The 139,458-nt window shown below is 48.3% G+C and overlaps 3 protein-coding genes and 2 pseudogenes across 3 annotated transcripts; 1 reads left to right on the top strand and 4 right to left on the bottom strand.

Annotated features, from left to right (window-relative positions):
* Nucleotides 1-19,599: 19,599 nt before the first annotated feature.
* Nucleotides 19,600-20,752, bottom strand: LOC118641316 (glyceraldehyde-3-phosphate dehydrogenase-like). Its single transcript, XM_036278430.1, has one exon. It carries the CDS (start codon nt 20,691-20,693, stop codon nt 19,692-19,694), a length of 1,002 nt encoding a protein of 333 aa, XP_036134323.1. The 5' UTR covers nt 20,694-20,752; the 3' UTR covers nt 19,600-19,691.
* A 15,394-nt stretch (nt 20,753-36,146) lies between these two features.
* On the top strand, nt 36,147-98,242 carry NT5M (5',3'-nucleotidase, mitochondrial). The gene is made up of 5 exons (XM_036278437.1): nt 36,147-36,374; nt 43,712-43,812; nt 60,271-60,331; nt 96,803-96,917; nt 98,100-98,242. Exons 1-5 carry the CDS (start codon nt 36,147-36,149, stop codon nt 98,240-98,242), a joined length of 648 nt encoding a protein of 215 aa, XP_036134330.1.
* LOC118641288 lies at nt 48,070-48,802 on the bottom strand (annotated as a pseudogene).
* On the bottom strand, nt 49,188-50,873 carry LOC118641311 (annotated as a pseudogene).
* A 10,246-nt stretch (nt 98,243-108,488) lies between the features above and the next one.
* Nucleotides 108,489-130,486, bottom strand: LOC118641291 (collagen alpha chain-like). The gene is made up of 6 exons (XM_036278382.1): nt 130,306-130,486; nt 129,107-129,210; nt 122,888-122,961; nt 120,940-121,118; nt 120,078-120,207; nt 108,489-108,624 (listed from the first exon to the last, which is right to left on the bottom strand). The coding sequence occupies exons 1-6, from the start codon at nt 130,484-130,486 to the stop codon at nt 108,489-108,491; spliced, it is 804 nt and encodes a 267-aa protein (XP_036134275.1).
* Between the last annotated feature and the right edge of the window lie 8,972 nt (nt 130,487-139,458).

Here is a 139,458-nt window from a genome sequence, read left to right as displayed (position 1 = left end):
GCCCTGCACCGATCTGTGCCCATCTGGCCAGACGTCTTTGGTGTATCATCATCTCTGGTGTATCAACTTCTGTTTCTCAGCTGCAGCCAAAGAAACACAACCCTCAGTGAAAAGAGAAAGTACAAACAGACCTGAGCCACTCTGGCCAGTTCAGCTCAGTGGTTAGAGCATGGGCCTGCAGACCGGAGAGTCCCAGGTTCGGTTTCCGCTAAGGGCAAGTACCTCAGTTGTGGTTTGTCCCCAGCCCTGGTTGGGGTTGTGTGGGTGGCAAGCACTCAATGTATCTCTCTCCCTCTTCCTCTCCCCCCTCCCCCCTCCATCTGAAGATAAATGCAAAAATGTCCTCAGGTGAGGATGAAAAATAACAACAAAAAAACAGACCTCAGCCTTAGTCTAAAGGGAAAGTGCACCCCCAGTGCCAAAGGCGAACTGACTTATATAGACAGAAGTCCCCACCCCTGGTCCCTGATTGGTTTATCCTCATGCAAATGAGGACTCCGAATCCTCAGTGTGATTGGTTCAAAAGCCACTGTCCTGATTGATCAGAATGGAGCTGTTCTGATTGGTCAGTGAAGAAGCTGATGGGGGAAATATAACTGTGCAGCTCTGATTGGATAAGGAAAGCTTCAACCCTATTGGTTGAAATAGGATTCCCAGAGCTCCTTTATGAGGGCTGGCTCAGAGGGCAGGAACACAGTGCAGGGAGGCAGGTTAGTGCAGGCTTCTCCCTGAACTGCAGCTTGGAGAGAGACTCCTGCTAGACTCTGTTTATAAATTTTAGCCCCATAAGCCACTGGAGCCCTTCTCAGAAGGTATCTTCTTTCTCAGGGTCCACACACAGGATTTGGTGCTTTGTAGGGACTGAGTAAATAAGCAAGCGTTTTAAAAATATATATATTTTTTTAGCCCGGGCCGGTTTGGTTCAGCGGTTGGAGCGTCGGCCTGTGGACCAGAGAATCTCAGGTTCGGTTTCCGCTAAGGGCACATACCGGAAAAAAAAAATTTTTTTTTTAATCTTTATTGATTTTAGAGAGAGAAGAGGGGAAAGGGAGAGAGAGATAGAAACATCGATGAGAGAGTACATCGACTGGTCACTTCCTGCATGCCCCCCATTGGGGATTTGGCCCACAACCTGGGCATGAGCCCTGACCTGGAATCGAACCGGCAACCTCTTGGTACATAGGTCGATGCTCAACCACTGAGCCACACCGGCTGGGCAATAAGCATGCATTTTAAAATTTCACACAACATGTACTTATTGAGCATCTACAATGTGCTGTGCTAGGCACTAGCAATACACTGCTGAGTAACAACAGCCATAAACAAATAAAGACCCTGGAGAAAAGAGGATAGTGCTCCAAAGAGTGAAACAAGGTTATATAAGATCATGCAGCAGAGGAAACTGACCTAGCCCCGGAACAAGAGGGAAGGCATTCTTGAGGAAATGACACAAACTGAGCTCTGAAGAAAGAGTAGGAGTGAAGTCCGGCTAGTGTGGCTCAGTGGTTGAGCATGGACCCATGAACCAAGAGGTCACCGGTTCGATTCCCGGTCAGGACACATGCCCAGGTTTTGGGCCTGATCCCCAGTGGGGGCATGTAGGAGGTGGCCAGTCGATGTTTCTATCTCTCTCTCCATTTCACTTCCTCCTCTCTCTCTGAAATCAATAAAGGGGAAAAAAAGAGTAGGAGTGAATAACATAAGGGAGGGTGTAGGGTCACACAGGGATATAGCTGGATTCCCCTCCAAGTCAGCTGAACGGTGTCCGCCTGGCCAGCAGCCACAAGGAGTGGAGCAGCACAGAACAAGAATGTTCCCATGTCCTTGACAGCCAGCAAGTTTTACTTTGTGTTTAGCCTGCAAGCAAACTGTTCCCAGCATGCCCCCCCCCCCCGCCCCCGCTAGATAAGCCCCTGCCTGACTCATCCAACTGGCAGCCATCGGGCCTCTCCCATTGTAAGTAATAAAGGCGATGTCCTTTCCCTCTGGTCCCCAACGTGGTTTTGTCAGACTGTCAAAGAACAGAGTAGTGCTCCCTGGTTTGGAACTTCTGTGTTCCAGCTGGTTTAGTCAGCAGGATGGGGGGGGGGGGGGGAGGTGGAGACAACCCCAGGGGTGGAGACCAGGATGTGGGCATGCCTTGGGGAAGTGCTGGGGGGAATTCTGGCTCAGCTGGGGGCAATCCCGGATCTGCCAGAGGCAGTCCCAGGGGTGGAGCAGGGCTCCATGTCATTTGAAGCAACAAGCTTGCTAGATTCGTGGGGACCACCAAGGGGCTGGGGGGAGACCCCCGCACACGGGTGGGGTTGCTCATGGTCCTGGGGGCCGTGGGAAAAGGGCAGGCAGGGAAAGGGAAGGATTGCCGCAGCGGCAGGGCCTCTGTTACAGGCGGTGTGGGGCGCCTTGGCAAAACAGTTGGCGCTAAAGCGAAAGGATGTGAGTTGGAGGAGGCAGTGGAGTGGGAGTGAGATGTGTACCTGATGCAGGCAGATCAAAAGGAGGCTTTAGGATGGCAGCTAGAGCAAGTCAGGGACCAGCTACAGGATTTAGCGGTCCAGTTTGCTTTCCTGCGGGGAAGGAAGCTGACCCTGGCCCAAATCTGGGCCATGGTCGCACACCCAGAATGGAACCTTACTAAGTGGGACCCTACTGCTGAATGACACAGACTCTGACAAGGCGACACTGGCTGAGACAGACACAGACAGCCTGGCCATGGAGGCATGGCCCCTTATCATTCAGAAACTGAAAACTCAACAGGAGAGGCCAGAGATCCTGACCAACTGCCTCCACCGCTAATGTACATGCACACCTCAGTTCGTCCTTACAGCCCAGCTGAGCTGATGGAGCATTAATAAAATTGCACACCAAGTATTGCCGGAAGGAGATGGAGTTCATCACAGGTGGCTGCTGAGGCTGGGAGGCCACTGTGGTTCCAGGGACAGTGAGGGAATCCATGCTGCCCCAGAGCCCTGTGCCAGCTGTGGGAGGAGCATGTGAGGGGGGAAAAAACAAAAACTGGTACCTTTACATCCAAGCCCTGTAGGCCCAGGAGCTGTGCTGTCCCAAGAGTAAGCCCAAGACTATCTCCCCTGCTTCTTCTCTAGCGTCTTGAAAGTGGTTAAGGACACTAGATGATTAAACAGCTCACTTTTCAGCACACTAAAGGAATGATTTATGTTATCTCTGTTATACCTCTGGAAAATGCGAGTGTGTTTGCCAGTGAAAAACTCTATTCTTAAAGTTATGAAATAGGTGCATAAATTTGCTAACTTAAAGAATGCTAATTGGGCCCAGCCAGTGTGGCTCAGTGGTTGAGTGTCGACCCATGCACCAAGAGGTCACCTGTCCGATTCCTAGTCAGGGCACATGCCTAGGTTGTGGGCCTAATCCCCAGTGGGGGGCAGTCAAGAGGCAGCCAGTCGATGTTCTTTCTCATCAATGTTTCTATCTCTCTCTCTCCCTCTCTAATATAAATAAAGAAAAAAATTTTAAGAATGCTAATTGCTTGCTTTTAGTTGTCACTAAAATTAAGGCTTCTAAAAATCAGGATTTCTGATTAAGTTGGGGAAAAAGAATATGGTTTTGGTATGGCAATATATTTTGAAGAAAATAGGGGAAATGAATGTTAATAGAAGGAGACTTGACTTGGAGTGGTGAACACACAAGGCAGTGTTCCAATGCTGTGTTATAGAATTGCACACCTAACACCTTTGCTCTTCTAAGGCAAGGACCTCAGTGGGATTGGCAGGAGACACACCACTGGGCTTTTGAGGAGCAAAAAAGCCATTAAACAGGTACAAGGACTTGGTCTCTATGACCCAGCCCAACCTGGGAAATTGGATATACATGTGACCAGGAGGGGATGTCGTGGGGGCCTCTGGGAGCAACGGGGGGACTCTGCATCCCCAAAGGGTTTTGATCCCAGGTTTGGAAAGGGGCTGAAGAGAGATACAGCCTAATATAGAAACAGCTCTCTGCCACCTCCCATGCCCAGCAAGCTCTGCTGAAATTGTGCAGACCACCTATCCCATCATGGGGTGGCTGCACAGTGTCTCACACCCCCAAATCCGGTGCAGCACAGACACAAGCTATAATGAGATGGAGTATTTACCTACAGCAGACACATGTCCATTCAATGTCCCCTGTCAGCCAGGGATTGTGAACATTGTTAGGGTCAGTCACTTCTGTGTCATAAGAAGATACTGGAAAGGCACTCGAGGAGGAGCCTCTAGGCCCTTTGCCAGTGAAAGCAGGCACAGTTTCAGTGCCACCTGAAGCTGGTATACTGATGGCCCATGCAAAGGACAACCCCCCCAAAGGGCATGAGCAGGACTGGAGTACGAATAACAGACCCCTGTGGGGACAAACCCTGTGGGCTGACATATGGATGGTTGTACGGACCAAGGAGGTGACCCTATATCATGTCACAGGACATCAGCTGTTACCGTGTCCAGGGGTTGATGAAGCAGATGTATTTGTTCGCATTCAATGTCTGGAAGAGGCCCCGACAAGAGACCTGGCTACATGGCTACACAGGAAAATGAAACACTCGGGGCAGGAAACCCTGTGAGCAACAGCTAAAGCCTGGGGCCTGCCACTGAAAACTACTGACATCATCACAGCTGTCTGGCATGATCTGGGTGTGCGGAGTGGCAGCCACATCCCTTGCAGCAACAGGACATGGTGCACCAGACTGGCTGGGAACCACACTGTGAACAGTGACTGCACCTCCCCTACAATCTGACAGGAGCTGGGCTGACAGAGCATGATAACGGACTGTGGAAAAAACACCCTGAAAACTGAGGGCAGGTCGTCACACGCATGGACCAAAAGACTGACGTGCTACTCCCCCATGAACGAGAAGCCCTGACTGGATCAGCGTTTCAGATGCTGCACTGAATGTGGGCATCCCACCGAGAGCGCAGGTTCGAACTATAGATGCTGAGAGAAGACTTGTGGGGGGCAGAGAATAACCTGGAGCTAGTGTACTCACCTGGCCCTGGAAGCTCAAACTGGTGCCCACTGGTACACTCTCCTACCCCATCCAGGGAGGGCTTGCCCTGGGCTCATTATACAACCTATGCAACTGGTAAGTGGCCAACTGCTATCTCATCTGGCAGGTCTGTATTCCTCCGGGCTGGAGAAGGCAGGGAGACCCTCTGACCAAGCCACTGTTCTCACACAGGGCAGAGCAATGGCCTGGGTGCCACCCGCCGGAGCTCATATGCCTCTGTTGGTGCCCACTACACCTTTGTCTTATTCTCCCGAGTCTTGTGCAGGCAGACAGTCTTGCGGGTGGCTGGTGAAGTGGCTCTGCGGTCCAGTGTTTCAGACTGTTGGCTGTGTTGGGGCTGCCCCTCTCTGCCGCCGCGGGGCTGCCTCAGCAAACCAGTTCAGTCAGCTGGACAGAATGGAGCCGGGTGCCTGCGGAACCACACGGCCCCTGACTCCCACCGCAGGCCACAGGCCGAGGAGGTCTTTCCCCTGCTCTGAGAACTGAGAACGGATCCATCACACTCGACCCTGGTGAGGGTATTCTGTGTGTGGCTGACTGTGGTGCAGACAGAATTGTGGGGTCAGACCCCGTACTGTACTGAGAGACAGAATCATTCCACACCAAACAGCACACAACAGAACATGGGGTGGACACTGAAGGAACAATGCCAGGACACACCCATCCTCACTGACCCACAGCTTAGTGGTGGGGGTGTTCCCTGTCCCTTGGGGGACCCTCTGAGTCTGTGGGACATATAACTGACCATATCTCTCCTACTATTGAACAGGGCGCTGCCCTTGGGGAAACCCCTACATCCCGAGCCGGGTGGTGACCACTCTGTCGGTTGTCCCCCACAACTGGGATGCCGACACCGCCCAGCACGGGACTGGGTACGCCAGAGCCCCTGGTGGTTCTGCCCCCTTGCTATCTTTTCCCCCCAAGAGGTGGACTGCAGTGCAGAGAGGGACCTGTGCTCGCATCAGGTCCGAATTCTGCACCTACATCTTGACTCAGAACACGGCGTCAGGTTAGCCTTGCAGCCGTGAGAATCAGATCGGTCCCATCTCCGCCCTAGACATCGAGCCCCTCACGCCTGGTGGAGCTCTCTTGGCTCCTGGAGGCGCTACACCCTTCTAGGAATTGTGGGTCTCCTCCTCCTGCTATCACTCTGTGCTTGTGGGATTTGGATACAATGTGCTAACACCCTAACCACACAGGTTCCCTGCCGGAAGCCTGATGCACAGACTGTGAGGTGGAATAGGTGATATCGGGGTGGAGTGTGGGGTCACCCAGGGATAGAGCCAATTCCCCCTCCCAGTTGAACGGTGTTTACCGGGCCAGCGGTCACAAGAGCAGCACAGAACTAGGAGTTTTCCCATGTCCTTGACAGCCAGCAAGGTTTGCTTTGCCTTTAGTCTGCAAGCAAACTGTTCCCAACACGGCCCCTTCCCCCTCCCCACTGCCAGATGAACCCCCGCTTCACCGACCTGCGTGGGTCTCCCCACTGTGTGAGTAATAAAGGCCATGTTCTTGTCCTGTGGTCCCCCTAGTGTTTTTTCCGGACTATCAAAGAACAGGGTGACGCTCCCTGGTTTGGAGCCCCTACGTTACAGAGGGAGAACTTCTACTGTGAGGACAGCATGTGCTAGGTCCCTGTGTTGGGAGGGAGCATGGTCTCTGAGACTGAGGAGCTGCAAGAAGGTGGTCGGAGAGGTATGAGCCGGAGCTGCCAGGTAAACAGGGTCCACACCAGGTAAGCTGTGTTAAGGGACCGGGCCTTCTCCTGGGAAGGTGGGAAGCCATCGGGAGCTCTATGAGAGCTGGTCCGGTGACCGGGTTTGCCTTTGGAAAAGGCTGTCTGCACCCCATTGATGTCACAGAACCATGCAGGAAACCATTGCAGGAGTTGACCTGAAATACAACAGTAATAATTGTATCTTGACAGTAGAAATGGAAAAAAAAAAAAGGTGAATTCTGAACACGTCTCAATAAAGGACTTTAACACTTGTACCCTGAGATGAAACTGCACCTGAATGGTCTGTGTGAGCATTCGGTTCTGTCTTTGAGCTCTTGCAACATACAAGACAGATACCTTGACGTATAGGACAGTTTCCATGGATTTGCATGGATTTTAATGAAAGCCAAATATGTTGCCGAGAAGTAAAACACTACAATAATCTAAAATAGCCACAGAGCTCTGGCTGGTTTGGCTCAGCGGTTGGAGCATCAGCCTGTGGACCAAAGAGTCACAGGTTCAATTCCGGTCAAGGGCACATATATCTTAGTTGCAGTTCGGTCCCTGGCCCTGGTCAGGTCATGCAGGAGACAACCAATCGATGTTTCTCTCTCTCTCTCTCTCTCCCCCCTTCCCACTCTATCTGAAGATAAGTGCGAAAATATCCTTGGGTGAGAATTTTTTTAAAAAAGGAAATTTATTGGCTTGTGTTACTGGAAAGTTCGAGAAATTAACTGATCGTTGATTCAGAAAAAGTTGGATTTGGCAATGTAGCAATCTGAATATTGTCTCCATTTCATTTGTTTTATTTCTTTCCATTTTGTAGATAAAGCTTTTTTTTTTTTTTTTGATATTTTGTTCAGATAGAGTGGGAGGGAGAGAGAGAGAGAGAAACATCGACGTGAAAGGGACACATCGAGTAGCTGCCACCCACACAACCCAACCAGGGCCGGGGACAAACCACAACTGAGGTACGTGCCCTTAGCGGGAACTGAACCCAGGTCTCTCTGGACCGCAGGCCGACGCTCTAACCGCTGAGCCAAACCGGCCAGGGCGATAAAGCTTTTTTGTTGTTGTTAATCCTCACCCAAGGATATTTTTTCCATTGATATTTAGAGAGAATGGGAGGAAAAGAGGGAGGAGAAGAGGGAGGTGGGGGGGAGAGAGAGAGAGAGAGAGAGAGAGGGAGAGAGAGAGAAACATCTATGTGAGAGAAACACATTGATTGGTTGCCCCCTACACATGCCCCAAAAGGGGTTGGTGATCAACCCTGCAACCCAGGTATGTGTCCTTGACCGGGAATTAAGCCCATGATTCTTCGGTGCATGAGCCAACACTCTAACCACTTAGCCACACTGGCCAGAGCTAAAACCTTTGTTTTTAGTTTTATTTTATTTTATTTTTTTATTTTTTATCCTCACCCGAGGATATTTTTCCATTTTTTTGTACAGATAGAGTGGGAGGGAGAGAGAGAGAGAGAAACATCGATGTGAAGGGACACATCGAGTGGCTGCCACCCGCACGACCAACCAGGGCCGGGGACAAACTGCAACCAAAATACGTGCCCTTAACGGGAACCGAACCCGGGTCTCTCCAGACCGCAGGCCGACGCTCTAACCACTGAGCCAAACCGGCCAGGGCTAAAACCTTTGTTTTTAAACTGAGGTATAATTGTCATACAAAACTATTTTACACACTTAATGTCTGATAAAAATGTAATGAATTTTTAAAAATTTGACACATTTTGACTTATGTACACACCTGTGAAACCATCCATCTCCTCAGTCATAATAATGCTTGTATCCATCACCAGTGTTCCCTTGCCACCTTTAATAATCTCTCTCCTCCCTGCATCCCCCAGTTCCCTGGCAACCACTGGCAGGCTTCAGTCACCACAGGTCAGTTTGAGTTTCCTGTGAATTTACATTAATGGAATCATACTATATATACGTATATATATGCATACATACACACATAAATCAAGTTTTTTTTACTCACCATAATTACTTCAAGATTCATCCATATTTGGGACTTGTCATTAGTTTGTTCCGTTTTTATTGCTACATAGTATTCTATTATATGGATGTACCACAGATTGTTTATCTAGTCATGTGTTGATGGGCACTGGATTGTTTCTACTTTTTGGCTATTACAAATAGAGCTGCTATGAACATACTTATACAAGTCTTCATACGAATATATACTTTCTTTCTTCTTGGGTTTATAGCCAGGAGTGGAATAGCATACTGATTTGGTAGGTGAATGTGTAACTTTAAAACATTTTTTTTCCTTTATTGATTTTAGAGAGAGAGGAAAGGAGAGGGAGAGAGAGATGGAAACATTGATGATAGTGAACATCAACTGGCCGTCTCCTGCATGCCCCCACTGGGGATCAGGCCCATAACCTGGGCATGTGTCCTGGCTGGGAATCGAACCGGCAACCTCTTGGTGCAGGGTGGATGCTCAACCAGTGAGCCACACTGGCCATATGTATGTTGAACTTTTTAAGAAACTGCCATAATATTTTCTAAAGGGTTTGTACAATTTTTTCATCCCCACCAGCAGTCTATGAGAGCTCCAGTTCCTCCACATCTTTATCAACACTTCTATGCTCAATCTTTGTAACTTTAGCCATCCCAGAGGATGTGAAGCGGCATCTCGCTGTGGCTTTAATTTGCACTTCCCTGATGACTAATGACTGAGCATCTGTTCATGTGCTACTGACCATCTCTATATCCTCTTTGCTGAAGTGTCTGCTTGAATCACTGCTTTATTGACTAGTGGCCTTAGCACATTTTGAATTTCCATTTTCATTTAGATAGACATACTTTATAAGTTTTGTTTTGATTTTAGTCTTTGATTTATAGGTTATTTAGAAGTGTATTTTTAGTTTACAAACATTTGGGGACTTTTCAGAGATCTTTCAGGATTAATTTATGTGGTCAGGGAATATACTTTGTACACATGGATCCTTTTAAATGTGTTGAGGTTTGTCTGATGGCCCAGAATATGGCATATCTTATTAAATGTTTCATGTGCACTGGACGAGCATGTATACGCTGCTGTCGTTATGTGGACTATTATACAAAAGGTCAAGTTGGCCAAACAGGACATACAAATGGCCAAGAGACATATGAAAAAATGCTCAATGTCACAAATCATCAGAGAGATGCAAATTAAAACAACTATGAGGTATCACCTCACACCTGTCAGAATGGCCGCCATCAACAAATCATCAAACAACAAGTGTTGGCGAGGGTGTGGAGAAAAGGGGACTCCAGTGCACTGCTGGCGGGAATGCAGACTGGTGCAGCCACTATGGAAAACAATATGGTGTTACCTCAAAATATTAAAAATTGAACTTCCATTTGACCCAGTGATCCCATTTCTAGGAATATACCCTAAGAAGCCTGAAACACCAACCAGAAAAAATATATGTGCCTCCATGTTCATAGCAGCGCTATTTACAATAGCTAAGATCTGGAAACAGCCTGTGTCCATCAGAAGACGAATGGATAAAAAGCAGTGGTACATATACACAATGGAGTACTATGCAGCTGTAAGAAAGAGAGATCTTTTATTCTTTGAGATGGCATGGAGGGACCTGGGAGTATTACGCTCAGAGAAACAAGCCAATCAGAGGAAGACAAATATCACATGATCTCACTTATTTGTGGACTATAATGAACAACAACAAAAAAGCTGATGAACAAAACAGACCCAGAAACATAGAAAAGGGTATGGTTCAGACTGACAAATCTCAGAAGAAAAGACCAGGGTGGATGGATGAGATGAATCAAAGAACTTGTAGGCATGTATTCGTGACCAATGGACATAGACAACAATGCTTGGAGGGGGGGCGTTGAATAGGGAGGAGGGTATCTGAGGGGGGAGGGGGAAAAGGAGAAACATCTGTAACAAAAATAAATTAATAAGAAATAAATAAAATTTTAAAAAAGGTCAAGTTGGGCCTGGCTGGTGTGGCTCAGTGGTTGAGCATCAACCCATGCACCAGGAGGTCGCCGGTTTGATTCCCGGTCAGGGCATATGCCCAGGTTGTGGGTCCGATGCTCAGGTTGTGGGCCTGATCCCCAGTGGGTGGCGTGCAGGAGGCAGCCAATCTATGTTCTCGCTTATTGATGTTTCTATCTCTCTCTCCCTCTTCCTTCCTCACTAGAATCAATAAAACAACAACAACAACAACATTGAAGCAAGTGCATCTATTAGAAAATTAAAGCATGCACATTTATTAATGAAGCAAAGCAAGCAAACCTATATCTCTGGTTTATGAAACACAGGAGGGCTCTCAGCTCATCTGAAGAGCCAGTGGGGTGGGGGTTTCTGCCTTACACACCCTCCTGTCTATAGGTTTTTGTTTTCTTTTTTTTTTTCTTTATTGATTCTAGAGAGAGAGAGGAAAGGAGAGGGAGAGAGAGATAGAAACATTGATGAGAGAGAACATCAATTGGCCTCCTCCTGCGTGCCCCCGACTAGGAATTTGGCCCACAACTTGGGCATGTGCCCTGACCAGGAATCGAACCAGCAACCTCCTGGTGCATGGGTTGATGCTCAACTGCTGAGCCATACAGGTGGTTGGGCCTGTTTATAGGTTTTATTTATTTATTTTTTATCTTTTTATCCTCACTCGAGGACATTTTTGCACTTGTCTTCAGACACAGCAGGAGGGAGAGATGGAGGAAGAGAGAGAGAGAGAAACATCGAGTGGTCGCCACAACAGGACCCCAACAGTGGCCAGGGATGAACTGCAACTGAGGTACATGCCCTTAGTGGGAACTGAACTCCGGTCTCTCTGGTCCGTGGGCTGACACTCTAACTGCTGAGCCAAACTGGCCAGGGCTGTTTAAAAGTTTTTAAAAAATTCCTGTGTTAGCCCTGGCCAGTTTGGCTCAGCGGTTAGAGCGTGGCCTGCGGTCCGGAGAGACCCGGGTTCGGTTCCCGCTAAGCGCACGTATTTCGGTTGCAGTTTGTCCCCGGCCCTGGTTGGTCGTGTGGGTGGCAGCCACTCGATATGTCCCTTCACGTCGATGTTTCTCTCTCTCTCTCTCTTCCTCTCTCTCCCTCCCACTCTATCTGTACAAAAAATGGAAAAATATCCTCGGGTGAGGATAAAAAAATAATAATAAAAAATTTCCTGTGTTAGACGTCCTGGTACAGATTAACTCTGAAGGTCTTCCCTTTTCTTTGTTATGGCTTTCCCACAATCTATGGGAAGTACAGGCAGTTAGATCCCCAGACTGCTGGTTCTGGTTAAACAGTGGGATAAGATAAGCCGACAGTCTTCTTTCCTTCTCCTCCCTGCTGTTCTAACAATTTCAGGGCAATTTGCACTAAGTGGTCTCAGATTCCTCCCCCTCTCCTGCATTCTTTTGTGAGAAGATGTTTTAACCCTTCGTTTCTTAAGATAAGGCCCTGCTACAAGGGCCTGCAAAACAATCTCTGTTTCAGATCTCCTGAAACCCTTGGAACTTCCCCTATGTTGAGAGTGATCAAGGCGTCTTTTGTTTTGGTAATGAGCTGCCTTTTGGAAGCACCTAAGGGTGGGAGCTGGTTGCCAGTTTCACCAACCAAGTGATTAAAGGGTTGAAATTTTCAATCCTTCCCCTCCCAACCTCCAGGGGAGGGAAAGGGGCTGGGGATTGACTCCACTGCCAGAGGCCAATGATTTAAGAAAGCATGCTTCTGTAAGGAAGCCTCCATAGAAACCCAAATAAAATAGCTCAGAGATCCCTGGCTGGTTTGGCTCAGCGGTTAGAGCGCCGGCCTGCGGACCAGAGACGCAGGTTTGGTTCCCGCTAAGGGCACGTACCTCAGTTGCAGTTTGTCCCCGGCCTTGTGTCCCTTTCACGTCGATGTTTCTCTCTCTCCCTCCCACTCTATCTGAACACAAAATGGAAAAATGTCCTCGAAAGAGGATAGAAATAAATAAATAAAATAGTCCAGAGAGCTTTTGGGTTGGTAAATATGTGGAGATGGGGAGAGCCATGCCCTTGGGCAGGGGCGCTCCATGCCCTTTCCCCACATCTGCTCTATGTATCTTGCCCATCTGGCTATTCCTGAGTTATATCTTTTTGTAATAAACCAGTAACCTAGTGAGTAAATGCATTTCCTGAGTTCTGGAAACTATTCTAGTAAATTAATGGAACTGAAGGAGGGGGTTGTGGGTACTTCTGCTTTATAGCCAGTCAGTCAGAAGTACAGGTAACCTCTTGTAACAGCATTGTGAGTTGGAGAGGGTCACTGAACCTCCAAGCCATAGTCAGTTGGTCAGAAGCACAGGTAAGAGCCTGAGTTTGTACCTAGTGTCTGAAGTGTGTGTGTGTGTGTGTGTGTGTGTGTTGGGGGAATCTTGTAGTGCTGAACATTAACTTGTGGGATTTGATGCTACATCTGCATAGATACTGTCAAAATTGAGTTGAATTCTCAGACCCCTTGCTGGTGTCTGAGAATTGTTTGTTGGTGGAGTGGATCCCCTACCCACAACACACACACACTGGAATTGGATCTGGGAACACTATTCAAGTCTTTTACCCGTTTTTTTAAAAATTAATGCATTGTTTCTGACAAGAAGTCTGCTGCCATTCATATCTTCGTTCCTCTGTAAATACTTTGCCTTGGTTTTTCTGAAGGCTTTTATGATTTTTTCTTTATCACTGGTTTTGAGCCATTCGATTACAGTGTGTCTTGGTTTTCCCAACCATTGGAGCTCCGATGATCAATAACATAGAAGCAATTATAAAATGTACAGCACAGGGTTGGTTCCCATGGTCAGGAAGCAGAAAAATATCTGAAGAAATAATGGCTGCAAATTTTATAACTTTGATGACAACTCAAGAAGTTCAACAAACCCCAAACCCAGGAAAGGTAAAGAAAATCGCATTAAGGCACACTTCCCCGAGACTGGAAGGTACGGACAAAATGATAGACATCAAGAACGTGACCTTATAAAACTGGGTCTGAGTTTGTGATCTCACCGCCAAGTAATGCGTGTGTGAATTGGACCCTAAATTGCACACCAGAAACTGGGAATGAAACTATGGGGTAGGGCCATTTCCCAGGTCTGAGATTGAATTCTGGGTGGTGAACATGAAGAACAGATCTAAGAAGCACTACAACCGCCCTGGCCAGGGAACTCAGTTGGTTTGAGTGTCATCCTGATATGCCAAGTTTGCGGGTTTGATCCCAGGTCAGGGCTCATACAAAAACAGCTAATGACTGCATAAATAAGTGGAGCAACAAGTTGATGTATTTCTCTCTCTCTTTCTCTCTCCTCTCCCTCCCTCCATCTGTTACTTGCTCTCTAAAACCAATTAAAAAATAAAAAACATGCAGTAGCTTTGAAAACTGAACTAACAAAGCCATAGTCAGCAGAATGTTGTTAGGAAATGGTTAATCAAAGCTAACTGGGTCAATTCCCTGTTAATACAAAGCAAATTTTTTTAAAAAAAATCAATATTCTTCACAGAATTTAAACAAGAACCAGCATACAATAACAATATTCAAAATGTTCAGGATACATGCCCAAATTACTCAATGTATTAATAACCAGGAAAATGTCAAAATCTCACAAGGGAAAAGACATCAGATTTCAATTCAGAGATGGCAAAGATGTTGAGATTATCAGACAGACTTTAAGACAATTATAACAATGTTCCAAGAAATACAGGTAAGCACACTTGAAACAAATGGAAATATAGTTTCAGTAGAGAAAAAGAAGATATGAAAAAGAACCAAATGGACATTTTAGAACTGAAAAAAAAAAGTAACTGAAAAAATGCTGGGTGGGATAAATAGCAGAATGGACATGAGAGAGGAAAGGGTCAGTGAAATGAAGATAATTCAAGCTGAACAACAGAGAGGAGAAAAAAAGAAAAAGAAAATATAAACAGAGCCATAAGACATGTAGAACAATACCAAGACTTCTAACATTCATGTCATCAGAATTCCAGAAAGAGAAAAGAAATAGCACAGTGCAGAAAAAAGTATTTGAACAAATAATAGTTGAAAAATTCCAAAATTGGGCAAAAGACTTAAATTTACATATCAAAGAAATGCATCAAACCACAAACAGGATGAACTCTAACAAATTCACCCCCAAACACACCATAATCGAACTACTAAAAATAAAAGACAAAAATACATGCTGTACGAAGCCAAAGAATAACAAGGCACTGCATATGGGGGGGGGGGGTATTAGAATAATTGCAAATTTCTTATCAGAAAACATGGAAACCAGCAGACAATAGAACAACATGTTTCAAGTGTTGAAAGAAAAGGAATGCCAATACATGATTCTATATCCAGCAAAAATATACGTCGGGAATGAAAGCAACATGAAGACATTCTAAGTAGAAAAATATTTAAGAATTTATCACATACAGAACTGATCTGAAAGAAATGCTGAAGAGAGTGCTTCATATGGGAGAGAAAGGATACCAGAGGGAAATTTAGAATTTTAGGAATAAAGAAAGGATAACAGAAACATTGACGACTCTTCAGAAGGACCATGACTCTGCTGACACCTTGATCTCAGAGTTCCAGCATCAAAACTGTGAAACAATACATTTCTATTGTTTAAACAACAAACAAACAAAAAAGGTGACTATCTGGGTTATTACAATAGGCTATTTTCCTCCTATTAAAATCTTTTTAAAATATGTTTTTATTGATTTTTTCTAGAGAGGGAGGAAGGGAGAGAGAGAAATAGAAATATCGATGAGAGAGAAACATTGATTGGCTGCCTCCTGCACACCCCTCACCCCCAACACACACACTGGGGATTGAACCTGACACCCAGGCTTATGTCTGACCCGGAATCGAACTGAAACCTCCCACTCCATGGAATGACGCTCAATCCACCAAGCCACACTGGCCAGACTCCTCTTAAAATCTTTCAAATATATGTAATGATTGAAAGCCAAATTTATAATGTAGTCTAACAGGGTTTCCAGGCTTTTTAGATGTAAAATGTAACAAGTAAAACATAAAGGGAGAGGGTAAATGGACCTAATGGTGGTAATAATCATACATTCTACTTGAAGTGGTGGAATAGTCATTCCCAGAAATCTGTGAAAAGTTGTGTATTTGTAACCCTTAATCACTAAAAGCTATGCAAAAAGATGTAGTGGAAAAACTCAATAGATACTTTAAAATGAAATAGTAAAAGAATTAAAATAATCCCAAAGAAGGTAGAAATTAAAAATAGGAATAAAATTAAAAAATAAAAAACAAAAAATCCCCAACCCTGGCCGGTTTGGCTCAGCGATTAGAGCATTGGCCTGAGGACCAAAGAGTCATGGGTTTGATTCATGTCAAGGGCATGTACCTCAGTTGTAGTTGGATTCCCTGCCCTGGTTGTGGTCGTGCAGGACGCAACCAATCAATGTGTCTCTCTCACATCGATGTTTCTCTCTCTCTCTCTCTCCCCCATTCTCTCTGAAAATCAATGAAAAAATATCCTTGGGTGAGGATTAAAAAAAGAAGAAGAAAACAAAAACAAATAATGAAATGATAAACCTAAATCCAATCATATACATAACTGCATTAAGTATAAGTGGTTTAAAAACACCAATTAAATTATCATAATGAATTAAAAAGTAGATAAAAGTATATAGTATCTAAGAGAAACTCACTTTAATATAATGCAAATAAGAAAAGTAGAAAGATGCCTGGTCTGTGTGCTCAGCGGTTGAGCATTGACCCATGTACCAAGAAGTCACCGGTTCAATTCTTGGTTGGGGCACATGCCCAGGTTGTGGCCAAATCCCCAGTGGGGGGCATGCAGGAGGTGGCCAGTCGATGGTCTCTCTCATTGATATTTCTACCTCTCTCTCCTTCTCCCTTCCTCTCTTTCTAGAATCAATTAAAAAAAATTTTGTTTTAAAGAAATGGAAAAAGATATGCCTTGCAAACACATCAAAGGAAGTTGGAGGTGGCCATATTAATATCAGACATGGTAAAATTATGTTTCTACATTCTGTAGTGATATATCCTACAAGAAAAATTAACAAGGATAAAGAGGCTAATTACATAATGAAGAAAGAGTCGATTCACCAAGAGGACATAACAGTCTTAAATGGGTATAAACCTAGCAAAAGAGACTAAATATATATGAAGCAGAAATTAATTTAAAAAACTAAAATACATTCATAATTTTAGTTGAAGACTAACATTCCTCTGTTAGTAATTAATAAAATAGACAGAAGATCAACAAGGAAATAGAAAAATTGAACGCCATCAGCCAACGGTATCTAATTGACATATATACAGGGTATCCAAAAATATGTATACAGGGTGTCTGTAGATTCTATTACATTTTGAAAATGAAATGTATTTTAATAAACACTGGCTTTATAATTACTCAAAGTGTGTATACATTTTTAGGGAGACATCCTATGGAACTCTCCATCCAGTAACAGAAAAAATACTTTTTAAAAAATTTGTCACTTACTCTTACACTTGACACTCAGCATTATTTTATATTAGTTTCAGGTGTACAGCATAGTGATTAGACATTTATATAATTTATGACATGATCCCCCAGTAAGGCTAGTGCCACCAAACCTACATGGTTATTACAGTATTATTGATTATATTTTCTGTGCTGCACTTTACAAGCCATGACTCTTGTAACTACCAATTTGTACGTAATCTTTTTACATTTCTCACCCAAGCCCCCTCCCATCGGGCAACCATCAGTTTGTTCTCTGTATCTATGAGTCCATTTCTGTTTTGTTTGTTCATTTATTTTGTTTTATAGAATCCACAAATAAGTGAAACCATGTGGTATTTGTCTTTGTCTGACTTATTATTTTTATTCTCACCCGAGGACACTTTTGCATTCATCTTCAGATAGAGTGAGAGGGAAGAAGAGAGAGAAACATTGATGTGAGAGAGACACATTGACCTGCCGCCACCCACATGACCCCAACCCAGGGCCGGGGATAAGCTGCAACCGAGGTATGCACCCCTGGTGGGAACCGATTCCGGGTCTCTCCGGACCACAGGCCAACGCGCTAACTGCTGAGCCAAACTGGCTAAGGCTGACTAATTTTTTTAAAATATGTTTTTATTGACTTTTTAGAAAGACATAGAAACATTGTTATGAGAGAGAAACATCAGTGGGCCGCCTCCCGCATGCCCCCTACCCTGGGGATCAAGCCTGCAACCCAGGCATCCATCCTGACCGGGAACAAATCAGGACCTCTCAGACCATGGGACAATGCTCAATCCACTAAACCACACTGGCCTGGCTGTCTGACTTATTTTACTTAGCATAATACCCCCTATTCTTTTTTTTTTAGGTCAAGTCATATTTCATTGTATATATGTACCATCTCTTCTTTATCTAATTGGCTATTCATGGGCATCTTGACTATTGTAAATAATCATATTTTGAATTAGTACTTTGTATTTCTTAAGATAAATACCTAGAAGTGAAATTTCTGGGTCATATAGTTGTTCTACTTTCAATTTTTTTTTTTTTTTTAAATTTGAGAGCATGTTTATAAAAACTGGGGACAGTGAAATAAGAAAGGGTTTAGGATAGAAGAAGTGACAAGAAAGATCCTAGGTAAGGCTGCTTGGCTACTTTCAATTTTTGAAGAACCTTCATACTGTTTTCCACAGGGACTGTGACGATTTACCTTCTCACCAACAGGGCATGAGGGGTGCCTTTTCTCCACATCCCCATCAACACTTGTTGATTGATTGATTATAGCCACTCTGACAGGTGTAAGGCGACATCTCCTTGTGGTTTGATTTGCATTCTCCTGATGTTTAGTGATGCTGAGCATCTTGTCATGTGTCTGTTGGCCACCTGTCTGTCCTCTTTCGTGAAATACTATTCATATACTCTGCCCATTTTTAAAAATTGGACTTTTTCTTTTTTGGGTATTTGGGTTTTATGTTCTTTATATATTTGGGATATTAATCCCTTATTGACCGTATCATTTGTAAATATCTTCTCCCATTCAGTAGGTTGCCTTTTTGTTGTGTTAGTGGTTCCTTTCATGTAGCAAAAGCTTTTTAGTTTGATGTAGTTCCATTTGTTTATTTTTGTTGTCTTTGCCTCATGAGACATATCTAAAATAAATATTACCAAGAACTAAATATCAATGCTATTACCAATGTCAAAGATTTTCTTGCTTGTGTTTTCTTCCAGGAGTTTTATGATTTCAGTTCTCACATTTAAGTCTCATTCATTTTGAGTTTTGTGTGTGGTGTATTAACATGGTATGATATCATTTCTTACATCCGTTCGGCTCCCAGCACCACTGTGTGCGCTTGCCTCCTTGTCAGAGATCAGTGGACCGTATACATGTGGGCATATTTCTGGGTTCTATTCTGTTCCATTAGGTCTCTGTGTTTTTGTTTTTGTTTTTAATTTTACTTTTCTATGTGTCTGTTTTGATTACTATAGCCTGGTAATGTAGTTTGATATCAGGAAGCATGAGATCTTCCATTTTGTTCTTCTTTCTCAATATTGCTTTGGGTATTTGAAGACTTGTTCCATATAAATTTTAGGATTATTTGTTCTAGTTCTGTGAGAAGTGCCGTTGGTATTTTGGTAGATAACATTAAATTTGTACAATTGACTGGGAATTGAACCCATGACCCTTTGGTTCACAGGCTGACGCTCTAACCGCTGACCCAAACTGGCCAGGGCTGAAGTATTTTCTTATTATACTTTGTATTTCTGAGGTATCAGTTGTCATTTCTTTTTCTTTTTTTCTTTCTTTCTTTTTTTTTGGGGGGGGGGGTACAGTGAACTTTATTGATGGTACATGACAAAGTAGGGCTCCCTAAGCCCCATCCCAGGGGGTCTGGGATGGAAACTCGAGGTCAGGAGATCTGTGTGTTGAGGGATCAGTTTGGGACAAGGACTCCCCAGCAGCTGAGGGCCTCTCTTCTCCTCGCTGGGGTTGGTGGTCCAGGGGGCTCTTACTTCTTAGAGGCCATGTGGACCATGAGGTCCACCACCCTGTTGCTGTAGCCGAATTCATTGTCATACCAGGAAACAAGCTTGACAAAGTGGTCGTTGAGGGCAATGCCAGCCCCAGCATCGAAGGTGGAGGAGTGGGTGTCACTGTTGAAGTCACAGGAGACAACATGGTCCTCAGTATAGCCCAGGATGTCCTTGAGGGGGCCCTCTGATGCCTGCTTCACTACCTTCTTGATATCATCATATTTGGCAGCTTTCTCCAGGCGGCAGGTCAGATCCACTACAGACACATTGGGGGTGGGGACACGGAAGGCCATGCCAGTTAACTTCCTGTTCAGCTCAGGGATGACCTTGCCCACAGCCTTGGCAGCGCCGGTAGAAGCAGGGATGATGTTCTGGGCAGCTCCTCGGCCATCACGCCACAGCTTCCCAGAGGGGCCATCCACGGTCTTCTGGGTGGCAGTGATGGCGTGGACCGTGGTCATGAGTCCTTCCACGATGCCAAAGTTGTCATGGATGACCTTGGCCAGGGGGGCCAAGCAGTTGGTGGTGCAGGAGGCATTGCTGACAATCTTGAGGGAGTTGTCATACTTGTCATGGTTCACGCCCATCACAAACATGGGGGCATCCGCAGAAGGGGCAGAGATGATGACCCTCTTGGCTCCACCCTTCAAGTGAGCCCCAGCCTTCTCCATGGTAGTGAAGACACCGGTGGACTCCACAACATACTCAGCACCAGCATCACCCCATTTGATGTTGGCGGGATCTCGCTCCTGAAAGATGGAGATGGATTTTCCATTGATGACAAGCTTCCCGTTCTCAGCCTTGACTGTGCCTTTGAACTTGTCATGAGTAGAATCATACTGGAACATGTAGACCATGTAGTTGAGGTCAATAAAGGGGTCATTGATGGCGACAATATCTACTTTGCCAGAGTTAAAAGCAGCCCTGGTGACCAGGCGCCCAATACGGCCAAATCCGTTCACTCCGACCTTCACCATCGTGTCTCAGGGCTGAGGCTGCTGGCACTGCGCAGGAAGACGCGGCTGTCTGACAAATTGGAGGAGCAGAGAGCCGTCATTTCTTTTTCATTTCCAATTTTATTTATTTAAACTCTCTTTTTTTTTTCTTAATAATTCTGGTAAAAGGTTTATCTTTTCAAGAAACTAGCTCTTGGTTTTATTGATATTTTGTATTGTATTTTTAGACACTATTCTTTGTTTTCTTTTCACTCTTATCTTTTTGTTGTTGTTGTTACAGATGTTTCTCCCTTTTTACCCCATTGACACTATCCCCCCACCCCCCCGCATCCCCGGCTTTGTTGTCCATGTCCAATGTTCATGCACACATGTCTATAAGTTCTGTGGTTTATCTCTTCCCTCCCCTCACCACCCCCTCTTCTGAGTGTTGTCAGTCTGTACCCTACTTCCGTGTCTCTGGGTCTACCCTATTCCTCAGACTGTTATGTTCATTATATTCCACAAATAAGTGAGATCATGTGGTATTTGTCTTCCTCTGATTGGCTTGTTTTGCTTAGGATAATACTTTCCAGGTCCCTCCATGTCATCTCAAAGGATAAAAGATCTTTCTTTCTTACAGCTGCATAATACTCCATTGTGTATATGTACCACAGCTTTTTTATGCATTCGTCTACTGATGGACACTTGGGCTGTTTCCAGATCTTAGCTATTGTAAATAGTGCTGCTATGTACATGGGGGTACATATATTCTTTCTGATTGGTATTTCAGGCTTCTAAGGGTATATTCCTGGAAGTGGGATCACAGGATCAAATGGAAGTTCAATTTTTAATATTCTGAGGTAACACCATATTGTTTTCCATAGTGGCTGAACCAGTCTGCATTCCCACCAGCAGTGTACTAGAGTCCCCTTTTCTCCACATCCTCGCCAACACTTGTTGTTTGATGATTTGTTGATGGCGGCCATTCTGACAGGTGTGAGGTGATATTTCATTGTTGTTTTAATTTGTATCTCTGATGATAAGTGATGTTGAGCATTTCTTTATATGTCTCTCGGCCATTTGTATGTCCTGTTTGGAAAGGTATCTATTCAACTCCTCTGCCCATTTTTTAATTGGGTTCTTTGTCTTCCGTCTGTTGTGTTGCATGAGTACTCTACATATTTTAGAAATTAACCCCTTATCTGATGTATCATTGGCAATGATGTTCTCCCGTACAGTGGGTTGCCTTTCCATTTTGATGGTTGTTTCTTTTTCTGTGCAGAAGCTTTTTAGTTAGATGCAGTCTCATGTGTTCATTTTTTCCTTTGTTTCTGTTGCCTTAGGTGATGTATCAGTGAAAATTCTGCTGCGTATGATGTCCAAAATTTTGTTGCCAACATTTTCTTCTAGAATTTTTATGAATTCATCAGTCACATTTAAGTCTGTTAGCCATTTTGAGTTTATTTATGTGTATGGTGTAAGTTGATGTGTAGTTTCATTTTCTTGCATGTAGCTGTCCAATTTTCCCAACACCATTTATTAAAAAGGCTGTCTTTACTCCATTGTATGCTCTTGCCTCCTTTGTCAAATATTAATTGAGCATAATGTCTTGGGTCCATTTCTGGGTTCTCTGTTCTGTTCCACTGGTCTATATGCCTGTTCTTGTGCCAGTACCAGGTTGTTTTGATTACAGTAGCTTTGTAGTATAAGCTGATATCTGGTATTGTGATCCCATCTACTTTGTCCTTCATTTTCAAGATTGCTGTGGCTATTTGGGGTCTTTTTTGGTTCCATGTGAACTTTTGAAGTATTTGTTCTAGTTCCGTGAAATATGTTGTTGGTATTTTGATGAGGATTGCATTGAATCTATAGATTGCTTTTAGTAATATGGACATTTTAAAGATGTTAATTCTTTCAATCCATGAACAAGGTATGCACTTCCACTTTTTTATATCTTCCTCTATTTCATTTTTCAATGTCCTGTAGTTCTCTGCAAATAGATCCTTTACTTCTTTGGTTAAGTTTATTCCTATGTATCTTAATTTTTTTTTTTGCCACGATGGTAAATGGGATTGTGTTTTCAGTTTCTCTTTCTGTGAGTTCATCATTGGTGTATCAGAATGCTGTTGATTTTTTGACATTAATTTTGTATCCTGCTACTTTGCCAAATTCATTTATTAAGTCTAGTAGATTTTTGATGGAGTCTTCAGGGTTTTCTATGTATAATATCATGTCACCTGCAAATAATGACAGTTTCACTTCCTACTTTTCAATTTGGAACCCTTTTATTTTTTTCTTCATGTCTGATTGCTGTGGCTAAGACTTCCAGTACTATGTTAAATAAGAGTGACAAAAGTGGGAATCCCTGTCTTGTTCCTGTTCTTAAGGGAAATGCTTTTAGTTTCTGCCCATTGAGTATGATGTTGGCTATAGGTCTTTCATATATGGCCTTTATTATGTCGAGATATGGTCCCTCTATTCCCACATTGCTGAGCGTTTTTATCAGAAATGGATGCTGGATTTTGTTGAATGCTTTTTCAGCAACTATTGATACGATCATGTGGTTTTTATTCTTCATTTTATTTATGTGGTGTATCACATTTATTGATTTGCAAATACTGTGCCAGCCTTGCATCCCTGGGATGAATCCCACTTGGTCATGGTAAATAATTTTTTTGATGTATTGCTGGATCCAATTTGCTAGTATTTTGTTCAGGATTTTGGTGTCTATGTTCATCAGGGATATTGGCCTGTAGTTTTCTGTCTTTGTAGTGTCTTTTTCTGGTTTTGGAATTAGAATTATGCTGGCTTCATAAAACGAGTTTGGAAGTCTTCCTTCTTCTTGAATTTTTTGAAATAGTTTGAGGAGAATTGGTATTAGTTCTTCTTTGACTGTTCAGTGAAACTCCCTGGTGAAGCCATCTGGGCCTGGGCTTTTGTTTGCTAGGAGAATCTTGATTACATCTTCAATTTTCTTAGTTGTTATAGGTCTGTTCAAGTTTTCTATCTCTTCCCGGTCCAGTTTTGGGAGACTATGTGTTTCCAGAAATTTGTCCATTTCGCTTAGATTGTCTAATTTGTTGCCATATAATTGGTCACAGTAGTTGTTAACGATCTTTGTATTTCTGTGATGTCAGTTGTTACTTCTCCTTTTTCATTTCTGATTTTGTGGATTTGGGTTCTCTTTTTTGTATCTTGGTGAGTCTAGCTAAGGGTCCATCAATCTTGTTTATCCATTCAAAAAACCAGCTCTTTGTTTCATTGATCTTTTAAATTGGTTTTTTTTTTTTTTTTTTTGTCTCTATGTTATTTATTTCTGCTCTGATCTTTACTATTTCCTTCCTTCTGGGGTTTTCTTTTTGTTTGCTTTCTAGTTCTCTACATTGTGAGGTTAGATAGTCTATTAGAAATTTTTCTTGTTTCTTGAGGTAGGCCTGTAGTGCTATGAACTTCCCTCTCAAAACTACTTTTGCTGAATCCCATAGATTTTGTGTTGTTGTGTGTTCATTTTCATTGGTTTCCAGGAATTTTTTAATTTCTTCCTTGATCTCCTCAGCAACCCATTCATTGTTTAATAACATGCTATTTAGCCTCCATGTGTTCAAGTGTTTTTGCATGTTTTTGTTGCAATTGATTTCTAGTTTCATGCCATTGTGATCTGTGAAGATGCTTGATATGATTTCAATCTTTCTGAACTTGTAGAAATTTAGTTTGTGTCCTATCATGTGGTCTATCTTTGAGAATGTCCCATGTGCACTTGAAAAGAATGTAAATTCTGCCGTTTTGGAGTGTAATTCTCTGTAGATATCTATTAAATCCACTTGGTCTAGTGCTTCATTTAGAGTCTCTTTTTCCTTGCTAATTTTTTTTGTCTAGAGGATCTATCCAGTGATGTCAGCGGGGTGTTGACGTCCCCTGCTATGATTGTATTGCCATCAGTTTCTCCTTTGAAGTACTCCAGAAGATTTTTAATATATGTTAGTGTTCCTATATTGGGTGCATATATGTTTATCAAGGTTATATCTTCTTGTTGGATAGATCCTTTCAATATTATGTAGTGGCCTTCTTTGTCTCTAGTTATGGCCTTCATTTTGAAATCTATTTTATCAGACATGAATATTGCTACCCCAGCTTTTTTTTCCTTTCCGTTTGCTTGGAAGATTTTTTTCCATCCTTTCACTTTCAACCAATATGAGTCTTTTGTTGTGAGGTGGGTCTCTTGTAAACAACATATAGATGAGTCAAGCTTTCTTATCCATTCAGCTACTCTGTGTCTTTTGATTGAAGCATTTTATTTACATTTAAGGCAATTATTTACATGTACTTATTTATTGCCATTTTTATTGTGGTTATATTTTTCTTCCTATTTCTTCTGCTAATTACAGCAGTCCTTTTAACATAACTTGCCATGCTGGTTTGGTGCTAATGTATTCCCTTAGCTCTTTTTTGTCTGGAAAGCTCTTTATTTGACCTTCTATTTAGAATGACAGCCTTGCTGGTTAGAGTAGTCTTGGATTCAGATCATTGTTTTCATGACCTTGATTACTTCATGCCACTTCCTTTCGGCGCGTAGTGTTTCTGTTGAGAAGTCAGCTGAGAGCCTTATGGGGTTTCCTTTGTAGGTAACCTGTTGTTTATCTCTTGCTTCTTTTAGGATTCTCTCTTTGTCTTTAATTTTTGGCATTTTAGTTAGTATGTGTCTTGGTGTGGGCCTGTTTGGGTTCTTCTTACTTGGGGCTCTCTGTGCTTCTTGAACTTGAATGCTTTCTTCCTTCAAAAAATTAGGGAAGTTTTCTGTCACTATTTCTTTGAATATATTCTCTATCCCTTGCTCATTTTCTTCTTCTTCAGTGACTCCTATGATGCGAATATTATTATGTTTCCAGTTGTCCCACAGTTCTCTTAAGCTGTCTTCCTGTTTTTTATTTATTTATTTATTTTCTTTTTTTTATCCTCACCCGAGGACATTTTTCCATTCTTTTGTTCAGATAGAGTGGGAGGGAGAGAGAGGAAGAGAGAGAGAGAGAAACATCGACGTGAAAGGGACACATCGAGTGGCTGCCACCCGCACGACCAACCAGGGCCGGGGACAAACTGCAACCAAGGTATATGCCCTCAGTGGGAACCAAACCCGGGTCTCTCTGGACCGCAGGTCGACTCTCTAACCACTGAGCCAAACCGGCTAGGGCTGTCTTCCTGTTTTTTAATCATTTTTTCCTTTTGGTTTTCTGATTGGTTGATTTTTTCTACCCCGTCTTCTAATTCACTGATCCGGTCGTCAGCTTCCTCTACTCTGCTGTTTAGACTTTCCAATGTGTTCTCTATTTCTGATATGTCATTCTTGATTATTTCTTGGTGATTTTTAATTTCCAATTGGTTGATTTTCAACATCTCTTTGTCGTTACTCATGCTGTTGAGCTTCCTCAAGATCATGGCTCTGAATTCTAGCTATGTTAACTTGCTTAACTGCTCCGTATTTATCTCATCTTCAGTAGAGGTCTCTTGTTCTTTCATTTGGCTTTTGTTTCTTTGTTTCACTCTTCTAGCTATCACAGTGGGCTTTGGAGCCTGCCAAATTTTTCCTGTGGGGGTTGGTGTTCTGCTGTTTGTGGCTTTCTCTGCTGGGTTTCTATGAGCAAAGGAGGACCCACATTAAACACCACTGTCAAGACTTACTTTCCTGGTTAGAGTTGCTAGCCTAGGAATGGTACAGTTATCCTCTAGCTTTTTGCCTGGAGGCTATCAGTAGCTATTACTTGAAGAGCCTTGGGTTCACAGTTGAATGAAAAACTCCCTCAGGTTTTCAGCATAAGGGGATTACCCAAGGGTGGGACAGATGCTTGTTGTTAATGCGCTTCAATTTGCATTTCAATTGCCCACCTGGGTGGGGATTAATCTCCGAGGGAGGGGCTGCTGCCTCTCCCCAGAGCCCTGGGAAGGAGTAAGACGGTCACAGTCCTGTGTGGCTGCAACTCAGCAAAAGCTTTGAGTGCCCTCCAAATCCTGAGGGTCCCCACACAGTTCCAGTCCAGTCCACCCCCCCCCCCTCTGCTGGAGCCCAAGGTGAGTGGCTATGGCTATTGTACCATCTGTCCTGGCTCTGCGCTGTGGAGCTGCTTGGGAGTTTAACCCGAGGGCGCTGCTCACAGCTAAGTCTGCTGCTGTCTATGGGCTCCCAGCCCCCCTCTAGCACCTCCACAATCCTACCAGGATCGAGTCAGTGTCCCTGGTTATATGATCCTCGCAAGCTGCTTTGTCGTTGCTTTTTCCCGTCGCTTTGTCTTTTAGTTGTAATTCCAGTTTAGTCCTGGGAGACGGTCTGTGTAGCTTCCATTCACTCTGCCGTCATTTTGGAATCCCCTTCGCTCTTATCTTTATAATTTTTTCCTTCTATATATATTTTTTTAACAAATGTTATATATTTATTTTAGTGATTTCTAGAGAGATAATGGGAGAGGGAGAGAGAGGGAGAATCATTGATGAGAGAGAATACTGATTGGCTGCCTCCTGCATGCCCCCCACTGGGGATCGGGCCCACAACCTGGGCATGTGCCCTGACCAGGAATCGAACTGGCAACTTCTTGGTGCATGGGTCGATGCTCAACCACTGAACCACACCAGCTGGGCATTTTTTCCCTTCCATTTACTTTGAGCTTTTTCTGTGGTTCTTTTTCTAATTCCTTTAGGTGTAAGGTTAGATTGCTTATTTTTTCCTTTTGTTTCCTTGAGATTGTTCTTGTTTCTTTTTTTAAAATGTTTTTATTGATTTTAGAGAGAGAAGAAGTGAGAGGGAGAGAGAGAGAAACAGCAATGTGAGAGACAAACATCTATCAGTTGCCTCCCCCACACACCCTGACTGGGGATCGAACCTGCAAGCTGAGTATGTACCATGACCAGGAATCAAATTGGTGATCTTTCAGTTCACAGGGCAATGCTCAACCGAATGAGCTACATTGGCCAAGGCTTGTTCTTGTTTCTTGAGGTAGACCTGCAAGGCTATGAATTACCCTCTTAAAACTTTTTTGGCTCTGTTCTGTAGCTTTTTGGGTTGTTTATGTTTTCATTTTCACTTGTCTCACATATATTTTGATTTCTTTCTTGATCTCATTGCTAACCTATTCATTATTTAGTAATATGTTATTTAGTCTCTGTGTGTGTATTTTTCAGTTTTTTCTTCTAATTGATTTCTAGTTTTGTAACCAGAAAAAAGGTTCGACTGCCTGCCACCACAAAAACCAAACTTGCGAGACAGAGCTGGTGAAAAAGGAAAGTGGTTTATTCAACTGTTGGTCACCTGAAGACATGGGGGACTCTTACTGCCAGTCTATCTCAAAACTTCAATGCCGACAGAGGTTTTAATTTTTTTTATTTTACATTTATTTATTTATTTTTAATGTATCTTTATTGTTAAATGTATTACAGATGTTCCTCATTTTTTCACCTGTTGACACCCTCCTACCCACTCCCACCCACCTCCTGCCTTTCCCCACACTGTCGTCTGTGTCCATTGGTTATGCATATATACATATAGGTTCTTTGATTTATTTTTCCCACCTCCCAACCTCCCTTCCCTTTGAGATTTGTCAGTCTAACCACCAATTTGTACTTCTTAATCCCTTCACCTTTTTTACCCATTTCCCCAACCCCCTCCCATCTGGCAACCAACAAAATGTTCTCTGTATCTATGAAAATGTTTCTGTTCTGCTTGTTCATTTTGTTTGTAGATTCAATTGTCGATAGATACATATTCATTGCCATTTTGTTTGTTCATATTTTTTAGCTTTTTCTTCAAAAAGACCCTTCAACATTTCATATAATAATGGTTTGGTGGTGATGAACTCCTTTAGCTTTTCCTTGTCTGGGAAACTCTTTATATGGCCATCGATTCTAAATGACAGCTTTGCAGGATAGAATAATCTTGGTTGTAGGTTCTTGCTTTTCACCACTCTGAATATTTCTTGCCACTCCCTTCTGGCCTGCAAAGTTTCTTTTGAGAAATCAGCTGACAGTCTTATGGGAACTCCCTTGTAGGCAACTAACTGCTTTTCCCTTGCTGCTTTTAAGATTCTCTCTTTGTCTTGAACCTTTTGCATTTTGATGATGATGTGTCTTGGTGTGGGCCTCTTGGGGTTCATCTTGTTTGGGACTCTCTGTGCTTCCTGGACTTGTATGTCTGTTTCCTTCACCAGGTTAGGGAAGTTTTCTGCTATTATTGTTTCAAATAGGTTTTTGATTTCTTGTTCTCTCTCTTCTCCTTCTGGCACCCCCAAGACGCAAATGTTGGCATGCTTGAAGTTGTCCCAGAGGCTCCTTAAACTATCCTCATTGTTATTGGATTATTTCTTTTCTTTTTGCTGTTCTGATTGGGTGTTTTTGCTTCCTTATATTCCAAATTGATGGTTTGCTTCTTGGCTTTACCTACTCTATTATTGAATCTGTGTAAATTATTATTATTATTTTTTTAATCCTCACCCGAGGACATTTTCCCATTTTTTGTTCAGATAGAGTGGGAGGGAGAGAGAGGAAGAGAGAGAGAGAGAAACATCGATGTGAAGGGACACATCGAGTGGCTGCCACCCGCACGACCAACCAGGGCCGGGGACAAACTGCAACCGAGGTACGTGCCCTTAGCAGGAACCGAACCCGGGTCTCTCTGTACCGCAGGCCGACGCTCTAACCGCTGAGCCAAACCGGCCAGGGCATAAATTATTCTTTATTTCACTTAGTGCCTCCTTAATTTCTGACTGGTCCTTTTTTATGCTCTTGAGGCCCTCACTAAGTTCACTGAGGTTCTCACTAAGTTCATTGAGCATCCTTATAAGCACTGTTTTGAACTCAGTATCTGTTAGGTTGCTTATCTCCATTTCGCTTAGTTCTTTTCCCGGAGTTTTGTTCTGTTCTTTCATTTGGGATCTGTTTCTTTGTCTTCTCATTTTGGCTGTCTCCCTGTGTTTGTTTCTATATATTACTTAACAAGAGATACGGCTAGCTTAGACCAGATGCTGCTTGTTTGAAAGAATTTAGGAAAACCTGAAGCAGGATCCAAAACGGGCCAATCCTATGGTAAAGCAACTGGCAACAGCTTGGGTGGGCCTCAGGGAATCACCAGGACAGAGCAAACAGTATGAGCTAGGTTGCTAACGTCCCAGATATAGCTCCCACCCACTTCCCCAGGGAAGGGCTCACCGAAGGAACAAAGGCCTTTGCCAACATGTCTATCCAGGAGAAAGCTGCCTCTCCAGCCTTCACTCCAATGCCAAACAACTCATTTCTTTCCCATATGTCTCTGGTGCCTTTCAAGCTGCCTCCCCAACGCTGGAGCCCGAAGGGTGTGAATCTGAGTAAGTCTGTGCGTGGGCCCTTTAAGAGGAGCTGCCTGTGGCTCCAGCTGCCCCAGTCTCCCTCAGACTCAGTTCTCGCTGGTTTTAGAGCCAGAAGTGATAGGGATTCTCTTCCTGGCACTGGAACCCTGAGCCAGGCACCTGGTGTGGGACAGGGACCCCTCAGTTATCAGGGAGGACCTTCCCAGCCGAGGTGTCCTCCTGATTTTTATCCACCACAGGTGGGTGTGGGACCAGCCCATCCGCCTCTGCCCTCCTACCCGTCTCGATGTGGCTGCTGCTTTAATTCCGTAGTTGTAGGACTTCCATTCATCTCGATTTCAGGCGGTTCTGAAGGATGGTTGTGCTGTAGTTTAGTTATAACTTTGATGTGGTTGTGGGAGGACGTGATACCTTGTTTACATACCCGCCATCTTGACCAGAAGTCCCCCGGCCGAGGTTTTTATAAGGAGGGAGAGAAAAAACAAAACAAAGAACTGAAAGGGAGAAGATTGGAAAGTTCTCTACTTGCAGGCAAGCACAGTCCTTTCTGATAAAGATCTTGAAACTGTGAAGTCTGGTGTGCATCCCTGGTCCTTCGTCATCCTGGTTCTGTGATCGAAGGTCAGCAAGTCTCCCAGAACCAGGACAACAGGATGACTGAAAGTTGGCATCTGCATTGTCTGAAGTTAGTTCTTAGGGTTCTTACACAAATATGTTGTTTGTCTATAGGCTACATACTAGTCAGAGTCAGCATTTACAGAAATGATGTCAAAAGCATGGTGGGGTGGGTTACAATTCTTCACTGTTTTATACCATTGTGGTCAAAGAAGATGCTTGACATTTCAGTTTTCTTAAATTGAGACTTTTGATATGTCCTAGCAAGTAGGCTGTCCTGGAAAATTAAATTCACTAAAAATATCAATTAAATCCACCTGGTCCAATGTATCATTTAAGACTGATGTTTCTTTGCTGATTTTTTGTCTGGAAAATCTTTGTATTGAGTTAATGAGGAGTTAAAGTCTCCTACTATGACTGTATTACTGTCAATCTCTCTCTTTATGCCCATCAATATTGGCTATATATATTTAGGTGCTCCTATGTTGAGTACATAAATGTTTACAAGGGTTATATCCTCCTATTGGATTGATCTGTTTTTCTCTCTCTTATTATAGCCTTTTCTTAATTTTTTTTATTTTATCCTCACCTGAGGACACTTTCCATTCTTTGTTCAGATGGAGTGGGAGGGAGAGAGAGATTGAGAAACATCAATATGAAAGGGACACATCGAGTGGTTGCCACCTGCACGACCCAACCAGGGCCGGGGACAAACTGCAACCGAGGTACATGCCCTTAGCGGGAACTGAACCCAGGTCTCTCCGGACCACAGGCCAACGCTCTAACCACTGAGAAAACCAGCTAGGGTTATAGCCTTTGTTTTAAAGTCTATTTTGTCAGATATAAGTATAGCTGCACAAGCTTTATTCTGCTTTCGATTTGCATGAAATATTTTTTCTATCCCTTTTTTTAAAAATCCTCACCCAAGGATTTTTTTTTCATTAATTTTTGGACAGAGTGGGCGGGAAGAAGGGAGAGAGAGAAAGAGAGAAACATTGATGTGAGAGAGACACATTGATTGGTTGCCTCCTGCACAATCCTGACCGGGGCTGGGGATTAAACCTGCAACCGAGGTACATGCCCTTGACTGGGAATCAAACCCATGACTCCTCAATTCACAGTTCGATGCTCCAACTTCTGAGCCAAACTGGCCAGGGCCATCCCTTTACTTTCAATCTGTGTGTTTCTTGATCTGAAGTGGGTCTTCTGTAAACAGCATCTGAATGAGTCTTGTTTTCTTATCTATTCAGCTACCCTATGTCTTTTTTTTAATTTTAAAAAAAATTTAAAAAAATTAATTTAATTTATTTATGTTCTCTCATCGATGTTTCTATCTCTCGCTATCCTATGTCTTTTGATTGAAACATTTAATCCATTTTACATTTAAAGTTATTGACAGGCATGTAGTTATTGCTATTTTATTATTCATATTTATGGGTTTCTTTCTTTTTCTTCTTTTTTTTTTTTCTAATCCTCACCTGAGGATATTTTTCCATCTATCATCAGATAGGGAGGGAGAGAGAGAAACATGGATGTGAGAGGGACACATCAACTGGTTGCCTCCTGCATGACCCAACTAGAACCAGGGATGAACTGCAACCGAGATACGTGCCCTTGACTGGAATCAAACCCATGACTCTTTGGTCCATGAGCTCACACTCTAACTGCTGAGCCAAACCAGACAGGGCTCTTTCTTCTTCTTAAAGAAATCCCTTTAAAATTTCTTGTAACAGCCCTGGCTGGTTTGGCTCAGTGGTTGGAGGGTCGGCCCACAGACCTGAGAGACCCGGGTTCGGTTCCCTCTAAGGACATGAACCTCAGTTGCAGTTTGTCCCCAGCATCCAGTTGATATGTCTCTCCCACATCGATGTTTCTCTCTCTCTCCCTCATGCTCTTTCTGAGGATAAATGCAAGAAAATGTCCTCGGGTGAGGGTAAAAGAAATTTTTTTTCTTGTAATAGATTAGGTTTGCTGGTGATGAATACTTTAGCTTTTTCTTGTCTGGGAAGCTCTTTATCACCCCTTCAATGTTAAATAATAGCCCTGCTGGGTAGAGTAGTCTTATTTGTAGGTCCTCGCTTTCCATCACTTTTAATGTATTGTGTCAGTGTTTTCTAACCTGCAAAGTTTCTATTGACAAATCAGCTGACAGTCTGTGGGAACTCCCTTGTAGATAACTAACTGCCTTTCTCTTGCTGCTTTTAAGATTCTCTCTGTGTTCTTAGCTTTTGCCACTTTAAATTGAATTTGGCTTGTTGTGGCCCTTTTTGGGTTCATCTTGTTTGGGACTCACTGTGTTTCCTGGACTTGTGTGTCTGTTTCCTTCACCAGGTTAGGAAAGTTTTCAGTCATTATTTTTTCAAATAGGTTCTTCATCCCTTGCTCTCTCTCTCTCTCTTCTTCCTCTGCTATGCCTATGATGCAATCGTTGTCACACTTGATGTTGTCTCCTGGGTCCTTTAAACTATACTCATTAAAAAAACCTTTCTGTTTGCTGTTGTGATGGAGTGTTTCTGCTACCTTGTCTTCCAAATCATTGATTAAATCCTCTGCTTCATCTAATCTGCAGTTGCTTTCTTCTAGTGTATTCTTCACTTCAGTTATTGTATTCTTTATTTTGACTGGTTCTTTTTTATGTTTTGTATGCCATTTTTATGCTTACTATCACTTTGTTGAGGTTCTCACTAAGTTCCTTGAGCATCCTGATAACCATGTTGTTGTTTATCCTCACCCAAGGACATTTTTGCATTTATCTTCAGATAGAGCGGGAGGGAGAGAAGGAAGAAGAGAGAGAGAGAGAAACATTGACGTGAGAGAAACACATCAACTGATTGCCACCAACACAATCCCAACCAGGGCCGGGGACAAACTGCAACCAAGGTACTTGTCCTTAGAGAACCAAACCTGGGTCTCTCTGGTTCGTAGGCCGATGCTCTAACCGCTGAGCCAAACCGGCCAGGGCCTGATAACCATGTTTTGAACTCCGCATCTGGTAGATTGCTTGCCTCCATTTTATTTAGTTCTTTTTCTGAAGTTTTTTTGGTTCTTTCATTTGGAACATTTTCTCTCTCTCTTCATTTTGGCTGACTCTTTGTGTTTGTTTCTATGTATAGGTAGGTCTGTTATATCTCCCAATCTTGGCAGAGCGGCCTTATGTACTAGGTGACCTGCATGACCCACTGGCACAGTCATCCTGATCACCTGAACTGGGTGCTCAAGAAGTGCCCCTTGTCCGGCCAGTGTGGCTCAGTGGTTGAGAATTGACCCATGAACCAAGAGGTCGCCGGTTGGATTCCCAGTCAGGACACATGCCTGGGTTATGGGCCAGATCCCCGTCGGGGGGCATGCAGGAAGCGCCCAATCGATGTTCTCTCTCATCGATGTTTCTGTGTCTCCCTCCCTTTCCCTCTCTCTCTCTCCAAAATCAATAAAGAAAAAGAAGTGCCCCTTTTGTGGGTGGTATGTGCCCTCCTGTTGTTGGCATGTCAGTGGTGGAACTGACCCTTAGCTGACTGGCTGTGGGGACAGGCCATGACGACAGCGGATGAGCTGTTGTGTGGGGGCTGGCCCCACAGAGCCAGACTGACTTTAGTGGGCCTGTGCTGCCTGAATCTACTCTTTGGATGTGTTGTTCATGGCACTATGGTGCTTTGGTGCAGTCTGAAACTGGCCACCAGGTGTGTTGGGCTTCTTGGGAGTTGGATCAGGTTAAGGTCAGCTGCTGCCTGTGCCTGGCTTGGGGCCTCCTGGTAGGAGCTACAAAGTGGTCTGTGTTTGGTAGCCGCCGGTGCTGGACTTGGAGGTGCCTGGGAGTGCTTATACCATGAACTGAGGCCAGCTGCCACTGGTGCTGGGCTTGGGGCCACTTAGCAAGGCTTCCAGGGTATGCAGTGGCCAGACACTGCTTGTTTGGGGTTTGTGGATCTTTGAGAGATTTGGGGAAAGTCCACGGCATGGGCAGAGGCTAGCTGTTTGTGAGGAACAGCCGCCAAAAGAGGTTGGGGCCAGTGCACAAGTTGGGTGGGGCGTAATCTCTGGGAATCACCGCAGGTGGGGGTGGGGTGGCGGCAAGCAGTGGTAGCCTGGTTGATGGAGACTCAGATTTGGCGCCTGCCTGTGCCTGCCAACTATATGGGGAGAGGCCTCAACAAAGAAACAATGGCACCAGGCCCTGGCCTGTTTGGCTCAGCGGTTAGAGCATTGGCTTGCGGTCCAGAGAGACCCGGGTTCGGTGTCCGCTAAGGGCGCGTACCTCGGTTGCAGTTTGTCCCCAGCCCTGGTTGGTTGTGTGGGTGGCAGCCACTTGATGTCTCTTTCACATCGATGTTTCTCTCTCTCTCTCTCCCTCCCACTCTACCTGAACAAAAAATGGAAAAATGTCCTCCGGTGAAGATAAACAACAACAACAAAAAAAAAACAATGGCACAGACAGCACTTCGGTCCTTCAGTCCTGGAGATGGCTGCCCCTCCAGCTCTTGCCTTGAAGCCAGACAATTCAGTTCCTCCCCATATGTCTCCAGCACTTTTCAAGCTGCTGACCCTTCGCTGGCGCTTAGGGTAAGGGCTTGTGAGTGACTGAGTCTGTGCGTGGGCCTGTGCAGAGGATGCCCGGGGCCCTGGGCAGTGTGGCTCAGTTGGTTGGAGCATCGTCCTATGTGCCAAAGGGTCATAGGTTCGCTTCCTGATCAGGGCACATACCCAGGTTGCGGGTTTGATCACCAGTTGGGGCACAAATGGGAGGCAACCAATCGATATTTCTCTCTCTCCCCTGCCAAAATAAATACATAAATAAAAACATGTCCTCGGAAGGCATTGCGGCCTCCTCCTCCTACTGGTCTCCTCTCCTTCTCCTTCCCTCTGTCTCCCCCACCTGGCCAGGCCTGAGGACACGCCAGCAGCCGTATGGGGACATCCCCACGAGGACGAACTCAGTACCCCAACCACCACCAGAGAAGAAGCGAGGCCTCCCAGCAACAGCCCCGTGGGTGTGCCGTCCTGGACGCAGGTCCTCCTTTCCCAGTCGGGCTTCCTGACAGTGCGGCCTCCCGGGGTACCTGGCCTGCAACCCCACGACAACCCCGGCTCAGAACCACCCCGCGCTGCCCTCGGACTCAGGAACTGCAGGAGGCTGTCAGACTGCACATCGCCCTGTTCTGGTTCCTGCACGCTGCTGTCACCCCCTGAAAGCAGGTATAGCTGTTTTTTGTCTCTTTCCTTCCAAAACGCAAGTTCCAAGAGGCCAGCAGCCCCCCTGGTTTGATCAGCAGAAAAATGCCTAACACAGGTATCAGTGACGCCGGGGTGCCCACTCCTCCTCCTGGCTGAGTGGGGGAGGGTGCCCAGACCCGGTCCTGGGGGACGTGCGGGGCGCCCCGCAGGGCTCCCAGCTGCAGAGCTTCTCCAAGGCCACGCCCCGCCGGGTCCGCGGGCGTGTCCCTTTAAGGGCGGTGCGGCGCGCGGCGGGGCTGGAGCGTGCGCACTGGGCCGGCGCCCCCGGCCAACCCCCGTGCCGCCTGCGGGGTCCCCCGGCACCTGGTCTGGCGGCCCGGCGGCGGCCATGATCCGGCTGGGCGGCCGGTGTGCGCGGTGGCCCCGCGGCGCGGCGGGCCCGGCGGGCCGTGCCCTGCGGGTGCTGCTGGACCTGGACGGCGTCTTGGCCGACTTCGAGGGCGGCTTCCTCCGCAAGTTCCGCGCCCGCTTCCCAGACCTGCCCTTCATCGCGCTGGAGGACCGGCGCGGCTTCTGGCTGTCCGAGCAGTACGGCCGCCTGCAGCCCGGGCTGAGCGTGAGCATCCCCGCCGGCCGGCCTGCGCCAGGGCGGGGGAGGGCGCGGCGCCCTGTGCCCGTGACTGTTGGCCGCCATCCAGCGCTCCGCGTCCATCGGGCGGGGATGCCCAAGTACATCTTCGCAGGCTTTAAAATCTGTCGTGTATTTGGCTTCAATTTTTTTTTTTTTTTTTTGAAAGTCGTATCTTCAAACCCATGACTGTCTTGACCATTTTTGCCCCTTTCCACAAAAGCATAGCTCCCACTAGTATGTGAAGCCCAGAGAGGTCGTGTGACTGTCTGGACGTCACACAGTGAGTCGGTGGGCAGGTTGGTGTGGGATCAACTCCTGGGCTGGAGCTGCACTGGCCCTGCTGGACCCCCAGCTCACCACCCGTGTGCTGGGCTCTCCGAGTCCGCGGCGGGGATCCAGGGAGCGGACAGACAGCTTGGTTTGTCCACTTAAACTGTTCCATGAAAGGAGCAGGATCCGTGGCGGCACAGACTTGAAGAGGCTCTTGTACTCTGGCGTCCCTTAGGGCAGTGGTTCTCAGCCTTCCTGATGCCACGACTCTCAAATACAGCTCCTGGTGTCCTGGGGACCCCCGACCAGAAAATTATTTTCGTTGCTACTTTAAAACTGTAATTTTGCTACTGTTACGTCTTAGGCGACCCCTGTGAAAGGGTTGTTCAACCCCAAAGGGGTAGCGACCCACAGGTTGAGAACTGCTGCCTTAAAGTGCCTGCTGGTGGATTTGATGATGATGGGGGGGGGGGGGGGGATGATATTAGAGCCTGTTTGATCATCGCATGTTGGCTGCATCACCTCCTCTGTGAGGTCATTGCTATCTCCAGCATGCAAGGGAGGGGCCCAGACAGGACCCAGACCTTGGTGCAGGTGCCTCCTCAACACCTTCAGCTTCCCCCACCCCAAAGACCCGCTCTCTGACATTTCTTTTGACTTGGACAATAACTTTGGTGTGTTGAGGGCCAGATGTTCAAAAGGAAATGGTGCTGTGTCTCGTCATGAACACCAGGCCCTTCTGCTGCTGCCTGCAGTCCTGATGGCTCATTACAGACTTGGAACAGAAGTGCCCTAGTAATGTGTGCCACCTCCCCGTCATGCCCCTTGCTCCGTGTGCTCATTGATTGACAGTGCACAGCACCTTAGTCTCTTCCAGGAGTTCATTAGGGTGTGAAAATATCCCTACCTCCAACTCAGTGGCTTTCCTAGTCTTCTGTACAGATGTGTAGCTTCTGGGACTAAGGAGACGAACACCCGTTTCCCAAATACAAAACAATGAACAGAGCTCATGGGGTACTAAGAAGGGGGTGTTCTGGGAGTGATCTGGATTCTTCTGCCTCTGAGAGCATTGCAGAAAGTGGGATTTTGATAGATGAACACATGCCCTTTATCACTGGCACAGGTCACAGTAGGGTATCCTGGGGTGTCCCCTTGGCCCAACATCTGTGGTTAAAAGCAACCGACCAAGTCCAACCCAGCTTACATATTTTGGCATTTCTACTTCACAAAATACCACTCTCTCCATATTCCCTTTGACCTTCAACGTGCCCTGAGCAGTAGGCATGGCAGAGTGCTGGCAGGCAGAACTCATGTGCACGGACTTAGAATTGCACACTGTTAGGACAGTTGAGGAACTGAGCCCAGGGAGAGAAAGTGCCTGGACCGGGGTTTCAGAGCAAGTCTGTGAAGGAGGGAGGGAGGAAATGCTAGGACACTGATCATTGAGGTGAGGAGGTTAGCCCAGGATCACGCAGCGGTAGCCAGGACTTCTGACTCCCCACTGAACGTGGTTTCCAGCGTCTGCACCGCCTCCGTGTGAGTTACAAGCCTCAAGTTCCAGTTCTGACAGTATCACTCATAAGTGGCCTGGAAAAAAATGTGAGCCTCATTTTCCTCGTCTGCAAGTTGGGGATAGCAGTTCTTATCCCTTGTGGAATGTGGGGGGTCAAGGAGAAAACATGTTAGCATGTGCTTCACTCCGGGTATTAAAATAATATGCAGTGTGAGCTCAGTGTACTCCTGCCGTGTACCTGATGTGGCGGCAGCACAGCATCTGACCTGGCAGAGGCACTTCCTGCATAGCACACGGGGGATTTGGGTTTCTGCTCCCAGAAGCTGAGGTTTGACTGTCTGTTGTCACTTTCCTCTTGTCCTGGCCCTAGACACGTGTGGCATTCTGCAAACTTGCTTTCGGCTCAGCAGCGTGAGGTTGAAACTCCAAGCCTAGGGTTGAGAGGGGGATTCTCCCTGCTGGGCCTCCAGTTTGCAGAGACATCAGGTAAATCGCTTCTGCTTCTGAGCCTCAGTTTTCTCATATGTACATGAGGGTCTGGATTTTTGGCTCTCAAACTTTAAAGGCTGCAGGATTCTTTCTCTCTCTCTCTCTCTCTTTTTTAGTTCCTTCCTTCCTTCCTTCCTTCCTTCCTTCCTTCCTTCCTTCCTTCCTTCCTTCCTTCCTTCCTTTCACAGATGTTTCTCCTTTTCCCCCCATTGACACTCTCCTCCCAATCCTGCATTATCATCTATGTCCTTGGTTACACATACATGCATATAAGTTCTGTGGTTTATCTCTCTCCCCCGCCCCACACCCTCTTCTGAGGTTTGTCAGTCTGTTTCCTACTTCCATGTCTCTGGGTCTGTTTTGTTCCTCAGCTTTTTTTTTTGTTCATTATGTTCCACAAATACGTGAGATTGTGTGATATTTGTCTTTCTCTGATTAGCTTGTTTCGCTTAGCATAATGCTTTCCAGGGCCCTCCATGTAGTCTCAAAGGATAAGAGATCTCTCTTTCTTACAGCTGCATATTACTTCATTGTATATATGTACCACAACTTTTTTATTCATTCGTCTATTGATGGGCACTTGGGCTGTTTCCAGATCTTAGCAATTGTAAACAGTGCTGTTATGAACATAGGGGCATATATATTCTTTCTGATTGGCGTTTCAGGCTTTTTAGGGTATATTCCTGGAAGTGGGATCACAGGGTCAAATGGCAGTTCAATTTTTAATTTTTTGAGGTAACACCATACTGTTTTCCATAGTGGCTGCACCAGTCTGCATTACCACCAGCAGTGTGCTAGTTCACTTTTCTCCACACCCTCGCCAACACTTGTTGTTTGATGAGTTGTTGATGGCGGCCATTCTGGCATGTGTGAGGTGATACCTCATTGTTGTTTTAATTTGCATCTCTCTGATGATTAGTGATGTTGAGCATTTTTTCATATGTCTCTTGGTCATTTGTATGAACTGTTTGGAGAGGTGTCTGTTTAAGTCCTCTGCCCATTTGTAATCGGATTCTTTGTCTTCCTTTTGTTGAGCTGTATGAGCACTCTATGTATTTTGGAAATTAGCCCCTTATCTGATGTATCATTGGAAACTATACTTTCCCAAACAGTGGGTTCCCTTTCCATTTTGCAGAATTCTTTCTCTTTATTTTTTTTAATTTTTTTCAAATCTTTATTGTTGGGTGTAAAATGTATTACAGATGTTCCACTTTTTCCCCCATTGACCCCCTCCTCCCCACTCCCACCCACCTCCCACCTTTTCCCACACTATTGTCTGTGTCCATTGGTTATGCATATAAGTTCTTTGGTTTATTTCTTCCCACCCCCACAACCCCTTTCCCTTTGAGGTTTGTCAGTCTAGCAATGAATTTGTGCTTCTTAATCCCTTCACCTTTTTCACCCATTCCCCCAACCCCCCTCCCAACTGGCAACCAACAAAATGTTCTCTGTATCTATGAGAATGTTTCTGTTCTACCTGTTCATTTTGTTTGTAGGTTCCATTGTTGATAGATATGTATTCATTGCCATTTTGTTTGTTCATACATTTTATCTTTTTCTTCAAAAAGACCCTTCATCATTTCATATAATAACGGTTTGGTAGTGATGAACTCCTTTAACTTTTTCTTGTCTGGGAAAGTTTTTATATGTCCATCGATTTTAAATGACAGCTTTGCAGGATAGAGTAATCTTGGTTGTAGGTTCTTGCTTTCCATCACTCTGAATATTTCTTGCCACTCCCTTCTGGCCTGCAAAGTTTCTTTTGAGAAATCAGCTGACAGCCTAATGGGAACTCCCTTGTAGGTAACTAGCTGCCTTTCTCTTGCTGCTTTTAAGATTCTCTCTTTGTCTTGAACCTTTTGCATTTTGATGATGATGTGTCTTGGTGTGGGCCTCTTGGGGTTCATGTTGTTTGGGACTCTCTGTGCTTCCTGGACTTGTATGTCTGTTTCCTTCAACAAGTTAGGAAAGTTTTCTGCCATTATTGTTTCAAACAGGTTTTCCATTTCTTGTTCTCGCTCTTCTCCTTTTGGCACCCCCAAGATGTGAATGTTGGCACGCTTGAAGTTGTCCCAGAGGCTCCTTACAGTTTTTTGGATTCTTTCTTTTTTTTTTTTGCTGTTCTGATTGGGCATTTTTTGCTTCCTTATATTCCAAATCGATGGTTTGTTCCTTGGATTTACGTACTCTATTATTGAAGCTGTGTAAATTATTCTTTATTTCAGTTAATGCCTCCTTCAATTCTAACTGTGTATCCATGATTTCTAACTGGTCCTTTTTTATGCTCTTGAGGCCCTCCCTAAGTTCACTGAGGTTCTCACTAAGTTCATTGAGCATCCTTATAAGCAGTATTTTGAACTCAGCATCTATTAGGTTACTTATCTCCATTTCGCTTAGTTATTTTCTTGGGGTTTTGTTCTGTTCTTTCATTTGGGACCTGTTTCTTTGTCTCCTCATTTTGGCTGCCTCCCTGTGTTTGTTTCTGTGTATTACTTAATGAGAAGTATGGGGCTCACTGAGACCCGGTGCTGCTCGTTTGAAAATTTAGGAAAAACCTGAAGCAGGATCCAAGACTGGCCGATCCTATGGTTAAGCAACTGGCAACAGCTTGGGTGGGCTTGAAAGTTGGGTGGGGCGGGGTGGGGCGGGGTGGGGCGGGGCCTCAGGGAGTCAGCAGGGCGGGGCTACCAGTGTGAGCCAGGTTGCTGGAGTCCCAGATATGGCGGCTGTCTGCCGCTCCAGGGAAGGGCTCACCAAAGGAACAAAGGCCTCTGACAGCACGTTTGTCCCCGAGAAAGCCCCCTCTCCAGCCCTCGCTCCAGTGCCACACAGCTCAGTTCTTCCCTGTATGTCTCTGGCACCCCTCGAGCTGCCTCCCCTCCGAACTTAGAGGGAGAGAGTCCGATAAGTCCGTGCGCGGGCCCTTTAGGGAGCTGCCTGGGGCTCCAGCCGCTTCAGCCTCCCTGAGCCTCAGTTTCTGCTGGTTTTTCCAGCCAGAAGTTATGGGGATTCTCTTCCTGGCACTGGAACCCTGAGCGAGGCACCTGGTGTGGGACGGGGACCCCCTCAGTTCTCAGGAAGGACCTTCCCAGCTGCGGGAGCCTCCTGATTTTTATCCACCACACGTGGGTGTGGGAGCAGCCCGTCCGCCCCTCCTACCAGTTTGGATGTGGCTGCTTCTTCAATTCCATAGTTGAAGGACTTCCATCCAGCTTGATTTCAGGCGGTTTTGAATGGTGGTTGTTCTGTAGTTTAGTTGTAACTTTGATGTGGTTGTGGGAGGACGTGATACCACGTTTACCTACCCGCCATCTTGACCGGAAGTCCTCCCAGAATTTTTTCTCTTAAACAACGTGTTTATTGGCATCTGAACACATAACACAGAGAAAGAGCTGTCTGGTTGGTGTGGGTGAGGAGCCTGGAACTGCCCCGTCGCTGCTCCTCCCCTCCCCCGGCAGAGCACTGCGCTTAAGGATCTCTGAGTTCGCCCCACTCTTTTTTTTTTTTTTTTTTTCAGGTAGAGTGGGAGGGAGGGAGGGAGAGAGAGAGAGAAACATCGATGTGAAAGGGGCACATCGAGTGGCCGCCACCCGCACGACCAACCAGGGCCGGGGACAAACTGCAACCAAGGTACATACCCCTAGCGGGAACCGAACCCGGGTCTCTCGGGACCGCAGGTTCGACGCTCTAACCGCTGAGCAAAACCGGCCAGGGCTCCCACTCTTGAATTTAAGGACGTTGGCATCCACTCAACGGCAGCAGGATCCTCCGTTTGGGTCTTGGTGTAGAAGGACTTTTATTCAGGACAAACAGCTCGGCTGTGAAGCAGCAGGGCTCTGGGACCCAGGCCACCCTCTTCAGCTGGTGAGACGTCTGCAGTGTTTCTGGTGTGTCCTGTTTAGTGTTATGGCTCCGCCGGGAAACACAGTCTTCAGTCTTTGGTGGGAAGGTAAAGCACGCTCTGAGCCAGAGGGGAGTTGGCTTCTGTGGCCAGAAGTCCCCCACCCGTCCCTGGCTGGTCTGCCCTCATGCAAATGACTCCGAATCTTCCCAGTTCTATTGGCCCAAAATATCACTGCCTTGGTTGGTCCGGTGGAGCTGCTCCGACTGATTGGTGAACATACTGATGGGAGTAGTGGCTCCAGCTGCTGGTTGAAACTGTCCCAGGAACTCATTTGTAAGGGTTGGCTCAGGGGGCACAGGCGCTGTGCAGCTGGGGAGTTCAGGGTGCGAGGAAGGCAGCATGGTGAGGCTTCTCCCTGAATGTGGTTTGCATGGGAGGCCCCTGTAGATATGGCTTCCGGACTCTGTTTTTTTTGTTTTGTTTTTTTATCCTCACCCGAGGATATTTTTGCATTTTTTTTTTTGTTCAGACAGAGCGGGAGGGAGAGAGAGGAAGAGAGAGAGAGAGAAACATCGATGCAAAGGGACACATCGAGTGGTTGCCACCCGCACGACCAACCAGGGCCGGGGACAAACTGCAACCGAGGTACGTGCCCTTAGCGGGAACCGAACCCGGGTCTCTCTGTACCGCAGGCGGACGCTCTAACCGCTGAGCCAAACTGGCCAGGGCCCGGACTCTGTGTTTTTAATTGGAGCCCAGAGAATCCCCTGAGAGCCCTTATTAGCAGATATCTTCTTTCTTAGGGTTCACAGGTGCCATGGCAAGACCGGCTCCATCCCAGAGTCCCCAGTGTGCCTCTGGCCATTAGAATCAGGCAAACCTGTGGTTCATGATGCTTGATCCCAGACAGTTCCAGCTGGGCCTCCCACAGAGCGAGCTTTGGAATCCTGTCCCTGACACCTTAGCTGGTCTCTGCTTGGTCCCTGCAGAAGTCGGTCCCTCCTTGGGAGGGCTGGACTCAGACAAACTCCATGTGCTCCTCCTCCTGCCCCGAAATGTGTCCTTGGGTGTGTGTGGGAGGGGCGAGGGGATGTGGACGCCCCACCTTCTCCTTGTCAGCAGCCCCTTCCGGCTGTGACCCCTCCCCCCCCATGAGGCAGGGCGCGAGGACTGAGGACTCCGGGAGTCACTGTCTTCTCTCCTCAGGAGAAGGCCATCAGCATCTGGGAGTCGGAGAATTTCTTTTTTGACCTTGAGCCTCTGCCTGGGGCTGTGGAAGCGGTGAAGCGGATGGCCAGCCTGGAAGAGTAAGTGCGTCTGCACCTCCCCGCTGTCCTCTCTTGTCCTGCCCACAACCCTCCTCCCTTTCTCCTCACCCCTGTCCAGGGCCCTGTGCCTTCTGTCCTCACTGGACCTGAGGACGGACCTAAGTGATTTAAACAGACTCCGCTAGTAGGCTGTTAAGATGTTTTGATTCGGCCCTGGCCAGTTTGGCTCAGCGGTTAGAGCCGCGTCCTTCTGACGGAAGGGTCTCGGGTTTGATTCAGGTCAAGGGCACATACCTGGGTTGCAGGTTTGACCCTTGGCCCTGGTCAGGGTTGTGTGGGAGGTAGCCAAGCATTGTGTCTCTCTCACATCGATGTTTCTCCCTCCCTCCCTCCCTCCCACTGTCTAAAATTCAGTGGAAAGTCCTGGCTGGTTTGGCTCAGCCATTAGAGCATCAGCTTGCGGACCAGAGAGTCCCAGGTTTGATTCTGGCCAAGGGCACGTACCTCAATTGCAGTTCGTCCCTGGCCCTGTTTGGGGTCATGTGGGTGGCAGCCACTCAAGGTGTTTCCCTCACATCGATGTTTCTCTCTCTCTCTCCTCATCACGCTAAGGATAAATGTAAAAATATCCTCAGGTGAGGACTGAAAAAATAATAATAATAAAAAATAAATAAAATTCAATAGAAAAATATCCTCAGCTGAAGATTAACAATAACAACAACAAAGATGTTTTGATTCAGTAACTTGAGAAAATACCGTCTGACTGGACATGGCTCACTGGGTGTCGAGAGTTCTTTTACTCAGCAATTGTCTGAGCGCTGACTGTTGGATCCCAGTGACACAGACACGGACGAAACATGGGATGGCCCTCCTGGAGCTTCCGGTCAGCCGGAGGGCAGACACGACACGGAGGCTCTTGTAAGGGGAGATGATCCCAGACCGTGGTCAGTTCTGGGGAAAGAGTAAGACGGGTGACGAGGTACAACAGGGGACCCAGCGAGGGAGGGTGGAGATGCAGGAGGAGTGCTGTGTGAGTCTGTTTTCTAGAGAAATGACTGGCTCTGGGGCTGAAGCCCCCACTCCACCGTCACGCACCACCCACTGCAGTCCATTGGAAGCTGCAGATGAGGTGTTTCTCCCAGAGCTTTTCATTATTTATTTATTATCTATTTATTTATTATTATTTTTCTTTATTGATATATTAAAGAGACAGATGAAGGGAGAGAAAGAGAGAGATAGAAACATTGATGAGAGAGAACATCGATTGGCCCCCTCCTGCACCCCCCCACCCTGGGGATCGGGCCCACAACCTGCAGATGTGCCCTGACTGGGAATTGAACCAGCGACCTCTAGGTGCAGGGTCGACGCTCAACCACTGAGCCACACCAGCCATGCTGAGAAAGGCTGTTTCAAAAAGCTCTCAGGGAGCCTGGCACCTAGAGGTCCCTGGTTCAATTCCCTGTCAGGACACATGCCTAGGTTGTGGGCCCGATCCCCAGTGGGGGCATGCAGGAGGCAGCCAATTTATGTTCTCTCATTGATATTTCTCTCTGTCTCTCCCTCTCCCTTCTTCTCTCTCTAAAATCAATAAAGAAAAATTATTAAAACAAAAACGACAACAGCCTTTCTGAGATGCGATTCACTTACCACACACCCACAGTGTGCAGTTTGATGGTTTGGTGATTCAGAGTGGTACAGTGGTCACGGTAATCCATCTTAGAACATTGTCATCACTCCAGAAAGAAACCGGAATCATCATCAGTCGCTGCGGTCCTGCCTGCTCGCCCCAGCCCTAGGCAGCCAGGCTCTGCTGTGTCCCTAACGGTTTGCCTGTTCTGGACACTTCATGCACATTTAAGACAATAGGTGGTCTTTTGTGACTGGCCTTTTTCAGTGAGCACAGTGTTTCCAGGCTTCACCCATGTCCTAGCACAAGTCAGGACTTCGGCTTTGTTTTTTAAATCCTCACCCAAGGATATTTCTCCATTTATCTTCAGATAGAGAGTGAAGGTGATAGAGAGACATCGATGTGAGAGAGACATGATGACTGGTTGCTACCCGCACGACCCCGACCAGGGCCAGGGCCCGAACCGCAACTGAGGTCCGTGCCGTTGACTGGAATCAAACTTGGGACTCTGGTTCTCAGGCTGATGCTCCAATTGCTGAGCCGAACTGGCCAGGGTGTGTACTTCATCTCTGTGTGTGTGTGTGTGTGTGTTTTAACAGAATCACTGTTTATTGGTGCATCTATATTGAGAACTGTGACATTTTCAACAGAATCCTCCCCTCTGCTGATATATCATTTTCTGATTGGCATACCCTATGTAACTTTTTAAAATTAAGGTATAATTGACATATAATATTGTATTTGTTTCCGATGTATAACAGAATCGTTTGCATTTGTGTATATCACTCCTTTTCATTGCTGATAACATTGCATGGTATGGACATGCCACATTTGTTCATCCATCAGTTGGTAGACATTGGGGTTGTTTCTGCTTTTCAGATATTAAGAATAATGCTGCTTTGAACATTCGTATGTAAGTTCTTTGTAGTTGTATATGTTCACTTCTCTTAAGTGTGTAGCCGTGGTGGGGTTTGGGTCATAGGGGAAATCCTTGTGTAACACTTTGAGAACTGCCATCCTGTGTTCCATAGTGACTGCACCATCTTCATTACCACTGACACTGTACGAGGGCTTCAGTTTTCCACATCTTCGTCAACACTTGTTATTGTCTTTTATATTTTAGCCATCCCAGTGGGTGTGAAGTGGTATCTCATTGTAGGATGTTTTATTCATGATCACAAAGAGGCCACTTTTTTTTTTTTTTTTTAAGCAATTAAATATTTGCTTTATTGACTTAACAGGCTTAGACCTGTGTTGAACAAGCCAGGCTAAAATAGCACCAATGGTTAGACTCTAGCCTACTTTTCAAAGCCATCGTTTTACAACTTAACCAAACAAGGGATCAGAAGTCTCTCATCTACCTGATGTGATCTTTGTACACACACACTGCTAATGAAGTGCCATTTGGAATAGCTGAACATCTTTTTAAAAGCTTTGCAAATGAGCTCATGAGCATGAATTCCACCAGTTAGATCAAACAGAAGGAACTCAAAACAAGTTGTTGCTGAATCAGAGCTCATTATTCACAAATCATCAGCCTGCCCCCACCCCAAGAACTTCTTAAAAGGACACCTTGATTCAATCACTGAAAATCTACAAGTGCCCAAGTGAAAGGCTTAATTTCTATTACTCAATTTCTCAACCCAGGTTTGAAAAAACAAGGGAAAAAAGCCCCATAAAGAATACTTACCAAATTAGATAGGAAAATTAAAGCCTGCAGTTATGAATCAGAATCGTCCCACCACAAGGTTGCACACAGTTACATCAGTAGATTCTGTATACAGTCTGGAATTGACCAGAACAACATTTAAAATAGAAAAACTGTAAGAAATAGGTTCTAACTTCAGAAGCTGTAAATTTCAAAGGGATATGAAAAAACTAATGGAATTCAAGACTCTCCTCCCTTTACATTTTAAAGAAGTAGACTTTCTGTAAAAGTATAGATAATTTTTACAGATAAATACATTCACAAGTTGTTTTCATCTTAAAACTTGAGGACATTCTATATTTGTAATTGCAGTTATTGAGCCTTAAGTCAAATATTCTTGGCCTTGACAAGGCTAATAAACAATCATTCAAACCAAGCCAAAGTAGAACAGGTACAAAGTCCTGAGCACTTGGACTTGGTGTTCTTCAAAAAGCATACCTGGGGAAGCTAATTACAGAGGAAACCGCTTCCCTTCACTCTTGTACAGTACTGAGGCTTCTGGTCATAGTTCTATTGTAGCTCAAATCCACTTTACTCAAGTTCACTGGCATTGCTAGTGCTTCTCTTTTAGCACTATCGGAGGTTAACGAGCTCAGTGGGCATAATGAACTCTATATGACTAGCCTGGCACTGGCCACTCTGTTCTGGAAGAGATGAAGCCTCTCCCCCTGCCGGCCTCACTACATCTGAAGTCCTCCTCCAGCCTCCCAAAGCGTGCCTGTTGCTGAAACTGGACTTTGCTTCTTTCAGACAGTGACTCTTCAAGGGGGACTACTTTCCCATGTGATTCATTCCTGTTAACCATAATCCTCTTGCACTTGCTGTCTACGTTGCTTGGGGGTTACAGCCTGCACAGCTTGAAGTCCAGCTTCACAAATACACCGATTTCCCAGCAGATGGGTGAGGCTTTGGTGCCTGGCGCTGGTTAGGAGCCGGTTATTTCACTTACAAGGCTGTCTTGTCAGGTACGAACCAGCTCCTTCCCCGGCAACACCTGCGAAAGCCAGAGCTCATTCTGCAGCCGCCTGCTCGGTCCCTCCCGGCAGAAGCCACACCCCCAGCCCCGCCTCTCTGGTCTGTTCGCTGGGCTGTCGGGTTCTGTCCTTCCCCGAACATCTGTGGTGCTCTCGGCTCACGGTTGGTTCAGTGCAGCCTTCTTGGTGGGACTCTTCAAGTGTTTGGCCACCAAGGCACCAACAGAAGTAAGAGTCACAATCCTGCCCCGTTTGTTACTCCATCACTAAAAACATGAGTCATCACTGGGGACAAAGATTTGACGTCGTCTTTGTTCTCGATGTCCAGTGACCGAAGCACGCCTTGGAAGGCCGTCTGGTGGTTCCCCTGCACACTGTCCCTGACTGCCGAGGTGTGTGACGCCGGCCGGCTGACGGCCCCAGACCTGCCCATTGGCATTGCGTCCTTGGCGTCACTCGCCTGCTCTCCAAGGTTCCCAGAGACGATCCCCAGCCACCACAGAACAACTCAACCTCCTCCTCCTCCTCCACCCCCCGGGGCCGGGGGTGTCGAGGGCCATGAGCCACCGTACTGGGGACATGACTGGCTGCCTGACCAGCTCCAGCAAGGGTAAGACAGCGGCCGCTTCTCGAGAGGCTCCGGCTCGTATTGTCCGGCTCCTCTTCAGGTGACATGATGGCGTCGGTGGCCGGGGCCGAGGCCACATTTTTTATTGACATCTCAGTCACTACACACATTCAGTATTGCGCAAATTATAAGTGGGTTGACAGTTACATTCAAACGAAGTCATGGGCATGAGGCTACTGCTTTGGGTTTTGATGCATTTCATGACAGGTACCGTGTGTGACAAACATCGGGAACTCAGCCGCCACTGTTCGTAAGAATTGGCTTTCGAAGGAAGCTTATGGCATCGTATGAAACACTTAGTGTGTCCAATCCAGGGAAACAATAATTAAATTGCAAAAGGAACACCGTTAAAGAGAAAAACGGGTGATAAAAATGTTAGGTTAAAGTACTGGATTTTAACATTTCAGCAGTTGGACCCTAGATCCAGACAGTGGATGCAGATGGGGAATGTCAGGGGACCCTGGTTCTGCTGCACACTCAGTGCTCCGTTCCATAGGGGGTGTTGGCAGCTACAGTGTCTTCCCTGCTGGTATGAACCACTGTGGCACACTGCGAAAGAAGCAACATGGTCATTCACATAAAGGGGCTTAAAAATAAGCTGCTTCTGCCCTGGCTGGTTTGGCTCAGCGGTTAGAGCGTCGACCCGTGGACCAGAGAGACCTGGGTTCGGTTCCCGCTAAGGGCACGTACCTCTGTTGCAGTTTGTCTCCAGCCCTGTTTGGGGCCTTGTGGGTGGCGACCAGTCCGATGTGTCTCTCTCATATCAATGTTTCTCTCTCTCTTCCTTCCCCTTTCCCTCCTTCTCTATCTGAAGGTAAATGCAAAAATGTCCTCGGGTGAGGGTGAGGATAAAAAAAAATAAGATCCTTTCACTCAAAATAAAAATTTGATCTCTATCAGATTACACAGAAATCTTATCACAGTGTCAATCAACGAGAAAAGCCAGACCGCCCACATAACAGGGGAGATGTGGGCAGAACCCCTCTGTAGTGGGCGGGTGGACACAGCCCTTCTCCTTCCCCAAGGTTCTGCTTCCTCAGGTGTGGAATTGAGGGGCTGGGCCAGATGGCTTGCGAGGGACCTTTCAGTAAAAGGATCCCAGTCAGGCTGAGATCCCACCTTGGGCAGATGCCCAGAGTGGCACAGAAGTGGATGAAAATGGTGGGCGAGGTATCTCTTACCCTTTGATGCCGGCCCCTCAGAACTGTCCTGCGCTGCAGCTCAAGGAAATCGTGAGGCGTTCATCTAGGGGCCGATGCTGCTGAAGGGCGAGCAGGCGAAGCATCTGACAATGACATTTTGGATAAAAAGGTAGAAAGGCTGTGCCATGTTTGGGTAAAAACCAGAGCACCACCATGTCACCCCAGCCGCCAGGGCGTCTGCCTCTGAGTTTTAAGAACGATAGTCTGGTCTAGAGATGCACGTTCAAGCCACTCGGCCGAGACCCAGAGAGCGCACACCTGTTAGGAACGCGGTTCCCGAATCCACGCAGGCGCCCTCTCTGAAACCGGTTCTGAGGAGGATGCGAGAGACTTGAGAGCAGGGTAGGATTCTGTGTCTTTGCAGGTCAGAAAGAGTGATGTCTCCTCACGCTCTCTCCCCTAACAGGAAGACAAACACCACTTCTGAAATCTAACACACCGGCCGCGTTTCCCAAACGCATGAGTTTGTTGTCCCGACGAGGCAGCCACGCATCGTGGGCCCTAGGCACGCGACAGTCACGCAGTGTCTTCAGGGGCCAGGGCTCCCGCGCTGTCCTGGAGCTCGCGGCCAGAGTGCTCCTGAGGACCCCGCGAGTCAAGCTTTCCCCACGGCCGCCTGTCCCTTGGCTGTTTGGGTTCCTGAACACAAATTCACTGCGTAGCTTGTCCTCGACGTAGGCCATTCCTGTTCCCGAAAGTGTTAGCTGTGTGTTCTCTCCGATGAGCACTGACTCCATCCTGACCAACTTCATCAGAATCTCCTTTGTCTTTGGATATTCCGGGGTATAAGAAAGGCCTTTCCAACCCCCGGTCCGGACAGCAACTTTCACCCGACATGTTCAGGCTGATCTTTAAGATGTTTTATCTTGTTTCCGGCTGGTGTCAGGGTGAGGGTGGCCTGGGAGGCTGCAGTTTCCACTTGCTCACAGCCTGGGGTGGCCCTGACCGCAGAGGCCGACATCCTTGCCAGTGGCCCCTGACATCCTTGCCAGCCTGGCGCCCTGGTGCCTGGGGCTGGAGCTCAGCTGCCTCAGCCTCTCTCCATGGACACAGGCGGGTGCATTGACTTCTCCTTGTGAGATTTGCATCTCTCTGATGGCTAAGGGCGGGGAGCATCTTCTCCAGTGCCTATTGGCATTGGTATATCATTTCTGGAAAAATGTCTGTTCAATCCTTTGCTAAAATTTTCAAGTGGTCTGTCTGCTTTTTATTGTTCGCTTGTAAGAATTCCGTTTTTCTGCATAATAACTCCCTTATCAGATACATGATTTGCAAATATATCCTCTCGCTCTGCGGATTATTGTTTCACTTTTTTTTTCTTTTGAGTTGTTATGAGTTGAGAATTTTTATTTATTTTTATTAATTAACTTATTTTTGTTACAGATTCCGCCCCCCCAGACATCCTCCTCCTCCCCATCCCACCCACCCCCCTACCACATTGCTGTCTATGTCCATTGGTTACGCCTACATGCACATAAGTTCTTTGGTTTACCTCATCTCTCTCCTGTGCCCGCCTCCTCTGAGGTTTGTCAGTCTGAACTCTACTCCTTTCTATGTCTCTGGGTCTATTTTGTTCATCAGCTTATTTTGTTCATTATATTCCACAAATAAGTGAGATCATGTGATACTTGTCTTCCTCTGATTGGCTTATTTCACTTGGCATAATACTCTCCAGGTCCCTCCATGTTGTCTCAAAGGATAAGAGATCTTTTTTTCTTACAGCTGCATAGTACTCCATTGTGTATATGTACCATAGCTTTCTTTTTTTTTTTTTTTTTTTTATCCTCACCCGAGGATATTTTTCTATTTTTTGTACAGATAGAGTGGGAGGGAGAGAGAGGAAGGGGGAGAGAGAGAGAGAGAAACATCGACGTGAAGGGACACATCGAGTGGCTGCCACCCGCACGACCAACCAGGGCCGGGGACAAACTGCAACCGAAGTACGTGCCCTTAGCGGGAACAGAACCCAGGTCCCTCTGTACCGCAGGCCGACGCTCTAACCGCTGAGCCAAACTGGCCAGGGCTGTACCATAGCTTTCTTATCCACTCATCTACTGATGGACACTTGGGCTGTTTCCAGATCTTAGCAATTGTAAATAGTGCTGCTATGAACATAGGGGTACATATATTCTTCCTGGTTGGTGTTTCAGGCTTCTTAGGGTATATTCCAAGAAGTGGGATCACTGGGTCAAATGGCAGTTCAATTTTTAATTTTTTGAGGTAATACCATATTGTTTTCCATAGTGGCTGCACCAGTCTGTATTCTCACCAGCAGTGTGCTAGAGTCCTCTTTTCTCCACACCCTTGCCAGCACTTGTGGTTTGATCATTTGTTGATGGCGGCCATTCTGGCAGGTATGAGGTGATAGCTTATAGTTGTTTTAATTTGCATCTCTCTGATGGTGAGCATTTTTACGTAGGTCTCTTGGCCATTTGTATGTCCTGTTTGGAGAGGTGTCTATTCAGGTCCTATGCCCCCTCCCCTTTTTTTAATTAATGTTAGAGGAAGGGAGAGGGAGAGAGAGATAGAAATATTGATGAGAGAGAACATCGATCGGCTGCCTGATACATGCCCCCCACTGGGAATTGGACCTACACCTGGGCATTTGCCCTGCCTGGGAATTGAACCAGTGACCTCTTGGTGCATGGGTCAGTGCTCAACCCCTAAGCCACACAAGCCGGCCTCAGCCCGTTTTTAAATAGGATTCTTTGTCTTCCTTTTGTTGAGTTGTATGAGCACTATATATTTTGGAAATTAACCCCCTATCTGATGTACCTTTGGCAGTTATGCTCTTTCATATAGTGAGTTCCCTTTCCATTTTGATTCTTGTTTCTATTCTTGTGCAGAAGCTTTTTAGTTTGATGTAGTCCCATATATTAATTTTTTTCTTTGTTTTTCTTGCCTTAGGCATTGTATCAGCGAACATTTTGCTGGGTGTGAAATTTTGTTACCTACATTTTCTTCTAGGATTTTTATGGATTCATGAGTCACATTTAAGTCTTTTATTCATTTAGAGTTCATTATTGTATATAGTGTAAGTTGGTGGTCTAGCATCATTTTTTTGCATGTAGCTGTCCAATTTTCCCAACACTGTTTATTAAAGAGGCTGCCTTGCCTCCACTGTATGCTTTTGCCTCCTTTGTCAAATTTTAATTAAGCATAATGTCTTGGGTCAATTTCCAGGTTCTCTGTTTTGTTTCATTGATCTATATGCCTGTTCTTGTGCCAGTACTAGGCTGTTTTGATTACAATGGCTTTGTAGGATAACCTCAACTCCAGAGTTGTGATCTCTCCATATTTGTTCTTCTTTTTCAAGATTGCTGTGGCTATTTGGGGTCTTTATGGTCCCATAAAAACTTTTGGACTATTTGTTCTAGTTTTTTGAAATATGTTGTTTGTATTTTAATGGGGATTGAATTGAATCTATAGATTGCTTTGGGTAGTACGGACTTTTTAATGATGTTAATTTTTCCAATCTATGAACAAGGTATGTGCTCCCACTTTTCTATATCTTCCTCTGTTTCTTTTTTCAATGTCCTGTAGTTTTCTGTGAATAGGTCCTTTACTTCTTTGGTTAAGTTTATCCCTAGGTATCTTAATTTTTTTGCCGTAATGGTAAATGGGATTGCGTTTTGTAGTTTCTCTTTCTGTGAGTTCATCATTGGTGTATAAGAATGCGCTCGATTTCTTGATGTTAATTTTGCATCCTGCTACTTTGCCAAATTTGTTTATTAGCTCTAGATTTTCGATGGAGTCTTTAGGGTTTTCTATGTACAATATCATGTCATTTGTGAATAATTACAGTTTCACTTCCTCCTTTCCACTTTGGATCCCTTTTATCTTTTCTTCATGTCTAATTGCTGTGCCTAAGACTCCCAGTACTATGTTAAATAAGAGTGGCGAAAGTGGGCATCCTTGTTTTATTACTATTCTTAAGGGAAATGCTTGTAGTTTTTGCCTGTAGGTTTTTCATATATGGCCTTCATTATGTCGATATGATTTCTCTATTCCCATATTACACATTGCTGAGCGTTTTTATCAGAAATTGGTGCTGTATTTTGTCAAATGCTTTCTCGGCACCTATTGATACGTCATATGGGTTTTTGTTTGTTTGTTTGTTTTTTAGAGAGAGAGGAAGGGAGAGGGAGAGAGAGATAGAAATATCAATGTGTGAGAGAAACATTGATCACCTGCCTTCTGCACGCCACCTACTGGGGATCGAGCCTGCAACCGGGGATTGTACCCTGACCAGGAATCGAACCAGGACCTCTCAGTCCATGGGTTGATGCTTAACCACTGAGCTATACCAGTTGGGTTGTCATATGGTTTTTACCTTTCATTTTGTTTATGTGGTGCATCACATTTATTGATTTGTGAATATTGTACCAGCCTTGCATCCCTGGGATGAATCCTACTTGGTCATGGTGACTAATTTTTTAAAATATATTGCTGGATCCAATTTGCTAATATTTGTTAAGGATTTTGGCATCTGTGTTCATCAGGGATATTGGCCTGTAGTTTTCTTTCTTTGTAGTGTCTTTATCTGATTTTGAAATTAGAATTATGCTGGCCTCATAAAATGAGTTTGGAAGTCTTGCTTCTTCTTGAATTTTCTGGAATAGTTTGAGGAGAATGGATGTTAGTTCTTCTTTGAATGTTCAGTAAAAGTGCCCTGTGTGGCTGTCTGGGCCTGGGCTTTTGTTTGCTGGGAGAATCTTGATTACCTCTTCAATTTCCTTAGTTGTTATTGGTTTGTTCAAGTTTTTTATGTCTTCCCAGTTCAGTTTTGGGTAACTGTGTGATTCTAGGAATTTGTCCATTTCGCCTCGATTATCCAGTTTGTTGGTATATAGTTGTTCATAGTATTTTTTTAGCAATCCTTTGTATTTCTGTGGTGGCAGTTGGTACTTCTCATCTTTTGTTTCTGATATTGTTTATTTGGGTTCTCTCTTTTTGTTTCTTGGTGAGTCTGGCTAAGGGTCCATCAGTCCTGTTTATCTTTTCAAAGAACCCGCTCTTTGTTTCATTGCTCTTTTGAATTATTTTAGTCTCTACATCGTTTATTTCTGCTTTGACCTTTACTACTTCTTCCCTTCTACTTGCTGTGGGTTTTTCATTTTGTTTACTTTCTAGTTCTTTAAGTTGTGAGGTTAGATAGTCAATTAGAAATTTTTCTTGCTTCTTGAGGAAGGTCTGTAGTGCTATGAACTTCCCTCTCAGAACTGCTTTCACTGCATCCCATAGATTTTGTGTTGTTGTGTGTTCATTTTCATTGGTTTCCAGGAAGTTTATAATTTCTTCCTTGATCTTCTTGGTAACCCACTCAGTGTTTAATAATATACTATTTAGCCTCCATGTATTGGAATGTTTTTGCATGTTTTTGTTATCACTGATTTCTAGTTTCATGCCATTGTGATTTGAGAAGATGCTTCATATGATTTCAGTATTCTTGAACTTGTAAGGACTTAGTTTGTATCCTAACATGTGGTCGGTCTTTGAGAATGTCCCATGTGCACTTCAGAAGAATGTGGATTCTACAGTTTTAGGGTGTAATTCTCTGTAGATATCTGTTAAATCCATTTGACCTAGTGCATCATTTAGAGTCTGTTTCCATGCTCTTTTTTTTTTTTTTTTGTCTAGAGGATCTATCCAGTGATGTCAGCAGGGTGTTGAAGTCCCCTGCTATGATTGTATTGCTGTTGATTTCTCCTTTGAAGTCCTCCAGAAGTTTTTAATGTATTTTGGTGCTCCTATATTGGGTGCATATATGTTTACCAAGGTTATGTCTTCCTGTTGGATAGATCCTTTCAATATTATGTAGTGGCCTTCTCTGTCTCTAGTCATTGCCTCCATTTTGAAGTCTATTCTATTGGATATGAGTATTGCTACCCAGCTCTTCTTTCCTTTCTGTTTGCTTAGAAGATTTTTTTCATCTCTTCACTTTCAACCTATGTGAGTCTTTTGTTGTGAGGTAGGTCTCTTGTAAACAACATATATATAAGTCATGCTTTCTTATCCATTCAGCTACTCTGTGTCTTTTGATTGAAGCATTTAATTTATATTTAAGGTTATTATTGACATGTACTTATTTATTGCCATTTTTGTTTATTGTGGTTATATTTTTCTTCCTATTTCTTCTGCTAATTACAGCAGTCCTTTTAACATTTCTTGCAGTGCTGGTTTGGTGCTAATATATTCCCTTAGCCTTTTTTATTGTTGTTGTTGGAAGTTCTTTATTTCACCTCCTATTTTGAATGATAGCCTTGCTGGGTAGAGTAGTCTTGGATTCAGATCCTTGTTTTTCATTACCTTGATCACTTCATGCCATTCCCTTCTGGCCTGTAGTGTTTCTGTTGAGAAATCAGCTGATATAGCCTTATGGGGTTCCTTTGTAGGTAACCTATTGCTTATCTCTTGCTGCCTTTAGGATTCTTTGTCTTTAATTTTTGGTGTTTGAGTTATTATGTGTCTAGGTATGGGCCTCTTTGGGTTCTTCTTACTTGGGGCTCTCTGTGCTTCTTGAACTTGTATGCCTTTTTCCTTCACCAAGTTAGGCAAGTTTTCTGTCACTATTTCTTCAGCTATATTCTCTGACTCTTGCTCATTTTCTTCTTCTTCTGGAACTCTTATGATGCAGATGTTGTTATGTTTTATATTGTCCCACAGTTCTCTTGAACTGTCTTCCTGTTTTTTAATTGTTTTTTCTTTTTAGTTCTCTGATTGGGTGATTTTTTTCTACCCTGTCTTCTAATTTACTGACCTGATCCTCAGATTCCTGTACTCTTCTGGTTATTCCTTCCAATGTGTTCCTTATTTCTGCTATGTCATTCTTCATTTCCACTTGGTGGTTTTTCATTTTCAATTGGTTGATTTTCTATGTTTGTGTATCTTTACTCATGCTGCTGAGCTTTCTCATTATCGTTACTCTGAACTCTACCTCTGATAACATGCTTAATTGCATTTCATTTATCTCTTCTTGTGTAGAATTCTCTTGTTCTTTCATTTGGGATTTGTTTCTTTGTTTCACCATTTTGGCTGTCGCAGTGGGTTTTGGAGCCTGGCAAATTTTCCCTGTGGGTGTTGGTGTTCTGCTAATTGTGGCTCTCTCTACTGGTTTGAATGAGTGTGGGAGGACCCATGGTTAACACCACTGTCAAGTTTTACTTTCCTGGGTAGATATGCAGGCCAATCAAAGGTTCAGTTTTCCTCTAGCTTTTGCCTGCAAGCTATTAGTCTAAGTTACTTGATGAGCCTTGGGTTGTAGCCCTCAGCTGAATGAAAAATCCCTTAGGTGTTCAGGGAAAGAAGATTTATTTATGAGTGGGGCAGATGCTTGCTGGCCATCTCTTGCTGTTAATCCTCTCTTAAAACTCTGTCTTGGTTTCCTGTTGCACTAAATAAAACCCTAACTCTGCTGGGCTATGAAGCCTCTTGAAACCCGGCCCTGCTGTCCTCTGACCTCTTCCTGCCTGCTCTGGGCTCTCAGGCTTGTTTTCTGCTCCGTGGATGCATGGAGCCTGTTTCTGGGCTCACAGCTTTTCCTCTGATGATATCATCTTGGAATGGTTCTCCCATAGCTCTGTGCATGACCACATTGTTTCTGTTCCTCAGCTCCACACACCTTGAATGTCACCTCCTCAAAGAGGCCCTCCCTGACTGCTGCAGCTGAAGTGGCCACTGTCCCCTCCTAGTCCTTTTGCTCCATTACCCTGGGTACGTTCTCCAAGCTGAAATTGTTTGTCTGCATTTGTCTCTTTCTCTCCAAATGTTGGCCCCCTGGGGTCGGGGACTGTCTTGGTTATGGCTGCATTCTCCGTCTCTCGAGTGACAGCTGGCACAGAGCACACTCAGATTCTGCTGAATGGATAGTCGCAGAATCATTTTTTTCTTAAACAGGAATGCATTCCTTTATATTATTTTGTAGCTTTCCCTTCTTTACTTATCAGTATGTTAGATGTCTTTCCAATCAACACTATAGAACTATCTTATTTTTTTAAACTGGTGAATGGTGTCTTTATCATATACAGGCACCACACTTAGTTAATGATTTTCACATAGACATTTAAGTCACTTCTCACTTCTTCTGGTGTATCAGGGCTACAGTGAGAGTCTCAGTGTGTGCATGCAAGTATTTCTGTACCACAGTGGACTGGTTGGACCAATGCTGTGTGTATTTAACATTTCGGTCGATACCCGGTAATACATTAAAAAAAAACTCCTCACCCGAGGATATGTTTTTGTTGATGTTAGACAGAGAGAGAGACATCGATGTGAGAGAGAAACAACAATTGAGAAACATCAACAGTTGCTTCCTGTACACACCCCGACCGGGATCGAACCCATAACCTAGGTATGTGCCTTGACCGGGAGTCAAACCTGCAGCCCTTTGGTGTATGGATGACATTCCAACCAACTGAGCCACCTGGCTGGGGCTCCCCCAGGGACACATTTTTATTCTTTTGGGAGATGTCCCCCCATAACAACTAGCATAGTATAGTCCAAATAAAACACCCTCAGTCAACATGAATTGCCCTTGAAAGAGGCATTTGATGGGGGGAAATGCCAACACTTATTTGGAGTTAGTTCTGGCAAGTACTGATGTCCCCCTGGTTAGGATGGGGGTTCCACGCTGTGGGGTGACAGGAACTCACGGTGTCTGAGCGACGAGTCCTGTCTGCAGTGGTTGTTACTGGCTCCCCGTCAGTCCCTACGAGAAAGCTGAACAGTGTCGCTGTAAAGACAGATAGCTTATGGTTAATTCTGGAAACAGAAGACAGAATAAAAGTCCTTTACGGTCTCACCCCTCTGAGACCGCCACCTTCGATTTGGGTGCCTGCGCGTGGGTCTCGTCTCCCATGTGTCGTCCGTGGTCGTCCGTGGTGGTCGTGACTCCGAGCATGTTGAGCAGTCGCAGTGTTTGTGGAAATAAGCCTTCGGCCTCCTTGGGGACCACTTTGGCAGGAAACCCCAGCTGTGGCGAGGGAGAAACCCAGGTGTGCCTGCCTGTGAGACACGGTCCTTGACTGTGTGCAGCCTGGGATGCGGCCACATGCCTGCTCATCCAAACATACTGTCCCATCGCCTCACCGCCCGTCAGGGAGCACTGGCGGTCTCAGGCCTCAGAAGGCCTCCGTGGCGAAGGTGAAGCCAAGCAAAGTAATTTCAGATTAGAATGAGCCATGTGAAGGAAATAAACAGGGTGATGTGTTCGGGAGTACATGGGGGGGCACGTCCGAGGGGAAAGGAGTCCCTGGGGAGGTGACATTGGACCCCAGGCCTGAAGGGTGACAATGAACTAACAGTAAAGTCGGGGAGGGGGCACCCCAGGCTGAAGAACAAAGGTAAAGGTCAAGGACTCGACGTGTCTGAGGGACACGGAGGCCAGGTGGCTGGAACTGAGTGAGTGGAGGGCGGTTGGAGGGCGGAGGACGGGGCGGGAGGGAGAAAGAGGAGGCGGATGGACTCGCACACACGTTTCTCTAAAGGAGACAAATGACCAATACGTGCGTGGGAATGTCCCTCGACATTTTAATCGTCAGGAAAATGCAAAACCAAACCACAGTGAGAAACTTCCACACTCACCGGAACGACCATGATGAAAATCAGGCACGGGGAGGGGCCGGGGAGGGCGTGGAGACTCCTGCAACCCCATCATCGCTGGAGATTGTAGGATGGTGGGCGTCTGGGGAACACTTGGAAGACGCTTCCCGAGAGTGTCACTGTGCAGTTATCGCAGGACCAGCAGCTGTGCTCTGGAAACGTCCTCGAAAATCGAATGCATGCGTCCTCGAAGAAACATGTCGCAAGTGTCCCCTGCAGCGCCATCCCAGGGGAAACAACCCGAATGTCTGGCAGTGATGGAGCTGTGGTGTGTGTGTACAGCGGGCTGTTGCTGAGCAATAAAAAGGCATGAGGCCCTGGTACAGTCTGTAAGGCGGACGGCCCTTAGAAGCACCATGCTGGACGCTCCACTGGAGAGGTGGCCTTGGGCTTTCTCTCCTCCACGTGGCACAGGCCCCGTTCCCCTTGGCCCTGCTCAGCATCCCGGGACTGCTTGTCTCGTTGCCACGCGTGTCTCGGGATTTTCCTGGTAGAGCCCAGACTGGCATCTGACTAGCCCAGCCAGCCTTTGGGTCTGCCCATGCAGAATTGCCGTGTTAAATGCCCACCCCTGAGCTGGTTGCCTGGCCCAGGACGGGGGTCCCTTGCGGTGCCCAGGGCAGTGGCACCGGGCAGACATTCTGCTTGGACAGTAACGGGGCCGTGGGTTGACGGGCTCCGACTGAGGCCCCCGCCCAGCGGGAGGGCGGTGACGTCAGGACGCGGCTCCCCACTCACTCTTCCTCCTGCTCTTGCAGCACGAATGTCTTCATCTGCACGAGCCCCATCAAGATGTACAAGTACTGTCCCTACGAGAAGGTAAGACGTGCAGCTGGGAGAGGGTGGGCGCCTCGCCTCTGCTCCCTCCACCCCACGCATCATCCACGTCTCCCGCGAGGGTGTGGGCTCAGCACGCCCGGGCGCGCACTGGGCCTGGGAGCTGCTGTGGCCGCGGCCTCCTGTTCCTGGGCCAGGGTCTCCTGTGGACACCTCCAGCACCGGCCTGAAATTGTCGCCCTGTCTGCATGGCGCCTGGTGCAGGGGGCAGGTCTCTGGGGAGGGGTCGCCCACCTTTCAGTGCAGTGTCGGTTGTGAGGGACGGGACGAGGAGAGAGATGTCTGTGGAGGGCTGGAGGCAACCCAAATTCAAACATTAGGGCACGTGAGTTTATTTACACAAGACGTCCTCCAAAAGTGAAGTTGTGGGGTTTGATCATCTTTATTGAAAATGTTAGAATGACATGAAACTGAGACTCTGGAAGTTGAAAGCCCATGGTTGACCAGACCGGAGGAAAGGTCTGTCCCCCAGGAGCTGGGGGGGTTCAGGGCCCGACCCCCTGTCCTGGGGAAGTTCCCCCAGCCCTCGCCAAGCGCAGACCCTCCCCGTGCAGGGCTCAGCTCAGACCTCCGCCCGGCCTGTCCTCCCTCCAGCTCGGGTCAGAGACCAGCGCACGGCGCCCGCCACAGCGCTGTGTGTGCTCTGGGGACGGAGCTCACGCTCGCAGCCCCGTGGTTCCACCAGGTGCTGGCCTCTGTTTCACACGTGCTCAGCACCGGCGCCCTGGCACCCTCGCACCCTCACAGCCTGCGGGACACTGGAGTTTAGTCCAGCCAGGGGGTTGATAGCTCGCCCAGAGCCAGAGCGCGTGAAGCTGGCCTGTGCCCAGGCCCACGGCCTCGTGGAGGAGTGATCCAGACCCAGGTCCCAGACCAGCAGGGTCTGCATCCCGGGACCTTTTCATAGAAGGGGGTGTGTCTGGCCTCTCCCTCGACCTGAATGGGAATCACTGGGAGTAGATAAGTGTATTTGAACAAGCTTGCTGGGAGCACCCTTGATTTTGAGAACTGCTGGCCTACAGCAGCTATTGCACCTGAGGTTGTGCCCGGGGGTCAGGGCGCTTGTCACCTGTTGGAGTCAGACGATAAGGTGCTGCCACTCACCTGTCCCATGGATCTGAGTGGCATCTTTCTTCCGGCGTCTCACCTGTGCAGCCTCAGCCAGGACTCTCCTCGGACGCTGGAGGACGCGAACCTGTCTGTCCTGGGCACCACGCCCCGTCCCACCCACACCCACCCCCCAGGCAGGAAGCAGGCGCCCTGCCGACACCTTCCCCACCCCTCACACTCAGCACATCAGCAAGTCCTAGTTCCCATCGATCTGCTTCCAAATGCACCTGGCATCTGTCACTTCTCTCTGTTTTCACTGCCATCACCTTGGCGTGTCCTTCCTGGGCTGAGGGCCCCGACTGTCCCTGTTCCCGTTCCACAGAGGCCCCAGGTCTTCATACGCAGAACATGTCAGCCTCCTACCTGAGAGCACCTCAGTGGTTTCCCACTGCACTTAGTAGAATTAGAGAAATACACATGCGCCCTGGCCGGTTCGGCTCAGCGGTTAGAGCGCTGGCCCGTGGACCAGAGAGGCCAGGTTCGGTTCCCGCTAAGGGCATGTACCTCGGTTGCAGTTTGTCCCCGGCCCTAGTTGGGGTTGTGTGCGTGGCAGCCACTCGAGGTGTCTATCTCGCATCAATGTTTCTCTCTCTCTTCCCCCCTTTCTCCCTCCCACTCTATCTGAAGATAAATGCAAAAAGTCCTCGGGTGAGGATAAAAAAAGAAAAAGAAATCGCCCTGGCCGGTTTGGCTCAGCGGTTAGAGCGTCGACCTGCAGTCCTGAGAGACCCGGGTTCGGTTCCCGCTAAGGGCATGTACCTCGGTTGCAGTTTGTCCCCGGCCCTGGTCGGTCGTGCGGGTGGCAGCCACTCGATGTGTCCCTTTCGCGTTGATGTTTCTCTCTCTGTTCCTCTCTCTCCCTCCCACTCTACCTGAACAAAAAAATGGGAAAATGTCCTCGGGTGAGGATAGAAAAAGAAAGAGAAATACACCTGTACACACACAGACTCTTTCCGTACCCTGCTAGGTCCTGCACCCCTCCCACCCATCTCAAGTTCCTCTCCTCTCCCTTCATGATGCCGCACACTCCTGTTCCCCGGGCCCGCCAGACACCCGTGCTTCCTGCCCGACCCCTGCCAGGTCCTCTGCCTGCCTGGTTCCTCCTCGTCCACCAGGCCTCAGCCCGGCTCCGCCCAGCACCTGACCTGCCCGGACGACAGCCGTCCTCGCCTGTCCACCCTCTCAGCCCCTCCTGCCCTGCGGCACGCTGGCCACCATTCCCAGTGGGTTTATTTCTTTGTCTTCGTCTGGGGTCTGTCTTCCCCCACGAGACTGCAGACCCAGAGGGCGGAGACCAGGGCTGCCCTGTGTACGCTGAGCCCGGCGCCCAGCACAGGGCTGGCCACGCTGTGAGCGCCCCATGTCCGTGGTGGGATGGATAGATCCGTGTGTGTCAACAGGGTTATCAAACGTCTTTCAGTAATAACATTGCTGTCAGTGTACCGATGCTTTTACTGTGCTGGGCACTGTGCTTTCATGATCGTTTCTAAGGCTGAGGGCAGCTCCCTCTGGAATAGGAATTCAGTTGACCCCGGAAGGACATGGTGTTCGGGGCACCAACTCCCCCCCCCACCCCGCCACTCGAAAATCTGCGTATCTTGGACTCGCCTGAGCTGAAGTTGTCCCTTCGTACCTGAAGAGGCTGATTCTGATTCCAGAGTCACCTCCTGCCCCCTGCAGACACTAAAATCCACAGGCCTTGGATGGAAGTGTCTTGCGTTCCACTGCCGGTCAAGGGCACATACCTGGGTTGCAGGTTCGATCCCCGGCCCTGGTCGGGCATTTGATGTGTCTCTCTCACATTGATGTTTCTTGCTCTCTCTCCCCCTCCCTCCCTTGTATCCTATCTAAAAAGTTAATGGAAAAATATCCTCAGGTGAGGATTAAAAAAAAAGTACAGTGAGCATATGCACAGATTACTTAACTTTATTAGTAAAGAAGGAAACTTGAGGTAATTTATCCTATTAGAATGGTAATCATTTAAAAATTATAATAACGCCCTGGTCGGTTTGACTCAGTAGTTAGAGTGTCAGCCTGCAGATCAAAGAGTTGCGGGTTCAATTCCGGTCAAGGGCATGTATGTCGGTTGCGGTTCGGTCCCCGGCCTCGTTCAGGTTGTGCGGGAGGCAACCAGTCGATGTGTCTCTCTCTCTCTCTTCCTCCCTCCTACTCTATCTAACGACAAAATGGAAAAATGTATCCTCGGTTGAGGATTTAAAAATAAATAAATAAAAATGATAATAACCCTGGCTGGTTTGGCTCAGCGGTTAGAACATTGGCCTGCGGACCAGAGAGTCCCGGGTTTGGTTCCCACTAAGGGCATGTACCTCGGCTGCAGTTTGTCCCCAGCCCCAGTTGGGGTCATGTGGGTGGCAGCCACTCGATGTGTCTCTTTCGCATCGATGCTTCTCTCTCTCTTCCTCCTGCTCTATCTGAAGATAAACACACAAAAAAGTCCTCAGATGAGGATAAAAGAAAAATGTCCTCGGGTGAGGATAAACAAAATGATAATAACTAGTATTGGTAAAGGTTTGTAAAAACCAGTTTTTTCAGATATGGCTGGTAGACATAAACGGAGAAAACCTCTCTGGTTGGCAATGTGGCCGAATCTTCAAAAGCTTTTAAAAATTGCCCTTATTACTTTCTTTTGCATCCACTTTATTAAGATTCGATGTAGCCCTGGCCGGTTTGGTTCAGCGGTTAGAGCGCCCGCCTGCGGTTTGGAGAGACCCGGGTTCGGTTCCCGCTAAGGGCATGTACCTCGGTTGCAGTTTGTCCCCGGCCCTGGTTGGTCGTGCGGGTGGCAGCCACTCGATGTGTCCCTTTCACGTCGATGTTTCTCTCTCTCTCTCTTCCTCTCTCTCCCTCCCACTCTGTCTGTACAAAAAATGGGAAAATGTCCTCGGGTGAGGATAAAAAAAAAAAAAAAAGATTCGATGTAAACCCAGGGAAGCGGTGCTCCTTAAAGGGTCATCACCACCACAGTCAGCACAGAACACAGGTCACGGGAGCCCCACACTTCTGTGCGTTTCACTCCGAGGAGCTCGCCCCCATTCTCACAGGGACGCTAAAGAAAAGCAAGTGGTACTTCTGGCAGGGGCAGGAAAAAAGTGACTGTTGTGAAATACGCTAGAGTATCCTGTCTCCTTCACAAGGCCTGCCCTCAAGAGAAACTGTCTGATTAGCGTCTGACTTGCTGGGGTCGCCTTAATGACATGGGGGAAGGGAGGTGTCCATGCCAGCCGTCTGCGTCCTGTCCCACCTACCAGGACAAGCCCTGAGAAGCAGAGGTGAAGTCACAGGCGAGACGCACGGGCTGGAAAGTAATAAGGGCGTGCTGGAGGACAGAGCCACGCAGCAAAGGAATCCATCAACAAAGTCAAAAGGCAGCCAATGGAATGGGAGAAAATATTTGCAAGTCATATATTTGATAAAGAATTATATTATATAAAGAATTCATACAACTCAATAATGAAATAATCAAATTTTAAAATGAGCAGAGGTTCTGAATAGACCTTCTCTCAAAGAGGACACACAGATGCCCTGGCCGGTTTGGCTCAGCGGTTAGAGTGTCGACCTGCAGTCCAGAGAAACCCAGGTTCGGTTCCCGCTAAGGGCACGTACCTTGGTTGCAGTTTGTCCCTGGCCCTGGTTGGGTCGTGCGGGTGGCAGCCACTCGATGTGTCCCTTTCATGTCGATGTTTCTCTCTCTCTTCCTCTCTCTCCCTCCCACTCTCTCTGAACAAAAAAAATGGAAAAATGTCCTTGGGTGAGGATAAAAAAAAAAAAAGAGGACACACAGATGGCCAATAGACTTATGAAAAGATGCTCAACATCACTAATCATCAGGGAAATGCAAATTAAAACCACAATGAGCTATCACCTCACCCCTGCCAGAGTGGCTGCCATCAGTAAATCAACAGACAGGTGTTGGTGAGGCTGCGGAGAAAAGGGGCCCTCATGCACTGCTGGTGGGAGTACAGCCTGGTGCAGCCACTGTGGAAGCAGTACGGAGGGAACTTAAACATTAAAAATGGAACTGCTTTATGACCCAGCGATCCCACTTCTGGGTATTATCCAAAGAAACCCAAAGCACTAACTTGAAAAGAGATATATTATATTGCGACTTTCAGTCAAGATGGTGGAGGAGGTAAATGCTGTGCTCACTTCCTCCCATGAGCACATCAAAATTACAACTAAATGCCCTGGCCAGGTTGCTCAGCTGGTTGGAGCATCATCCCAGTACTCCAGGGTCATGGGTTTGATCCCGTCAGGGCACATGTAGGAATCAACCAGTGAATGCATAAATAAGTGGCACAACAAAATGCTGTCTCTCTCTCAAAAGTCAATCAATCAATAAAATTTTTAAAAATTACAATTAAACTACAGAACAACCATCATTAAGAACCACCTGAGCCCTGGCCAGTTTTGCTCAGTGGTTAGAGTGTCGGCTCCCGGACCAGAGAGACCCGGGTTTGGTTCCTACTAAGGGCACGTACCTCGGTTGTGGTTTTTCCCCGCCTCGGTTGGGGTCGTGTGGGTGGTGACCAGTTGGTGTGTGTCTCTCTCATCGATGTTTCTCTCTCTCTCTTCCTTACTCTCTCCCTCCTGCTCTATCTGAAGATAAATGCAAAAATGTCCTCGGGTGAGGATAAAAAAAGAAGCACCTGAAATCTAGCTAGATAGAAGTCCTATAACTAAGGGTATACAAAAGAAGCCGTATTGAGACTGGTAGGAGGGGCGGAGGCGCAGAACTGGCAGGTCCCACACCCACATGTGGCCGTTAACAACCAAGAGGGGTATCTTGGCCATGGAGGTCCCTCTGAGGGGTGAGGGACCACAGGCTCACCATCCCAGGGCTCCAGCACCAGGAAGAGAAGTCCCCATAACTTCTGGCTGTGAAAGTCCATGTGATAGTGGCTGAGGGGATTCCGTCCGGGCGAGATGAGGGCTTCTGGAGTCCCAGGCATTTCTCTTAAAGGGCCCACGCATGGACTTACTTGCTGACAGACCCACTAGCTCTGAGTTCCAGGGCCAGGGCAGCAGCTTGAAAAGCAGCACGTGCACAGGGAAGGAAATGAATCACCTGGCTTCAGGGCTTCATCGTCTGTAGGGGCAACTTTCTCCCAGACAGAAGTGCTGTCATGGCCATTGTTCTTTTGTTGAGCCCTCCTCCAACTCAGCCTGCAGGCTCAGCCTAGCTGGGTCTCCATCAAGCTGGCTGTCACTGTCCACCAGGCCCTGGTGATTCCCCGAGGCCCCGCCCACCCAACTTGGGGGCTCACTCAGACACTTTCAGTGACTTTTCCATACAAATGGCCTGTCTTGGCTCGTGCTGTGGACTCTCCTAAAATCTCTCAGTGGTTCCCGAATCTCAGAAAAGCAACATCCAGCCTCAGCATGCCCCGTAGCTCTCGCTAAGCGGCCCCAAGGCCAGCAGTCATGGTGGCTGGCCTCAGTTTGCACCTTAGCCTCTCGCAGGCGCCTCCAAGCCCAGCACAAGTGGCAACCATCTGCAGGTCACCTTGTAGCTCATACCAAGGGGCCCAGGCAGGGCCCACGCAGCGACTGACCTTGGCCTCACCAGAGCCCCTCCTAAGAGACCCCATAACTGACACACTCAGTGGCCAGTTTCAAACCATACCAGGAAGGTACACAAGAGACTGTCGCCACTCCAGAGCACCATCCAACCACCTCCACAAATGACACACTCATACAGAGGACTTCGGAGTCACCGGAGCCCCACTAAAGCAAATCCTACTCTATAGGTTCAGCCCCTGCATAACAGCTCCTCCACTGTCCTCACAGCCAGTGAGCCTGAGGGTCAGCCTCACCCACTGACGTGCCAACAGCAATCAAGACTCAACAAGAAGAGGGCACACCTGGCTTAGCAGACAGCCACAGGGCCCAACAGGACATCTACTGCATAAAGACACTCTACCAAGACTGGGAGATGTAGAAGCTCTACCTAACACACAGAAACAAATACAGGGAGACCATCAAAATGAGGAGACAAAGACATACACCCCAAAGGAAGAACAGGACAAGACTCCAGAAAAAGAACTAAACAAAATGGAGACAAGCAATCTACCAGATGCAGAGTTCAAAACACTGGTTATGATACGATTATAATTAGCTAGTTATTAACAACAGGAGAGGAGCAAAGGGAAAGCCAGATATTACAGGCATGTCGTTTCAGCAGCTTCACTAGGAAACTGACTTTGCACTTTCAGGGAACCATTGGCCTATACCCTGCAAAATACTGGACGAAGGAATCTAACGAAGGAAAGGTAGATGCATACCCAGTAAAGTTGCGGTGATATATGGAAGGTATTTGCCTATCGGTGACACCTGGAAACAAAAATTGTTGGCCAGAATGAGCATGGCCAATACAAGCACATGAAAGTTTGGCAAAACATAATCTCTTAAACAAAGGATTTGCTTTCCTTTTTTTTTATCCTCACCTGAGGACATTTTTCCATTTTTTGTTCAGATAGAGTGGGAGGGAGGGAGGGAGGGAGGGAGGGAGGGAGGGAGAGAGAGAGAGAGAGAGAGAGAGAGAGAGAGAGAGAGAAGCATCGATGTGAAAGGGACACATCGAGTAGCTGCCACCCACACAACCCAACCAGGGCCGGGGACAAACTGCATCCGAGGTACGTGCCCTTAGTGGGAACCGAACCTGGGTCTCCCTGGACCGCAGGCCGACGCTCTAACCACTGAGCCAAACCAGCCAGGGTGGAATTTGTTTTCTTGTTGGTTTTGTTTCTCTTGTGCTCTTGGTTCACTCTTGGCTTCCTAGCATTTGCTCATGTTTCCTCCATAACCATGTGGCCCTACAGACCCCACATGCAATGGACTGATGGACTGGGCCTGGCTCTACCATGGGAAGGAAACGCTGGACACTGGCCCTGATTTTAGCTCTGCCAAAGTCCTAGCTACACTTCTTCTGTGGCGGGACAAAGGGAAATGAAACCTTGGAAATTCAGGGTTTTAATTCCATGCAAGTAAAAATCATTCATTCTCTTGTGCAAGTCTCAGAAAATTATTTTGGGGATAGCACAAGAAATCTACCCCCACAAGCAACTGGGGAAGACGAAGCCCTTCTCCTCCATAACAGTTATAAGGATACTCAATGAACTTAGAGGAAGAAATAGGTTATCTCAGTGAGAACTTCAACAAAGAGACAGGAAACATAAAAATGAAAATAGAAAACATTAAAAAGAACCAGTCACGCCCTGGCCGGTTTGGCTCAGTGGTTAGAGCGTCGGCCTGCGGTCCTGAGAGACCCGGGTTCGGTTCCCGCTAAGGGCGCGTACCTTGGTTGCAGTTGTCCCTGGCCCTGGTCAGTTGTGCGGGTGGCAGCCACTCGATGTGTTCCTTTCACATCGATGTTTCTCTCTCTCTCTCTGTTCCTCTCTCTCCCTCCCACTCTACCTGAACAAAAAATGGAAAAATGTCCTCGGGTGAGGATAAAAAAAAAAAAGAAGAACCAGTCAGAAAAGAAAACTACAATAACTGAAATGAAGAATAATTTAAAGGGAATCAGTAGTAGATTAAATGAAGCAGAGGATCAAACAGCGATTTGGAAGATGAGGTAGCAGCAAACACCCAATCAGAGCAGCAAAACAGAAAAAGAATAAAAAAAAATGAGGATAATTTAAGAGGCCTCTTGGATAACACCAAGCATACCAACACTTGATACACATCATAGGGGTACCAGAAGGAGAAGAGAGAGCGCAAGGGATGGAGAACGTATTTAAAGAAATAAAAACTGAAAACTTTCCTAACCTGATGAAGAAAATAGACATACTAGTCCAGCAACCATAGAGAGTCCCAAAGAAGATGAACCCAAAGAGGCCCACACCAAGACACATCATGGTTAAAATGCCAGTGGTTAAAGACAAAGAGAGAATTTTAAAAATATGTTTTTATTGATTTTTAGAGAGAGAGGAAGGGAGAGGGAGAGAGAGAGAAAAGATCAATGAGAGAGAAACATTGATTGGCTACCTCCTGCACACCTCCTACTGGGGATCAATCCCAAAACCTGAGCTTGTGTCCAGTCCAGGAATCAAACTGATGACCTCTTGGTCCATGGGTCAGTGCTCAACCATTGAACCACACTGGCTGGTCTCAAAGAGAGAATCTTAAAAGCAGCAAGAGAAAAACAGTTACCCACAAGGGAGTTCTCATAAGACTGTTAGTTAATTTCTCAACAGAAACTTTGCAGGGCAGAATATTATTATATATTGGCAATATACAATACAATAGATTGGCACAAAATATTAAAAGGGGTGAAAAGCAAAGACCTACCACCAAGATTACTTTGCCCAGCAAAACTATCATTTAGAATTGAAGGACAGATTAAAAAAAGCTTCCCAGACAAGAAAAAGCTAAGGGAGTTCATCACCCAAAAACCAGGATTATAAGAAATGTTAAAGGTGATTCTTTAAGAAGAAGAAGAAAAAGATAAAAAATATGAATAATAAAATGGCAATAACTACATATCTATCAATAATTACTTTAAATGCAAATGGATTAAAGGCTCCAATCAAAAGACATATGGTGGATGAATGGCTAACAAAACAAGACCCATACACAAAGATCAAAAGACACACAGATGTAAAGAAACAGAAGAAGTTATTTTGTGAAAATTGGGGTGGGGAAGAGCTAAGGTAGCAAAACTTATATCAGACAAAATAGACTTTAAAACAAAGGCTATAATAGGAGACAAAGAAGGACCCAGAAATTCCACTTCTGGGTATTTATTCAAAGAAATCCAAAACTCTAATTTGAAAATACATGTACATCCCTATGTTTGTTGCAGTAGTATTTACAATGGCCAAAACATGGAAGCAGCCTAAGTGTTCATCAATAACTGAATGGATAAAGGAGAAGTGGTACATATATACAATGGAATATCACTCGGCCATTAAAAAGAATGAAATCTTGCCATTTACAACAATGTGGATGGGCCTGTAGGGTATTATGCTAAGTGAAATAAGTCAGACAGAGAAAGACAAAAAACATGGTTTTACTTATATGTGGAATCTAAAACCAAAAAAAGGAACAAACAAACAAACTAATAGATACAGAGAACAGACTGATGGTTGCTAGATGAGAGGGTGTTGCAGGGATGGGTCAAAAAGGGGAAGGGATTAAGATATACAAATTGCCACTTACAGAAACACTCACAGGGATGTAAAGTACAGCATAAGGAATATAGTCAATATTGTGAAAACTATGTGTCAGGTGGGTACTAGACTTATCAGGGTGATCACTTCATAAGTCATATAAATGTCTAATCACTATGTTGTACACCTGAAACTAATATAATAGTGTATTTCAACTGTAATTGAAAGATAAAATATTATTTAAAAAATATTGAAGCATTGCATACCATGAGATGCAATATTTTTCATTGGCAAGTATAAATATTATTTTAGAAAGGAACTATAAGCTGAATTTGAATAATACTTTTATTTATTTTTTGTTAATTCTTACCCGAGGATATTTTTTTCATTGGTTTTTTAGAGAGAGCAGAAGGGAGGGAGGGAGGTGGAGAGAGCAAGAGAGAGAAACATCAGACACATCAATCAGTTGCCTCCTTCATGCGCCCCGACTGGGGCTGGGATCAAACTTGCAGCCCAGGTATGAGCCCTTGACTAGAATCAAATCTGTGACCTTTTGGTGTGTATGCCAACACTTGAGTCACCAAGCCGCACCAGCCAGGGCTTGAATAATATTTTTAAAGTGGAAACATTCTTTTTATTTATTTTATTTTCAGCTTTATTGAGCTATTACTGACAAATAAAAATTTAAGGTATTAAAAATAAAGACATGTAGCATTATTTACAACTGTTAAGATATGGAAGCAACTGAGGCGTCCATTGATAGGTGCATGAATAAAGAAAATGTGGGCCTGGCCGGTGTGGCTCAGTAGTTGAGCGTTGACCCATGTACCAAGAGGTCACCCTCTTGGTTCAATTCCCAGTCAGGACACATGCCCAGGTTGTGGGCCTGATCCCCAGTGGGGGGCATGCGGGAGGCAGCTAGTCGATGTTCTCTCTCATCAATGTTCCTCTCTCTCTCTCCCTCTCTAAAAAATCAATAAAGAAAAAAATTGTTTAATAAAAAATAAAATGTGATACACACACACATTACAGAATTAACTATATATAATTATTTTGTTTATGTACACACACACACACACACACACACACACACACACAGGAATAGTATACAGCCATAAAAAATGCAGGGAGTCTTTGGGAAGAGATTAACCAAAGAACTTATATGCCTCACCCATGGACACAGACAATAGTGTGGCGAAGGCCTGGGGTGGGGTGGGAGCCAGGTGGAAGAGGGGAAATGGAGAACATCTGTAATACTGTCAACAATAAAAATAATTTTTTTTTAAATCCTCACCTGAGGATATATTTTTCCATTTTATCTTCAGATAGAGTGGGATGGGGGAGAGAGAAGAGAAAGAAACATTGACATGAGAGAGACACATCGACTGCTTGCCTCCAGCACAACCCCAACCAGGGCCAAGGACCAAACTGCAACTGAGGTATGTGCCCTTGACTGGGATCAAACTCGTGGCTCTTTGGTCCGAGGGCCGACACTCTAATCACTGAGCCAAACCGGCCAGGGCTAAAAATAAATTTTTAAAAAATGAAGGGAATCTTGCCATTTGCAACAACAGGTATGGACTCTGGGGGCATTATTAGTGAAATAAGTCAGATAAAGACAAACACCATATGATCTCACTCTGCAAAGACAGACAGACAGACAAGTAAACCAGAGTTCTTCTCTATGACAGAGAACAGACTGGCGGTTACCAGAGGCGGTGGGTGGGAGGGGGATAAGACAGATGAAGGGATTCAAAAGGTACTAAATCCCAATTATAAAATAAGTAAGTTCTGTGGATGTGATGTACAGCATATATGTGAAAGTTGTTGAGAGAGTCGATCTTAAAAGTTTTCACCACAAGAAAGTTGTAACTTTCCATCCATTGTGATGGATGTTAACTAGACTTACGGTGGTGATCATTTCTCAAAATATATAAATTTTGAATCAGTATGTTGTATACCTGAAACTAATAGAATGTCATTTTTCATTTATACCCAAATTTTAAAAAATAGTACATAAAGATAGATGTTTAAATAAAACACCTTAGGCAATAAATAGATTGTCCGAAATAATATAATTAATAAACAGTGAAATGAGTAATGTTGTGTTTATCTTTATTTCTCTTAAAGCCCTTGCTGTTTTTATTTTTTATTAATTTGAGAGAGAGAGATTTGTTGTTCCACTTATTTATGCATTCATTGGTTGAATGTGCCCTGGCCAGGGATCGAACCTACAACCTTGGCATATTGGGACAGTGCTCTAACCAACTGAGCTGCTCAGCTAAGGCAAGCCCTTGCTGTTTTTGATATAAGTCAAGATGTGACTTGAGACAGGCCCATGGTGAGTGATGTTTTTGAGTACAGCCATACCCCATTTCATTGTGCTCTGCTCTATTGTGCATCACAGATGTCACAGTTTTTACAAACTGAAGACAAGTCCCTTCACCAGCAAAAAGACTGCAACCTGTCTTATTGCGATACTTGCTTTATTGTGGTACTTGCTTTATTGTGGTGGTCTGGAACCACACCTGCACTAGCTATGAGGTATGCTATACAGTGTCAACCTCTTTATGCGATGGGAAAACATTTGCCGGAATACATTTCTTAGCCATAAAAATAACGTGAGAGCTAACACTTAAAGAGTAATTGCTGCCCTGCCCGGTTTGGCTCAGCGGTTAGAGCGATGGCCTGCGGTCCTGAGAGACCCGGGTTCGGTTCCCGCTAAGGGCGCGTACCTCGGTTGCAGTTTGTCCCCGGCCCTGGTTGGTTGTGCGGGTGGCAGCCACTCGATGTGTTCCTTTCACATCGATATTTCTCTCTCTCTCTCTGTTCCTCTCTCTCCCTCCCACTCTACCTGAACAAAAAAATGGAAAAAAAAAAATGTCCTCGGGTGAGGATAAAAAAAAAAAAAAAAAAGAGTAATCGCTATGAGTCAGGTACTGTTTTAAACATGTCATATTAACTAATTCATTTAAACTTCATGAAAACCCTGAAGGGTGGGTACTGCATGTCATAAATGAGGTTAAGGAAAGGAGATGGAGGCCGGCGGGCAGTACATGGGTGGTTTTGGATCAGAAACCACAGCATCTCACACTACTGCCGTTAGACACGGAATCGGCGGGAGAGGTGCCAGGCCCCACCTTACATCGCTGTAGTCAGAATGGCCACACCTGGTAGGTGAGTGGGATTTCAGAGATGGCTCCCCTTCATAAAGCCTTTGTAGGTTTGATTTGTGAAATGTAAATTTCTTGCAGATACATTATAGTTTATTAGATTCCATCTCTTCTTTCCTATTTCAAAGACCAAAAGCTCTCCCAGTCCATAGCTTGAATATTCTCTCGTTCAGTTTTATGTCATACAAAAATGTTTTCTTAAATTTTATGCTTTAGAAATAAAGACATGACCATTATGCAGACAATTACTACTAATGATTTAAATTTCTAAAATATAGTTTTAAAGAATAAGTCCATTTCACTTCTTCTTCTTCTTTTTTTTAATCCTCACCTGAGGACATTTTTCCATATTTTGTTCAGATAGAGTGGGAGGGAGAGAGACAGAGAGAAACATCGACATGAGAGACACACATCGAGTGGTTGCCACCCGCACGACCCAACCAGGGCCGGGGACAAACTGCAACCGAGGTACGTGCCCTTAGCGGGAAATGAACCCGGTCTCTCAACCTCAGGCCAGTGCTCTAACCACTGAGAAAAACTGGCCAGGGCCCATTTCACTTCTTAAATCCAAGCTTTTATCCAGTAAAAACATTTGTCTTAAGAAATGTAGAGTTTGTTTGTTTTTTAAATTCTCACCCAAGGACATTTTTGCATTTATCTTCAGATAGAGCAGGAGGGAGAGAGGGAGAGAGGGAGGAAGAGAGAGAGAGAGAGACATCGACATGAGAGAGACATATCTACTGGCTGCCACAACACAACCCCAATTGGGGCCAGGGACAAACCGAAGTACGTGCCCTTACTGGGAACCGAACCCGGGTCTCTCTGGTCTGCAGGCCGACACTAACCGCTAAGCCAAACTGGCCAGGGCATTTTTTAAAAGAGATATTTTAATATCGGGCCAAAAGGAGAAAAAAGGGACTGAGACCTAAGGACAGGCCTACAGAATGGTCTCCCTTTGCCTACACCTCACCACCACATCTCTAAAGGCCAATTTACAGCAGTTTCTTTTATATGGTACATCATATACAGGCATCAAGAAAAATATTACAAGGCAAACAAAAAGGCAGAAACACAGTTTAAAGAGACAAATCAAGTATCAAAACCAGACATGGCAAGGCTGCAATTATCAGACCAGGAGTTTAAAACAGCTATAATTAATATGCTAACAGATGGATAGTGTAGACACACAGAGAGAAATTATAAGAAAGAAATTCTAGAGATAAAAAACCTATAACTGAAATGAAAAATGCCTTTGATGGGCTCATTAAGTAGATTGACATGGTTGAAGAAAGAATCTCTGAGCTTGAGAATATCTCAATAGAAATGTCCAAAACTGAAAAAAGAAAGAAAGAAAGAAAAAAGATGACTAGAAAACAAACAACAATGGAACTGAATATTCAAGAACTGTGGGACAACTACAAAAGGTATAACATATGTAATACAAATATCAGAAGGCAAAGGGAAAACAAAAAACAGAAATTCCTGAAGCAATAATGATTGAGGATTTCCCCAATATTAATGTCAGACCCCAAACCACAGATCCAGGAAGCTCAGAGAACACCAAATAGGATAAATGCAAAACAGTAAACAAACAAACAAAAAAGATCATAACCTAGGCATATTATATTCAAACTATAGAAAATCAAAGATACAGAAAAAAAAGCATGCTATAGCTGAAAAAAGGCAGCAGAGTGAATGGAAGTTACACAGACCATCTCCCAGGACGAAACTGGAATTACAACCAAAATAAATACAAATCATCAGGAAAAAATCAAAAGAACTGGAAAAGAACTGGAGACAACCCGTATAACCAGGGATGGGAAGAGGACACCAAATTCAGCCAGGTAGGAACTGCGGAGGTACACAAGAGTGGCCTGGGAGCCCACCTACAGCAGCTGTTTTCGCTGTGAGCAGTTCCCTCATGGTTAAAATCCCAAGTTGGCTCCACAGTGCAGAGGGCCAGGACAGAGCACTAGATTAGCTACAGCCACTCACCCTGGGCTCCAGCAGAGGGTTGGTGGACTGGACTGGAACTGTGTGGAGAGACTCAGAGTTTGGATCACTGGGAGGGACTGGGAGTTTTGTGCTGACTCACACCCTCATAGGATAGTAGCCATTTTATTCAAAGAGCCCCTTTCTAGAGCTCGGGGAAGAAGCAACAAGCCCTCCGTCAGGAATTTAACAACCCCTGGCCAGACCAGAGAAATGCAAATTAAGGCTCATTAACAGCTAGAGATGGCCAACAAGTGTCTGTCCCACCCACTGAAAATCCTCTTACCCTAAACACCTGAGGGATTTTTTTATTCAACTGAGGGCTACAACCCAAGGATCATCAACTAACTTAGACTAATAGCTAGCAGGCAAAAGCTAAAGGAAAACTGAACCTTTGATTGGCCTGCAAATCTACTCAGGAAAGTAAAACTTGACAGTGGTGTTTAACATGGGTCCTCCCACACTCATCCAAACCCAGTAGAGGTCTGCCACAATTAGCAGAGCACCAAGACCCACAGGGAAAATTTGGCAGGCTCTAAAATCCACTGAGACAGCCAAATGGTGAAACAAAGAAACAAATCCCAAATGAAAGAACAAGAGTTTTCTAAACAAGAAGAGATAAATGAAATGCAATTAAGCAAGTTATCAGAAGTAGAGTTGAGTACTGATAATGAGAAAGCTCGACAGCATGAGTAAAGAGCTCAACAGCATGAGTAGAGATATAGAAACATTGGAAGTCAACCAACTGGAAATGAAAAACCACCAGGTAGAAATGAAGAATAACAAGCAGAAATAAGGAACACATTGGAAAGAATAACCAGCAGAGTAGAGGAAGCTGAGGATTGGATCAGTGAATTAGAAGACAGGGTAGCAAAAACAAACAAACAAACAAAAAACACCCAATCAGAGAACCAAAAAGAAAAAACAGGAAGACAGCCTAAGAGAACTGTGGGACAATATAAAACATAACATCTGCATCATAGGAATGCCAGAAGAAGAAGAAGAAAATGAGCAAGGGTTAGAGAATATATCTGAAGAAATAGTGACAGAAAACTTCCCTAACTTGGTGAAGAAAAAAGGCATGCAAGTTCAAGAAGCACAGAGAGTCCCAAGTAAGAAGAACCCAAAGAGGCCCACACCAAGACACATACTAACTAAAATGCCAAAAATTAAAGACAAAGAGAGAATCCTACAGGCAGCAAGAGAAAATCAACAGGTTACCTGCAAAGGAACCCCCATAAGTCTATCAGCTGACTTCTCAACAGAAACACCACAGGCCAGAAAGGAATGGCATGAAGTAATCAAGGTAATTAAAAACAAGGATCTAAATCCAAGACTACTATATCCAGCAAGGCCATCATTCAAAATACAAAGTGAAATAAAGAGCTTCCCAGACACAAAAATGGCTAAGGGACTATATTAGCACCAAACCAGCACTGCGAGGCATGTTAAAAGGACTGCTGTAATTAGCAGAAGAAACAGGAAGAAAAATATAACCACAATAAACAAAAATAGCAGTAAATAAATATCAATAATAACTTAAATGTAAATTCAATGCTTCAATCAAAAGACACAGAGTAGCTGAATGGATAAAAAAGCATGACTCAAATATATGTTGTTTATAAGAAACCCACCTCACAACAAAAGACTCACATAGGTTGAAAGTGAAGAGATGAAAAAAAATCTAAGCAAAAGGAAAGGAAAGAAGAGCTGGGGTAGCAATATTGATAATCTGATAGAATAGACTTCAAAATGAAGGCCATAACTAGAGACAAAGAAGGCCAGTACATAATATTGAAAGGATCTATCCAACAGGAAGATATAACCTTGGTAAACATATATGCACCCAATATAGGAGCACCAAAATACATTAAAAACTTCTGGAGGACTTCAAAGGAGAAATCGACGTCAATACAATCATAGCAGGGGACTTCAACACCCTGCTGACATCACTGGATAGATCCTCTAGACAAAAAATGAGCAAGGAAACAGACTCTAAATGATGCACTAGATCAAATGGATTTTGTAGATATCTACAGGGAATTACACCTGAAAACTGCAGAATTCACATTCTTCTCAAGTGCACATAGGACATTCTCAAAGGTAGACCACATGTTAGGACACAAACTAAGTCTCTACAAGTTTAAGATTGAAATATGAAGCATCTGCTCAGATCACAATAGCATGAAACTAGAAATCAATTATGATAAAAACACTCAAAAACATTCAAACACATGGAGGCAAAATAGCATATTATTAAACAATGAGTGGGTTACCAAGGAGATCAAGGAAGAAATTAAAAACCTCCTAGAAACCAATGAAAATGAACACACAACAACACAAAATCTGTGGGATGCAGCGAAAGCAACTCTGAGAGGGAAGTTCATAGCACTACAGGCCAACCTCAAGAAATGAGAAAAATTTCTTTTTTTTTTTTCTTTTTTGGTACATGCCCCTAGCAGGAACCGAACCCAGGACTCTCTGGTCCGCAGGCCAATTCTCCAACCACTGAGTCAAACTGGCCAGGGCAAGAAAAATTTCTAATCTACTATCTAACCTCACAACTTAAAAAACTAGAAAGTAAACCAAAAGAAAAACCCAGAGCAAGTAGAAGGAAAGAAATACTAAAGGTAAGAGCAGAAACAAACGACATAGAAACTTAAAAAATAATTTAAAAAAGCAATGAAACAAAGAGCTGGTTCTTTGAAAAGATAAACAAGATTGATGGACCCTTAGCCAGACTCACCAAGAAACAGAGAGAACCCAAATAAACAAAATCAGAAACGAAAGAGGAGATGTAACAGAAATGCAAAGGTTTGTTATAAAATACTATGAACAATTATACACCAACAAATTGGACAATCTAGGCAAAATTGACAAATTCCTAGAATCACACAGTGTCCCAAAACTGAACCGGGAAGAGATAGAAAACTTAAACATACCAATAACAACTAAGAAAATAAAAAATGTGATCAAGAAACTCTTAGCAGCCCTGGCTGGTTTGGCTCAGTGGTTAGAGTGTCAGCCCACAGACCAGAGAGTCCTGGGTTCAGTTCCCACTAAGAGCACATACCTCAGTTGCAGTTTGTCCCCAGCCCTGGTTTGGGTTGTGTTAGTGGCAACCAGTCGATCTGTCTCTCGCACATCGATGTTTCTCTCTGTCTTGTCCCCACCGCCCCATCTGAAGATTAAAAAAAAAAACAAAAAAACTTGCAGCAAACAAAATTCCGGGCCCAGACAGCTTCATGGGGGAGTTTTACTGAACATTCAAAGAACTTACACCAATTCTCCTCAAACTATTCCAAAAAATTCAAGAAGAAGGAAGACTTTCAAACTCGTTTTATGCGACCAGTATAATTCTAATTCCCAAACCATATAAAGACACTGCAAAGAAAAAAAGCTCAGGCCAATATGCCTGATGAACATAGATGCTAAAATCCTTAACAAAATATTAGCAAATCGGATCCGGCAATACATTAAAAAATATATTCACCATGACCATGGGGGTTCATCCCAGAGATGCAAGGCTGGTACAAGATTTGCTAATCAATAAATGTGATACACGACATAAACAAAATGAAAAATAAAAGCCATATGATCATATCAATAGATGCTGAAAAAAGCATTTGATGAAATCCAGCACCCATTTCTGATAAAAATGCTCAGCAATGTGGGAATAGAGGGATCATATCTAAACATAATAAAGGCCATATATGAAAAATATACAGCCAACATCATACTCAAAGAGAAAAAACTAAAATCATTTCCCTTAAGAACAGGAAAAAGAGAGGGACACCACTTTTGCCTCTCTTATTTAACATAGTACTGAAAGTCTTAGCCACAGCAATTAGACATGAAGAAACAATAAAAAAGACCCATATTTGAAAGGAGGAAGTGAAACTGTCATTATTTGCAGATAACATGATATTGTATATAGAAAACATTAAGAACTCCATCAAAAATCTACTAGAGCTAATAAATGAATTTGGCAAAGTAGCAGGATACACCAACAATGAACTCACAGAAAGAGAAACTAAAAAAGCAATCCCATTTATCATTGTGGCAAAAAAATTAAGATACCTAAAAATAAACTTAACCAAAGAAGTAAAGGACATATTCATAGAAAACTACAAGACATTGAAAAAAGAAATAGAGGAAAATATAGAAAAGTGGAAGCATATACCATGTTTATGGTTTGGAAAAATTGACATTATTAAAATCTCCATACTACCCAAAGCAATCTATAGATTCAATACAATCTCCATTACAATACAAGTGACATATTTCACAGAACTAGAACAAATACTGCAAAAGTTTATATGGAACCAAAAAAGACCTTGAATAGCCACAACAGTCTTGAAAAAGAAGAACAAAGTAAGAGGGATCACAATACCGATATCAGGTTATACCACAAAACCATTGTAATCAAAACAGCCTGGTACTGGCACAAGAACGGGCATATAGATCAATGGAACAGAACAGAGAACCTGGAAATTGACCCATGACATTATGCTCAATTAATATTTGACAAAGGTGGCAAGAACATACAATGGAGTAAAGACAGCCTCTTTAATAAATGGTGTTGGGGAAATTGGACAGGTATATACAAAAAAATGAAACTAGATCAACTTACACCTTGCACAAGAATAAACTCAAAATGGATAGAAGACTTAAATGTAACTCATGAATCCATAAAAATCCTAGAAGAAAATGTAGGCAACAAAATTTCAGACATCACACGCAGCAGAATATTTGCTGATACAATGCCTAAGGCAAGAGAAACAAAGGACAAATGAACACATGGGACTACATCAAACTAAAAAGCTTCTACACAGCAAAAGAAACAAGTATCAAAATGGAAAGGGAACCCACTATGTGGGAGACCATAATTGTGAATGATACATCAAATGAGGGGTTAATTTCCAAAATATATAGAGTACTCATACAACTCAACAAAAGGAAGACAAAGAACCCAATTTAAAAATGGGCAGAGGACTTAAATAGACACCTCTCCAAACAGGACATACAAATGGCCAAGAGACATATGAAAAAATACTCAACATCACTAATCATCAGAGATATCACCTCACACCTGTCAGAATGACGGCTAACAACAAGTCATCAAACAAGTGTTGGCGAGGGTGTGGAGAAAAAGGGACTCTAGTGCACTTCTGGTGGGAATACAGACTGGTGTAGCCACTATGGAAAACAATATGCTGTTTCCTCAAAAAATAAAAATTTGAACTGCCATTTGACCCAGTGACCTCACTTCTAGGAATATACCCTAAGAAGTCTGAAATACCAATCAGAAAGAATATATGTACCCCTATGTTCATAGCAGCGCTATTTACAATTGCTAAGATCTGGAAACAGCCCAAGTGTCCATAAATAGATGAGTGAATAAAATAGCTGTGATACATATACACAATGGAATACTATACAGCTGTAAGAACGATCTCTTATCCTTTGAGACAACATGGAGGGACCTGGAGAGTATTATGCTAAGTGAAATAAGCCAATCAGAGGAAGACACGTATCACATGATCTCACTTATTTGTGGAATATAATGAATGAAATAAGCTGATGAACAAAATAGACCCAGAGACATAGAAAGGAGTAGGGTTCAGACTGACAAACTTCAGAGGAGGGTTGTGGGGAGGCAGGGGGCAGAGATAAACCGAAGAGCTTATATGCATACCCAGAGGACACAGACAACAATACTGTGAGGGAGGTGGGGGCGGGATCAGGAGGAGGGTGTCTAGGGGGTGAAGGAGAAACATCTGTAACAAAAATAAATTTTTAAAAATTTAAAAATCAATAAATAAAATTTTAAAAAGTGTAACATAGTAGAAAAAAAAGAAAATATCATGAAAGAAGCATGGGGTGGGGGAACCCACCTTTCCTATAACAAAGATAAGAATTACATCAGACTTCTCAGAAACCATGCAAGCAAGAAGGAAGTAGAGAGAAATATTTAAAATGTTGGAAGTAAAAACCCACCAACTGCCCTGGCCGGTTTGGCTCAGCGGTTAGAGCGTTGGCCTGCGGTCCAGAGAGACCCAGGTTCGGTTCCCGCTAGGGGCACGTACCTCCGTTGCAGTTTGTCCCCGGCCCTGGTTGGTCGTGCCGGTGGCAGCCACTCAGTGTGTCCCTTCACATCGATGTTTCTCTCTCTCTCTCTTCCTCTCTCTCCCTCCCACTCTATCTGAACAAAAAATGGAAAAATGTCCTCGGGTGAGGGAAAAAAACAAAACAAAACCCCACCAACCTACAATTCTGTACCCTGTGAAATTATTTTTTAGAGTGAAGGAGAAATAAAGACTTTCTTAGACAAACAGAAGTTGAGGGAATTTTTTACCAGTAGATCTGCCTTGCAAGAAATGTTAAAAGAAGTTATTCAGAGAGAAGGAAAATGATGCAGGTCAGAAAATCTGATCTATATAAAGAAAGGGAGTGCATTAGCGAAGAAATAAATGGAAGTAAAATAAAAATTTAAAAACATTTTAACTGACCTGACAGTTTTCTCAGAATACTAGCAACAGCTATCACTTCTGTATAAGTGAAATGAATAACCTCATGACACAAGGGACAGGAGGGAGAAAGTAGGAATATTTTGTTATTATAAGGTATTTGCACTACTTGCAAAGCATTAATCTGTGATTTGAAAGTGGACTTGGATTAATTGTAAATGTATATTGCAAACTCTAGGGCAACCATCAAAGAGAGTTTTTAAAAAGTTTATACTTCATGTATGCTAAGAAAGACTAGAAAGTGGAATTGTATAAAATGCTCAATTAAAATTACAACAGGTAGAAAAAAAGTAAAAGAAAAATAGGAACAGCTAAGAAGGACAACAAATAGAAAATGGTAACAGATACAGTAGATATTAAACTAACTCTATCAATAATCACTTTAAATGTCAATGGTCTAGATACCAATTAAAAGATAAAGATTGTAGGTGTGGATCAAACAAACAAGACCCAAATTATTTTCTACAATAAACACATTAAATATAAAGACACGTACATATTGAAAGGAAAGGAAAGGATGGCGAAAGGTATACTCTGCTAACACTGGTCCAAAGAGAGTGTAAGTAGCCATATGAATTTCCAACAGAGCAGACTTCAGACCAAGGAAATGTATCAGGGCTAAAGAAGGGCATTATATCGTGATAGACGAATCCATTATCCAACTAGATATAACTATCTTTAATGTGTATGGGCCTAACGAAGAACAAAAATAGGTGAGGCAGAAATTGTTAGAACTTTGCCCTGGCTGGTTTAGCTCAGCAGTTAGAGCGTTGGCCTGTGGACTAAAGGGACACGGGTTTGATTCCTGCTCAAGGGCATGTGCCTGGGTTGCAGGTTCGATCCCCAGCCCACTGGGTCCATATGGGAGATAACCAATGGATGTGTCTCTCTCACATAGATGTTCTCCCCCTCCCTCCCTCCCTCCCTTCCACTCTATCTACAAAATCAATGGGAAAATATCCTTGGGTGAGTATTTTAAAAAATTATTAGAACTGCAAGGAGAAATAGATGAGTCCATTATTATAGTTGGAGACTCCAGCACCCCTCTATCAAAAATGGCCAGACTTGCCCTGGCCGGTTTTGCTCAGTGGTTAGAGCATGGACCCGCAGTCCAGAGAGACCTGGGTTTGGTTCCTGCTAAGGGCACATACCTCGGTTGCAGTTTGTCCCCGCCCCACTCGCGGTCATGTGGGTGGCAGCCAGTCAATGTGTCTCTTTCACATCGATGTTTCTTTCTCTCTCTTTTTCTTTCTCTCTCCCTGTCGTTCTATGCAAAAATGTCCTCGGTTGAGGATTAAACAAAACAAATGGCCAGACTTAAAAATAAGCACATTTCCTGGCCATTGAGCAATGGTTAGAGCATCATCCCACACACCAAAGGGTTGCAGGTTTGATTTCTGGTCAAGGGCACGTACCTGGGTTGGAGGTTCAATCCCCAGCCCACTGGGTCCATATGAAGGAGGCATGTGAAGGAGGCAACTGATCGATGTTTCTCTCTCACTTCATGTTTTTCTCTCTCTCTCTTCCTCCTTTCCACTCTCTCTGAATCAATGGAAAAAAATATCCTCTGGTGAAGATGAACAAAGATGATGATAACAACAACAACAACAACAATAAAAAGACATTGTTGAACTCAACAACACTATCTGAATATAACTGATATCTAAAGATTACTTTATTTGACAGCAGCAGAGTACACATTTCTTTCAAGCTCACATGGGACATTCACCAAGACTGACCACTTTCTCTAGTACACTGCTGGTGGGAATGCAGACTGGTGCAGCCACTATGGAAAACAACATGGTGTTACCTCAAAAAATTAAAAATTGAATTGCCATTTGACCCAGTGATCCCACTTTTAGGAATATACCCTAAGAAGCCTGAAACACCAATCAGAAAGAATATATGTACCCCCATGTTTGTAGCAGCACTGTTTAGAATAGCTAAGATCTGGAAATAGCCCAGTAGACAAATGGATAAAAAAAAGCTGTGGTACATATACACAACGGAGTACTATGCAGCTGTAAGAAAGAAAGATGTTTTATCCTTTGAGACAACATGGAGGGACCTGGAAAGTATTATCCTAAGTGAAACAAGCCAAACAGAAAAAGACAAGTATCATATGATCTCACTTATGTGTGGAATATAATGCACATAACAGTCTGAGGAATGGGGTAGTCCCAGAGAGGTGGAAGTGGGGTACAGACTGACAATCCCCAGAAGAGGGTGGGGGGGGGAGACAAACCACAGAACTTATATGCATGTATGCATGAACAATGGACATGGACAACAAAGCTGGGGACAGGGCGGGGAGGGGGAAGGGGTGAATCAGTGGGGGGAAAAGGAGAAACATCTGTAACAAAAATAAATTAATAAAAAAAAAAAGAAGTACAAATTGGCAGTTACAAAATAACCACAGAGATATTAAGTACATCATAGAATATAATCAATAATATTATAATATCTATGTATGATGTCAGGTGGGTACTAGACTTACTGGGGATCACATCATGAGTTACACATAATTGTGTAACTACTATGTTGTACACCTGAAACTAATATAATATTAAATGTCAACTGTCATTGAAAATAAAACAAAGTCTATATTGCCCAAAGCAAAAAAAAAAAAAAAAAAACCCACTTTCTGTGCTGTAATACACACTTAACAAATTAAGGAAAATCCAAAATTATTTGGTGGTTAAACAACACACTTCTCTCTCTTTTTTCATTCTGGAATGTAAAGCTCTTTTCAACTAATGTCAAACCAAGTATAAAGTATACTTCACATACAATATTGTATTAGTTTCTGAACAACACACTTCCAAATAACACGTGGGTCAAAGAAGGATCACAACAGAAAACTTAAAATATCTGGAATAAAAATGAAAATACAATTTATCAACATGTATGGGATGCAGCAAAAGTAGTGCTTAGAGGGCAATTGATAACAATGAATGAATATACTAAAAAAGAATAAAAATTCAAAACCAATGATTGAAGCTTCCACCTTAGGAAACTAGAAAAAGAAGAGCAAATTCATTCCAATGTAAGTAGGAGAAAAGAAATAATAAAAATTAGAGCAAAAATCAATGAAATTGAAAACAAGAAATCAAATAGAGAAAAACAACAAAATCAAAAGTTGGTTCTTTGAAAAAAGCAATAAAATCAATAAGCCTCTAGCCAGACTAAATAAAAAAAAAGAGTCAAATCACTAATATTAGACATAAAAGAAGAAATATCACTATAGCTCCTTGGAAGTTAAAATAATAATAAAGGAATACTATGAACAACTCTGCCCACAAATTTGATAACCTAGCTAAAAATGGACCAATTCCTTAAAAGATACAATTAGCCAAACTCACACAAGAATAAATAGACAATATGAATAGGCCTAGACAGAGGGCCCCTGATTTACAGTGGTTTGATCTGTGATTGTTTTACTTGACATTAATAAAGCGATGCATGTGCAGTAGAAACCATGTTGGAATCCTTATCTTTTCCTGGACTAGCAGTATGTGGTGTGATACTCTCGTAATGCTGGGCAGTGGCAGCGAGCCACAGCTCCCGGTCAGCCACAGTCACGGGAGTAAAGAATCTACTCTGCAGAATAGTATTAAAATGCACTTTTGACTTTATAATATTTTCAACTCAACAATGGGTTAGTCTGGATATAACCCCATGGTAAGTCAAGGAGCATTCATTATCTATTAAATAAATTAAATCAATAATGAATAACTTTCCAAAACAGAAAGCACCAGGCCCAGATGGGTTTATTTGTGAATTCTACCAAACATTTAAGAAAGAGATCATACCAATTCTTTACAATCTCTTTTGGGAGATAGACATAGGGAATACTTCCCAACATATCTGTTATTAACATAGATGTAAAATTCCTCAACAAAATATTAGCAAGTTGAATCCAACAATGTATAAAAAAAGTTAGCCCTGGCCAGTTTGGCTCAGTGGTTGGAGCATCAGCCTGTTCGGTTCCTGCTGGGGGCATGTGCCTCGGTTGCGGTTTGTTCCCCACCCTGGTTGGGTTGTGAGGGGAGCAGCCACTTGATGTGTCCCTTTCGTGTCAATGTTTCTCTCCCTCTCCCTCTCCCTCTCCCTCTCCCTCCCACTCTATCTAAAAAAAAAAAAAAGTTATAAACCATGAGCAAGTGGGATTTATCTCAGGCATATAAGGCTGGTTGTACATTTGAAAATCAATTAGTGTAATTTATATCAACAGGCTAAAGATGGAAACTCATGTGATCATATCAATATATGCAGAAAAGCATTTGATAAAATCCAATACCTATCATGATTTTAAAAAACAACAAAAACTATCAGCAGCCCTGGCCAGTGTGGCTCAGTTGGCTGAGCATTGTCCTGTGCACTGAGAGGTCACCAGTTTGATTCCCGGTCAGGGCACATGCCCAGGTTGCGGGCTTGATCCCTGGTAGGGTGCATGGAGGAGGCAGCTGATTGATATTTCTGTCTCTCATCAATGTTTTCTTCTCTCTCTCTACCTCTCCCTTCCTCTCTCTAAAATCAATAATAAAAATGTATTATAAAAAGCTATCAGCAAACTAGGAATAGAAACTTTCTCAATTTGATAAAGAAAATCTACAAACAACCTACAGCTAACATCATATTTAATAGTGAGAAACTAGATGCTTTCCTGCTAAGATCTGCAGCAAGGCAAGGATGTCCTCTTTCTCTACTCCTTTTCAACATTGTATTAGAAGTCCTGGCTAATGAAATAAGACAAGAAAAGGAAATAAGAAATATACAGATCATGAAAGAAGAAATAAAACTGTCTTTGCAGATGACATGACCATCTATGTAGAAATCTGAGAAAGCTGACAAAAAACAAAGCACCTCCTGAGATTTATAGGCAAGGCTGCAAGACACAAGGTTAATATATAAGAGTCCATTGCTTTCCTATACCATCAATAAACAAGTAAATTTTAAATGGAAAAAAAAAAAAAACCATTTATATTAGCACCCACAAAGTGAAATACTCATATATAAATATAACAAAATATGTACAAAATCTATATGAGGAAAACTGCATAACCCTTATGAATAATAACGGAGAGATATTTCATGTTCATGGATAGAAAGACAATATCGTCAAGATGTCAATTCTTCCCAACTTGATCTATAGATTCAATCCAATCCAGTCAAAATCCCAGTGGTTTATTTTGTGGATATTAACAAACTGATATTAAAGTTTATGTGGAAAGGCAAGAAAACAAAAACAAAACACACACACACACAAATAGAATAGCCAGTACAATATTAAATGAGAACAAAATTGGAGGATAATGCTACTGACAAGCATCAAAAGCAATACGATGAAACAAAGATAGCGTTTTCAACAAATGTGGTACATCGACATGCCTAAAAAAAAAAAAAAAAAAAAAGTCTATACACAGCCCTGCCTGTGTTGTTCAGTGGTTGAGCATCAACCCATGCACCAAGAGGCTGTCAGTTTGATTCCTGGTCAGGGCACATGCCCAGGTTCTGGGCACGATCCCCAGTAGGGGAGCATGCAGGAGGCAGCTAATCAATATTCTCTCTCATGGATGTTTCTCTCTCTCTCTCTCTCTAAAATCAATAAAGAAAAAAAAATTTTAAGTTTATACACAGACCTTACACATCTTACACCTTTCACAAAAAATTAACTCAAAATAGATCATAGACCTAAATGCAAAAAAACAAAACTATAAAACTCTTAGAAGATAACATAGGAGAAAACCTAGATGACCTTGGTTATGGCGATGACTTTTTAGATAGAATACCAAAGGCACAATTCATGAAATAAATAATTCATCACAGGGATGTAAAGTACAGCACAGGGAATATAATCGATAATATTGTAATAACTATGTATGGTGCCAAATGGGTACTAGATTTATTGGGGGGATCACTTCATAAATTATGTCTAACCACTATTCTATACACCTGAAGCTAATATAAAATAATATTGAATGTCAACTGTAATTGGCAAAAAATTCATAAGATGGACTTCTTTAAAATTAAAAAGTTTTGCTCTGCAAATTACATTGTCAAGAGAATGAGAAGACAAGCCACAGACTGGGAGAATATATTTGCAAAAGATATAACTGATAGAATACGGTGACCCAGGATATATAAAGATTTCTTGAAACACAACAACAGGAAAATAGCCTGATTGAAAAATGGGCCAAAGACCCGGACAGCCGTCTCACCACCGAAGCTAAACCGACAGCAGCTAAGCATACAAAGGATGCTCAACGTCATATGTTCATCAGGGAAATGCAAACTAAAACAGTGAGAGACCACTCACATTTATTAGAACGGCCTGAATCCAGGGCACAGTGACGGCCAGCGCTGGCAAGGGTGTGGACAGACAGGACCCTCACGGGCTGCCGTGGGAGCTCAACCAGCTCCAGCCACTGTGGGAGACAGTTTGGCGGTTTCTCATAAAACTGGACATCCTCTTAGCGTGAGCTCCTTGGTATTTACCCAAGTGAATTACAAACTTATGTTCACACAAAAACCTGCACAAGGATGTTTATAACAGCTTTATTCATAGTTGCCAAAACTTGGCAAGTAAGATGTCCTTAAACAGGTGAATGGATAAGTAAACGGGTCCATCCGGACAATGGAATATTATTCGGCGCTAAAAAGAAATGAGCCATCTGAAGCCATGGAAAGACACGGAGGAAATGCAAATGTATATTTCTAAGTCAAGCCAATCTGAAAAGGCTGCGTGTTATGCGATTCCAAACATATGGCATCCGGAAAAGGCAACTATGGCAACAGCAGAATGAGCCATGGCTGCCAGGGTTTGGACAGGCAGGACACAGAGGGCTTTCAGGGCAGTGAAACCTCCGTGGTGGACGCGCGTTATTACAGGCACACCTCAGCAATGCTGCAGGTTCCGTCCAGGCCACCGAGGTCAGGCGAGTTGAAATCCTTTTGCTCTGGAGGGCTTTGCCTTCAGTTTGTAGAAACACAGCATTGTGAAGTGCAATAAAGCAAACCAAGTACGCTGGATACATTTGTCCAAACCCACAGAATGTGCGGCACCAAAAGGGAACCTAACGTGAACTGTGACTTAGAGTGATGATAGTGTGTCATTGCGGGTTCATCGCATGCAGCAAGTTTACCACTCAGGATGTCAGTCATGGGGGGAGCTGTACATGTTTGGGAACAGGAGGTATTTGGGGATTCTCTGTACTTCTGCTGTGAACCCAAAACTGCTCTAAAAAAGAAACTGTTTTAGACACTTCTCCCGAGAAGACATACAAGTGGACAGCAGATATATGAAAAGATGCTCAACTTCATGAGCTATAAGGAAAATGAAAATCAAGACCACAGCAAGATACCACCTCACACCTTTTGGGATGACTGTTATCGACAAGACGAGAGATAACAGGTATTGAGAGGTTGGGGAGAAAAGGGAACCCTCATTCACTGCTGGTGGGAATGTAAATTGGTAAACCCTCTATGGAAAAGAGTATGGGGGCCCTGGCCAGTTTGGCTCAGCGGTTAGAGCGTCAGCCTGGGGACCAGAGTCACAGGTTCGATTCTGGTCAAAGGCATGGACCTTGGTTACAGTTCGGTCCCCGGCCCTCATCAGGGTCATGTTGGAGGCAGCCAGTCAATGTGTCTCTGTCACATCGATATTTCTCTCTCTCCTCTACTCTATCTGAAGATAAATGGAAAAAATGTATCCTTGGGTGAGATTTTATAAAAAAAAGACTATGGATGGATGGTGCTTTAAAAAAATTAGGACTAGAGCCATCACATAACCCAGCAATCCCTCTTCTGAGTATCTACCTGACATTTTGAAAACATTTGTTCATAAAGATACACATGCCCCTATGTTCACGGCAGCATCATTCACGGTGGCCCAGACACGGAGACACCAAAGTGGTTTTTGATGGGTAACTGAATAAAGACGACGTATGTATACACAGCCAGCGGAACACTGCTCAGCCATAAGAAAAGGTGAAATCCTGTCATTTGTGACCACATGGAGAGATTCTGAAAATATCATGCTAAGCAAAATAAGTCAAGTGGAAAAAAACAAGAACCATATGATTTTACTCGTATGTAGGATATAAAGCAGAAAGAACAAAGGAACAAGCAAACAAACAAACAAAAAAACTGCATGGACCCAAACAGCATGGCGGTTACTGGAGGGAAAAGCGGGAGGGGAGCATGAGGGCAAAGGGGGCCAAATGTGCGGTGACGGAAGGAGACTTGACTGGGTGGTGGGCACACCGTGCCGTGTGCAAGGATGTACCACAGAACTGTGCACTTGAAACTCACAGAGCATGGTAACCGACGTCACCCCAGTGAATTCAATAAAATAAAAAGAAGTAAGGTCTGTTTTTAAAAAGCACCGCTTCGTGTCCCTTCACAATTAGTCCCTTCCTCTCCCCCTCCCCCACCAGCTTGCGGAGTGTGGCTGGTGTGGGTGAGCCTCTGACGTGTTGTTCTGACATGTTCTTCCTGGCAGCTTGGCCATTTTCCAGAGTGTCGTATCAACGGAGTCATGCCGTACGTAGCCTTGTGTCTGACTTGCACGTAGCGTGGGACTCGAAGGCCCACCCGCGCCATGGCATGTACCAGTAGTGCATTTCGGGCGACGGCTCGGTGGCATTCTACCCCGTGGCTGTACCACATGGCCTGTCCGTTCGCCAGTCTGTGGACAGGTTGTCTCCAGCTTTCGGCGTCTGTGAATAAAGTGCCCGTAAACACTGGTGTCCACATCTTTGGGTACACAACTGCCATGGGGTGGCTGGTGTGTGTTTGACTTACACAGTTATAAGCAGCAATCAAACTGTTCTTGAAAGTGGCGGTCCCATCTCGCCTTGCCACCAGCACGTCATATCCACTCAGGGTCGTCAGTCTTTCTGTTTTCACTGTTCCCCTCGGGTCCTCGTGAGCTCATTGTGGCTTTCACTTGCGTGCTTGTTCGTTGATGAAGTGTTCACATTTTGGACTAATTTCTCACTGGGTGGTTTATCTTCTTAGTATTGAGCTGTGGGAGCCCTTTATATATTCTAGATAAAAATTCTTTACCAGACAATGTGTTTTTCAGACACTTTCTTCCCACCTGTGGCTTGTCTTTCCATTTTCTTAACCGTATCTTTCAGAGAGCAGCATTTATAGTTCTAGTTTTTATAGTTAGGTTATTATCCTATTTGAGTTTATCTTTATATATGGTAGGAGTCAAAAGTAGAGGGTTTTGTGGGGTCTTTTCCCCTGTGGATGACCAGCTGTTCTCTTGCTTAAAGTAGCCTGGCATCTCTGTGTCTGTTTCTTAAACATATTCTGTTCCTTTGATCTAAATATCTATCCTTATGTGAATACCACACTGTCATGGTTACTGTAATTTTATTGTAAATCACATAATTTCTGTAGTAATTCTTTTGAGTTCTCCAACTTTATTCTTCATTTAAAAATTGTTTTTGTGCCTTGGCCAGTTTGGCTCAGCAGTTAGAGCATTGGCCCGTGGACCAATGGGTTGCAGGTTCAATTCCGGCCACAGGCATGTTCTGCAGTTGCAATTTGTCCCCAGCCCTGGGTTGGGGTCATGCGGGAGGCAGCCACTCGATGTGTCCCTCTCACATCGATGTTTCTCTCCCTCTCTCTGTTGCTCTCTCTCCATCCCACTCTATCTGAACAAAAATGGAAAAATGTCCTCAGGTGAAGATAAGGAAAAAAAAAACTTGTTCTGACTATCCTGGGTCCTTTGTATTTCTATATAAATTTTAGAATCAGCTTTTCAGTTTCTATAAGAAGCTGGGACTGGGTGGGGGGGTCACATCGCAATACCGAATCTTCTGATCCATGAGCATTTATGCATTTTCATGTATTTATGTCTCACAATATTTCTCTCAGCAGTGACTTGTAGTTTCTAGTATACAGGTCTTGCACATATTTTGTTAAATTTATCCATATTTCATGCATTTTTGCATAGAGGTTTTTAAAATTCTTCTTTATTTTTATTTTTATTAAAAAATTTTTTTTCCTTTATTGATTTTAGAGATAGAGGAAGGGAGAGGAAGAGAGAGAAGGAAAAATCAATGAGAACATCGACTGGCTGCCTCCTGCATGCCCCCCACTGGGGATCAGGCCCACAACCTGGGCCTGTGCCCTGACTGGGAATCGAACCCGGGACCTCTTGGAGCATGCATTGACGCTCAACCACTGAGCCACACCATCCAGACTAAATTCTTTATTTTTTAAATGTTTAAAGATTGTGGTAACATATACATAACATAAAGTTTACCATCGTAACAATTTCTAAGCGTATAGTCAGCTCATCTCACATTCTGGGCTCTCGTAAACTGTACTGTTCCGTTTCAGTGTCCAGCTGTACAGAAATACTGGTGTGCTCTGCGTCTGACCTTGCATCCTGCTACTCTGCTAAACGTGTTGGTTCTAGTAGCTTTTTAAAAAATGTTTATTTATTTATTTTTGTTACAGATGTTTCTCCTTTTTCTCCCATTGACACCCTTCCCCCAGTCCCCCCCGCCCCCAGCATCATTGTCTATATCCTTGGTTATGCGTGCGTGCATATAGGTTCTGTGGTTTATCTCTTCCCACTCCCCCTCCGCCTCTTCTGAAGTTTGTCAGTCTGAACCCTACTTTTACATCTCTGGGTCTGTTTTGTTCCTCAACTTATTTTGTTCATTATATTCCACAAAATAAGTGAGATCATATGATACTTGTCTTTCTCTGACTGGTTTGTTTCACTCAGGTAATACTCTCCAGGTCCCTCCATGTCATCTCAAAGGATAAGAGATCTTTCTTTCTTACAGCTGCATAGTACTCCATTGTGTATATGTACCACAGCTTTTTTATCCATTCATCTACTGATGGACACTTGGGTTGTTTCCAGATCTTAGCTATTGTAAATAGTGCTGCTATGAACATAGGGGTGCATATATTCTTTCTGATTGGTGTTTCATGCTTCTTGGGGTATATTCCTAGAAGTGGGATCACTGGGTCAAAGGGCAGTTCAATTTTTAATTTTTTGAGGTAACACCATGTTGTTTTCCATAGTGGCTGCACCAGTCTGCATTACCACCAGCAGTGTACTAGAGTCCCCTTTTCTCCACACCCTCGCCAACACTTGTTGTTTGATGATTTGTTGATGGCGGCCATTCTGACAGGTGTGAGGTGATACCTCATTGTTGTTTTAATTTGCATCTCTCTGATGATTAGTGATGTTGAGCATTTCTTCATATGCCTCTTGGCCATTTGTATGTCCTGTTTGGAGAGGTGTCTATTTAGTTCCTCTGCTCATTTAATTGGGTTCTTTGTCTTCCTTTTGTTGAGCTGTATGAGCACTCTATGTATTTTGGAAATTAGCCCTTATCTACTGTATCGTTGCCAATTCTGTCTGGTAGCTTCTGCATCTCCTTGGGGGCTATCGAAGTTCTGCTATAATGATAACGCTGACTGAGTTCTCAGTGTGCCGGTGTCACTCTGAGTATCCTACACAGACTCTGTTTTCTGTAACCACCCCAACCATGCTCTGGGGACACGGGTCTGGGAGCTGGGAGACCTGTCCGAGGTCTTGCAGCTCACGCAGCACCACCCCAGAGAGGAGGGTGAGGCCAGAAGCCAGCGCCTGTGTCCAGAGGCCATGCACTGAGCACATTCCGTCTGCTGGGTGCCGTGCCAGGACTCGTGTCTCTGCCCATCGACTCCCCAAGGGACCCCTTGAAGGGGCACCGCTGTCACCCATCTCCCCGCGCCGGCTGGAGCCACTCGCAAGGGGACTCCATGATGACAAGCCTGCTCAGGAGAAGTGGCCACACGAGGTTTTGGCCTGCACCTGGGGCTGGGGGGTGGCACGCAGCAGGGGGCGCAGGTGACGGCTCAGGGGTGCAGGGCTGCAAGGCAGGGCATGGTGGGGGCTGGAGGTGCCAGCCGACGTTCACGGGACTTTGCCCCTCACCGAACCCCTCTGAGCGTCTATCTGTGCAGAAGCTGTTCACCACTTGACCCTTGAAAGATGTAAAACTACCGCGTCGTTTTCCCAAGCAAAACCGTGTTTAGAGCTATTCCACTGGGTGGGCAGAGCAGTTACAGACACTGGGCATGCGGTGGGGACAGGGGGACAGGGCAGAGCAGTGCAGGTGCTGGGTGTGCGGTGGGGATGGGGGACGGGGGACAGGGCAGAGCAGATGCTGGGCGTGTGGTGGGGACAGGGGGACAGAGCAGTGTATGCACTGGAGGTGCAATGGGGACAGGGGCCGTCCTATGAGGAAGCTGCATCTGAACCCCGCTGGGCTCCAGACCCCTTGGAAGTATCTGTCCGGAGTCCCCTGGCCTTGTCTACAGACAGCTGGGGACACCTGCCTCCATAGATTCTGGACTTGTGGTGACGTTTGGGGAACCCAGACTGGGCCACCTTACGGCCAGCAGATCACTGTGAGGCCACCCTGTGACCTTGGCCCTGAGGTCTTCAGGGTCAACATCCTCTCCAGGGCAGGGCTGGCCCGATCCGCCCTGTCCCTTCTGATCATGTTTGTTTTTGGTTTGTTTGGTCATTCAGCAAGTACCCACGGAGGCACGGCCCCAACCTCAGGGGACTGACTGGCCTGTGGGGCAGAGAGGTGTGAAACCGGTCATTATGCAGACAGACACGCCTGACCTCCGCCGGAGGACCATTGGCATTGGCCCGATAGGGCGGCTGAGGACTGGCAGCTGCCCAAGGCGCGTGCTCGTGGGGAAGGAGCGACCCAGTCAGAGGGCCGTCCTCATGGTGCTGGCCAAGTGGGAACAGGCATAATAGCAGAGGAAGTAAAAGAAGGGGACAGAAAGGGAGGGGACAGGGAGTGGGAGCCAGGACAGGGGCAGGGGCTCTGAGCTGTGCCCCTGGCTCGGGCAGCTCCTGGCAGGACCCTGCTGTGGGGTCCCCCCTGGCCTTCCCACGGGGCTGGCAAGGCGCCCTGTCAGCCTTACCTTCATGCCCCACACGGGGAGCCGGTCGGGAGGCCTTGCCTGGGACCCCGCCCAGGAGCTGTGTCCTCAGAGCCGCTGAGGTTTAGAGAAAAGGACTCTGACTGCTCCACCGAGTCACAGCCTAGCAGGGCCCGTGGCTCAGGCGCTCGTTTGCCGACACAGGGGCAGAAACAGAGTCGGAAGGACATGGGGTGAGGTGGTGGCTCTGCAGGAAGGGCCCTTGTCTGTCTCCCGGCTCCCTCAGGATGCTGGCAGGTAGCACGCCACAGCCTGGCTGCAGGGAGGTGGGAGGGTTCCCCCAGACCACACCCCCAGGGAAGTGGGGACACCGGACAGCCTGCCAGCAGCCCAGCCTACTCCCATCGCCCCTACTTCCTCCCAAGGCACCTGCCCCTTCTGCCCTGGCACCTCGCCCACAGAATCCCTTTGTCCCACCGGGCTGGAGGGGTGGCCGGCTGCATGGCCCGGCGAGTTGTTTCCATGTGCCTGTGGTCTCTGTCCTGCTCCTGTGTCCGGGGCTGCGCCGTGCGCGGTGCCAGGGTTCACGGTGTGTGGTGTGGCGCTGGTTGGCAGGCACAGGCTCTCCCTCTTGTCGAGGTGCTGTGCGGGGTCAGAGTGGAGGTGGGCGGTCTGGGTCTGAGCAAGGACGCCCATGCTTTCCCCTGCTGTGCTGTGGACAAGTCACACCATCGTACGGAGTGTGTTTCCTCCGCTGCAAGGGGCTCCTCACGCCTCCACTGCTCAGCCCTTGGCCCTGGGGAAAGCCCGTCTGTGCCCAGGCTCTCGGTGCCCGGCTCTCCGGCTGTGCTCAGCTCTCCGGCTGTGCTGGCTCTCCGGCTGTGCCCAGCTGTGCCCGGCTCTCCGGCTGTGCCCAGCTGTGCCCGGCTCTCCGGCTGTTCCGGCTCTCCGGCTGTGCCCAGCTGTGCCCGGTTCTCCGGCTGTGCCCAGCTGTGCCCAGCTCTCCGGCTGTTCCGGCTCTCCGGCTGTGCCCAGCTGTGCCCGGCGCTCCGGCTGTTCCGGCTCTCCGTCTGTGCCCAGCTGTGCCCGGCTCTCCGGCTGTGCTCAGCTCTCCGGCTGTGCTGGCTCTCCGGCTGTGCCCAGCTGTGCCCAGCTCTCCGGCTGTTCCGGCTCTCCGGCTGTGCCCAGCTGTGCCCGGCTCTCCGGCTGTTCCGGCTCTCCGCCTGTGCCCAGCTGTGCCCAGCTCTCCGGCTGTTCCGGCTCTCCGCCTGTGCCCAGCTGTGCCCGGCTCTCCGGCTGTTCCGGCTCTCCGCCTGTGCCCAGCTGTGCCCGGCTCTCCGGCTGTTCCGGCTCTCCGCCTGTGCCCAGCTGTGCCCGGCTCTCCGGCTGTTCCGGCTCTCCGCCTGTGCCCAGCTGTGCCCGGCTCTCCGGCTGTTCCGGCTCTCTGCCTGTGCCCAGCTGTGCCCGGCTCTCCGGCTGTTCCGGCTCTCTGCCTGTGCCCAGCTGTGCCCGGCTCTGCGGCTGTGTCCGCCTCTCTGGCTGTGCCCAGGCTGATGGCGCTGTCTTCTTCTCTTCCTGCTCACGCTGCAGTATGCCTGGGTGGAGAAGCACCTCGGCCCCGGTTTCCTGGACCATGTGGTGCTGACTAGAGACAAGACCGTGATCTCTGCCGACCTGCTCATAGATGACCGGCCAGACATCACAGGCAAGTGGCCGGCGGCAGGTAAGGATTGGGGACAGATGGGAGTGGGGCTGGGCCTCGTGGCCCCTGTCCTGAGGGGCCCCCCACTTAGTCATCAGGTGTGTGTCAGGTGTCCAGCCTGGAGCCCAGCACTGAGCCTCTCCCCGTTGGGAAGACGAGTTCTTCTCCACGTCTGGCCTGGGGCTGGGCGAAGGGGGTCCCAGCCCCCAGCAGAACCCACTGGCTGGCCTTGGGTGAGTCCCCCATACCTGGAAACGGCCTTCCTCATTTAATGAAGGCCCAGCTCTGGCTTCCCAATGTTTGTTCTCAGCAGAAGAACGCCCCCCCCCCATTTCCTAAAAGCCATCTGAACGGAACCTGATACATAAAACAGGAAAGCAGGGTATAATGTCCCAGTTGGAGCTGGTTTGGGAGCTGGACTTGCCCTTCACCCGGCTGTAAAGGAGAGGGGACAGTTAGTGGTACATCTGACTAAAAGGTGGGTGGGAGGCCTTCAGGCACGGCTGAACCCAGGCGTCTCATCATCAGCCAGAATTCAGTGTCTTTGCCTCCGTGCCCGGCGGGCTCCCTCCCGGTGAGCCTTCGTCGTTTCAGGGCTGCCTCACTCCTCTGGTCTCCTGGGCGGTCAAATGCAGAACATGCCCCCCTGATGGCATTTGAGCTGGTTTGGGAGACTAGTCACTGTTTCCAGAGGAAGGAGCCACGGTGCGCCCACCCCTGCCCACCCCCCAGCAGCCAGTTCCTTAAGGAGAGTCAGGGCACAGTGCCGGCGGGGACCGTGACCTCGCCGGTGCCAAAGACCCGACCTCTGTCTCCAGCCACGGGAAGCAGGGAAGAGGCAGGGGGAGCTGGGGCCAGGCCGTAGCCCAAGGGGCAGTGCCAGTGCAGACCATGGGCATTCGGACTGGAGCTGGGGCTGGGGCCTGCGGGCATGGTGAGCAGCTGGTGAGCCTTGGAGCCGGTGCCGGCCAGTGGAGGGTGCCTGCCGGCCGGAGAGGGCGGGCAGGGCGTCTGCAGGCAGAGCCTGACAGTGCCCCGCTGCGCTGGGTGGGCCTGTGGAGCAGGTGCTAGCGCTGTGCTCACAGAGGCTGAGCCTCCCAGGGGCAGCGGACTGTGAGCCTCGGGGACGGGTCCCAGGCAGCCCCTCCAGCTCAGACGTCACACTGACCGCTGCTTCCCCCACAGGGGCAGAGCCCAACCCCAGCTGGGAGCACGTGCTCTTCACCGCCTGCCACAACCGGCACGTCCAGCTGCTGCCCCCCCGCCGCAGGCTGCACGGCTGGACAGACCACTGGAGGGCCCTTCTGGACAGCAAGCGGCCCCGCTGAGCGGGCTGCCTCGGGGCTCCCTGTCAGGGCCCAGGCCCACTGCACGTCCCTCCTCTCAGTCCTGCCAGGCCTTACACTGACCTCAGGGCAGGACTGGCCGTGGGCACTGGGCCAGACCACGCAGCCAGGCCATGCAGGCTGACCTCAGGCCCTGGCCAGGCGGCCAGGGCCAGGGCCCCAGACAAGGGAGGGGCCAGGGCATTGTTCCAGGAACCAGCAACCCTCACCCTCTCTCTGGGGAGACCCTTTTCCCCAGCTCTGTGGCCCATCAGTGAGGGAGCCGGCTGCTGCTGGTCTGAGGGGCGATGGGCAGGACCAGGCAGGGATGACCACTCACACTCACAGGGTCCCTTCCCCCACTCTGCTTTCGACCGGCTCAGGGGCCTCTGCACCTCACCCCGTCCCGCTCAGGGACCCTGCACCTCACCCCGTCCCACTCGGGGGCCTCTGCACCTCACCCCGTCCCGCTCGGGGGCCCTGCACCTCACCCCGTCCCGCTCGGGGGCCTCTGCACCTCACCGCGTCCCGCTCAGGGGCCCTGCACCTCACCCCGTCCCGCTCAGGGGCCCTGCACCTCACCCCGTCCCGCTCGGGGGCCTCTGCACCTCACCCCGTCCCGCTCGGGGGCCTCTGCACCTCACCCCGTCCCGCTCAGGGGGCCTGCACCTCACCCCGTCCCGCTCAGGGGCCTCTGCACCTCACCCCGTCCCGCTCGGGGGCCCTGCACCTCACCCCGTCCCGCTCGGGGGCCTCTGCACCTCACCCCGTCCCGCTCGGGGGCCTCTGCACCTCACCCCGTCCCGCTCGGGGGCCTCTGCACCTCACCCCGTCCCGCTCAGGGGCCCTGCACCTCACCCCGTCCCGCTCGGGGGCCTCTGCACCTCACCCCGTCCCGCTCAGGGGCCTCTGCACCTCACCCCGTCCGGCTCAGGGGCCTCTGCACCTCACCCCCGTCCCGCTCAGGGCCCTGCACCTCACCCCGTCCCGCTCAGGGGCCTCTGCACCTCACCCCGTCCCGCTCAGGGGCCTCTGCACCTCACCCCGTCCGGCTCAGGGGCCTCTGCACCTCACCCCGTCCCGCTCAGGGGCCTCTGCACCTCACCCCGTCCCGCTCAGGGGCCTCTGCACCTCACCCCGTCCCGCTCAGGGGGCACAGAGCGTCATGAGGCTGGAATGTTTGCTGAAGGCACGAAAAATAAATCCTTTTCAGGTATTGTTTGAGACTGTGGCCTGCCTAGCTCCCACCCCCAGATCCTCGGCATCTGCCCCCGACACCAGCCACACACCTTGTGAGTTGTCCCCCTGCATTGAGAAGGTGAGGAGGACACAGCTCCCCTGCCCCCTCATTGGGCACCACGAGGGCCAAGCAGGGATGAGCCCCCCAACCCTACACCCACACTGACGGCTATGTTTAGCAGGTGCCTTCTCCCCAGGCCCGCCTCTGGTCCTCCTGGGCCCACAGTTCCGAGCGGGACTCTCACCCTCTGCTCTGCACCCGGGGCTGAGCTCCTGCAGGACGCCAAGAGCCAAGAGCCAAGAGTGCAGGGGCAGGCCCATGTCAGAGTCTCGGTTTTGTTCCTTCTTTTCCTGCCGAGAGAGAAGGGAGAGGGAAAAACATTGAGGAGAAGGCGAAACACCGATTGGCCGCCTCCTGCACGCCCCCTACTAGGGATGGAGCCGAAACCCGGGCCTGTGCCCCGACCGGGAATCGAATGGGCGACCTCCTGGTGCCCGGGAAGATGCCCAACCACTGAGCCACACCGGCTGGGGCAGTTTTTGTGCCTTTTAACCTCCTGGAACGTGGCCGCTTGAACAACCATCACCCCACACTTTCTTGAGAGTCTCAGGGGCCTCCCTTTTCCGCTCCTCCTCCCCTGCCCTCGCAGGGAACCCCTACTTTGTCACTTTCAGCCCTCTGCGACAGGCACCCCGGAGCTGCCCAGGGGCAGGGCAGGCAACAGCAAAGAGGACCAGCTCCAGGGCCAGGGCTGGCGGAGCGTCTTGCCTTTCGGGCTCTCCAGGCCTCAGGAGCCTGGGCTGGGTCACCCCAAATTAGGAAGAAAGGACTCTTGGCTTGGCCAGAAGCAGTCCCCCTCCAGGGCTGGCTTTGTCCCTTGGGGCAGCGTGGGGGCTCGGCAGGTTGGTCCCGACAGGAGTGTACTTGGAGCTGCATCATGTGGCCAGAGGCCGCGGCCCACGCAGGGCAGTCAGAGTCCTGGCCACCCTGGCCTGAGGCCCTGGGAGGAAGCAGCGCCTGGGTGAGCTGGCCCCCCGGCCGCCCTGCCCACACGAGGACACAGCTGCCAGGGGCCGGAGGCAGTGGCTGGCGGCTGGTACCTTCTGCCCCCCCCTTGCTCCTCCACCCCTGTCGCCAGCGCTGCGCGTCCCGCCCGTCCGCCTTCCTTGCCCTGTTTTTGAAGCGCCCCCCCACCCCCATGGGGCATAGTCAGGTCTAGACTGTCCGGGATCCCCGAGACCCCAGCTCTGGACTGTCCGGAGCACAGCAGACGCCGGCAGCCCCGTCCCGGACTTGGCCTTTGCGTGGGAGGGGCTGTGGCCTCCGCGCAGCCAGGCTTCCGTCTTGGCGTCACGTCTTCCCTGCCCTGGGCACAGTTTCCTCTGGGGCTTGTTCCAACATCACAACCACCACCGTTTCCTTAGCGCTCTGACCGCGGACCCACGCCTGATGGTCCCTCCCACCGAGCGGACGGGGCGTGGGCCTGGCTGAAGGCGCCGGCAGCGCACCAGGATTTTAGCCAGGAGGCCGCACCCTGGCAACTCTGACCACTAACCCAGAATCCCCTCGCAGCGGTTCTCAACCTGAGGGTCGTGACCCCTTTGGGGGTGGAAGGACCCTTTCACAGGGGTCGCCTAAGACATAACAGTAGCAAGATTACAGTTATGAAGTAGCAACAAAAATAATTTTAAGGTCGGGGGTCACCACAACATGAGGAGCTGTATTAAAGGGTGGCGGCATCAGGAAGGTTGAGAACCACGGGTAAATGGTCTCACCTGGGCTGGGCCTCCCCGTGAAGGTGGGTATTTGGGGCCCAGCCTGCAGTAGAAACTAGGGGACAGGTGGGAAAGAGGCCAGAGCAGAGTGATCCCCGAAACCAGAGGTCTGGCTGACGTGGCCTCTCTGACTCCCTGAGGCTGGGTGGAGGGGTGGACGTATGATGGGGACAACGATGCTTTGTAACCCCCCCCCCCCCCGTCACCAGGGTCCCTCCCTGCAACACCTTGGTCACCCTGAGGGAAGGTGGCACAGGTACTGGCTGGAACAGAAAGCCTGCTGGCAGAGGAAGGAGGAGGGGACGGCTTGGGGGAGTCCCCCCGGAGAGAACCTGGGCTCTGGTGCTGGGACAAGACGCCTCTGCTAGGGTGAGGATGAGCCAGGTCCCTGGGAGGTGCCCCCCACATTGGCCCCTCCCCAAAGTGCGTGTGAGAGGGTGTGAGAAGGGATAAAGTCAAGGAGAAACCCCAGCAGGGGAGCTGTGAGCTGATGGTCCCGAAGTGTGACCCGAGGGTGCCCCCTGTTGGCACTGAAGGGAAAGGATTCAGAGTCCCGGCAGCCTGTGGAGCTGGGCAAGGACGCTGGCCCAGAGCTCGGGAGATGGCCACCTGACAGGCAAAGTGAGCAGGGGCCGAGGGCCGCAGAGGGCCCCCCGGGACGGGGCCGAGGGCCGCAGAGGGCCCCCAGGGATGGGCCGAGGGAGCACCATTCCTCACCTCTGCGGCAGGACCTGGCAGAGAAAGGTAGGGCAGAGGCCGCACCCAAAACTGGGCCATGTGACCAACCACAAGGGGGGTCCTGGATGCAGATGTCCCCATGGCAGGGACAGAAATGAGGGAGACCCTCCAGGGGATGACGACTTTGAACTAGGTGCTTCCAGAAAGAGTGAGTTAGAGACCAAAGGAAACCATTTTAGGGGGAAAGAACGTCTGTTCTGACAATTGAAACAATACCGTAGTGACAAGTTGAGTGGCCAGGTGTAGTTCATAACAAACTCATATCCACATCTGAGTTTACCCCAGGAGTCTAGTCCTTTCTGCAACCTGCCCAGAAAGCCGGGGCTCAGAGAGGTTCATCGAGGAGCCCCAGGCTACCCAGCGGGGATTGGAACTCCGCCCTCAGCCTGGAGGAAAGGTCCAGAGGGCAGCTGGGCAGTGGGACGATTGCACAGGGAGCTGGGGGGCCGTTTCTGCCCCCAGTTGCTGCAGGACCTCAGCAAAGCCACGTCTCTGAGCCCGTTTGCAGAGCCTGTCAGCTGCCACGTCTTATGAAAACGCAGGGGACCGGTGGTGCCTGCCGCACGGCGCAGCTGCAGTTCACGCTTATGGACACAGGGTGGCGCCAGATGACTGGTCTGGCTGACCGCCGCCTCCCTGGGGCCCCAGACCAGACCTCCCTGTTGTGGTCCCAGCCCGCTGTTCCCAAGCACGTCTGTGACCCCCGTACGTTCTGGAAACTTCTGTGGGCAGAGAGGGCCTGGACTGCATGCAGAGGAAAACGGGGCTAATGGACAAAACCCATCGGCCTTAACTCCCCCCTAAAAGTGGGGGCACTTCAGGCTCAGGCACAGGCCGGGAGGCACCAGGTGGGAGGGTGCAGGCCCGAGAGCCCTCCGGGTCCCTGTTCACAGAGATCCATTGCGTGGGTCCCAGGCATGCGTCCTGCCTCCCTCCCCCTCCGGGCAGTCCGTGCAAACCAGAGGGCAGACTTGCTTGACTGGCAGTGTTCCCAGGGACCTTTCACATCCTCCCTGCCAGTGCCCAGGGGTCTGGCCTGGGGACAGCAGCTGCTCTGCTGGGCAGTGCTGAGCTGGGCTTTGCAATCTGTCCCATCACTGCTGCCGGGAGACCGTCCCTCCCTCCTTGGCCAGGCTGTGCACAGTCATGCCGTCCCTGCCCTGGCCCCGACCCTAAGCGAGGCATACTGTCCTCTGCTCCACTCTCCCACCTGCCTCGCCCAGCCTTCCCCCAGGCTCCTCCTAGACCTCCCAGGACCTCCCTCAGGCCCCCTCCTCAGCTCGAAGCTGGGCCCCCAACTCCACGCCCAGGCCTGGGCAGGCGCCTCCGCTGGGGAGTGGGAACAGATGGGAGAGAGGGGGATGGGCCACATTACTGAGCATGTGCTAGACTTGTCGTCATGGCACGAACCTTCTTACCTTTTCACATCATCAGATTAAAGCTGAGCCCAGGGGGACTTCCGGTCAAGATGGCGGGTAGGTAAACGCGGTATCTGTCCCCCGACAACCACATCAAAGTTACAACTAAACTACAGAACAACCATCATTCAAAACCGCCTGAAATCAAGCTGAATGGAAGTCCTACAACTACGGAATTAAAGAAGCAGCCACATCCAGACTGGTAGGAGGGGCGGACGGGCTGGTCCCCACCCAAGTGTGGCAGATAAAAATCAGGAGGACACCTCATCTGGGACTGTCCTCCCTGGGGACTGAAGGGCCCCTGTCCCACACCAGGTGCCCCGCTCAGGGTTCCAGTTCCAGGAAGAGAATCCCCATAACTTCTGGCTGGAAAAACCAGCGGGAACTGAGGCTCAGGGAGGCTGAGGCGGCTGGAGCCCCAGGCAGCTCCTTAAAGGGCCCGCGCACGGACTTATCGGACTCTCTCCCTCTAAGCTCAGAGGGGAGGCAGCCCGAGGGGCGCCAGAGACATACAGGGAAGAACTGAGCTGTTTGGCACTGGAGCGAGGGCTGGAGAGGGGGCTTTCTCCACGACAAACGTGCTGTCAGAAACCTTTGTTCCTTTGGTGAGCCCTTCCGGGGGGGGGGGGGGGGCAGACAGAAGCCATATCTGGGACTCCAGCAACCTGGCTCACACTGGTAGCCCCGCCCTGGTGACTCCCTGAGGCCCCGCCCTGCCCCACCCAACTTTCAGGCCCACCCAAGCTGTTGCCACTTGCTTAACCATAGGATTGGCCTGACTTGGATCCTGCTTCAGGTTTTTCCTAAATTCTTTCAAACGAGCAGCATCTGGTCTCAGCTAGCCCCATACCTCTCGTTAAGTAATACATAGAAACAAACACAGGGAGGCAGCCAAAATGAGGAGACAAAGAAACAGGTCCCAAATGAAAGAACAGAACAAAACCCCAAGAAAATAACTAAGCGAAATGGAGATAAGTAACCTTGCTGAGTTCAAAATACTGCTTATAAGGATGCTCAGTGAACTTAGTGAGAACCTCAGTGAACTTAGTGAGGGCCTCAAGAGCATAAAAAAGGACCAGTCAGAAATCATGGATGCACAGTTAGAATTGAAGGAGGCATTAACTGAAGTAAAGAATAATTTACACAGCTTCAATAATAGAGTACGTAAATCCAAGGAGCAAACCATCGATTTGGAATATAAGGAAGCAAAAAATGCCCAATCAGAACAGCAAAAAGAAAAAAGAATCCAAAAAAATGAGGATACTGTAAGGAGCCTCTGGGACAACTTCAAGCGTGCCAACATTCGCATCTTGGGGGTGCCCGAAGGAGAAGAGCGAGAACAAGAAATCGAAAACCTGTTTGAAACAATAATGGCAGAAAACTTTCCTAACTTGGTGAAGGAAACAGACATACAAGTCCAGGAAGCACAGAGAGTCCCAAACAAGATGAACCCCAAGAGGCCCACACCAAGACACATCATCATCAAAATGCAAAAGGTTCAAGACAAAGAGAGAATCTTAAAAGCAGCAAGAGAAAGGCAGCTAGTTACCTACAAGGGAGTTCCCATTAGGCTGTCAGCTGATTTCTCAAAAGAAACTTTGCAGGCCAGAAGGGAGTGGCAAGAAATATTCAGAGTGATGAAAAGCAAGAAGCTACAACCAAGATTACTCTATCCTGCAAAGCTGTCATTTAGAATCGATGGACATATAAAGACTTCCCCAGACAAGAAAAGTTAAAGGAGTTCATCACCACCAAACCGTTATTATATGAAATGATGAAGGGTCTTTTTGAAGAAAAAGCTAAAAAATATGAACAAACAAAATGGCAATGAATACATATCTATCAACAATGGAATCTACAAACAAAATGAACAGGTAGAACAGAAACATTCTCATAGATACAGGGAACATTTTGTTGGTTGCCAGTTGGGAGGGGGGTTGGGGGAATGGGTGAAAAAGGTGAAGGGATTAAGAAGCACAAATTCATTGCTAGACTGACAAACCTCAAAGGGAAAGGGGTTGGGGGGTGGGAAGAAATAAACCAAAGAACTTATATGCATAACCAATGGACACAGACAACAGTGTGGGAAAAGGCGGGAGGGGGGCAGGAGTAGGGAGGAGGGGGTCAATGGGGGAAAAATGTGGAACATCTGTAATACATTTTACATCCAACAATATTTTTTTAAAAAGCTGAGCCCAGGGCCCAGCTTCAGTTGGCCTTTCGTCACTCAAACTGCCTAAGGCTCAGAGATGAGGAAGCCCAGAAGCACACAGGAATGGGGTCCAGTATGGGGCTGGATTTCACCGAAGACTCCCCCATCACCCCAGTCCCAACCACAAGAAGAAGAGAGCCAACTGTCTTACAGTGGAAGGCGGCTGGGCCTGATGATGAACAATCATGGGAGGGCAGCTCCGGCAAAACGTCACAGGACAGAGGCCCTGGAGGGGTGGGTCTGGGGACCAGAGAGAATCATTGTTTAGGGTACCGAGGTAGGAGCCAGCGGGTGAGCTGGACCTTTTCCACAGCACACATGTGCACACACACATGCGTGCACGCACACACACACACACCCCTGGACCAAGCAGAGAACCCCTGCACTGGGGAGAGTGGGGAGAGGAGTGTGGGTGCCAGGGCTCAGGAGACAGACAGTACCCTAGAAGGGAGAACGGGGAGCCCCAGCACAGAACCTTAGGGCTTGTCTGCTCCCCACAGTGAGTGGAGGCAGGCCGCGGGGCACAGATTTGATAACCTGCAGCTAAGTGAACCTCAGATACCAAGCTGAGCCCCATGACTGATGCGCCTCAAACTCCTAAACCGGGGAACTGACACCCGGGGAAAGGGAGTTCACGTTGTCAGAATGAGAATTTAGAGCCAACGTGACACAATATCGGACCCTCAGAAAGACCAGCTGGAGAATTTGGGAAATTGAATCTGGTCCCTGGGGCCACAGAAAGCAGCCAGTGTGCTGAGTAGCAGAAATGCACAGGGCTGGGAGCGTTGCCGGAGGAGGCGGACACGCCCCCCTCTCCCCAGGACACGTCCGCCCGGCACAGAATACAGAGACGGAGGACACAGCTGCGCCAGTCCAGATGGAGACAACACAGGCAAGGAATTTCCGGGAGCTGAGACAGAAGATGCCCCAGAGTCTGATTAAAGAGACACCAGACCTGGCCAGTTTGGCTCAGTGGTTAGAGCATTGGCCCGCAGTCCAGAGAGGCCCAGGTTCGGTTCCCACTGTATCTCAGTTGTAGTTTGTCTCCGGCCCTGGTTGGGGTCACGTGGGTGGCAGCCACTCAACGTGTCTCTCTCACATCGATGTTTCTCTCTCTCTTCCTCCCTCTCTCCCTCCTGCTCTATCTGATGATAAATGCAAAAATGTCCTCGGGTGAGGATTTAAAAAATAAAAAAAATAAAGAGACACCAGTGCATGCCCGGCTGGTGTGGCTCAGTGGTTGAGCATCAACCCTGCACCAGGAGGTCACCAGTTCGATTCCCAGGTCAGGGCACATGCCCAGGTTGTGGGCCCGATCCCCAGTGGGGGGCATGCAGGAGGCAGCCAATCAATGTTCTCTCTCATGGATGTTTCTGCCTCTCTCTCCCTCTCCCTTCCTCTCTCTCTAAAATCAATAAAGAAAATAATAATAATAATAATAAAAATTTAAATACAAATAAATAAATAAAGCAGCCAGACAGGAAGAAAGAGAAAGCAGGTGTCCATCACCCTCCTGAGAGGTAAAGCACCCTCTTGAAAACATGGAGGGCTTCCTGGAGGAGGCAACCCCAAGGTAGCTGGCCTGCTCTGACCCACGGGGGGCTTCTGATACGTTCCGCTTGGACACCAGGGGCCCAGCCCTTCCCTTCCAGCAGGGGCACCTGCTGGAAGCAGCCTAGGAAGGGGCCAGGCAGCAGCTCTGCCCAGAGACACTGGTTCACTCACCAGGCTCTGCGCTTCCCTGAGCTCTGCGGCTTCTCCAGCCTGCCTTGGGCAGCTCCCCTTCCAGCCCAGGGGACGGCTGAGGAAAACATTTAAAAAGACACAAAATTAGCCCTGGCCAGTCTGGCTCAGCAGTTAGAGCGACGGCTTGTGGTCCAGAGAGACCCAGGTTCAGTTCCCGCTAAGGGCACGTATCTCGGTTGCAGTTTGTCCCCGGCCCTGGTTGGGTGATGCGAATGGCAGCCACTCGATGTGTCCCTTTCACGTCGATGTTTCTCTTTCTCTCTCCCTCTCTCCCTCCCTCCTGCTCTATCTGAACAAAAAATGGAGAAATGTCTTTGGGTGAGGCTAAAAATAAATAAATAAAAATAAAAAGACAGAAATTAAAGCACGGAAAGCCTAGTGGCAGTTGCTCGTCTGGAAAGCAGAGGGCTCTGCACCTTCCTCTCTGAGAACTGAGTCCCAGCGCCTGGCCCAGCCTGGCTCGGGAGACAGGGCCGCCCCCTCTGCCGCTCGCCGCCCTGCCCCCGCCCATGTGACCTCGGCTGCGCCCCTCCCCACTGCGGGCCTCAGTTTCCACGTGTGGAAAAGAGAAGCTCGCGCACCTTGATTCTCATTCGGCTCTGGGCAAGTCAGGAACCTTTTCGGGGCAGCTTCCTCTCTCTCTGTCCCTTGACCAGTTCCTCTAAAGTCCAGTCTGCCCAGCCCGGAGGGAGGGGCCTGGCAGGCCCGCAGTGGTCGGGAGGCCGTGGGCGAAGCTGCAGCTCCCGCGAGGGGTGACCCTGGGCAGCGCAGTGGCCTTGGTTCCCACATCTGTTGGGGGTGACGAGGCCCCTGCTGGCCTCACACCAGGATCAATGTCTGTGGCTGGCGGTGCTGGGGGTCCTTCCGTGTCTGGTGCCACCATTTCTAAGTCCAGTCCAGGCCTTAACGGAGCGCCTAGGGCGCCAGAAACCACACGGGGGGCGGGGAGGGGGGGGCAGCGCCTGGCCAGGGCCTCTGAGCTGGTCCTGGTAAGGAGCGTGGGTGCCTCGGTCCTGGAGGGGGCAAGGGTTCACCCCCATGAGCCCCTCCTTTGCAGGCTGCGGTGGCCACGCTAATATCTCTGCCCCGCGTTCTCGGCAAGGTGATCTGAACTCTCCCCTCAAATCCGGATGGGTGCACGACCCACCTTGGAGGAGCAGGTGCGCAAGGCGCCCGGAGGCCCGGAACAGGATCGCGGGGGCAGCTGTCCGAGGCTGCCCGCTTCGAGGTCACACCACGAGGAGGCGATGCCAGGCCTGTCGCGGGAGAGACTGCCCCGGGGAGCCCCCCAGAATTCCCGACCCACAGAAACTGGGAAACCCAATGCTGGGTTGTCATCTTAGCCGTGAAGTTTCGGGGGGCATCGTTCTGGTGCAGAGGTGGTGAGCGCAGGGCGGGGAGCAGGTTCTCCGTCACAGATCTCGGGAAGAACCGTGGCGCTGGCGTGGGGAGCCGTGACCCTATGCTGAGGGGCGTCTCCGGCCGGGGAGCCTCTCCTGGGGGACACAGCAGGACTTCCGGTTCTCACGCCTGAACACCTGGAGGCTTCTGAGCGGATTGTTCTGAGCTGACTCCACCCCTCTGCTCCCCACAGCCGGGCGTGGCCACGCGCCTTCGTGGGCAATGAAATGAGAGCGGAAGCCAGGGACCCCGCTCCCTGCAGAGCTGGGCTGTGCTTCGCGGGTCCTCAGGTCCGTCTGCACACCCGAGCCCTCCCCTTGAGATAGTGGTTTCATAAGACAGCAGAACGCCCCCCAAATCTGCAGAGAGACCCATTGCTATTTGGGTTTTTTGTTGTTGTTACTGCCGCATAAAAGAACTATCTGGACTGAGATCCCATGATGTAGGAGGGGGTCCAATCGCAGGGGACAGGGATGAGCAGGTTAGTTCCGTGGGCGGCCGGGGTTCAGTCTTGCTCAGGACCTCGGGGTGACTGTTCAACCTACTTCAGGCTGTCCCAACCCAGAGGGTCCAGAAGCTGAGGACTGGCCCGGCAGCTCCCATCCGTCTGCGGGGTTCAAACAAGTCACCCCAGGAGGTGCCGCTGTGGTTTGCGGATTGTTCCGAGGTGAAGGCCGCTGTGTCACAGGCTCAAGAGACACTTCTGCCCCCAACCCCTTACTACGCAGATGAAATGGAATTAAGGGTCTGCAACATCATAGCGACGATCAGAGAGCTCTCCCGAGGCATCCACAGGGCAGAACAAACCCGGTCCCCATGCACCTGCTCTTACCAGCCTCTGCAGCCCCCACGCGCCTCCCCTCGCCCTCCTCAGGACGCCCGGGTGTATACTGTTCTCTCTGACCCTCTCCCGCCCGCAGGTCCCTGCCTCTCTCGTGTATGTGGGTTTCCTGACCCGCACACGAAGGTATTCGATGTGGTTTTCCCTCGAGAATCTGTCTCATGTCTGCTGACTGTCAGACTAGCCAGAAGAATGTGGAGGGCAGAGGAGCCTGTTCTTCCTCCACAGGCGGTGGTGGGGGGCCACTCGGGGGGTCTGATGCTCTGGCTGGCCCCTCAGGCAGAGGCCTATCTGTGAGCCAGGGGCGGGTGCAGAGACTCATTTCACAGAGGAGGCCTTGCGCCCCCGGGGGTCGTGTGTGTGCCAGAACCGGGGCTCAACCCGACCATCAGCTCCCAGCCTCCATTCTGAGTCCAGACACTTACGGTGGAAACATGCAAACATCAGATCAGCCCCCAGTCCCGGGTCTATGCTCCTGTGACCCGCAGCTCTGCCTCTGTGCAGACACCCCCAGAACAGCATGGAGGCGGGGTAGGACCCTGCCACCCCCTGGTCCTCAGAGGGGCTGGCACAAGGCAGGTGAGGAGAAAAGGTGCTTCCCAGAGGCACCTGTGGGCCAGCGAAGGTCTTCTGGGAGCTGCAGAAACTTACCCCGTCCGCTGTGGGAAGCTTATGTCCGAAACCGAGTGTCACCATTCTGATTTCATTCAAACTATGGTTTTAGAACATTATTGTTTCCTTCTGTCTCTCAGCACACTGACCCCACCTGAGCGTAGTCTCTCCCCTTGATGATGGCTAATCACAGAGGCAGAGAGAGATGGAGGGTCACCAGGGTTAAACCCCTGGCAGGCTAAAGATAATGTCTTACTCTAAGTTCTGCTTCAGCTCCTGCCCCAGGCAGGACGACCCCTCGGCTACTTCCCCTTGAAATCGGCTCTGGAAGCTGGAGCCGACCTTGGAGGTGTCCTCAAGGACAGAAGAAATGATTTATTACCCTTATTAAACCTGACAAATCAGCTCCTAACATGACCGTGGATCCCCAAGCCATGGTGTCGCGAAATTTTGCCCTAAAGAACCTATAACCTATGTGCTAGGGGAGCTGTCTCCCGATTGGCCGATTCTAATAAACCAATTCCTTTCTTCACTGAAGTCCCTGCTCCTGCAGTTTGGGGCTGGAGCATACAGGCAGATAAGCCTAATGGGGCTCAGTGACGTGACGAGGGCTGGACTTTGGGGGAGCATGGGCCAGAGGTGCCCTGGATTAGGCAACTTCTAACCCCGGCTTCTGCCTTCCTCAGCTGTCTGACCCTGGGCAGGACACTTCGCCTCTCTGGTTACAAAATTCTCATCTTTAGAGTGAGAATGTTTGGGCTACACAGCGGCAGGAGAATTTCTCATAAGGGACAGGCTGAGGAGTCAGTCAGACCGGGTTCAAGTCCTGGTGCTGCTGCTTGCAGGAGACTTCTCCTTGGCCCCGGTCTCCTTTGCTGCTGTGAAGAATCAGTGAGGTCATGCATGCTGAAGGGCCCAGCACAGGGCCTGGCGTTGTGCGATCAATATTCTCAGTGGGAAGGTCTTGGAGATTCCACCCTTGCTGTGTGGCCCTGGGAACAACCTGGGACCTCTCTGGGCCCTGGTTGTAACGCTTGATCCTGCTTTGTCCAGATTTTTGCACAGACACATGAGAGGCTGAGTACGATGTGAGGGATTAGGCAGGACAGAACAGGGATCAGCCACGAGTATTAAAATCCTTAGGGACGACTGGAGATGAACAGTCGAGACCCCATCCTGGTGAGTGGGGAACTCTTTTGTCTCCTTTATACCTGAGGTACTCCCTCTCCCTCACCACTATCTTCCCCCCCCCTTTTAAAACTTATCTTTATTGTTGAATGTATTATAAATGTTCCCCATTTTTGTCCCCATTGACCCCCTCCTCCCCACTCCCACCCATTTCCTGCCTTCCCTACACTACTGTCGGTGTCCATTGGTTATGCATATACGCAAAGAAGTTCTTTGGTTTATCTCATCCCACCCTCCCTGCCCCTTTCCCTTTGAGGTTCATCAGTCTAACAACCAATTTGTACTTCTTAATCCCTTCACCTTTGTAACCCACCCCCTCAATCCCCCTCCCATCTGGCAACCAAAAAAAGTTCTCTGTATCTATGAGTCTGTTTCTGTTCTGCTTGCTCATTTTGTTTGTAGATTCAATTGTTGATAGATATGTATTAATTGCCATTTATTGTTCATATTTTTGTTCTTCTTCAAGAAGACCCTTCAAAATTTCATATAATACTGGTTTGGTGGTGATGAACTCCTTTAGCTTTTTCTTGTCTGGGAAACTCTTGAGGTGTTCATTGATTCTAAATGATAGCTTTGCAGGATAGAGTAATCTTGCTTGCAGGTCATTGCTTATTTCCTGCCACTCCTTTCTGGCCTGCAAAGTTTCTTTTGAGAAATCAGCTGACAGTCTTATGGGAGCTCCTTTGTAGGTAATGAACTGCTTTTTTCGCTGCTTTTAAGATTTGCCCTTTGTCTTTAGCCTTCAGCATTTTGTTGATGTGTCTTGTTGTGGACCTCTTTGGGTTCATCTTGCTTGGGATTCTCTGTGCTTCCTGGACTTGTGTGTCTGCTTCCTTCACTAAGTCAGGAAAATTTTCTTTTTCTTTATTGATTTTTAGAGAAAGAGAGGAAGAGAGAAGGAGAGAGAAATAGAAACATCGATGAGAAAGAACATCTATTGAACACCTCCTGCATGCCCCCCACCGAGGATTGGGCCCATAATTTGGGCATGTGCCCTGACTAGGAATCAAACTGGTGACCTCTTGGTGCATGGGTAGACACTCAACCACTGAGCTACACCAGCCAGACTAGGGAAGTTTACTGTCAAATATGTTTGAAACATATTTTTTCAAATATGTTTTCAATTTCTTGCTTTCTCTTTTCTCCTTCTGGCACCCCCATGATGCAAATGTTGGCACACTTGAAGTTGTTCCAGAGGCTGCTTACACTATCCTCATTTTTTTTTTTTGCTGTTCCAATTGGGTGTTTTTTGCTTCCTTATATTCCAAATTGATGGTTTGTTTCTTGGCTTCACCTATTCTACTATTGATTCCCTGTAAATTGTTTTTTATTTCAGTTAGTGCATCCTTCATTTCTGACTAGTCCTTTGTTATGTTGTTGATGTTCTTTCTAGGTTCCTTGGAGTTCTCCTTAAGTTACTTGAAGGTCTCACTAAGTTCATTGAGCATCCTTATAACCAGTGTTTTGAATTCTGCATCTGATTGATTGCTTATCTCCATTTTGTTTAGTTCTTTTCCTGGAGTTTTGTTCTGTTCTTTCATTTGGGACATGTTTCTTTGTCTCCTCATTTTGGCTGCCTCTCTGTGTTTGTTTCGACATATTAGGTAGAGTTGCTATGTCTCCTAGGCTTCCTAGGACTGTTGTTGTAGATGTCCTGTAGGGTCCAGTGGCACAGCATCCCTAACCACCCCAGCTGGGTCCCTGAGGTGCACCCCTCATGTGGACTATACACCCTTCTGTTGTAATTGAGTCTTGATTGCTGTTGGCATGTCAATGGGAGGGATTTACTCAGGCTGATCAGCTGCAAGGACTGGCTGTGCCCACTGACCACTGGCCTCTGACTACCTTGGAGGATCAGCTGTGTAGGGGCCCAACACACAGAGCAAGACTTACTTCAGCAGGGCTCTGGTACCCACTGAGTCCATTCCTTGAGTGTATCACTTGTGGAGGTGGTTAGGTGGTGGTACTTCAATGTGGTCTGAAGCTGTCCACTGGGTGTGCTGGCTCTGGGGCAAGGTCAGACACTGCCTATGTTCTACCCAGGGCCACCAGGCATAAGCTACAAAGTGACCTGCAGGTGGCTGCTTCTTGTGCTGGGCTTGGAGGTGCCCAGGCAAGGCCAGGCTTGAACAAGTCCTGCTGCTTCTAGTGCTAGGCCTGGGGCCACTTAGTGAGAGGTATGCATCTTGCTGAGGCCAGCTGCTGCTTGTTTGAGAGAATTTAGAAAAATTCAAAGCACTCACCCAGACAGGCCAATCCTATGGTAAAGCCACTGGAAACAGCTTGGGTGGGGCAGGGCCTCAGGGAATCACCAGGGCAGGGCAAGATATGTCGGCTGTCTGCCTGCCCTGTGGGGGAAGGGCTCACCAAAGGAACAATGGCCTCCACCAGCACTTCTGTCTGGGAGAAAGCTGCCTCTCCAGCTCTCACCCCAATGTCAAATAACTCAGTTCTTCCCCATATGTCCCTGGTGCCTTTCAAGCTGCCTTCCCCAAGCTGGAGCTCAGAGGGAGTTGTTTCGTTCGAGGGTCCTTTAAGAGGAGCTGCCTGAGGGTCCAGCAGCCTCAGCCTTTCTCAGCCTCAGTTCCCACTGGTTTTATAGCCAGAAGTGATGGGGGCTGGAACCCGGAGTTGGGGGCCTGGTGTGGGATGGGGACATCTCAATCCTCAGGGAGAACCTTCCCAACCGAGGTGTCCTCCTGATTTTTTTTTTTCCTTTATTGATTTTAGAGAGAGAGGAAGGGAGAGGGAGGGAGAGATAGAAACATTGATGAGAGAGAACATCGATTGGCTGCCTCCTGCATGCCCCTCACTGGGGATCAGGCCCACAATCTGGACCTGTGCCCTAACCGGGAATTGAACCAGCAACCTCTTGGTGCATGGGTCAACACTCAACCACTGAGCCACACCGGCTGGGAAGTCCTGATTTTTATCCACCACACATGGTTGTGGGACCAGCCCATCTGCCTCTGCCCCTCCTACCAGTCTCCATGTGGCTTCTTTAATTCCTTAGTTGTAGGACTTCCCTTCAGTTCGATGTCAGGAGGTTGTGAAGGATAGTTGTGCTGTAGTTTAGTTGTCATTTTGATGTGGTTGTGGGCAGAGGTGAGACCACGTTTACCTACCCGCCATCCTGATCCCAAGTCTGTTCACCCATTCTATGAACATATGTATTTAGTACCTCTGGGGGAAGAGGGTTTGAGACAAGGCTTTCAGGGGACATATAACTGAACTGGGGTATAAAGTGTATAAGCAAATAACTCAAGTACCAGAGATTCAGTTAAATTTATGGAGTGTGTGTCTCACCGAGAAATTGCCCCTGGGTTGTGTGATTCTATGAAGGCCTCCCAAAGGAGAGTGACGGTCCCCTTGTGAGCAAGGCCTGGGACAAGGGCCTGAACCCTCCTGCCCCCAGGAGCAATAAAAGGGTTTAGGATTTTAGAACTGGAAAAGAAAAGTTAAGGCTGCCAGGCATCTAGAGACTTCACAAAAAACCTCTGACTGAGAAGTTTGAGAGGGAGCAGGAATGGAGGTCTGGGGTCTCCCAGGCTGAACTGGACAGGGCTATTGGGCTCTTGGAAACTGGGAGAGCTGGAGGCACCAGACACTGAGGTGGTATGAGCAAGGGGTGAGGGGATTCCTTCTACCTGAGGGTTAGAATTTTCCCGTGTAGTCCTGCAATGGCCAAATTCTCATTTGTTCTACAAGTCTGGGGAGGGAGGAGATCTAACATTAATTGGTTCTGTCTTCTTCCTGATCATTGGCAAGTAAGTAATTGCTCTAATAGGATTTAAAATGAAGTCCTGGCCAGTTTGGCTCAGAGGTTTGGAGCATCAGCCTGAGGACCAGAGAGTCTCCGGTTCAGTTCCCGCTAGGGGCACGTATCAAAAATAAATAAATAAATAAATAAATAAATAAATAAATAAATAAAATGCATTAAAAAAATAAAGAGGTGTGAATGAAAACAAAAACATAACATACCATAACTTATGGGATGCAGCCAAAGCAGTGTTAAGAGGGAAATTTATAGCTATAAATGGCTACATTTAAAAAGGAAGTTCTCAGTCAGCCGGTGTGGCTCAATGGTTGAGCATCGACCCATGCACCAAGAGATCACTGGTTTGATTCTTAGTCAGGGCACATACCCAAGTTGTGAGCCAAATCCCCATTGGGGGCATGCAGGAGGTGGCCAATCAATGTTCTCTCTCATCAATGTTTCTCTCTCTCCCTCTCTTTTCCTCTCTCTCAAATCAATAAAGGAAAAATAAATAATAAAATAAAGCTCTCAAATCATCAACCTACGTTTACCACTTAAGGACCTAGAAAAAAAAAAAAAAAGAATAAAATAAGGCCAAAGCTAGCAGAAAGAAGGACAAATAAAGATTAGAACAGAGGTACGTAAAATAGAGAATAGAAAAACAATAGAGCCTTGACTGGTGTGTTTCAGTGGTTAGAGTGTTGACCTGCACACCAAACAACTACATACATATCAATAATTACTTAAAATATTGTTTTTTGCTTTACTGACTTTAGAGAGAGGGGAAGGGAAAGGGAGAGACAGAGACAAACATTGATGAGAGAGAACATCAATTGGCCACCTCCTGCATGACCCCCACTGGGGATCAGGCCCACAACTCAGGCAAGTGTTCTGACTGGGAATTGAACAGGTGAGCTCCTGGTGCATGGGTCAATGCTCAACCACTGAGCCACACTAGCAGGGCTCAATAATTACTTTAAATGCAAATGGATTAAAGGTTCCAATCCAGACCAATGGAGCCCTGGCCAGTGTGGCTAAATGGTTAGTGATGGTCTACACACTGAAGGGTCACTGGTTTAATTCCCAGTCAAGGGCATATACCTGGGTTGCAGGTTTGGTCTTTGGCCCTGGTTGGGGCATGTGTGAGAGGCAACCAATTGATGTCTCTCTCCCACATTCTCTCTTTCTCTCTCTCTCCTCCCCCCTCCTTCCACTCTCTAAAAATAATGGAAAAAATATCCTCAAGTGAGAATTAACAAACAAACAAAAGGCAAATAGGTAAAGAAAATGTGGTACATATATACAATGGAATACTACTCAGCCATAAAAAAGAAGAATGAAATGTTACCATTTGTGACTACATGGATAGACCCAGAGGGTATTATGCTAAGGGAAATGTCAGACACAAAAAGACAAATACTGTATGATTTCACTTATCTGTGGAATCTAAAAAAACAAAATAAACAAACACAACAGAAACTCATAGATACAGAGAACAGACACACTGCCAGGTGGGTGGGGTTGGAGGGTGAAAAGGTGAAGGGACTGAGAAGCACCAGCTGGTGGTCATAAGGATGTCGGGCACAGCACAGGGCACAGAGTCGATTGTCATCACTACGTGTGGTGTCAGACGTACGGGGGAGGAGGGGTCACTTTGTAAGTTATATAAATGTTTAACCACTATGCTGTCTCTCTTGGCCTGCACACGCTGGTAGGAGTGAAGGGGAGCATAGCAAGGGAACAAAATGCTCCAGGTCTCTGGATGCAGCCCAATTTATTTGCAGGGTGGTTCCCCAAGTTACATGTAGATTTATGTAAATTATTTCCTTGAGATGGTGTCTCTGCAAACCATATGGCCTAGCCTTATCTCTCGCTTTTTATGGTGGAAAGAGACTTCAAAGCTAAAAAATAACAAACCCAGCCAAGCCTGGGCCCATTATCCTCATGGGGTGGTCTCCCAACCCTTTGTCATGCAAACCTTATCTATTCTCATGCAAACAAAGCATGTAGAGGCACTCAAGGCGGTTTTCCAGCCTTCCAATCAAACCTGTCTGTCCACACACTTTAATCCTAGGCTGACCAGGTTTCAAGAATGCATATCACAAGGTCACGAATCGAATCGTTCATCCACCAAACCCCCATCCCTACACCACTATGCTATACAGCTAAAACTGATAGAATATTGAATGTCAACTGTAATTGAAAAATAATTTGAAAAACATTGGTTTTTAATCCTCACCTGAGGACATGCCTGGAGAGAGGCCTCCCTGAGCTGCCTCCTGGAGGGGAAGGGACCCAGATGCCTTGGTTCCTGGCACGTTGTTGGAGAGCCTTCGGGGCTGGGTGTCCAGCCTGCTCTCATTTCAGTGGGAGAAGATGGGAGTCCAGAGTGAGGGGCACTGTGGGAGATCACTGGGCAAGGAGACAACCGCCGAATGCCAACATGATTGCAGCTGGTTACCAAAGGCATTTTATCACAAGGTCACAGAGCTGCAGTGTCTCCGTCACTTGCAGGCAACAGGAAAGGGGGTGGCTTTTGCCCGTGTCCCTGTGCAGACAGAAGAGGCCCCAGGCCGACTGCGGGGAGGTCTGCGGGCAGCCTTACAACCCAGAGACCAAAAGGAACCACACGGGCTGGTCTGAAATGAACACTTTCCAACTGAAAGCAGCTTGAGGCAGGTAGTCCTGTCTCGGCCGGCATCTTCCCTGACAAAGGTCAGTCTTCACCTTCGCAGAGCCTGTCTGGGGTCTTTTTGCATCTATGAGAACAGATCTTTGGAAGGTCAAAGTACTTTTCCTTTTTCGGGACCCCTCAGAGCACAGGCACCGCTCTGTGGGGACCACAGATCCCCTCATTGTTATTAACTGATGACTGTTAACTGTCCTGTACCCATCTGTGTAGATGTGTGTGTCTCTCATTTTATTTGACATCCAGTCCCAGAGGTTTCCCCACCCTGCCCTCCCCCGCCTCCCTAATCTACCACCGACGGATTTTATGTGACCCATTATGTCTCCCTCTGATTGTAATGTGTAAAATAAGGTCAAGCCCTGGCCAGTTTGGCTCAGCGGTTAGAGTGTTGGCCCGCGGACCAGTGAGTCGCAGGTTCGATTCCGGTCAAGGGCACGGACCTCTGTTGTGGTTCAGTCCCAGCCCTGGTCGGGTCGTGCAGGAGGCAACCAATCAATGTGTCTCTCTCACACTGATGTTTCTCTCCCCACCTTCCTCTCTGTAAGAAAATCAACGGAAAATTATCCTCGGGTGAGGATTTAAAAAACTAAGGTGCAAAACTGCCATCCTCCAGAGCACATCTCAATCCGGTGAGATTCTGCTTCTTGATAATTGCCGAGTTTGGTTAAAATAAAGTCACAAACGTTCTCTGTGGGTTTGAGTGTTTCTCATGTCGACCCCTCCCGGGAGCTGCGGGAGCCCTCGGGGTGGAGCCCCCGCCCCCCGCCCATGCAGGGGCCCCGGCTCTCCCAGCAGCCATCCACCCTCTCCTAATCTTACACTTTTCTGCCTGGAGCTTTATTCTGAGACAGACTAGTACGGCAGGACGAGCGAAACAGGGAAACTGAGGCAGATCAACGACCAAGCAGTTTACCACCATCTAGTAAATCACAAAATGCTGTCTTCTGTAACCAGGGACACTTGAGAGCAAAAAATTTGCCCTTTCCCCTCTGCCAGAGGGTAAGCAGCTTAAACCCCTGCTCGGGGAGACAGACAGCAGGACACTCAGTGCCATTTGCCAGCCGCGCCCCCAAACAGATGAAGTTAAGGCACAAATCTCATTCTGGCACATCATCTTAAAAGTGATGAATATGTCATTGATACCCTCCCCTAAACGCCCAGCCTCTAAAAACCCTCCAGTGGAAGTCCCAGCACAACTGTCCCTCCCGGGAGCTCGCCAGTGCCTTTCCCTTCCCTGGTTCTTCCCCACCGGCAGGCATCTCCTAGTCTCTAAGGGACCCCAGGACACTTGCCACCAGGGAGCAATAGACAGCGGATGCTCGACCTGGGCAGACCCTGACCCTGTCCTCCTCCGCAAGGCCCCCCTTTCTGTGGCTCCCCAGTGAGCCAGAGCAGCCCCGCCTGGCTCTCCTGTTGCTCCTTCTGTCCCAGGCTCTTCCTTGTCCCACTGTCCCCAGCTTTAATGACATCCTCTCGGAATCACCTGGACGTGTACTGTGAAATCTTTGCTGCAGGAAACCAGGAATCCACTGGTTGGGGGTACTCAGGACCAGGTCCCCTTTCCTTCCTCCCACCCTACTGTGCCTTCACTCAGCTTCTGAGGGGCCCACTTTCGATCTGTCCTCTCAGGGGAGTTATTCCTCACTTGAGCCTTTATGGTACTTCTGGGGGGCTCTCTAGCCCGGTCCTCCCCTACTCCCTCTCTAGCCCGGTCCTCCCCTGCTCCCCCTCTAGCCCGGTCCTCCCGGGCTCCCCCTCTAGCCCGCTCCTCCCCTGCTCCCCCTCTAGCCCGGTCCTTCCCTGCTCCACCCTCAGCACCGTGCTCCCCTGCTCCCCCTCTAACCCGGTCCTCCCGGGCTCCCCCTCTAGCCCGGTCCTTCCCTGCTCCACCCTCAGCACCGTGCTCCCCGGCTCCCCCTCTAACCCGGTCCTCCCCGGCTCCCCCTCTAGCCCGGTCCTCCCCTGCTCCACCCTCAGCACCGTGCTCCCCTGCTCACCCTCTAACCCGGTCCTCCCGGGCTCCCCCTCTAGCCCGCTCCTCCCCTGCTCCCCCTCTAGCCCGGTCCTTCCCTGCTCCACCCTCAGCACCGTGCTCCCCTGCTCCCCCTCTAGCCCGGTCCTCCCCGGCTCCCCCTCTAGCCCGGTCCTCCCCGGCTCCCCCTCTAGCACGGTCCTTCCCTGCTCCACCCTCAGCACCGTGCTCCCCGGCTCCCCCTCTAACCCGGTCCTCCCCGGCTCCCCCTCTAGCCCGGTCCTCCCCTGCTCCACCCTCAGCACCGTGCTCCCCTGCTCACCCTCTAACCCGGTCCTCCCCGGCTCCCCCTCTAGCCCGGTCCTCCCCGGCTCCCTCTCTAGCCCGGTCCTCCCCGGCTCCCTCTCTAACCCGGTCCTCCCCGGCTCCCCCTCTAGCCCGCTCCTCCCCTGCTCCCCCTCTAGCCCGGTCCTTCCCTGCTCCACCCTCAGCACCGTGCTCCCCTGCTCCCCCTCTAGCCCGGTCCTCCCCTGCTCCCCCTCTAGCCCGCTCCTCCCCGGCTCCCTCTCTAGCCCGGTCCTTCCCGGGCTCCACCTTCAGCACCGTGCTCCCCTGCTCCCCCTCTAGCCCGGTCCTCCCGGGCTCCACCCTCAGCACCGTGCTCCCCGGCTCCCCCTCTAACCCGGTCCTCCCCGGCTCCCCCTCTAGCCCGGTCCTCCCCGGCTCCCCCTCTAGCCCGGTCCTCCCCGGCTCCCCTCTAGCCCGTCCTCCCCTGCTCCACCCTCTAAGCCCGCTCCTCCCCTGCCCCCCTCTAGCCCGTTCCTCCCCTGCTCCACCCTCAGCACCGTGCTCCCTGCTCCCCTCTAGCCGGTCCTCCCCTGTCCCCCCTAGCCCGTCCTCCCCGCGCTCCCCTCTAGCCCGGTCCTCCCCGTGCTCCCCTCTAGCCCGGTCCTCCCCGGCTCCCCTCTAGCCCGCTCCCTCCCCGGCTCCCCCTCTAGCCCGGTCCTCCCCGGCTCCCCCTCTAGCCCGGTCCTCCCCGGCTCCCCCTCTAGCCCGCTCCTCCCCGGCTCCCCCTCTAGCCCGCTCCTCCCCGGCTCCCCCTCTAGCCCGCTCCTCCCCGGCTCCCCCTCTAGCCCGCTCCTCCCCGGCTCCCCCTCTAGCCCGCTCCTCCCCGGCTCCCCCTCTAGCCCGCTCCTCCCCGGCTCCCCCTCTAGCCCGGTCCTCCCCGGCTCCCCCTCTAGCCCGGTCCTCCCCGGCTCCCCCTCTAGCCCGGTCCTCCCCGCTCCCCCTCTAGCCCGGTCCTCCCCGGCTCCCCCTCTACGCCCGGTCCTCCCGGCTCCCCGCTCTAAGCCCGGTCCTCCCCGGCCTCCCCCTCTAGCCCGGTCCTCCCCGGCTCCCCCTCTAGCCCGGTCCTCCCGGCTCCCCCTCTAGCCCGGTCCTCCCCGGCTCCCCCTCTAGCCCGGTCCTCCCCGGCTCCCCCTCTAGCCCGGTCCTCCCCCGGCTCCCCCTCTAGGCCCGGTCCTCTCCCGGCTCCCTCTCTAGCCCGGTCCTCCCCGGCTCCCCCTCTAGCCCGGTCCTCCCCGGCTCCCCCTCTAGCCCGGTCCTCCCCGGCTCCCCCTCTAGCCCGGTCCTCCCCGGCTCCCCCTCTAGCCCGGTCCTCCCCGGCTCCCCCTCTAGCCCGTCCTCCCCGGCTCCCCCTCTAGCCCGCTCCTCCCCGGCTCCCCCTCTAGCCCGGTCCTCCCGGCTCCCCCTCTAGCCCGGTCCTCCCCGGCTCCCTCTCTAGCCCGGTCCTCCCCGGCTCCCTCTCTAGCCCGGTCCTCCCCTACTCCACCCTCAGCACCGTGCTCCCCGGCTCCCCCTCTAGCCCGGTCCTCCCCTGCTCCCCCTCTAGCCCGGTCCTCCCCTGCTCCACCCTCAGCACCGTGCTCCCCGGCTCCATCTTTGCTACTTATGAGTTACGTAACCTTGAGCAACATACCACATCTCTCTGGGCATTCGTTTCTTCATCTGCATTTAGGGTTGATAATGTTTACCCCTCCGGATTCAGCCCACCTTCTCCACCCTGCCGCGGCCTGGAGGCTGACCCTCAGGCTGCACTACCCGGCCTCTGGGATTCGGCCAACGGGAGGAGCGTCGGAGAGCAGAGGGAGGGAGGGCGCAGCCGGGAGCCTCCGTCCTCCTTCCTCAGGCCGTGCTTCTCCGTGGGTGGCACTGTGGGTGGACGGCTTCCCACCGTGGCCCGTCGCTGGGAGCCTCTGGGTGGCTGAGACTTCGCCCACAGCACTGTAAATAGTCCCTCTGTGAACCTCTCCTTGGAGCTGCAGACGACAAAGAGATTCTCCAGGTAACCTCACAGGTGGTCTGATCACAAATTCCTGATGGAGCTGGTCATGGTGGGTAGTCACACCCCAGGCAGGTAACTGCTTCAGCAAAGGTTTCTCATGACCTGAAGCCAGCCCTGTCCACTGTCCTCCTGTGTCTCGGTGAACCCACCTTTGCAAGCCAGGCATCCCTTCGCAGAACGCGGCGCTCGGCCGCAGCACACGCTGGACGCGCAACGACCGAGGTGCGCGGGCCCTGCGGCTGTCGCGCGCATTGGCGACGTGCTCCGCGTTTAAATAACTCCGAGCGCATGAAAGAAACTGCAAACTGTTCTTCTAGAAGGCGTTTCTCTGTCTGCTGAGATTTGTTTCCGAGAGTACCCTCTGTTTGGCTCAAATGCATTTTTATAAAAATTCTCTGGGTCGACAGCGACCTGGTGATTCTGTTTCCCCGACCCAGGGCGGTCGAGGGCGTCGGAGGACAGCGGCCATGCTCTCAGCACGGCACCTGGGCCTCCTTTGAGCTCCTCATGCTTTTCTCCAACGTTGAATTAGCACCTCGTTCTGCAAGCGGTGGTTTTCTTGTCCGTTTCTGCCAGCGGACCGGGTCTGAAATGCAGAGGCTCTTCTGTGTCGTGTGCCCAGCGCTGAGCAGGAGCCGAGCAAGGGCTGGCCTGAGCATCTGCCCGTGGAGCGGAGGCAGGAGCCGGCCGAGCGCGGGGTCCAGGCTGTGCGGACCTGACGGCCCAGGGCTGACCGGCCGCCGGAGACAGCAGGTAGGACAGGTGGCGGCGGCAGTGGTCTCCGCCTGGCTGCACAGGAGAGCAGGAGCCTGAACTGTCCCCAGGCCCGCCGGGCGCCCAGTCCGCCTGTGCTCTCCCAGCTCGTGCCCTCCCAGAGGTGTCTCCTAACTCGCTGGAGGGATTCCCGGGGTCTCCACCTCAAACCTAGTTTTGGCTTACACAGCAGTCTCCATGCTCCTACCCCCTAGCGCCCTGGGCCTCTCCCTTCAAGTTAGTTCCTCTCGCCCCTGAGGACGCCGGCAGTGCTCCGAGGACCAGGCCTGCAGAGACCAGAGGGGCAGGAGCTTCAGGAAGGTCTCTGGCGGCCTGAGCACCGAGCCACCGCCCTTCCAGATGAGGGGGACCGCCCCCGGCCAGCGAGAGGTCAGCCTCAGGGGACCCAGTGGCGGAGGCTGCAGAAAGGGCACCCGGCTGCCAAGGGGACTTGGCGAGCTCCGAGGCCATCAGCCAGAGGGCCCGCCTCATCTGCCCCAAGCCCAGAATACAGAACGGCTTTAACCGAAGGCTCCTGTCCGTTTTTCCGTAAAAAGGAAAAAACCGCAACACCCAGGCAAGGGAACAGGCTTCCGTGGGCGTTTTCGAAGTGGGCTGGAGAGGCGGCTCAGCTGCTGAAGACTCTGCAGGTGGGGGGCGGGGGGCAAGTCTCAGCCCAGTCCTGTTTCACCCCGTTGCAGGGCCTCTGCCTGCCTCCCAGTCTCTTTCCTATTTGAAACTGTTAGAAAGAAACAGCAAGCCCTGGCCAGTGTGGCTCAGCAGTTGGAGCGTTGGCCCACGGACCAATGAGTTGCAGGTTCGATTCCTGCAAGGGCGTGTACCTTGGTTTCGGTTCACCCTCGGCCCTGGTCAGGGTCGTGGGGGCGGAGCCGGTGGATGTGTGTCTCTCACATTGATGTTTCTCTGTCTCTCTCTCCCTCCCTCTCACTGTATCTGAAGATAAATGGAAAAAATATTGGTGAGGATTAAAAAAAAGAAAGAAACAACAAGCTAAGCCCGCGCAGACCTCACACCACCCTGACCGCAGTTCCAGACTCTCCCAGGAGCGGGCGGGCTTCTAAACCCGCCGTCTGGACGGTCCGGACAGCTCCACTGAGGTGTCTGTCGACGGGACCCCTAAAACATTGCCTGACACAGTCCACGCTCATAACTTCCCTGTCCCCCGCTTTTCCTGCCTTTAAAATGCTTCCATCTTGTACAACTCCTGAGAATGCCTTTCCGTTTCATAGGTGGGGTGCTGCCTGATGTATGAATCATTCAACACAGCCAATTAGACCTTCACCTGGACTCTGTTTTTAACAGAAATCAGAAGGGATTCACTGTGGGGTGACCTGCCTGCCCTCCTTTGCCCAGGACAGGCAGATCTGTAAGGGACTGGACACAGACCCTCAGCACCGAAAGGGGGCCCGTGGGGTCCTGCAGAGGTGTGACATCCTGCTGCACCCCTGGGGTTTTTCACTCTGCTCCCCTTCCCCGCACCGCTGTGCACAGCAGCCGAGCTCTCAGCCCTGACATCGCCGGGAATCACCTGCTGAGCTTTCCAAACTCGCTCCTGGGCTGCCCTGAGCTTCTGGTCAGTGGGTCTGGAGTGGGGCCCAGCGAGCAGGGGACTGAAAAGCTCCTGCTTTGACATGTAGTCAGGGTTGAGACCCACTGGTCCCCAGTTCTTGTTCTTTCCCTTGTGGTCAGCCACCCCTGCGGTCCTGGGACACAGGCCGGTGCATCTGTCAGACCCCAGTCCATCAGCGTCCCCTGCGAAGGCGTCACCAATGCTGGTTCTCAGGCATGGCCGGTGTGCTCAGTTGGTTGGGCGTTGTCTCGTGCACCAAAAAGTTGCCTGTTCGATTCCTGGTCAGGGTACATGCCCAGGGGGCGGGTTTGATCCCCACTGAGGGACAATCAGAAGGCAGCCATATCCATGTTTTACTCTCCCTCTCCCTTCCTCTTTCTAAAAATCAATCAACCGCCCTGGCCAGTTTGGCTCAGCGGTTAGAGCGTCGGCCTGCAGTCCAGAGAAACCCGGGTTTGGTTCCCGCTAAGGGCACGTACCTTGGTTGGGTCCTGCAGGTGGCAGCCACTCAATGTGTCCCTTTCACGTCGATGTTTCTCTCTCTCTCTCTCTCTCTCTCTCTCTCTCTCTCCCTTCCACTCTATCTGAACAAAAAATGGAAAAGGTGTCTTCGAATGAGGATAAAAAAAAAAAAACAATCGACTATTCTTATTATAAGATATGCTGATTCTAGGTCTATAGACTCAGAAACTCTGGGCAGGGCCCGCAGTCAGGGTCCCAACAAGTACTCCAGGGGGTTCTGACGTGCTCTCAAATGTGAGTCTCTGCCCTAAAACAACAGTAGAATCATCCTGTAGTTCCAGCACTTACCAGACGTTAACAGGACAGGACTCACCTGGGGGTCGCACTGAGATGTAGATTCTGGCCGGTGTGGCTCAGTGGTTGAGCATGAACCCTGCACCAAGAGGTCACCAGTTTGATTCCCAGTCAGGGCATATGCCCAGGTTATGGGCCCAATCCCCAGTGGGGGGCATGCAGGAGGCGGCCAGTCGATGTTCTCTCTCATCAATGTTTCTATCTCTCTCTCTCCCTCTCCCTTCCTTGCTCTCTAAAATCAATAAAGAAAAAAAAAATGCTTTTTAAAGATGTAGATTCCCGTGCAGATTTGGAGGGCACGCTCTTTGCCCAGTGCGGTCCTGAGCCAGGTGGGCGGCAGGTGACAGTCATTGATGGAGTACCTGCTGTGCGCAGGACACCAAGCTAAGTCCATGCCTGTCTCATCTGTGTCCATCTTCCTGGAGACACCAAGAGGCGGTGCTATTGTTAGCATGTCCACTTCTTTTTTTTTTTTTTTATCCTCACCCGAGGACATTTTTCCATTTTTTGTTCAGGTAGAGTGGGAGGGAGAGAGAGGAACAGAGAGAGAGAGAGAAACATCGATGTGAAAGGAACACATCGAGTGGCTGCCACCCGCACAACCGACCAGGGCCGGGGACAAACTGCAACCGAGGCACGCGCCCTTAGCGGGAACCGAACCCGGGTCTCTCAGGACCGCAGGCCGACGCTCTAACCGCTGAGCCAAACCGGCCAGGGCAGCATGTCCACTTCTTAACAGCCTCCCTGAGAAATAACTGGCATACCAAACAGTTCACCCCTTTCAAGGGTCCAGTTCAATGGCTTTTTGTGAATTCGCAGAGGTGAGCAGCATCACCACGGTGAATTTTAGACCATTTTCCTCACCTCAAGGAAACCCAGCTCCAGGAGCTGTCACCCCCGCCCCATCCCGTAGCCCCAGGTGCCCTCCGTGTCCCATACACAGAGCTGCCTGTTCTGGACTCACAGAAAAGGGATCGCAGCCCACCTGCCTCTGTGACTGGCTCCTTCACTCGCATGTTGTCGAGGTTCATCCCTGAGGTGCCCTGTGTCAGGACCCCACTTCTATCTCTCTTTTTTTTCATGTTATAAAGTAAGTTTTATTTATTTTTTATTTTTTAATTAATTAATTTTTGTTACAGATGCTTCTCCTTTTCCCCCCACTGATTCCCCCTCCTCCCCGCTCCCTGCCCTCTCCCCAGCTTTGTTTTGTCCATGTCCATTGTTCATGCATACATGCATGTAAGTTCTGTGGTTTATCTCTCCCCCCGACACCCTCTTCTGGGGATTGTCAGTCTGTACCCCACTTCCACGTCTCTGGGACTACCCCGTTCCTCAGATTGTTATGTTCATTATATTCCACAAATAAGTGAGATCATGTGGTATTCATCTTTTTCAGCTTGGCTTGTTTCACTTAGGATAATACTTTCCAGGTCCCTCCATGTCGTCTCAAATAATAAGAGATCTTTCTTTCTTGCAGCTGCATAGTAATCCATTGTGTATATGTACCACTGCTTTTTTATCCATTCATCTACTGATGGACACTTGGGCTGTTTCCAGGTCTTAGTTATTGTAACTAGCGCTGCTACGAATGTGGGGGCACATATATTCTTTCTGATTGGTGTTTCAGGCTTCTTAGGGTATATTCCTAGAAGTGGGATCACTGGGTCAAATGGCAATTCACTTCTCTCTTTTTTAATCCTCACCTGAGGATATTTTTACCTTTATCTTTAGACACAGTGGGAGGGAGGGAGGGAGAAAGAGAGAGAAAGAGAGAGAGAGAGAGAGAGAGAGAGAGAACCAGAGATGCACAGCCGAATTGTACAGAAGCACTTTATTCACCAGCGGGTTGGGGGGCTCTCCCCAAATCACAGCCCTGAGCCTCCTTTGTTCTTTGCTTATATAGGCACAAACTACAGAAAAAACTACATTCTTCTTGGCTCCGCTTAATTGGTGCCGGGCTGATGCAGACTGCTCCAGAGGCAAAGGGGGGATCCGTTGCAGGGGTCAGGGCAGTCATTAATCTCTTCCTTTTTATGGTCCCTCCGAGTTTCCCAAGCCCATCATATCTTTATGGTTCCTCTGGGTGTCAGTCCCAGGTTTTTTATGTGTTTTTTTTTTGTTTGTTTGTTTGTTTTTTAAGAAAACTGCTCAGGTGGTTACATGCAGGAATAACTGATCAGAATGAAGTTTGATTTTTAAAGTAGCCCAGCTCATTCCCCACTGGTTTTACATACGTGAGTCAAGTCGTTGACTCCCCTCCTTCTCTGGGACAGCGCTATGTTGTCCCTTAACTACAAGGAGTTTTACAGAGTCTATTCTCCTCCGTACAGTTTTCATAAGGTTGTTCATTATGCAAGGCCCCAAGGTTAGAAGTAAGCATAATATGGCCAGAGGACTGGCCATGGCTGGTAATAAAGTTGTTAGCCATGGAGACCAGTTAAACATTCTCAGATCCCCGTCTCCTTTTTCTCATTCCTTGATATTTCTCCTAAAGATAAGCTTTCTTGTATAACTCGAGTTGTTAGCATAGAAACAGCAGGCTTTGCCCAGTGCCACAGAGTCCTCCCTGCTTGAGGAGAAGGAGATCTAAACCTCCTCTGCTTTGTATTGCTGGAGGTTACACTTAGGTGGGAGTATGCAAGTCCCTTGCCCCTGGATATCCCCCAAAGTTAACTTGAGCTGTTTCCATGTACAGTTGTCAGCATTTGGGGTCTGGGAAATGGGCTTTGAGAGGCTTAGCCCTATATAATAAGGTGGCCTCAAATTTAGGCACAACCAGCAGTCAGCCCCTATGTCCTTCCTGTGGCCCAGTAAAGACCTGGCTGACTGATGACATTAATCTTGATGGGGTTAGAGTTCTCTATAGGGAAACCCTTGGGCTCGGTTAACCTTCTAAAACCTATATGAGGGTCCCTGCTTCTCAGATAGCCCTTAGTAGTAAATATGGTTTCACAACCCCGAGATGGACAAAAGTATTCATTTGCATTCAGGCAACTCGTGGTGACTGTACCACTCCCTGGGCATATATAGATTCCTACCCCTTGTAGTCCCCATTCCCTCGTAGGTGTCCCCTAACCCCAGGGAAGGGGCCTTTCAATATGACATCAATCTTCAGTAGTACTATCTGTGCCTGGGGTGCCTCTCATGAGATCACATAGGTTGAGACTAAAAACAGGCTTTTCTATCCCCTTTATGGTGACATGTACTTATTTATTTATTTACTTATTTATTTAATCCTCACCCAAGGACATTTTTGTGTGTATCTTCAAATAGAGAGGGAGGGAGAGAGGGAGGAAGGGAGAGAGAGAGAAACATTGATGTGAGAGAGGCACATCGAGTGGTTGCCACCCACACGACCCCAACTGGGGCTGGGGACAAACTGCAACTGAGGTACGTGCCCTAAGCGGGAATTGAACCCGGGACTCTCCAGTCCGCGGGCTGACTCTCTAGCCGCTGAGCCAAACCAGCCAGGGCTGTGGTGACATTTCTTAAGACCTCCCCTAATATTTCATTTTTAAGTTCCCAGTTCTATTGGGGTCCAGGTCTATAAGGATTCCTCTGAACAGTCATAACCAGAAAAATTAAGGTCCCAATAAACACAAGAGTCTCATCTGGAGAGGCTTGAACCATCTATTTTGCTTTTTCCACCCTCAGCTGGGAATGGTGCAGCCAGGTCGGGATGCCGTTGACCTTGACAGCCGTTGGTGCAGGCAGGATGACAGTGTGTGGTCCCTTCCAGGCTGGAGTTAGTCCCTGGGTGGTGAACTTCTTTACCCACACGGAGTCCCCGGGCTGGAAGGGGTGCACAGGGTTCGAGGTGGGCACAGGCAAGGCATCACGGACGTGCTTATGGACGGCCTTCTGGCAGACTGCAGGGCCTGCAAGAACTTGAGTAAGGAGCAGTTGTGAATTTCAGCCTTCAGTTCTTCCCTGAGCTTGGAAAGAATGGGAGGAAGTCTCCATACATAATTTCAAAAGAGGAGAATCCCTCCCAGTGTGGAGTACATCTCGCCTGTAAGAGGGCGAGGGGGAGCAGAGTGGTCCAGTTTTCACCGGTTTCTAAAGTAAATTTGGTTACGGTTTCCTTTAAGGTCCTGTTCATGCGCGCTGCCTGCTCCCTGTGGGCGGTAAGCACAGTGGAGCTTCCCATTTCTATTGCACCCCTTAGAGATATCCTGTGATGACCTTGCTATCAAGGCGGGGCCGTCGTCTGATCCAAGGGTCAGGAGTAGCCTACACCTGTTACTCCCTTTACTACATCCCGACTGTTATCCCACCACCAGGGACAAGCTCTCCCTCTCTCACTCAGTGTCCTATTTTCTTTCCTTCTTGAGTTTTCCTCCAATGTCCTGTCTTCCTGTAATATGTATGTCCTTTTATTTTACCCTTTTTATCTTTTCACTTCCTTCCTCTACACAATCCTTCTTCAACTTGCATAGACCCTCTGCAACTTTCCTAGTCCCTCCCCTGACATGAACCTGAGAGCTTGCTCAGTCCACCTGCTGTCTGCACACCCCCCAGCTTTCCTTCTCCTCCTCCCTACTCAGACCACACATCCCTGCTTCCCTCCGCCTCCTCCCTTTCCCTGGGACCTAACTGGACATTGCCCGCCTCTCAGGAGTTCAGTAAGCTTGGTGTACCTTAAGTGGGTAGTCTGGTGCAGCTGGTTGACCAAAGTCCGACCTAGAGCGTCTGGGACCAACAACCTCCTAACAGGCAGAGTCCACCATTCATTGATTTCCTTTATCACTTGTTTCTGCTTGGCTAAGTCATTTTCTGACCTAGTGTATCTGGAGAGGCCCCACTGGTTTTAGGGCTACTTCTTTAGCTTCCTGATCTGCAGCAGATTTCTCTTGCCCTATTGAAGAGCCTGGATTAGGGCTGTGAGTTCAGTCTGTTGGGCTGACGTTCCCCTATTCAAGGACTGTGACCAGACGACATGGTCCAGAGTTACTACTGCTGCCCCAGCATACCTAATTTCTTCCAGAACATAGCTGTCCTGTTCATGAACAACACCTCATCTGATGATGGCAGTAGGACATCCTTGAGGTCTGGGCGGGCTGTACGCACTATGTCGATTTCCTCCAGGCAGTCCTGTACAGGTTTCTCCGGGTCATTGTCTGGAGGCTTGATGACCAACATCTTGTGGAACATGATGTGGGGCTGGCCTGGAGTGGCAGTAGCCAGCAATTGAACAGTCACTAGAGAAGATCATGTCCAAGTAGGGGGTATGGGCACTCCAGCAGGACCAGGAACGAATGAGTCACAGTATTTCTTCCAAGGTCTATAGTCCTCTTTGAAGGCCAGTGGTAGGTTAGGGCCCCACTGGCTCAGTCAGGACTGAGTCTGCTGCACAAGTATCTACCAGAAAACTAAGCAGTTTGTCCCCAGTGTCTTGTTATTCTTGGCTCCCGAGGGCTCAGTTGGAAGGAGCCCTGGCCCTGTCATTTTTCTAAGTAAAAGACGGCATTTTCCTTTGTTCCTCTACACCTAACTTTGCCCTTGTTTTTCTATTCCTAATCGAGACCTAGGCCTGCCATCCTGGCTCTTCCTCATGTTTCCCTTCCTAGGGTGATCCTTTTCCATGGGCCCTGTTTTCCTTAAGGCTGCTATTATTACCTTTGCTATTCTTTTATCTTGTTTTCCCCCAGGGGTGTTCCTATTATTATATACCTTTTGAGCTATTTCAACCAATGGGGCCTTTAGGCCTAACAGGAGAACACGGTGAAAAGTGTCCAAGGAAGCCTTCCCTCCGGCAGTATTTGGGTCCCATTGCGGGCAGAGGGATGGGAAAATTTCCTCTGAACCCAGGTTTTCAAAAGGATGCAGGAAAGGGGAGTGTCATCCTAGCGCACGTGTTTACATGGGGCAGAGTGTTTTTCAACTCTAAGAGCATTTCTTTTTTTTTTTTTTTTTATTCAGATAGAGTGGGGAGCGAGAGAGAGAGAGAGAGAAAGAAACATCAATGTGAAAGGGACACATCGAGTGGTTGCCACCCGCACAACCCAACCAGGGCTGGGGATAAACTGCAACCAAGGTACATGCCCTTAGCGGGAACCGAACCCGGGTCTCTCTGGACCGCAGGCCAACGCTCTAACCGCTGAGCCAAACCGGCCAGGGCTCTAAGAGCATTTCACACCCACACCCAACTCCTCAAAGTTAACAGCTCTGCAGGAAACCTGCGCTGTTGCACTCACTGCTGCCAAACCTGTGGGGCCACCCCAGGCCGGCACTGAAAGAATCCTTCCTCGGCTAGACCACTCTCCCCCAGGAACCACCAACTCCTGTGGCCTTTGGGTAAGTGCCTGCCCGTCCGCCCACCACCCGCCTCCCCCATTTCCCAGGACCAGGGGCTCTCTGCACTGGACCCCGGTCCCAATGTGCAGCGCCATGCAAGACGCACACAGTGGCCCACTGGCAGGGACAACCCCTTCCCGGCTGCTCCCCTTTCTTGGTGCTTCTGCAGCAGCCATTTGTGTGTTGGGGCCCCGGGCACATGGGGGAGTTTAGCCTCCTCCGGGGGTTGGCGCGGAAGGATGAGGGTCTCGTCCCTATAAATTAACAGGCAAATGATCTAAAATATAGGATTTAAAAAACCCAGTGTTGCCCTCAGAATATTTCCATTTGATAAACTGTGCACTTTTTGGGGGCCTAGAAACCTGTCCTATTCCTTGTAAATCAGCCACAGAAACATCTGCTCCTGTATCTAAAATACCTTTAAATTTCTTCCATTCAAACTGAGCTCTATTCCCGGGAGACCTTAGGTAATTAACTACACCAAATAGGCTCCGTCTGTGGAGCCAGATACCCCCTCTACCCGAGGTTCCTTTGATAGCACTTTCCCAGCCGCCTGATGCGGTAAAATCACAATCCGTGCTATTCTAGTTTCCGGTGAAACTTGTACAATGATATTAGTGGTTTGGGCCATAACTTTTATTTCCTTCAAATAATCAGAATGAATAACTCCAGGCAACACTTGAAACACTTTCATAGTGAGACTACTCCTTCCTAAGGTCAAACCCACTGTTCCATTAGCAGTGGACCCCCGTTGGAATAGCTTGCGGCCCCATCTCTGGTGTTAACACGTATCGGGCGGTGGGGCAGAGGTCTAGCCCTACACTGCCCGAGGTGGCGCGGTAGAGATCCCGGATGGTAGTCCGGGACTCCACCCTGTTGAAACACCTGAGTAGGGCAGGCATTGCCTCTACTGTTTGATCAGGCCGGGGCTGGCCTCGCTTGCTTTTTCCTTGCTGGGGTTCAAGCGGTTGTCCATTGACATCAGTGTGAGAGCACCAATATTTGGCTCAATGACGTCTCCTGCGGCAACAAGGACATAGTCCTGGCTGCTTGGCAGAGCTCCCTGACTGGTTGTCAGTGCCAGCACTGCTCACACTCTTTAGCAGAATGACCTGGCTTTCCTCAAGTAGAACATCCTGTCCTGCTTCCTCCTGCCTCACCGGCGAAGGAGACTCCTTTCAAAGCCTCAGCTATTGCGCCCCCAGTACATGGGAAGACCCAATATCTGAACAAATGCGATGAATTCAGATATATTTAGTTTCTTTAGGGTAAGGGCTCAGTGCCTCCTGGAAGGGCTTATTAGCATTCTCATAGGCACACTGTTTAATTATTGATGTGCCGGCCCCTGAATCACTTATTATTCTGTTAACTGCCTGTAGCAACCGAGCTACAGAATCTTGCTCTGGCTCTTCAGGTCCTTGTCTAATGGATGTAAGCTCTAGCGGATTCTCCCCTTTTGTTGGGAGCTCTTCCAGGCCTTCAAAGCACAAACATTAATCTGCTGATATGCCTGGTGAGCAAACCCCAGCCGATCATGAAGAGCCTGATATTGCCCTGTACCCGTGAGCATTTCCAAAGAGATAGGCACTCCATGTGTTGATTCTGTGTGGCCTGCTCACCACTAATCTCCATCTTCCACATCAGACAGTCCCCAGGTGTAAGGCAAGCTTCCACTAATGTTTGCCAATCACCCAGGTCTAAGGCTTCACTAGCAATACTCTCTAATAAACTGAGCACAGAAGGAGCTGTGGGCCCATACATAGTACAAGAAGACGAGCTCTTTCAGCATCTTACATGGGATGGGCTAATGCATTCCTAGTGCCTGACCTGGACTGTTCGGGTCAGGCTGCTCTATCACTGGGAATCATGAAAACCCAGGGGTATCCTCCCCAGCCCGTCTTGCCTCTCTTAGTCCTATCTGTAAGGGAGAGAGTAATGGGGCACTGGGGGTTCTTTGGGCCGAGCCCCTGCATCCCCTCGGGATGGTCAAGAGGTAAGAGACATTTTCGCAAAACCTTAAGGAACATTAAACTCCTCATCTGAATCTTCCTCGGCGTGGTTCCACCGATCTCACCTCTCCTCTCTCCAGTTCTCTCTCATACTCTGGAAGTAGAGTCTCGTCAGGGGGATTAACCTCTCACAGCTGCAGCGGAAGGTGGGGGGGGTCTTTAAGGACTCAAAGCCTTTCTCAGCTTTCGTAGAGTCTTTCACTACACCTGCTTCCCCGACTTATCGGCAATCTCTAATTAGGGCCCACAGAGGACGTGTTCGGCCGGAGCCTTGTTCGGGCCTTTCGCTGTGTCTCTGCCTCGCGGGCACTTCCCTACCTTCCCCAGGTTTCTCTTGGGGCCCAGTTTGGGGCCCGCTGCCAGTACTCGTGCCCTGGCCTGGAGGGCAGGGCTCTTTAACTATGGGGGTCTCGTTAAATTAAGCCATTGATCATTATAGGGGAATTGGTCTGGGTGTCCTGTGACCTGATTCCAAACGGCCTGCACTAAGTCAGGCTAAAGAACCCCGTGTCAGGCCAGCCCACCCCGGATGTGGGCCGATGTCATTCACAGAAGGTCCTTCACTTTCCTTTAGATGTTTTTGTGCCCTAATCAGAACCTGCTTCAAATCCTTCCCTAAGAACGTTTACTCTGCAACCCAGTGAGGTCTCCTGGGCACCAGGGCTGCTGTCCGTGATTAGAGCAACCGCAACGAAGTCGAGGGAGACCCGGCAGGGAGGCAGACAGGACCACAAGGGAAGACACACAAGACAGAGACTTTCGCTTCGTCCGCCCGGCTGCTCCCCTCGCAGGGATTTCAGGCACCTCCAGGCATGTGGCAGGTTAGAATAAGCCCCCGACTCAGATCAGGCTCGCGGTGGGACACCAGAGTGCCCCAAGGACCTGATACTGCCTTTTGCCTTATGAGGTAGTCGCGGAACCGCAGGTTAGGACTCGCACGGGCTTCGTAACAAGCATCGTGGAGCATGATCACTCACACACGATTACATTCACACAGTCACACTCACACACCAGAAGTTCCCCGGAGGTGATCAGACTCCCCTTTTGCCCCAGTGGCAGGCCAAGGAAAATTCCTTATCCTGTGGGAACAGACTGAACCCCACCTAACGTCTTAGGGGGATTCCCAGGTGGGGAGAGGCTGTGCCACATCCGGCCCGCTCACTCACCCAGAAAGACTGGTCACCCAGAACTCACCTTTGGAGTCTTTTTACCAGTTCTCCTTAAATCTTTTGGGGACGTCTTGGCACCTCCCGGCTGCTCGTTGGAAACCCAAGTAGGATCTTTGGGGCCCTGGAACGTCTTAGGTGGTACCCCCCCTAAGGAACTCTGGGTATCTGGTGGCTGGACTGGAAGAGGCCGCTCGCCCTAGGCGTCCATCCCCTGGTGTCACAAAACACCAGGGATCTCGCTGGGGCCTCCAAATGTTGTAACATGTCAGCGAGATAACCAGAGACGCACAGCCGAGTCGTACAGGAGCACTTTATTCACCAGTGGGCTGGGGGCTCTCCCCAAATCACAGCCCTGAACCTCCTTTGTTCTTTGCTTATATAGGCACAAACTACAGAAAAAAACTACATTCTTCTTGGCTCTGCTTAATTGGTGCTGGGGCTGATGCAGACTCCTCCAGAGGCAAAAGGGGGATCTGTTGCAGGGGTCAGGGCAGTCATTAATCTCTTCCTTTTTATGGTCCCTCCGAGTTTCCCAAGGCCACCATTAACCCCTTATCTTTATGGTTCCCCTGGGTGTCAGTCCCAGGTTTTTTAGAAAGCTGCTCAGGTGTTTACATGCAGGAATAACTGGTCAGAATGGTGTTTAATTTTTAAAATAGCCCAGTTCAATACTATGGTCAGTGCTGCTGTAAATATCTGTGTACAAGTATTTCCATCTTACAGACACGGAGGCTGAGAGACCAAGCGACCTGGGCAAAGACACTGACCAGCCCAGCGCCTTCTCCTCTTGCCACCCATCTTGGAGGCCCAGCTGGCGGCGACACCCGTGCGGAAGGGGGGTGCTGCTCCTGGACGAGGAGGCAGGGCCTTGGACTTGGGGCCCCTGGATCAAGTCTTGGCTCCACCCCTTCCCTGGGGACCTTGGGAAAGGCACTGTCAGAGTTTTTGAGCAAATGTTGGCCGAGATGGAGCTCCTAGCTCAGGGGCAGAGAGGCTGAGAGCATGAGGGTTGGCACTCTCCCGTGGGGGTGGGGGTGGGGCTGGCGGGGAGGGTGGGCTCCTGTGGGGGAGGCCCAGCTGCCCAGGAGTCAGGGGCCACAGCTCCTCACCTCCTCCCGCAGCCATTACCCAGGCCCAGGGCAACTGCCACCCTTCCAAGGCTGGGCCAGGTCAGGCACACCGGGAGGGAAAGGCTCCCAGGTTCAGGTTCAGGCACAGCTGTGGAAATGTCCCGGGCCGAGGGCCGGTCAGGAGACCCCGGCACAGGCGGCAGCTGCCCGGCAGCCAGGCCCCTCCTGGCCCCTCGGAGCTGGGCCCCAAGGCTGCTTGGGCTGCTACTGCACAGCGCAGACCTCACTCTGCCCCCCAATCCCCTTTGGGTCACCTCAGCTTGGGGCCCAAAAGGATGGGTTCGACCCTGAGTCTGCTGTTTGGAGTGTGCCTTCACCTCTCTGAGCCCCATCTATAAAATGGGCAACACACAGTCAGCAGGGTTGCTGGGAGCATGGGCCTCTGCCAGGGCCCCCGAATCCCCCCGACAACCCAGGAAGGATGCGCTCAGAAGGAGCCTTCAGGATGTGTCTCATGGTGTGTGGGTCAGTGTCAGCCAAAAGCAATTTTAGATTCAGGTCTAAGAGCAGCTTCTGCCCCCTCCCTGACTACCTGAGGGAACTTGAGTTAGGGGCCGTATAGGACCCGATCAGAGATCACCCCTTGACCCACCTACAGGGTGGGGCAAGTTTCTGTTTGCGAAGCACATGCTCTTCTCTTTTTCTTTGGTACGAACTCAGGACTCTGGTCCGCAGGCCGCTGCTCCAACCGCTGAGCCAAACTGGCCAGGGCAGCACCTGCTCTTCTTATCATCCCGCAATGGCCCTTGGAAGCTCATCCCATGCGCAGGGTGCGTACTCCCAAGCTGCCCTCTGTCTCGGAACCTCCCTGCGTGTGGGGGCTCACACTCTCATGTGTCCAGGTTCCCACATGTATGTATTCAGTTAGGTATTTCCACTTGCTAATCTATCTCATGTCTGTTTGATTGTTAGACCAGCCAAAAGAATCCTGAGGGTAGCGGAAAGTTTGTCTTTCTTCCAGAGACACATCTGCTACCTCCACAGAGAGGAGAGACCCTATGCTGGGCCTCTGTTTCTGCATCTGCAGAACACAGAGTTTGGGTGAGAAGAAGAGACCTTGGAGGGTGCTTCCAGCCCTCATTGTCCCTGCCTCTGTCCTGAGGATGGAGGTGGAGAGGCGTAGGGCATGGGGGGGGGGGGGCTCTTCCAAAGTCCACTGTTCTGCTTCCAGTTTGGAGCGGAGGCTCCTGGAAGCCCAGGGATGGAAGGAATCAGACCACCCTGGAGAAGAGTGACTGGTCTTTCTTCTGGCACATGGTCCAAGTCTTTAAAAAGGAGAGAAAACTCAAGGAAACATGTGATAGGTCACCCGATTGCAGAAACTTTGCACAATCACCACCCCTGGCCGAAGAAGCTGCCCCCGGCCCCTCTGCAGGCCTGGTGTTGAGACAGACCTGGTTCAAGTCTGGCTCAACCACTCCTAAATTGTGTAACCTCTGGCAAGTTTTTGAGTTCTCTGAGCCTTCGGTCCTCTTCTATAAACTGGGAACAGTGCTAACATAATCGTGGGCTCGTTGGGGGACCTGTATTCCCCAAGAGAAGCGCTGTGAAATGCCCAGCCTGGGACCTGGCCCTTATGGGTGGCAGCAAACATAAGCCCCTCCTTCCCCATCTAATTAACCCCAATTTGTCTTTCAAGGTCCTGTGTCTTTTTGGTGAAGATTTTCTGAAAATCTAGACAGAAGTGAAAAGTACAGACACTCCTAGAATACCAGACACGGTGTGACTCTAAGTATGGGCTTTCAATGTCAGCTCATTTAATTCTCCCACTAACAGCATAAAGCCACTCATTTATCATGTCCAGTTTACAGGCACAGAGAGTCAGTGATTTGCCCAAAGTCACCCAGGGAGTAAGTGGTGGAGCCAGGATTTGGACCCACTCAGTGTGGCAGATCTCCGTGGATGTGCCTGTGCTGGATATTTTCACGTAAACAAAAGCACACAACGTGTAATCTTTTTGTATCTGGCTTCTTTTACTCAGTGTAATGCCTCCAGCTTCACCCATGTTGCAGCCTCTTGCTTCTTGTGGTACCCAGCACTCCGCTGTAGGATACACTGCATCTGTTTATCCACTTGACTCCTGGCGGACATCTGGGTTGTTTCCACTCTGGGCTGTTGTGACTAGTGCTGGGTGAACATCTGCGTGCAACCTTTAGTCTGAACACCTGTGTTGAATCCTTTGTAGTTTGCAGCTAGGAATTTCTGGGTTGTGTGGCAATTCTGTGTGTAACTTCTGGAGCAGGCCGACTGAGCTGTTTCTGAACACACTCACCGTCTGGGATGGGGCTAGAGACGTGGATGATTAAATGATGGTTTTGCAAAGCAGTGGGCCTGTCACCAAAGGGGACGCAGCACAGAAACATCGCTGACTTTCCCGGCTGTCTCCTCCCTGCCTGCTCCCTTCCCTCGCAGTGCCTGTTGGAGCCAGCCAGGCCCTTTCCCAAGCCTCCCTCCCTTGCACCCCTGACCTCCAGGGGCAGCTTCCTCCTAGCAGGGCAGTCCCATGGGGCCTGACCCTGTGGGGTCTCCTCCAGGGATGGGATGACTGAGTCCCACACAGCCAGGCCACGGTGTTTGGACTCCTGGGTCCCCAGACCCTACGTTGTCTCCCACACCAAGGATGTCAAGGGTTCCCCAACAGTTCCACACCCCACCCCACTTCCCTTCCACTGCCAGGCCTGAGGACGCAGCTGGAGGGCAGTGGACTGTTTGTGGCTGAGCAGTAGGGCAAAGGCTGGGGAGGCGCCTCATGCTGGAGCCTGAGCAGTCAGCCATTCACTCAGCAATCACCCAACACTCACTTCGTCTGAAGGGCTGGCCCGTGTGTCGAGGACACGGTGCTGAGCCAATGGTTAGCTCCTGCATCATTTTCAGGGCCCCTTGCTCAAAATATATGAAGAATTTCAAGACGGGGCAGTAGAGGCCCTTGTAAGTGACAGGTCGCAGGCCCCTGCCTGCCCTGCTCCCTGCCCCTTGGCAGCATGCACTCCAGCACCATGGACACCGGGTGCGGGCAGCAGGGCATGAGGCTTGAGCCAGGACCACATGTGGGCTCTGGGGTCCCCAGCCTGGAGATGATGGAGAGATGGTGGCTGAGAGAGGACCTGGTGACTGACCTGGTGTCACAAAGGATAGTGACCTCTTGCAGGAGCACAGCCAGGGCTGATGTCCTGGCCCAGCTTGGCTCCCTTTGGAGGGGTGCAAGCTGTACGAAGTGGGGTTCTGAAGTGAACCAGCGAGCGGGGTGTGCAGAGCCCTGCCCCTGAATGGGCATTTACTGGGAAGGAGCCACAGACGGGACGTCCCACCAGGGCTCAGACAGCATCCCCACAGCTTGCTCTGCAAGCACCTAAACCCTGACCCTGACCCGTGAGTGCCCTCTGAACCCACAGGGCGGCTCCATGGGCCACGTACCTGTCTCCGACGGGATACTTCTTTTAACTGAGGCAAAGTACACACACAAGATGCATCATTTAAAAAATTTTGAAGTAAACTTTCAGTGACATTTAGTACTTTCACCA

Source organism: Molossus molossus, unplaced genomic scaffold (genome assembly GCF_014108415.1).
Source record: "Molossus molossus isolate mMolMol1 unplaced genomic scaffold, mMolMol1.p scaffold_m16_p_28, whole genome shotgun sequence".
NCBI classification, from domain to species: Eukaryota; Metazoa; Chordata; class Mammalia; order Chiroptera; family Molossidae; genus Molossus; species Molossus molossus.
This window is presented reverse-complemented; position numbering and strand designations above follow the sequence as displayed.

What these genes read in the sequence shown, in the direction of transcription:
- LOC118641316 (XM_036278430.1), bottom strand. Translation starts at nt 20,693, where the DNA reads ATGGTGAAGGTCGGAGTGAACGGATTTGGCCGTATTGGGCGCCTGGTC.
- NT5M (XM_036278437.1), top strand. Translation starts at nt 36,147, where the DNA reads ATGATCCGGCTGGGCGGCCGGTGTGCGCGGTGGCCCCGCGGCGCGGCG. An exon ending in AGTACTGTCCCTACGAGAAG is followed by an intron (nt 60,332 to 96,802) that starts GTAAGACGTGCA and finishes CTCACGCTGCAG; the next exon opens with TATGCCTGGGTGGAGAAGCA. An exon ending in TGACCGGCCAGACATCACAG is followed by an intron (nt 96,918 to 98,099) that starts GCAAGTGGCCGG and finishes CTTCCCCCACAG; the next exon opens with GGGCAGAGCCCAACCCCAGC.
- LOC118641291 (XM_036278382.1), bottom strand. Translation starts at nt 130,486, where the DNA reads ATGTTCCACAAGATGTTGGTCATCAAGCCTCCAGACAATGACCCGGAG. An exon ending in TATGTTCTGGAAGAAATTAG is followed by an intron (nt 129,211 to 130,305) that starts GTATGCTGGGGC and finishes AAGTTCTTGCAG; the next exon opens with GCCCTGCAGTCTGCCAGAAG. An exon ending in GGGGAGCCGGGGAGGACCGG is followed by an intron (nt 108,625 to 120,077) that starts GTTAGAGGGGGA and finishes CTCCCGCGACAG; the next exon opens with GCCTGGCATCGCCTCCTCGT.